The 143492-nt window shown below is 45.9% G+C and overlaps 3 protein-coding genes and 1 long non-coding RNA gene across 6 annotated transcripts; 1 reads left to right on the top strand and 3 right to left on the bottom strand.

Annotated features, from left to right (window-relative positions):
• Positions 1–6934: 6934 nt before the first annotated feature.
• On the bottom strand, positions 6935–8399 carry SST (somatostatin). Its single transcript, XM_007083568.3, has 2 exons — positions 8175–8399; positions 6935–7277 (listed from the first exon to the last, which is right to left on the bottom strand). Exons 1-2 carry the CDS (start codon positions 8310–8312, stop codon positions 7065–7067), a joined length of 351 nt encoding a protein of 116 aa, XP_007083630.1. The 5' UTR covers positions 8313–8399; the 3' UTR covers positions 6935–7064.
• A 20744-nt stretch (positions 8400–29143) lies between these two features.
• RTP2 (receptor transporter protein 2) lies at positions 29144–32491 on the bottom strand. Its single transcript, XM_007083567.2, has 2 exons — positions 32310–32491; positions 29144–29660 (listed from the first exon to the last, which is right to left on the bottom strand). The coding sequence occupies exons 1-2, from the start codon at positions 32474–32476 to the stop codon at positions 29144–29146; spliced, it is 684 nt and encodes a 227-aa protein (XP_007083629.1). The 5' UTR covers positions 32477–32491.
• A 22547-nt stretch (positions 32492–55038) lies between these two features.
• On the bottom strand, positions 55039–80069 carry BCL6 (BCL6 transcription repressor). 2 transcript variants are annotated; one of them, XM_007083565.2, is made up of 10 exons: positions 79869–80069; positions 69167–69205; positions 68150–68321; positions 65941–66162; positions 63291–64262; positions 62572–62756; positions 60977–61144; positions 59733–59863; positions 59478–59615; positions 55039–57505 (listed from the first exon to the last, which is right to left on the bottom strand). In XM_007083565.2, the coding sequence occupies exons 3-10, from the start codon at positions 68308–68310 to the stop codon at positions 57362–57364; spliced, it is 2121 nt and encodes a 706-aa protein (XP_007083627.1). In that variant the 5' UTR covers positions 68311–68321; positions 69167–69205; positions 79869–80069; the 3' UTR covers positions 55039–57361. The 2 variants fall into 2 exon arrangements, with proteins under 2 accessions (XP_007083627.1, XP_007083626.1); XM_007083564.2 differs by lacking the exon at positions 79869–80069 and adding an exon at positions 70368–79823.
• Positions 80070–80248: 179 nt separating this feature from the next.
• Positions 80249–98823, top strand: LOC122230774. 2 transcript variants are annotated; one of them, XR_006207859.1, is made up of 4 exons: positions 80615–85215; positions 86391–87523; positions 98045–98235; positions 98769–98823. It is a non-coding gene; the product is annotated as an uncharacterized LOC122230774 (long non-coding RNA). The 2 variants fall into 2 exon arrangements; XR_006207860.1 differs by lacking the exons at positions 98045–98235; positions 98769–98823 and adding an exon at positions 80249–80534 and having other exon boundaries at positions 85120–85215; positions 86391–87699.
• The last annotated feature ends 44669 nt before the right edge of the window (positions 98824–143492 follow it).

Raw genomic sequence — 143492 nt, 5'->3', positions numbered from 1 at the left:
CATTTTCATCCTAATGCCAAGTTTATGAATTATAAAATGAATGAATATTTAATAAGATAACATTTGTAGAGTATTTTTAATAAATTAGAAAGTAAACAAACGTAAGCAACTGTCATCTTTATTATCAGCAGTATTTATAAAGAAGCTGGTATAAGTCTGTGACATAATGATGTGTCAAGAAGACACAGTCCAGTAAAGTCTAACTTTTTTCTTCTCAGAACTTTTATCTCAATTGGAAAGTTAAGATAAACATAGATACGTACGAGGTAGCCCTAATGTATGTGTAAGAAAGCTTTTAGCTAAAGTACAGGAGACCCAAATTAGTGTTTTAACATTTTTTTTAATGTTTTATTTATTTTTGAGACAGAGAGAGAGACAGAGTACGAACGAGGGAGGGGCAGTGAGAGAAGGAGACACAGAAGCAGGCTCTAGACTCCCAGCTGTCAGCACAGAGCCCAGCGCAGGGCTCGAACTCACCAACCGCGAGATCATGACCTGAGCCAAAGTGAGACCCTTAACCAACTAAGCCACCCAGGTGCCCGAAACTACTTTTTAAAAATTAAGAGAATGTGTTAGGTCATACATATGAAAAGCAAAGTAAAAATGTTGTTGTTTTTTATTGCTGTTGGGGATAAGTTTAAATACCACAGTTCAACAAAGCCACCAATAACCCAGTGTCCTCACGTGTCTCCACTGTGCCTTCTGCAGCACAGGACTTCAGACTGCATTGCCAGTCTCAATATGATTGACAAAAGCTTTCATGCTTTTCATGCTTCTTTATCCATAATCAGCAAGAAAGAGATGTCCCAGCAGTGCCCCAAAAAAGTCTTAAGGTTTACTGTGATTGGTTGTGCCCAGCCACGGACCAATGCCTAGGACCAAGGGATGGTACATTCCAAATGACTTAATCCATTCTAGCATCAATACCAGACTGGAAGTGAGTTGATCTTGTCCAACAACACGGCTAAAAATGAACGGGGGTGGGGGTGGAGGGCTATTTACCAAAACAGTTCAGAATGCCACAGTTAGGGAGGTAACAGGTATCAGAGAAGGACTGGGAGCAGAAGGAAGGAGAAAGGAGGAGAAGGACACAGAAAAATATTAAAAATCTGTCCACTGCAATGACAAATAGGCAAATCACCTGAGAAGAAAAGCATGAAAGCCAGGAGGTTCCAGATAACACTGTGGTGGTGTTGACTTGAGTGGTCTTATGAGTACATCATGTTAATCTGTGTATAACAACAAACAAATGGTGATGAAGAAGATGTTGGGGAGAAGTCTGGTAAAATCATTGCCTTCTGTCCTTATGTTTGGGGAGTAAGTGGGAGAACTTTGATGGACAATAAGGAATAAAGAGCTATGTTCTAGTTAAATTAGTAAATCTTGACTTTCATAATGTGTATTTTATAGTCAAATAAATTGTTACCAGGGATAGCAATTCTAGAGTCGCTTAATGTATTCCTTCCTAAAGTGTGCCATTTGACCTTAATGTAGCATTAGAGCTGAAAATGTACTTTTATATTTTTTATACAAGAAAGATATAATTAACCAGCAATTAACTGAGAATGCATTATCTTTCTTAACTATTTGAACTCTACTTTGAAAGCTTGAATTTCTTTGAAATATTTCTTATTTTAATAGAACTGTTTCATATCTGGAGAACAATTTTACCATCTTAATGGGTCCTATTCCAGAGACATCTGAAACATGGGAAGAAGAGAACTACTTATGTGACCTAGAATATTTACCTGAGACCTTGAGAGCTCTATCAGCTTCAGTGGCATAAAAGCCTACTTAGCAAAAATTGACCTCATTTATACTTTTCAATGAAATTTCTCAGTTCTGAAAATCCCAGCCTCAAGACCACTTTTCATAGGATATACATATAAGAGCAGAGAGGGGGAAGATATGGCCACTATCCAGTCATAAGTGAGGCAGATTCCATGGCCTGTAGAATAAAGACTGAGACCTAATAGCTTGTATTTGCTTCGGGCTAAAAATGTCCAAGCCTGAGTCTTACTGAAACCTGGGTGTGAGAGATTAAGCAGGGAAAGGGGTGCTTAAAGCGGAGGTTATGAATTTTATTTGTTTGTTTATTCATTTACGTAGCAAAACTGAAACGATTATATTAAGTATGTGAAAGGAAAGATTACAAACAGTTCTTTGGAAATCGTACCCCTAATCAGGTCACAGAACCAAATCTCAACCCCAGAGCCTAAATCCAATTCTCCTCTGACAATAACAGAGAAGTAATACCCATGTGTGTTATATACAGAAGAGCTAAATTAAGATGGTCTGGAGCTGATCTGCTCTTAATTCTCCAGCAAGTCACAATTTCCCTCTAATTCACTTCTTTCCCCTAAGATACAGTGGGGAGAGCACTAGATTGGAAATCAGACGACCTGTTTCCAACACCACACCGGCTGATGACATCTTTGGGCGAGTTATTTAATCTCTCTGATTCTCAGCCTCTTCGTATGTAAAAGGATATTAACACTTTCAAAGCTAACTGAGATTATGTTGTAAAAATGTATCCTATGTCATTATACCTATAATTTATCTGTTCTACCCAGAATAAAACAATTTAGGCTTACAAGCCAAATTTAAATACTAATGAAAAGAAGAAAAGAAAAAAAGAGGGAATAACTGACACCTCTCTTCTTTCCTAGTAGTCTATAAAAACCTCCGTTAGAGCATTTGATGATTTTTAATGAATATGTCTTATCTGCTAGACTCAGTTCCCTGAAAGCAGGAGCCTCGTCATACAAATTCTCTCCCAGTCTCCAGCAAGTCCTTGACACTGAAGCACATTCTAGGTAATGAAAAACTGAACTCCTCAAATGAAAGCACTCATTTTCACTTCTAAAGAATTCCAGGTGGTCATTGATGTATTTGCTGCCTCGTCCTGTGGGTATGTATCCTGACTTCTCTGAAGACGATCTCTCCAGGTACTACCGTTCCATCTCCTTGGCGTGAAAGTCCCTCTGTTTGCTGGGACAGCCCCAGCACCTCCATTCCAAGACTGAATCATTCTTTTTTCTTGGGTCTAATTAAGTGAAAGACTATCTCCACTGAGTTTTTTTTTTCTTCCTCATAATCAATACCGTTAACTGCTTCTTCCTGTCTTTCTATAATTATGGGAAGCTATTTTGTATCAATTGTCTTGTTCTCGCTCAGATGCAGACCTGTTGTGTAGTGGAACATGAAGAAATTTCAGGGACAAAACTAACATTCACATCAGGTTAATGAAACACACCAGTTATCTAGAAGAGCAGATTCCTTGGGGCAGTGTGGTAGAATAAGAGGTAAGAGAGGGGAGTTAGGCTTTGCCCCATCTCTGCCCCATCTCTGCATCTTTGCTACTCACTGGGTATCTTGGGCAGATGGCTTCACCTCTCCATATGTCAGCCTTCAGTAAAATGAATAATGAGGACCAGATGATCTTTGAGCCCTCTTCCATGTCTGATATTTGGAATTAAAGGTATATTTTACGTCACCATAAAACAGAATTGTCTGTGTATTGAGAATAGCGTGAGCCAAGGCCAAGAACAATGGTCCTGCGCTAGGATCAAGAGTGAATTTGCATGATCTTGGAATAAACAAATGTGAAAGAAGTCTTAGTGAATCTTTTTCTCTGTAAGTGTGAGCCCCGTGGTTGGTGGATAGCAAAGCAAGCCCTACTGGGACTTACTTCATAAGATGGATAAAGAAAACTGAAATGATTGAAGCTTCCAGTATAAGTGAGTCTGATCATCACATGCTGCCATGGCAATTAAAATCCAAACCATGTGCTGTATCTTTCTGGTGTCACCTACGCCTAACATAGAATGGCCACTGATGTCATTTTCCCCTGTCAACTGCGGCATTAAGAAAGAATGTTGTCACCAAGTAAATAGAGATTTGTGCCATTTGAGACTACTCACAGACCATTCGTTTATTCTTCAGTGAGCACTGAGAACCTACTCTGCCGCATGACATGCTGAGTGAAATATACCTATGAATCGGACATACATCTACTCATTGGAAGTTTACACACAAATACTCTCTTACGTACATTTATATAGCTATAATAAATGTTAGGGAGTGGTAAATAAGCACCGTGGAGAAAATGCAGAGTAGGTACTCAGAGAAGACAGCTCTTCCAATTGAGGGTGTAAAGAAAGAATTTTATGAAGCAAGAAGAATGTAAAATAAGTCTTGAAGGCTGGTTTAGATTTGGGCCTGTGGAAATGACAAGACATAGCAAAGGCGAAGAAGGAGAGGCTAGAGGGGCACCTGAGTGGCTCAGTCTGTTAAACATCCAACTCTTGATTTCAGCTTAGGTCATGATACCATGGTTTGTGAGATCGAGCCCCATGTCGGGCTCTGTGTTGGCAGGGCAGAGCCTGCTTGGGATTATTTCTCTCCCTCTCTCTCTCTGCCCCTCCCCTGCTCATGCTATCTCTCCCTTTCTCTCTCTCTCTCTCTCCCTTTGAAAAATAAATAAATATACATTTTTAAAAAAGAAAGAGAGGCTAGAAAGCACAGCATATGTGACAAGAAAATTAGTACCACTAACATTCAAAGCTTACCAACTACTTACCACATACTAAAAACTTGCAAAACATGGTCTATTGAAGCCTCGTAATATTAAGGGCTTGGTTCCATTAGTGTGCCTATTTTTATTTTTTATTTTATTTTATTTTATTTTATTTTATTTTATTTTATTTTATTTTATTTTTTAATGTTTATTTATGTTTGAGAGAGAGAGAGAGAGAGACTGAGCATGAGTAGGGAAGGGGCAGAGACACAGAGAGAGAGACAGACAGAATCCAAAGAAGGCTTCAAGCTCTGAGCTGTCAGCTCAGAGCCCGACTCGGGGCTCAAACCCAAGAACCGTGAAATCACGATCTGAACGGAAGTCTGACACTTAACCGGCTGAGCCACCCAGGCGCCCTAGTATGCCTATTTTTAGATGGGGAAACTAAGGCCTAGAAAAGAGGAGTTCCTTGTTCAAGCCCTCCCATTAAATGAAGTAGCATGTTGTTCAGGATTGCTGAGGTCTGTGGTTGTGGCAAGGAGGAAGGAAAACACTATCTACACGGTTAATGTTGGCTAGATGATAAACAGGCTAGAATGCTACACTCAGTGAATCAAACTTAGGAAGAACGCAGATGAACTAACTAGGAAGTAAAAAATAATACCTTCCATACATTAGAAAAGAGCTATGCTCCATACGTTTATTAAAATGTGAAAAATCAACATTCCTCTGTCACCTTTGTCAGTGTTGAAGTGCAAATTGTCAGTCAGATCTGAAAGGGATATCACTCTCCCTCCCAGTACAACCCCCTACTGATGAAGGTGGGAAAACTGAGGCTGAAGGATAATTAACTTTGACCAAATGCTCCATTCAATTTAGGCTTTAAGTAAAGAATAAATATATATGTGGAGTCATGACTACATAATTCTTGCCAATTATTTTCATACTGCTATTGGGGACTGACAACTAAAGATAGTACTAAAAAGGTAAGATCCCCAGGCACTCATATAATCTATGCACCACACAGAAAACAATTAAGTTATGTTCTCTTCTGTACTTTAATCATAATAATGTGATTCTATTATTTCACTGAGTTGATTGGTTACCAGATGTCCACAAGGCATTTAACACTGACAGATCCCCTAAGTGGACACACATTAATTCCCTCATAAATGTCTTGTAAATAAAAGGTGCACCAGAACCTCGAAGGATCTTCTGTTTTCACAGAGATTGGTAAAGTGGCTTGGATTTTCTCTTGTTTGATCAGCTGTTCAGGAATTAAATTCTACTCAGCCACGTTCAGATTAAAAGGTATATTATCTAACGCAAATATTTTCTATAAAAGATGAAGTTCCTGTTAGATGTTTTATATACTGCTATCAGTAAGCTCACACTGTGGGGATTTGCACTGAGTTTTTGTACTTATATTGGGTTTATTGTTCTAGCAGCTCTTCAAAAATACCGGTGATAGTTAGAACATACATCCCCAACGGGGCATATATTTAGAGTCTCTGAGTTACATCAGCAACGTTCTTATCTCTATCTTGAATGGTACTATTTAGTATGTATTATAATACTACTAATAATAGTAACATGTATTGAGTGTTTTTATTATAGTTTGCATTTTTATCTGGTGCCTGCTTTAATCAAATCCAAAGAAGGCTTGAGATCTCTCCTTCATTTATTCTGCAATTACGAAATCGTGCTCTGATACCTTCATTTGGATAGTATTCGCTGAGGCGAACCAACATATGTTATTTGCAACCCATACTATCCTCACCTGGAAACTTATGGTACAAGAAATATTTTTCCCCTGAGAAAAAAAAATTAGGAGCTTGCTTTTAAAACATAGGCACTCTTTTGGCCACATTCAGTTACAGAGAGGGTTGTCAAAGAATATATAAAAGCAATAGTATTTCTGTAGATAAATGTCCACAAACAAGAAACACATTTTAAAGGCTCAGAATTTCATTTTAGCTTTTAAGCCAGCTTCTTTCCTTCAACTCCCAAATGATTTTTCCTTTCCACTTTTCATATATTTTACAGATTAGCCTGGTGGAATAGTTGGACACTCCAGTCTGCTTACCCATAAATACTCATATCAATATATAATTTTAAGTGTATGTAATGTGTAATTGATATTTGTGGCAGCCTTTCCCAGTAACGTCCACTGGATTAAAGTTAAGAATTCATAGAGTTATCTGAAATTATTTCTGTTTGAAATGACCCAAACTATAAGAGTTTCCATTTAGGACAAAATCTTTATTACCACAGGAAATTTTGAATCATATGTCTGTGAGATTTGGCATGCATACCTCAAGTAACTTGACCGAAATCACAACTGCTAATCACATATTTTTGAGCAGAAAGATACACAATGAGAAACAAATTCTTGTGTTTCATAATGTCGTCATAATTTTATTTTGTATTTACAGTCTCCAATTTCTAATGCAAGGGTCTTGCTGAGGATTGGGGAGTTAGGGAAGAGGGATGAGGTTTGGAGGAAAGGAACCAGGTCTTATATGGACAACAATAATTAATAAAGCTAACAGGAAGTGAAAGTCTTCCAGAAGAAATTCTTGCAGCCGGCTTTGCGTTCTCGGGGTGCCATGGCAGGGTTTGAGTTAGTGGATCTCTGCAGTTCCAGCCTCATTTCATCCTGCTCAGCCGCCTGGGACAAGTCTTCGGGTTCCAGGGCATCGTTCTCTGTCTGGTTGGGTTCAGACAGGAGCTCCGCCAAGAAGTACTTGGCCAGTTCCTGTATAGGGTAAGAGACAGAGAGAGAGAGAGAGAGAGAGAGAGAGAGAGAGAGATAAGGGATTAAGGTGATGGTGATGGAGAAAAAGAAATGGAAAAAACCTGATTTGGAAAGCAGATTCAGCTACACCCAAAACCCAATGTTCACAGCTGTGCACTTTTGTCACACTTAAAATCAGCTAAGGATATAAAAATAAGGGTAGATGTTATAATCATCAAGTTACATAGACAGGCTTGAAAAGCTCAAATGTTTCTGCAAGTTTTCTGCCTTTATAGGCTTAACACACACACACACACACACACACACACACACACACGCAGAAATGGTAGATTGTTAATACAGTTTTGCAAAGATAAAACATGTGCCAACAGTTTGTTTAATTCAATTTCAATTTCCAGCTCAGGAGCTACAAACTGGAATTGTTCTTACCGTTTTTGTTAAGTTAACTGTGGGGAAGGAGACCCTTCAGAATCTTAAACATACTGTGTTCTGTCTGTAGACTGCCCTTTAGGAGCATGGGAAGGAGGTACTGCTGAGGAAGGTAGTAGCTTCAGAGGTCCGCGCTTTCAGCACCTGGGCCAGCACCTCCGTGTTTAACACTGGGGGATGCCTCTTCCTTTAGTGCTCAGCTACCCAGGTCTTGAAATTTTCTTTAATGCCAAAGAACTTACCTGAACTGTGGCCAACTGCGCTGATCAGAGGGGAAAAAAGAGGTAAGAGGAGATTCTGGACTTTGAAAGTTTTCCTGAGAGATTTGGGAGCGGAGGGACCCAGAAAAGCACCGACACTCTGCAGGGCCACCTCTTAAATCCACCCCAGGGGGGAAAGGCAAAGCCTGAGAAGAGACTGGGGGATTCAAAAGAGGGGGAAAAAAAGACGTCGAGGAAGTCTCCTTACCTGCTTCCCCGCGGCAGCAGCCAGGGACTTCTGCAGAAACTGACGGAGTCGAGGATCGGAGGGCGCGCCGGTGACACCGCCCAGAGCCAGGACGATGGACAGCGCGGCCAGCGCGCACTGGAGGCGGCAGGACAGCATCTCAGCGGCGCTGGGGAAGCCGAGCCAGACGGTTGGTCAAACTCTAGGAGCGGATCCGCAGGCAGCAGCGATGGCTCTGAAACCTGCGACTCCTAAAGCGGCTTGTGTTCTCTCCACCGGCTCCCCCCCTTTTAAACTCTCTCTCTGACGTCAGACTAGGAGGCGCCCCCAGATCTCACCAGCGCTTTTACGCACCATTACCCTCGTGAAATCAATCACAGAAGTAAGAGGAGGCTACACAATCCAAAGTGGCTTTCTTAAAAAAAAAAATAATAATAATAATCCTGCACACCCACAGGCCCACATGATTTTACACTTTCCACACTATCTATACCACCTTTTATATTCAGTCACTGCTGCTCACATACACATTCCATGATTTCACTCATACACATGCCCATGTATACACTAAATCACACACACACTCAAACACTCAGCCTTGGAGGAGACAAATGCTCCATCATGCACAGCTGCAGAATGTACCCAGACAGCTCTCTCACCATACTCAAACATTTTAAGAGGGCCAGACAAATGCAAAAGTATGTGTGTGTGAGAAGTGGGGATTCAGAATCATTCTTCCAAAAGCAGATTTGCGAATGGAATGTGGATATTAGGAGTGAATCATTTCTTTCTCCATTATCTCTGTAAAAAGTCTTGTCAGTCAAGGTGAGATGGGTTCTAACAGCACTTCACTTATCCCTGTACTAGAGGAGGATAAATACCTTAGCCTCACCCTCCACGTCCCTCTTTCTCAGTAGCTGAGAGATTTCCAGTCTACTTGCCTTTCTACTGTGACAAAAAGTACCAAAAATTAAAAAAAACCTGAAACTGATTTCATTTTGGTGCCTAGAAACTTGGAGCTGGAAAGTGATTTCAGAAACCATCTACTAAAGCTCAGAGCTTGAGCCACTGAGTCTAATAATGGGTAGAAAAGTGCTCTGGCCCATATATTGCACAGCTGGATCAGGGCAAGACCTCCACATTTCAAGACTGAGGTTCTTTGCACTCAACTCTAAATTATCTGTCGGATTCCTGGCCAGTAGGAGCAGTTTTAGGTCAGGAACCCCCCAGTCTGGACATGCAAAAGTCCAAGAACCACCTGAACAAATGTTACCATTATTGTTTGTCTATGTGAGCAAAGAATCAACAGACTCTTGGTTAGATCCAGTACTCCCCTGCTCCCCACACACAAAAAGGAAGGTTAAGAAATGCTGTCCTAGAATTCTGTTGTCTGGTTAGATGTTTGGTGTCCAAATCAGAGTCTCAACAGCTTTTTTTTGTTTGCTTTTTTTTCTAAAATAATGTGTTATCAGGGTGCCTATGTGGTTCTGTCGGTCAAGCGTCCTACTTCTGCTCAGGTCATGATCTTTTAGTTCATGAGTTAGCCCCGCGTCGGGCTCTGTGCCGACAGCTCAGAGCGTGGAGCCCGCTTCAGATTCTGTGTCTCCCTCTCTCTCTGCTCCTCCTACACTCAAACTCTGTCTCTCTCTCTCTCTCTTTCAAAAATACATAAATATTTTAAAAAATAAAATAAAATAAAATAAAAATAAAATAAAATAACGTGTTATCAAGGAAGGATAAGCTAAAGCCTTGGCATGGACCAGATGATCTCTGCAGGCTCTTTAAGGACTGGCATTTTATGGCCTTCAAGCTCACAAAAAGGTTAAAAGATATTGCATGCCTCCAGAAACTAAGTGAAGCAGAGAACTTGGCCAATCCTGTCACCAGCCATGCATCTTGAATATATTCTCAATGCTTAGGCCATAACCACAATGTTGAGAGGCAGGAGGGGTCGAGAGGTGTCCTGAATGGCTTGGAGAAATGTCACCATTTCCTTTTGTGTCTGTTAACCAAGGCTATGAGAGAATGCACAGCAAGGAGTGTTAGAGCTTCCGGGTTTGGCATGTCCAGGCAAGGCTAACCATAAGTGGGGCATTACAAAGTCACTCACATTTGTTGGAATAGTCTGGGAGAGCAATGAATCTGGGCCAGAGGAACCCAACCTAAGTACTACGTGTTATTTTCTCTATATATCCTGGAACCTCCTTGGCCCCTGACAGAAGACTCACAATCTAATTATACCCGCCCAACTATCCACAGGCATTCCCAGGAAAGAACCTCGCATCTCCTCCAGCCAAGACTTGGCCCTTGGCGGCCCCACTGAGTAGAGAAGGAGAGTTGTCCTGTAAGAACAGCCAGCCCAAGAACAAATAGCAGTCCCACTCCCTGGCTATGTGCTCTGGGGCCTCTTGGACCTCCCCTCCCCAGACCCCTGTTCCTCCCCTCCCCTCCCCTATCCTTATTCTCTTCCTTTACCCACACTCCTCATTCTTCCTTCTCCTTTTGCCTAACGTTTCTCTGAATTTCCCTCCAGGATCTTTCTCATTCTATCTTTTTTGCCTTCTCTCTGCACCCCCTCTCTTCATTCCTCTTTGTTGTTCCTCCCTCTCCTCAGTTGTTTTCTGACTTCAGCCTGGTTTGATCTGGCTCCTTCTCTCTTTCGTGGCACTTCCTCCCTTCCTACCCCACCTGGCCTGGCGGAACTTCTATCCCAGCCTCTGCTCTAGTCTTTCCTTCCCTGTGCGGCTCCCTCCTTCTTAGCTGCTTCTCAGGACAAATAATCAAGATCTCTAGCTATTTAAGTACTTTACTTGGGAATAGTGAGGTCTGGGTTGCTTCCTTCACACCTCTCCTGAAGTACTGGGGCTGTGAATGAGGTGACTTCTGGGGTTTGTTTTTGTTTTGTTTTGTTTTTATAATCCTTGCATTGTTAGGCATCTAAGAACCACTGGAGAAGCCCAGGCAGGACCAAAGGGCAGAGGAATTCTTCCTTAAACCCCCCATGGCTAAGTTTAGCATAAAGGTTGATTTAGCACAAAGGTGCCTCATGCCTCCCCAACCTAAGCTCTCTGCAGCTAACCCCCCAGGGCTTCTCTCCCAAGTTCCAAAGGCTGGGAGCGGGAGAGGTTTGTGGTTACAGTGGGGAGCTATTTCAGACCTTGGTCGTCAAGAATCACCTCTCCTTCATCTGTATGCAGCCTTCTGTGGTTTACAAAGTACTTCCTCATCTGCACTTGAGGGCCCGCTAGCCTCATCTCCCAAGGAAGAATACTGAAGTCCTGAGAGCATAAGTGCCTTGCACAAAGGCACACAGCCAGGAAGTGGCAAGGTCAGAGGTACGGTGCTACTCCACGTTAGAAATTTTCACTCTCCCGCCCCCTATCTTTATGATGCCAGAGATATCTGGTTGAGCAGCCTGCAGCCAGGATACAGGTGTCTGTAGAAGGCATCCGGGCCTCGTTCAGCGCTAGGTACACGGATTCCCACCACCCTGTGAAATGTACATTTGAGGGTGATTACCTGCCAAAATGAGGCGTAGAGACTCATCTTAATGAGAACAAGTAAAATTGTGAGCAGATACAGATGTTCAACACCGAGCACTGGAGGGAATTAGAAAGCGTCTGTACTGGCAGTTGAGAGACCTAGGTTCTAATTCCCCTTCGACCACAATCCAGCTTCCTCTCTGGTCTTGGCTTTTCTCTTCTGCAAGATAAAAGGCTTGATAGGTAACTTTTGTGGTTCCCACCCAGCCCTGATAATCAAAGAGTTTAAGTTTGAGGAAGTAAAGGGGCAAACTAGACTATACTTGTAATATGAAAATGCTATTTCCTTCTGAAAATGAGGACTTTATACGGGAAAAGAATCGGGCTTTTTTGTAATATGAAGAAGGAGGCCAGTGCAATGGATATTTCACAGGCCTGTTAGAGAAAAATTGCTCTTGAGTCATGCTTCTGCTACTGACCAGCCCTTCCCACGCCGGACCTCAGTTTCTCCACCTGTACAATTAATTCACTCAGATTCTTTTTACGAGTAAGTACTGAGAATCTGCACCGCTTGAGAGGCCAGTGATTCAGTAGCGAACTAGATAGACTAAGTCCTACTGCAGGAGACAAAACATAACCACATTAATTAATTAATGTGTGTTCAAATTGATAAGGATTCAAGCAAAGTATGATGGCTAGGGACCACCCTTCTGAGGAGGAACTGTTTAAGCAGCTATGGGAAGGAAGTGAGGGAACTAACCATGCAAATATTTGCATAAAGACATTTCCTTGTCAAGGACAGTCAGTGGAAAGGCCCTGGGGTGGAAGCATGCTTAGTACATTCAAACGTGAGCAACAAGGCAAGGGAACGAGAACAGAGCAGGTGAACCAGAGAGGACTAGATGAGGCCAGCAAGGCATGCAGGACCCAGGTCACTTACAGCCTTAAAGGCTCTATTAAAGAAACCACTGGGATTAGGAAGGGGGCGGTTGACTAAGGCCTGATTTGATATTTTAAAAGTAATGCCTTCTGCTAAGTGGCAAATTCACAGTAGGAGGGCAAGAGTGAAAGCAGAGAGGCAAGTGAGGAGTCTAAGAACCAGTTAAGAGAAAAAGAGGAGCCAGAAGGAAAGAGACACATTGTCCCTTAAACACCAGCGGCCCAACTGGCTGGCTTAGCATAAAGGCATTTCATTCCTCCCAGGACTCCTACAGCCAACACCCAGCCACTACTCCATGGAAGAGAAGGTGGTTTGTGTTTGTTATTGGGGACCTTATTCCCTAGACTAAGTCAGGCCAGAGAAGACGGGGTTTGGGGCTGGGCTGGGAGTAGCCATGAAGTGGGAACTGATTAGGTATGAAGTCCATCCTGAAGTAGAGCTGATGGTTTGTTTGGATATTGAGTTAAGGAAATGGGAAGAACAATTGGTAACTCCAAAAGACTGATGCAGACATTCCCTAAAATGCCTTAAAATCCCAAAATTCCTGAGACTACAGGAAGTGGATTTCTGACAAAGACTTCTGGGACATTTTGCAAATGGGAACCATTCGATTTACCAGTCGGAAGACAGTGAGAATTTCAGGCAGTGGAGGAAGCAACATGGAATAGCAGAAAGAGCACTGGCTTAGATGTCTGAGGCCCTAGACTTAAGTGCCCAGTTTTCTCCTGCTTCAAATGGGCCTGATAATCCATGCTTTCGCTAAAATATGATCTAAGAATTGGCTCACACAATGTAAGTGAAGGTGCTTGGTAACCCATAAAACATGATAAAAAATAAAGACCTGTTTTTGCTGTTGCCGCTCAGATGAACACAGCCAGTCCTACGCCAAGAGGTGATATTAAGGAGTCAGGCTTTGGGACCCGAGTATCCCTGCTGATCCTCTGATCTGACAAAGGAGAGAGGCCTTCCTCACACTGGGGATGTGTGATTTGAAGGTCCCGGAAGATCTCTTCCACAAAAATGCGGTAGGTGGGTGCTGAAATCCATCTGTTAGAAAGTAGTCTCGTTTTTGGGGCGCCTGGGTGGCTCAGTCGGTTGGGCGGCCGACTTGGGCTCAGATCACGATCTTGCGGTTTGTGAGTTTGAGCCCTGCATGGGGCTCCATGCTGACAGCTCGGTGCCTGGAGCCTGCTTCGAATTCTGTGTCTCCCTCTCTCTCTCTACCCCTTCTCCATTTGCACTCTGTCTCTCTCTGTCTTTCAAAAATGAACCAATGTTAAAAATATATATATATATATATATATATATATATATATATATATATAAAGAAAGAAAGTAGTCTCTTTTCTTTTGTATACTTTTCCTTGGAGACACAGACATTAAAACTCAGTAGCTATTAACACTTTAGTGTGAATTCGTTTATCCAATTGTCTTTTAGGCTAAAGGTTTGACTTAAGTTGGGAGGAGATCAATTTGGAGTAAGTGATGCATCCAATAGAGGGCAGACTTGGTGTGTGATTTTGGGGATGGTTTTGAGGCTATGGTGAGTATGTAGACTTCTTGCCAAATGACTGCAGAAAGCCTGATGCGGGCTTCAAACTCATGAATCGGAGATCATGACCTGAGCCGAAGTCAGACACTTAACGGACCGAGCCACCCAGGTGCTCCTTCCTGCACCCATTTTTATGTGCATGGCCTATCAGCCTGACAGTCATGTTTCCTCAGCCCCTTGAGGGGCTTTCCTGAGACTTTCCTGGTCAGTCTCACTCTGGGTCATTTTACACACCCTGCAGTCTCCTGTACCCATTTTTAAAAAATGTTTATTTATTTTTGAGAGAGAGAGAGAGAGAGCGAGCACACATGAGTGAGCTGGGGATGGGCAGAGAGAGAGGGAGACAGGGGATCCGAAGTAGGCTTTGTGCTGACCGCAGAAAGCCTGATGTGGGCTTCAAACTCATGAATCGGAGATCATGACCTGAGCCGAAGTCAGACACTTAACGGACCGAGCCACCCAGGTGCTCCTTCCTGCACCCATTTTTATGTGCATGACCCTCCCTCCTCCTGGAACGCCTTTGATTCATCTCTGACGGTTAAGATCAGACAGCTTATTCTAAGATGGTTAAAAGAGTCTTTTAGGGGTGCCTGGGTGGCTCAGTCGGTTAAGCGTTCAACTTCAGCTCAGGTCATGATCTCGCGGCTCGTGAGTTGGAGCCCCACGTTGGGCTCTGTGCTGACAGCTCAGAGCCTGGAGCCTGCTTTGGATTCTGTGTGTGTGTGTGTGTCTCTCTCTGCCCCTCCCCCTGCTCATGCTCTGTCTCTTGCTCAAAAACGAATAAACTTAAACAACAAAAATTTTTTTTTAAAGAGAGTCGTTTAGAATCAATATCACCTTCTCCTGTGCCCCAAACTGTGTCTTTTGTGCTCCTAGAAGAGACCTTCACAGGTCACTTTATGTTTCTGTTCCTTGGAAGTCCACAAGAAGAGCAGAAACTTTGTCTCAGCTGCGTTTGTGTCCTCCTCGGAGACCATAAAAATGCGAAGCACAGAGAAATCCATAAAAAATAATGGCTGGGTTGAAGACAAACTTCTCTCTTCTTCCGTGTGAGGTCTGTGTGGATTCTGCAGGTAGGACAAACATCATGAACCTCCCGTAACTGATGACAGTATCATATGACCCCCCCCAACCCTAGACTGCGGGTACTCTCAAGAACACACATCCATTGATCCCTTAGTCATCTCAGAGCTTCAGAAAGGAAAACCTTTAAACACCACTCAGTGTAATTGTTCCTACATGCTAAGAACTAACTCAAGTCATAACGTGAAAGTGCTAATATGGTCACTGAGAATTTAAGAGCTTTTACCTCTTCTGGAAGGCCTAGGGAGGACACATCCATAACCACCGAAGTGGGCATATGTCCGTGGTACAACAATAGAAGCGAATAACAATGCCGGCTCCTGTCTGTGTGGTGTTCCACGTTTGATTGAGTGTGTTAGTATCAACTGGACAAGGGAACGGAGGGCCCAGGTTATGGAGTGTGGAGCTGGGCTGATGTCAGAACTCTTTCTGCCACCCCAGCATTGCCTCTCCCACTAGAGATAAATAAGGAAACGTGGCCCCTAATTCTCCTCTCAATTTCCCTTTCTCTTTGTGGGTCCATCGGTCTCTCCAGAAGCATCCCACTTGTTGATCTATGACTTCTGCTCTGAGCTCCCCACTGAAATGAAATGGAACTGAGCTCTGCCCCACTGTGCCGCCCAGGGGACATCTCTCAGTTCTCTTTACCTACTTGCCTCCTAAAAGCAAGGTGTTAAGTCTGGGATCTTCCGTGAGCCTTCCCAGTGCCATCAGCAGCAGAGGACCTGGTCTGAGGAGTGAGGCGAGAAGTCAAGAGCCCTGTCCCCTGGAATAGAGCGGAACAGACAGAAGCTCCTCTGCAGGCTGATCCTAAGACCTTTGAAACGGAGTGGTAGGGGCTGTAGAAACACAGAGATGCCCTGCGGACAGCTGCTCCCGCTTCCTCACATTCAAAATTACAAGTATTCGTAGAGACTGATGATTCTTAACCCTGGATTCACATCACGACTGCCTAGGACATATTTTAAAAGCACAGGTGCGGGGTCCCAACTGCAAAGGTTCTGATGCATAGGCTTATGTCTTTTAAGAGCTTCATTCCATTCAATGATGGAATCGTAAACCACTGCCCACCACTTGTCCCTCCTTTATCTCACTCCACTCTGTCCCTTCTCTGTTTTCTTCCCTTTCTCTTCTCCTCTCCTTGCTCTCGCCCCTGTGTACCTTCTCTCGCATCTTCTCATTTATTCTCTGGCTTGCACCCTCTCTACTCAGTCAATTCCACCTCTCCTTTTCAACTGCCCCCCATCCCACTTTGACTGGGCAGCTCCTGAGCACATTGGGCGTGGGGGTGTGGCTTTGCCTTGCCCAGGGCTAAAGCACCTGCTTCATTGGCTTCCCCCGACATCACCCCCGAGAGTTGAGGGCAGGAGCAGAACTGGACCCATCCACAGACCAGGGCCCTCAAAATCATCCACTCCTACCCCTCCTCTGACATATGGAAAAACTGAAGTCAGGAGAAGGGTCTCTCTCAAGGTCACATAAGTGATATCAGAGTCACAACCCCTGATTCTTAGTTGTGTCTCCGTGCCATGATACAAGTGCACTGTGAAGTTCTTTGAATCTCTTCCACCTACGTGGTTGAAGTCATATTGTAAGCATTGGCAACTCCTGCCCTGTTCTCCACGTACCTGCAGTTAGCCTGAAGCAAAACCCCATTTCCTGATAAGACTGTTACCCTATAGAGAAAGCTTTGGAGATTAATGTATCAGGCCTTCACACTTTGTGTCTCCATCCTTTTCTGGTTGTGCATTTCCTAATCCCCATAAAACAAACCGATCTGCTTCTCCCTGTCCTGGCTGCGCCCGGCTGCTTCAGCTCTCCGGGGGAGGAAGCTGTCGTTAAACTGAGCTCTTCTGCTCTCTGCTGGCTCCACTGGTACACGACAGCTTTCTCTACAGTTTCAGGGCAGGATTTTATTCATTCCTTTATTTATTTAGTCCTCCAACGTTTTAAGAGCACCCACTTTGCGGAGAGCACTGTGTGGGTCCCAGAATTGCCAAGAAGGAGGCAAAAAAGAACCACTTTCTTCAAACACTCTATAATTGAACACTTTGTGCCAGGCACTGTGGGGGGGATTCAGAGATGACCAACATTCAATCCTTGGCTTCAAAAAGAAGTCACGATCTGGTAAATGATACAGAATTTTGTCCGAGCCATAGAATCAAAGAATTCGCACTAGAAGGGACCAGAAGCGCCTTCCAAGCCAGTGTTAGTCATTACAAGCTTTCCAAATTAGGCCAAGGGCTGGCTGTACATGGGCCTTGGGGACTGCTGGGACAGGGGAACGGCGTGTCGCGGGGATTCTGTGCCATTGCACACGATTCGGCCACAAAGTTTTATAGCAACACAAGGCTTGTTTGGAAACTGCAGATCTAATACCAACCGTCCTCCCATATGTCATCTGAATGCCCTCCAGCCGCATGAACTGTCCTCGCAGTTAATGTCCCAGTTATAGCCCGTCTCATAATCACTTTTTCACCCGCTTGTGAGTTCCTTTGCAAGGTCCCTCCAGAAGGGGGAGGCCCCCAAGGATATCTCACACGTGTTGAATGCTCCCTCTTGCAGATATCCACACCATCACTCACTGCGGTGCCTGGCAAGACCCGTCATTCCCAATGTTACGCCCAGAGCCAAGGACACTTCCCTGGACCACTGCTCCCTCCATGATGCCCCAAACTGCCGTGCCCAGGGCTCTTACACCAGTGGCGTTCAAACTTTTGACTGCAACCAACATAAGGAAAACATTTTACATCATAATCCGGTGCATACATATACCCCTGCACACATTTCTCCAAACAATACTTCCCTTTAATACTTGTAATAAACTCGGGCATTTTCCCTTCTTTTCTATCTCTTTTGTCTTTGATGCTCGTCACGACCCATTAAAACTGTGTGACTCACTCTGAGTCATAAACCTCGGTCTGAGACGTGCTACCTTGGACCATGGCCCACGTGCGTTGCACTCCGCCTGGACCCCTGGGAATTCCGGGTTGCTGCTCTCCCCACTGCCACGCAGCCTCATGGAGCACCAAGCAGCAGGCCTTGCTGCCCCAGGGAGCCAATGCTCCCCTCCCATCTCCTTTCTCTCCTCTGTATTCCGTCCTCTCAGAGGGTCTCGCTGCTGTTTTAGCAGCCAGGAGTCTATGCTATTAAACAACTTGGCCCCCGGCTGTAGAAACAGCAGCGTTCACTAACTATAAGGGGTTGAATGGTAGCCCTTACAAGAATATGTCCACATTCTAAGCCCCCAAACCTGTGAATGTGACCTTATTTGAAAAAAAAAAAAAAAAGCGGGGGGGATCTCTGCAGGTATAATTAAGGATGTAAGATCATCCTGGATTATCTGGCTGGCCCTAGATCCAAAGCCAGTGAGAGACAAAGGAGGAAACACAGGGAAGAAGGCCATGTGAAAGAGAGGCATAGACTGGAGGGATGAGGCCACGAGGTCAGGAGCGCCTTCAGCTACCAGAAGCTGGAAGAGGCAAGAAAGAACGGGACCCTCAAGCTTATGGAGGAATCGTGGCCTGACCCTTTGCTCCCAGACCTCTGCCCTCCAGAACTGTGTTTCTGCTGTTTGAGGCCACCAGCTTGTGGCAATTTGATCCAGCAGCCACAGGGAACTAAGAGACTAACCAAGGCTCTCCTTTCCCACAGCTCTGAGGGAACCAGACAGAACAGGATTCAACTCACAGCCACTGGACCTGGACCGCCCCTCCCCCTCCAAACCGCAGGCTGCATTACAGAGTCAGTCTTGTCCTTCCAGACGTTTTCGTCCAAAGGGTGGATTCTACCAAGGGGCTGTAGCATCCCCTCTTACAATTTGGTTGCTACTGCAAGACCCCTTCAGACAGACATATCTTGATCAACTAAATCCCACTTAACGTAAACAGTGGAATTTTTTCCCTGGTAAGTTCCTCAATGCCCACACATGTATCAGTTGGTGAGACTGGAAACCAGGCCTAGGATGGCGGTAGGCACGGTAGGTGAGTGTGTTGATGGGAGTCCAGAGGAGTGCAACGATCTGGCCAGACCACACAGTGAACTGGTGGCAGGTGGGTATTTATCGGAATGCTGAAGCATAAATGTGAAGAGTCTTAGGGTTTCCTTCTTCCAACAGCATTATGGGAAACCCACTTAGCTTGCAACCTGTTTATACCACCATCTGTTTCATTCGCTGTCTCCCTCTTACCCTGGCTCGGCACTTCCTAGTCATAAAAACTCCCTGGTACACTGATGAGCCAAGGCCATGCCTTGGCAAAGAATAAATCCTTTGGCTGAGCAACATGTGACAGCAGGGGTCACAGAGGAACACAGTCAGCTTTGGGTTCCTAACAAGAGGACTAGTGTAGCAGGAAAGCTGTGTTCTTAGATCCAAGGAGAGATGGGATGAGTTCTGGTAGGGATAGCTTCCTGCAGCCAGCAACGAGTGCACACCATAACCTTCTCGTCCCCTTTAGTCTTCAGATTCCATGCCCATCTAAAACTGTGTCTTCCAGATCCTTCCAAAGTCCCATTTTCTTCTTTAAAAGAGATTGGGCATTTCTGCACAGATTTACTCTTGGCAGTTCCAGGGGACTGATGCAAACCACATATGCCCTGGTCCTTCTAGAACCCATAACCCAAAGGGGCAGACCCCTACATCTAAATAATTCTGAGGCAAGACACCTATCTGTGTGTTGTTTTGTTTTGTTTCACTGTAGCAATTACCTCATTGTCTAGCAATGCTTTGTTTGCATGTCTGGCTCCTTGCAAAAGGGTTTTCCTCAACAGCAGAGTCAATGCCCTCCCATCTTGGTCTGCCTAGAAGATTGTCTGGAACACATGAAATGCTCACAGAAAGCTGATATTGAATGAATGCTGACCCGACTGTCAATCAATGTCTTCAATGATCATATTTACACTAATGATGTCTAAATTTACTTCTTCTCTTTCCATATTTCTCTCCTTTTCCTTTATTGATTGATTGATTGATTGATTGATTTTTTTAGAGTTTATTTATTTATTGAGAGAGAAAGAGAAAGAGAGAGAGAGAGGATGAGTTGAGGGGGCGTCCAGAGAGAGAGGGAGAGAAAATCCCAAGCAGGCCCCGTGCTGTCATCGCAAAGCCCGACACAGGGCTTGAACCCACAAACTGTGAGATCACCACCTGAGCCAAGACCAAGAGTCAGACTCTCAACTGACTGAGCCACACAGGGGCCCCATCTCCCTTTCTTTTTTGGTGGCATATATTTAACTAATCACATCTTGTGAAATCTTTAATATGTTTTTCTTTGCTGTTTCTCACCACTGCTGTCATAATGGGTCATCACTCTAATTCAAGACCATATTACGCCTCTTGTGAACTATTTTAACAACTTCCTAACTGGTCTTCCATTGTTGACTCTCTCTCCCAAACCCCAACCCAGTTCCTTCACATATATTCTACACACTTCACCTGATTCAACTTCTAAAGACACTTCTGATGATATAACTTTCTCCCTTCAAAACTCCAAATGCAAATCACTGCCTTCTGGAAAAAAGTCCACACTCTTTATGCATGTTTTTGAGGTTCTCGGGAATGTGGTTTCAATTTCTTCAGGTCTGGTTCCCATGAATGCTTCACCCTCCAGAAAATGCATGTGCCTACCAGTCCCTAAGATGGCCACACTCTTTAGTCTCTCTCAGACTGCTGATCCTGTCCCATGTGTCTGTAGTACATGTGGGCACATCTCCTTCTATCAGTCTACTCACTCCTCAGAGAACATTTCCAACTTCTTATTTCACAGAAAGAAGTGAATCCAGAGGGAGAGGCCTCTTTAAAAAATAAACACAAAATTATGAATGCAAAATTCTTTCCTATCATCATGGAGATAGTAAATAGGGATTCATAGAACAAAACTATCGAAACGTAATGAGACTCTGAGGTTGATGCCCTGGAAAATGGCCAAACAGGAGGACCAAGAAAGATAAATGTAAAACGCTTCTCAAGAAAGCGTGTAAATGTAAAACGCTCAAGAAATTCACAGTGCAGCAGACGATTCAGAGATATGCTAATAGCCGTCATCCCAGATAGTACAGATTTGTTATGCATAGGTTCAAGAAACAGGTTGTGGGGGGTGCCTGGGCGGCTCAGCCAGTTCAGTATCCTGCTCTTGATTTTGGCTCAGGTCATGATCCCAGGGTTGTCGGATCGAGCCCTGCGTTGCCGGACTCCAGGCTCACATCCAGTCTGCTTGGGATTCATTCTCTTTCTCTCTCTGCCCCTTGCCCCTGTTTTCTCTCTCTCTCTCTCTCTCTCTCTCTCTCTCTAAAAGAAAAAAAAAAAAGAAACACGTTGTGGGAATGTGCTGGATGGTGTCCTTAATTTTGTCTCTAGGCATCTGAGACAGCATCTTCAGAGATGGCACTTGTTGTTGGACTTGAAGGGAATAAGCCAGCCATTGGGGATGAATAAGCACCAGAGAATTGAAGTCTTGGAGATCAGTGTGCTGGAGACCAGGGACAGCAGAAATACACGGTGTGTTTGGGGAACAGCCCCTAGTGCTACGTGACTGAGGTTCCAACCGACCAATGAATCGGGAGGCAAGCCTGATGTGTTCATGGTGGACAGGCTCAGCTCCGGTGGCCAAACACTCAAAATAGCAGCCGGTGGCTTTAAGAACTAAGACATCTATTTTTTCTCTTGCATAAAATTCCAGGTTGATGATCCATGGCTGATAAGGCACTTGGTGATATTAGCTAGTGGGTAACTTCTATCTGTCCCTCTGCCGTGTGTGGTTTGGGCCTCACGACCAAAGATGGCAGCACCTGAGTCGAGGCGGCAGGATTGAAACGAGGATAAAATGAGGAGAGCAAAGGAGACACACGGTTATTGCCTGTGAAAGACTGCCGTTCTCAAAGATGGCTCCAACAGTAGCTCCCTCTCTGTATGTTTTAAGATGTGCCTTTGACAAACTCCTGTTGAAAGGTGAGGTCCCTGCCCCATCTCTTTGTAACTGGGCAGATTTTGTGAATGTTCTCATTTGAATATGGTGCACTGATACTGTGCGATTGCCGAGCGAAGTCATAAAAGAAGTTCTAACTTTTGCTTTCTTCACTGGGATACCCATTCTTTTTGTTTTTAAGTTTATTTATTTATCTCGAGAGAAGGAGTGAGTGCAAGTGGGGGGGGGAGGGGCAGAGAGAGACAGAGAGAGAGAGAGAGAGAAAGAGAATACCAAGCAGGCTCTGAGCCAGACGTGGGGCTCGATCTCGCAAACCGTGAGACCATGACCTGAGCTGAAATCAAGAGTCACATGCTTAACAGACTGAACCACCCAGGCGCCCCTGGGATACTCATTCTCGATGCCTTCAGCTATCAGGGCAGTCTGCTCTGGCCCTTTCTGAGGTGACCCTGCTGCGAGAAAGCCCAATAGCCTGCACGGAGGAGACCCACGACTACATAAAAAAAAGTTACCCAGCCAGACCTACATGCTTCAGCTCCAGCAACTGACTGCAACTGCAGGAGACACAAAGCACAGGGAATCCGAAGTCCTCAGTTGAGTCCTTTCTGACCCTCAGCAGCCGGTGAAAGATAACAAAATGGTTACTGTGGTTTTATGCCACAAAGTTTCTGTTAAGTAGCCAGAAGGAACCTAAACACTGTCTTTTAAGGAAGTTTCCACAAAGCTTTTCGCCTGTAACTTCCGTGTAACTTATAGCCAATTGACCAGGACTTAGTGACATAGTCATACTTACCTGCAAAGGGGTCTCGGGTGAGCACTCTGTACTCTGTGAGACGTGTGCCCCGCTAAGATCCTATTATTGCGGAAAAGGGGACAGAGGATTTTAGGACAGAACTACGGCCACAGCTAAGAAAGGAACTCTTTGAAGGACTGGAGACACACGAATACAATGTACTGGGTAAAAAAATAATAATTCCTGAAATATCACCTAATATGTATCCAAATCTTTATAGGTTCTTTATTTACAACTATCGTGATCTAGTGAAGATTCAAGTTAATTTACAGGAGTAGATTTTAACATGCAAGGTAGAAGTAGTAGCTTCAGGTTCAAGGTGGTGTGCTTTGGCCAACACACCTATTTTCCAAACCTTCCTAACTTTCCAAATTCCTTGTTGGAATGATGTAATGCAAAGGAGGGAGAGAGCTGCGTTTATTGGGAACCACAAATGTTGTATTCCCAGCATGCTGAGAGATATATGTATGATATGGTGGCAAGCCCAATGAGACCGAAGGTGGACCAGTCTGGATCTCCATATGCAAACAAAAGTTCACCTCAGGAATGAGAGGAAAAGACCACCTCCCTTAGGAGAAGAGCATGAACTCATCCTGCCAGGCTTGGAGAAGGCAAGGCTAGAGATGAAGGTGAGTGATGACAGTCGATGGGGGCAAATCTCCACCCAACCTCTGGAACCACACCAGCTCCCTTTGCAGGAACATCTGGTCACTGCACTCATTTTGTACTGAATTTGCAGAAATGTAAGCAAGGGGACGCTGCCTAATAAAGTCAACTGCTAATAAGGTATTCATGCCAGCCAGAGAGAGAATGATCCTGTGACTTGATCTACGACAAAATGCAGAGAATTGTTTTGCTCTGCTCCTATGGCCATGCGGGGAGGCTGCTTCTGAGGGAGGCCCCCTCCCACCACCCGATTGGCAACAAGACCTCTCTTCTAGTAAACAAAACTTGCGTGAAATAAGGCATTTTTCTTCTCCCTTTGAGAGCAAATAATTCAAAGAGACATGGCACGATCTCTAACAGAACACTCCCCATCCCCCTGCTGTAAACGTCAGCAGAGAAGACATTGCAGGTATGAAAAATTGTAGTTCAAACACATGAAGACGATCTAAAGAATTAGAATAAATGCCTCCCTCTCCTCTGTGGACGACGTTACTGCAAGAAATGAAACAAAAGAGGGGCGCCTGGGTGGCTCAGTCAGTTACGCGTCTGACTTTGGTTCAGGTAATATCTTGCAGTTCATGGGTTCAAGCCCCGAGTCAGGCTCTGTGCTGACAGCTCAGAGCCTGGAGTATGCCTCAGATTCTGTGTCTCCCTCTCTCTGCCCTTCGCCTGCTTGCACCCTGCGTCTCTCAAAAACAAATAAGCATTAAAAACATTTTTGTAAAAAAAAAGTAGACAAAATGGGGGTACCTGGGCAGCTCAGTCGGTTGAGCGTCTGACTTCAGCTCAGGTCATGATCTCACAGTTTCTGGGTTCGAGCCCCACGTCGGGCTCTGTGCTGACAGCTCGGAGCCTGGAGCCTGCTTTGGATTCTGTGTCTCCCTCTCTCTCTGCCCCTCCCCCACTTGTGCTCTGTCTCTGTCTTTCAAAAATAAATAAAAATGTTTAAATTTTTTTTTTTTAAAAGTAGACAAAATGAAACAAGCAAAACCTTAGAAACTCTCTAGATTGTATTTTTACCAGAATTGTGAAACTATTGTGCATATATACACACATACACATTTACATTATATCAGGCAATTTAAAAGAAAAGAAATATTAGGCTGATAACAATTTTTTTTGTCTCAATAAATTCCAGAAGACATTGCAGTAATGCCTACCAAGTTTTGAGAGGGGAAAATAAAATAAAATAAAATAAAATAAAATAAAATAAAAGGATTGTGATCACAGAATACAGTACTTAGCCAAGCTATTTTGGGGAAATAAGAACAACAGAAATCTCAGACAGCCAAACCAAGCACAGACCTTCTCTGAAAATATTACTCATAAAAGTACTTCAAATGAAAGGAAGAAAATAAACCAAAATAAAGACCTCTAAAGTGGAGTGGGCTGGTATAGAGATGGTGGGAGAAATAAATTTGTAAAATGTAAAAGTCAATTCCTAAATTAATATTATGAAACATAATGCATGTGTCTAATATAATTCTCTAAAGAAACCATGTAAGCCATAAAGCATTTTCTGAATTTAGTTATAAAATACTAGCTCATTCTAACAAAACTGAAAATCCAAGCTGGCAGGGAAGAGGGTATGTGAAATTTCTCCCCATTCTACCAAAGGAATTAATGGCTTATGTAACTTCCCTGAAATAGATGTAAGAATATGGGTAAAAATACATTTTCTAAAACCGCAAAGATAATGAGTACTAGAATAGACATTTGTTGTTTAACTTTTCATGGGAAAGTGATTTTTAAAAACCTAGCAATACTATCAAATAAATCATTAAAGGATTAAAAAGCATTAAAACAGAAATAATTTTTACGTGGGGTTGCATTCCTTAATTTGCAAATAAATGCAAATATGTTTATTTCATTTCTATCCTCAGATTTAGAAACACCCTTTTTTTTTTAAATTTTTTTTTTTTAACGTTAATTTATTTTTGAGACAGAGAGAGACAGAGCATGAACGGGGAGGGGCAGAGAGAGAGGGAGACACAGAATCTGAAACAGGCTCCAGGCTCTGAGCTGTCAGCACAGAGCCCGACGCGGGGCTCGAACTCACGGACTGTGAGATCATGACCTGAGCCGAAGTCGGACGCTTAACCGACTGAGCCACCCAGGCGCCCCTAGAAACACCCTTTTAAAATTTCTTAATTCTTGACTTTTATTTTACTTGGTCAACTGTTTGGTTTTCTCAGTTAAATATCTCACAGTCAGAGAAAATCTTTCTGCATTTATTTATTTATTTATTTATTTATCTATTTATTTATTTATAGTTCACTGAGACATCTGGTAGCCTCATGGACAGTGGAAGAAGGGCTATATAACCTCCTTGTCAGTTTCCTTCAGCCAAAGACCACGAGGAACACTAGTGTTACTGAACAAAGTTAGGTGTTTAGACTCATTGCAAAGAAGGAGGATGCACTTAGAAACCCTGAGGAATCTCAGGAAGAGGGTATTAGAAAAGACACACTATAGCATTGGGACATGTGCGGGGAGGGGGGTGGGCGGGGGAGGGTGGGGAGGGGAAGGTTCATGTAAATGGGCTGTGCTCTGGAGTGGATATTATCAGAAAGTGGGGATAATTCTATGATGGAGTGCTTTTAGTCTTATCTGGAAGGACAGAAGGTATGACTGGCAAAGAAATAGCAACCACTCATACTGGTCACAATAGGGGCCAGTTTGGTGATGTTGTGTGGTTTGGACAATGTTCATGCTTCCATTTGTAGTCGGAGACGATTATGGAGTGGTCCTGTGCTTGCCTGGATCCAGCATCGTCCCAGAGGGGTCTGGTCTGAGGTTGGTATGTGAATTGACCACCACAACGTAACCGTGGCAGCCAGACCAGCCCTCAGATGTCCGTGACTGCTCTTCTCTTTCTCATCCTTTATATAAGCACTTTGCTATATGAACACACACGCACCATGAAAAGTTTTACGTATTTTATTCTATTTGATGCATTTATTCTTACTTCATGCATCTACGATATGTAATGGATATGGACAGATGTATATTTAAATCTTTAAGGAAGTGATGTATTTGATTGCAGAAACAAAAAGGAACAAAAAAGCAAAAAAGGAAAATCATTTGCACTGTAACTGCCCTCAGTTGAATTCAACATACATGAACAATTGGGACCAGAAACAGACTGCCTACTTTCAGGGATTATTAAAATAGTTAGTTGACCTTATTTCGGTATTGAATAAACAAAGCTTTCTGTGTTCCTTGACTGAAGTTAATAGTTTTGTGATTTGCAGCCCAGATTCTCATTGCCCGCAGAACACTTGAAGAGATCATCCATTCTGATCCCTGAAGTGAAAGCTGAGACTATTCTCAGCTGCTGAGGCAAGAGAGAAGGCTGGATGAACACTATAGTGAGGTAAGACTGAACGCTTCCTCTCATACACAGGTGTTGCAAGCCTCAACATCTGCAGGCATTCAAAGGTTTCTAGAAGGCACTAGGAGTAGGATTGCTGTTCACCATTACCTTTTTGCTCTCTTTCAAAGACAAGTTTTGAAACTGACAATAAAATATTTACCATAAATTAAAATGCTCCTGCCTCACTCCTTACCTGAGCTGAGAAAACCACCTTCACCCAAGTCCAACCTACTTTGCTTTTCCACCTATTCCTGGCCCCTGCTCCCAGGTTCCTCTCGTGCTCCATCTTCCTGGCTTCTTCTGGTACTTGGTCGCTTCCTGCTTCCTGAACATGAAATGAGCTTTGCATCTGGGGACTTCCATTTTCACTCCAACTGGGATGAACTGAGCTGCCTGCCAGCCCTAACCTTGACCTCCCGACCACTTCCATATATCCTTCAAGACATCATGGGTGAACGACTCCTCTTCCAAGAAACCACTCCTCAGGTATGATTAGGTTGCCCCCTTTCTATCACAGCATGGACTGGCACACAACACGGGCCCTGCAGGTCAGGCATTGTGCCTGATTACCTTTGTGATCCTGGAACTTAGGACAGGCTAATCAAATAGGCTTGAGTAAATGAATGCTGACTTATGGATGCAAATGGACAGAATACAGCTTTTAACCATAGAATATACTTCATGCCATTTTTCCCCCCAGGGGTGGTAATGGGTTTTTACCGACTCATTCCACTGTATCTTCGAACTGGTACCCAGATCTCAAGTCTTGGCATAGCATTCCTTCGCACATCTTACTGTATTCTTCATCAGGGAGTCCGCAGGCTGCCAATCAATAACCGTGCAGGTACTGTCTGCCTCCTCTGCTCATGTTTCCCCTTGCTTGTCACCTCCCCTGAATGGAGACACATAGCCCCACCAACACCTGAATGATCTACATCCACAGATCTGCCTAATACACCCCTTCTCTCCCCATCCACAGTAACTGGGAGAACCACAGAATTGCCTACAAAGGTATTTTCATTCAGGATGACAGAGGAACATCTCCCTCCATTATGGGTAATTACTGGTGCCATAGCTCATACGTTCCTTCAAAACACAAAAATGTATTCTGGAAGCCCCAAACTGACACACACACACACACACACAAACACACACACACACACACACACACACACAGCAAGAGCAAGAGAGACCAAAAGAGCGTCCCATCACCTTGCAGTGAATTTCAACAGGTCCTCCCCCCTCCCAGGAAATAAGCTTAGACAACACTGGGACCCACAAATTCCAATCAGCTGACGGTCAGCAACACAGAGGTTACAGATTTATTTGTGTATCTCTAACACACCACACGCCTACCTGTCCCTGCCCCCCGAAGGCTTCCTGCTGCACCTTTAAACCTGTGTCCCTCTCTTATTTTTATGAGCCCACATACGTTTAACTAGTAACTTCAAGCTCTAGTCTAGAAATTTTTATGATGATTTCCTACATCTGCACGGCACAGTATGGTAGCCACTAGCCACATATGGCTACTGGGCATTTGCTACATGGCTGGTGCAACTGAGGAACTGAATTCTGAATTTCATTTCATTTTAATTAATTTAAATTCAAATAGCCACATATTGGCCACCATATTGGACAGTGCAGCTCTAAATGATTCCAGCCAGGCAGGCTCGAGCACCAAAGTAACAATCTGAAACTTTCAGAAGAGTGGGAGCAGACTCTCCAGGAGAGGGACTGAATGAAAATGCACTGAATATTCACGCATAGGGTGGGATCACTGCCCTCTCCGAGGAGAACCGTGGCAGGATGGTCAGAGGCAGCTGAAGACGACCTTGAGATGAAGCCAGGGCAAGACAGGACCTAATGGGGGTCCTAATGGGATGCGGGATATGGAAATGAAGCAAAAGGAGGGGTCGGGATGGATGTGGAGGAAGTGGAGGGAGAAGATACCTCCCTGTGGGTTTATTTACTACCACCAGGCCTAAATCCTCCCTAGACCCTCTCCCCCTCCCCCATCACTATACATTTTAATGGCAGGACCATTAAGTATCTCCCAGAGCAAACCTCCCATTCCATGGAGGAATAAACTGAGGCCCGGAGCGAGCTGTCCAGAGTCCTGTTGACTCTGCAGAAGAACTGCAGCCAGAACCTTCCCACCCCATGGGCGCAGCTCCACTAAAGGAAGGCAGAGCTGCGGAAGGAGAACTGCAGGTAGACAATGAGCAGGCAGAGGGCGGCCCCGAAGAGGCACCAGCGAAGCGAGAAGAAGCTGTAGCCGGAACCCTCCTGGGCGCTTGGCTTGGAGGCCCCTGAGAAGGTGCAGGTGATGGCCTCCTCCTCCAGCAGCTTCTCGCTGGGCTTCCAGTGCACGACGCCCTCCTGGCAGGCCTCGCAGAACTCGCTGCGGTGCGGACCCGCGTCCGGGCGGCTGGCCACGTGGATGCGGTACTGGCCGCCGTCTTCCTCGTAGCACTGCTCGCGCAGGCTGGTGATGAGGTTGTCCACCAGGCTCTCGATGTTCTCCTCCAGCATGCTCGACTCGTCCAGCCGCGCGGTGCCGCACTCGTGGCACAGCTGCTTGAAGACGCGCATGCGCACCGAGCCCGCCCGCTGCTCGCGGTCCAGGTACATGTGGAAGAGGATGACCACGTGGGTCGACTGCCAGGTGTGCCAGCACCAGGAGCAGTGGAACCTGCGGGGAGGGGAGGGAAGGATGCAGAAGGTGGGCCTCCCTCCCAGTGACAGCCTGCCCTGGAGGAGCCCGGAAAGGAAGGGCCCTGTGTGCCTGTGCCTAGAGATAGAGGCGGGTTGTTCACTGCCCCCTGGGCTCCTTAGCGCTCGGCAGGCTCTGCCTCCTCCCACTGAACCCCGCTGGGCCTGGAGCAGTGTCTTCAGAAATCTGGCACTGGAGCTATCTGGCTTCCAGCGGGCTCTCCTGCCTGCCTCCTGCACGCCCTTCTGTGGCCTCAGCTCCGGGTAACCCAATGCACTCTGGACATGCACCTGTGCGCTGCACAGGGCTCACCCCCCACCCCCCAATCTGGGCCTTATTTTTCATGCGTGCATTGCAGAGTAATGGTGTCCAATAAGGCTCTTTTCATTCAGACGTCCCCTGACTCGGAGATGGCTCGCTCATGCCTCTCGCCTGCTGTGGAGAGAAAAGGAGATGCTTCTAACTACCGACCATAGACCACCAAGAATACTTGGGAGAAAAACCACCAAGAATCCAGCAGATGCACTGCTGGATGGGTGATGGGGCAGCAGGGGAGGACTAAGAGACTTTGGTCCCTGTACCATCACAAAGAACATTCTCTTACGCCTTGACAAGTAACCCCTAGACCCTGCTCCAGCCCTGCAACAGACACTGGAAAAGTGGGCTGTAGTCGGCATCCCCCTCTACACACATGCACACTTACATTCAGGCCACTCTGTCAAACTTGGACCCCCTAGAGTCCCAGCCTCAGAGATTGTGGAAGGAAGTGGTCTGGGACTCATCTAGCTGAGCCCCACTCCCTCAGCCCCCACCCAGTGCTTGCACACCTTCAGTAATGGAACACTCATTACCTCCAGGACAGTTTCTTTCAACCTTGAGATGAACCTCTTCCAGGAGGACCCTGTTACAACAGCTTTGTAGTCAGGGGTCCCCTGGACCCCTGACTGTCCTTACTGCTGACCCTCTCTGGGTCCCCTGTACAATGGCTCTGAAGGACCTCTGACAAGGAACTCAAATTCAGTCCAACAGATACCACCTAGCCCCTACTTTATGCCAAGCATCACATAGTCCAGGCTGGGGGGTAGAGATGAGGCCAAGCCTGCCCCCGAGGCCTGGAGCCCACCGACAACACAAGCCCAGAACAGTACCCGGCATAGCTCAAGGCAGGATTGGCCCAAAGAGCAGCCTGACCCCCAGCACGGGGTCCCCACCCTGCTGTGCCAGAGCTGTGGGGCACCAGGATTAATGCATCTCAAGGCTTACAGGGAGAGTGAGCCTGTGCACATAATAAGCACAAGAGTGGCAGTTCTGAAGGCCTGCCTGAGGCCACCTGGAAGCCACAGGTCACCAGCCAGGATAGGACCAGTTGAGACCTGAGGCAAGGAGGAGACACAGGCCCATACAGCTCAGCCCCTAATCCCCTGGGCCCGTGACCCAAGTTTCCAGGCCTTTGCACTCCTCCCAACGGCCACCTCCGGAGCTTCATGTTTTCCGTCTCCTCCTTCTCTGCCTTTTTAATCAAACCAATCCAGAGCTGTTTCCTCTCCCTCAAGCTTCACCTCAGACCTTAAATTTCAAAATATCAGACCTAGCGCAAGGGGACCATAAGGATCATCTGGTCAACCTTTCATTTTATTGAGATGAAAACAGAAGCGGAGAGAAAGAGAGCCATCCATGTGCACACAGCTAGTCAGAGACAGAGTCAGGACCTGGTCTCATACTTATAGGTCTTAGCTCCCCACGGGCAGCTCCCTACCCACAGCCTGCCTCCTGATTCCACCTTCACCGGCATGCTGCACCTGAGGCGTTTCACGTACAAACATGCATGAACAATCCAGTCTGTGTGTCCACACCCCCAAAATACAGCCACTTGTCGGCCTCCCTGGGGGTCTAGGGGCATTATCTGTCCTTGAATCAGTGGACCCAGGGAAGAGGCCTGCACAGACCCTGAAGATGAGCTTGAGGCAGCTTGGGCAGGGCCTTCTGTGGTCCTGATCCCAAATCACACCCTAGAAAGAGAGGCATGTGCGTTTCAGATGGACATGTCCCCTGAGCCTATGGATCTCCTTGCACTGTGGAAGTCATGAGGGTCCTATAAAGCATAGGACACTGGGCTCTAAGGTCTTAAGGGAAATCATGCCCAAAGCTAAGTCCTTTGGCCGCTGGCCCATAGACAATAGAGCTGGAAGGGTTTTGATTGGCCAACTTCCTGTATTCAGATCAAATTGGACTGAGTTGACTAACTAGACTTAGGACCGGAGCACAGGCCCCAATCCTAAACTAAAGTTTTCTCAGCAGACCTCATGGCCTCCTCTCTCAGTCCCCACCATTCTTTAAGAGACTACGGAATGTGCAAACATCTAAAGTGTCAAAGATTGCAGGGCCGTTGTAGCTCTTCGTTTATTATAGAAAACCAAGAGCCAAAGACAGAACACAACTTGTTAAGGTCACCCAGGGAGGGAGTGGTACAGCTGGGATTAGAACCCAGGCCTCTCTGACCCACCTGGAAGTCCTTCTCTGCCCCCTCACCTGAGCTGACCCAGGACCAGGCTCCATTTGATCTCTGCATCTCCACTTGGAAGGTGCCCCCAGGGCTGCCTACGGTCCCCTTCTCCCTGGGCCGCTCACCTGCCCGAGGCATGCTGTTCCAGGTACTGCTTCCAGCCAGGGGCCAGCTCGTCGAGCTTGAGGTTGGGATCCATGATGAGTTCCCAGCTGTCGGCCGGCTTGGCCACCTCCATCTTCTCATAGAAGACTTTCTTCCACTCGCAAGTGGTCAGGCTGGTGGTACACATGGTCCTGTCGGCAGGGATGGAAGTTTCCGTTCAGCCTGCGCGAGAACACAGAAGGAGCCCAGGTAGGTGCAGAGCAGTTCCGTCTCTGCCGTCTGAAAATCCTCATCAACCGGACCAGAGGGAACAGGACCCAGCAACCTCCTTTGTCACCCTGGAAGCGTTTACCATGGCAGCTGGGCAGGGAGCCAAGAGCCAGGGCTGGGGAGGAGGGAAGTCCCACAAGAGAGTTCCAGGGCCCTGAACTGGGCTTGGGAGGCAGGGCTGGGTAGTGACACCGAGTGGAAGGAGCAGGCTGGGAGGCTCAGGCCCGGGTCAGACCTATCCAGGCCTTCCAGGATCTCCACCCTCCTACTTCACCTACTGCTCTCCCAGGCATTCTGCACAGCGTGTGCTATGGTAACTGTGACACCCTAGGGAGCCAAAGAGAAACAAGGGATGGGGGGGGGGGGTGCAAAGACTGCAGGTCGTACACCCCTGATGTGTGGGAACCATCATTCACCGTGCGACAAGCACCAACTGCTTGACCTGTGTGCTGGCCAAGGTGGGAATTCGTTCCCCCTTCATCCAGATCAGGAAACCAAGGTTTACACAGCTCCCAGCGGCCTCATTCTACATTCACATCCAGGCTTTCCAACGCCAAGCTCATTTGCTCAAATGCATACTGCTCAATGCAGTACTCTTGAGCTCCTGACACATAGGGGTGGGGACAGAAGTAGGATGCCCTTTGCTCAGAAAGATCTCAAGCCAGTTGTGAGATAGAATGCAGTTTAGCACGCTGTAAAAAAGCACAAGAATAACAGTTCAGATGCATAGAGTCATAGAATTGTTAAAGCACATATTTGGCTCCCGGTCCCAAGCTACACTAAGAAGCTTCTGGAGGAAAAAGGTTGTTCTGTGCTGCAAGCTGCTGCTGCATCAGCTGCTACCGAAAGAGGCCAGGCAATAGGGTACCCACAGGTCCCTCAGGCCCAATTTAAGTACTTCAGAGACGAGGAGGGAACTTGACTCCAAATTTGCATAATCCACATGAAGACACAGACACCTGGGGGAAGCAGCCCTGGCAGGGAAAAGACCAGGTGGTTGGGCAGCTTGTCCTGGCTCTGCCGTGTGTCCGCTCGGCCTCAGAATCCAAGAGTTTCCCTCAGTGGACTTCGGTCTACCCACCTGCACAGGAGAGGCCGGCTAGATAGCATCTAGGGCCTCTTCCAGAAGTAATCAGCTCATTCTTTTTATTTTTAATTTTTTTAAGTTTATTTATTTATTTGGAGGGGAGAGAGAGAGAGGAAGCGAGAGCGAGCAGGGTAGAGGCAGAGAGAAAGGGAGACGGAGAATCCCAAGCAGGCTCTGTGCCATCAGCACAGACAGAGCCCGATGTGGGGCTCGAACTCACCAACTGTGAGATCATGACCTGAGCTGAAATTAAGGGTCGGATGCTCAACGAACTGAGCCACCCAGGTGCCCCAGCTCATGATTTTTTTTTTTTAATGTTTATTTATTTTTGACAGAGAGAGAGAGAGAGAGAGACAGAGCATGAGTGGGGGAGGGGCAGAGAGAGAGGGAGACACAGATTCCGAAGCAGGGTCTGGGCTCTGAGCTGTCAGCACAGAGCCGATGCAGGGCTCAAACTCACAGACTGTGAGATCATGACCTGAGCTGAAATCGGACGCTCAACCGACTACTGAGCCACCCAGGCGCCCCATCATGATTCTTTAACCTGGAAATCGGATCCCTGGGAATGTGGAGGTGATGAGAGAGCAGAAGGCAGGCTGAGGACAAAGTGCAAGTTAGCACACACCCTCCGCCGCAGGTAGGATGTATGTGATATTCCTCAGGCACTCCTGGCTGCCCAAGAGCAAAGAAAGGAAAGAAAACAAATGTTTAACTCATAGAGATCATAGAGTCTCCATCAATTTACAAATGTCTTAGTAAATTACAAGAAAAAGACAAACTTATCAATAGCCTAATCTCCAGAAACCCATAGACTCAGTTTCCTGGAACCCCAACATCACGCCTCTATCGTGATACGGGAAACAAAGGCAAGAAGGCAATGGCAAGTAAAATTAAATTTCCTTATAACCTGCATGCAGCCTGCTGACAAACACTTGAGGCAAATACAGAGTAGAGCATTTCTCTAGGAACCCCCTACCTTCCTACTGTCAATGCCTTATTAGAGGGAAAACAACCTTAGCTTGACAATAGCAAGGCCTCAAGTATCTTTTGCATATCAAAGTCCTTCTGGAAGCCTCCCTTTTGACTTTACCTCCCCAACTCCAAAGTATATAACCTGTCAGTCTTCACAACCTCAGTGCAGCTCTTTCTGCCTCAGGGTCCTGTTCCCGCGCTTTTATTAAAGCACCTATTTTGCACCAAAGAGGTCTTCAAGAACTCTTTCTTGGCCATCGGCTCCAGACCCCGCCATCACCCCAAAACCTCATTAGAGGCACAGACAGGGAATACAGCATTGGAAACATTTCTGGGAACTGGAAGAGACTTTTCAGTGCTGAGTTCCAGTCTTGACACTTGTCTCCAAGCGGTTTTTGTGTTGGATGAGGTCTGGGACAATCCCCTTGGGTCATATCTTGGAATGGGAAAGTGTCCCTCTACCAGCTTTGTGCCAGAGATCTCAGAAAGGGCAAAATTACTTGACCAGGAGCTCTAGAAGAGACTATTCTTTTTTTTAATGTTTATTTATTTTTGAGAGAGAGAGAGAGAGAGAGAGAGAGCGAGCATGAGTGGGGGAGGGGCAGAGAGAGACACACACACAGAATCCAAAGCAGACTCCAAGCTCTGAGCTGTCAGCACAGAACCCGAGGTGGGGCTCGAACCCATGAACTGGGATATCATGACCTGAGCTGAAGTCAGATGCTTAACCAACTGAGCCACCCACACACCCCTCGAAGGGACTATTCTTAAAAATCTGATTTCTTCATTGAGCTCTTTATATCTTGACATTGAAGTAAGACATCTGAAGCTCAGAAATGGGAAATGACCTGGCCGAAGCTTTAGTAGGGCCGCTCACACCTCCTCAGGGCCAGCTGCCAGCGGAGCTGAGACAGGTCAGAGGACCGGTGAGTTCCCAGGAATTGAATGAACTGAGGAGCTTATGGCCCAGCCTGGAGCCACCTGCCAGGAATGAATCTGAAAAATATTGTGCCATTGTTGCCAGAACAAATGACAAAGAAGGAAAACCAAAAAGATAGAGGGTGAGACTTGTCCGGGTTCATCTGTTTGTTTTTACCCAAATGATGCAATCCCCTTAGGCCTAGCATCAGGTTTAATTTAGAATGGGAGCCCTCTAGGCAGAGACCAATATAATTCATCTTTCTATACAACAGCACTGTTTTCTCTCAAGAAAAAAAACCGTGCTTACGATACAACCAATGAACACAGATATTACCTCAATTTTCTGCAAATGGCTCTGGTTTGCTCCAGAAGCCACAAGTTAAGAGCTCACTAATGTAAAAATGTGTACAGCTGTGGCCACATCACGCACTGGCAGTTTCATTATACATTACTGCTGTATTTTTAATTTAGATAATAACTTTTATAAAGGAATTTTTATTCCTTTATAAAATAAATTACTATGCACCTGTATTTTGCAAACAAAATTGGCCAAGGGGAGAGGGATAAAAGAACCAGTCTCCTCTTCAACTTGGAATGTGAGTCAATACATATTAACAAATACTTTTTGCAAGGTGCCTGGGTGGCTCAGTTGGTTGAGCATCTGACTTCGGCTCAGGTCATGATCACACAGTTCGTGAGTTCGAGCCCCGCATTGGGCTCTGTGCTGACAGCTTGGAGCCTGAAGCCTGCTTCAGATTCTGTGTCTTGCTCTCTCTCTGCTCCTCCCGCACTTTCACTCTGTCTCTCACTCTCAAGAGTAAATAAACATTTAAAAAATTCTTTAAAAAAATACTTTTTGCAAAATGTTCATTACTGAAATGTTACCTATGTGAATAACACAGGGGATGACAGTGCAGAGTCTAAAATATAAAAGTAATAAAGAGTTGGGGAGGTGAGTATGGCGGGGTTTTAGAGTGGTGGGAGTCCGGAGTCAAGGGCCAAGAAAGAATTCTTGAAGACCTCTTTGGTGCAAAAGGTGATTTTATTAAGCACGGGAATAGGACCCTTAGGCAGAAAGAGCTGCACTGGGGTTGTGAAGACTGACAGGTTATATATTTTGGAGTTGGGGAGGTAAAGTCAAAAGGGAGGCATCCAGAAGGACTTTGATATGCTAAAGAGGACTCCTAAGATACTTGAGGGCTTGCTGTTGTCAAGCTAAGGTTGTCTTCCCTCTAGTAAGGCATTAACAGTAGGACGGTAGGGGGTTCCTGGAGAAATGTTCTACTCTGTATTTGCCTTAAATATTTGTCAACGGGCTGCAGATTGTAAAGAAATTGAATTTTACCTGCCATTTTCATCTTGCCTTTGTTCCTCACATCACGATGGAGGAGAGGGTGATATGAGGCGCTCCAGGAAACTGAGCTTCTGGAGATTAGGCTATTGATAAGATTGCCTTTTACTTGTAATTTACTAAAGCGTTGGAAACTGATGGAAACTCCTGTCCTGCACGACTGTGATCTCTGTCAGTTAGCCATTTGTTTTCTTTCCTTTCCTTTGTTCTTGGGCAGCCAGGAGTGCCTGAGGAATGTCACACATACCCCACCTTGGGGAAGGGGGCTGTGCTAGCTTGGGCCTGCCCTCAGCTTGCCCTCAGCTTGCCCTCAAGTAGACATCACTCGCGGGTTTTTGGAAACTAACTATAAGTAACCCTTATCCCAGAGATTTCAATAGAGTCTTGAGTGGGGGATATACCCCCTCTACCCACTCCAGGCCCAGGAAAAGCCCTTGTCATTGCCAGACATTATTACTGATGGGAAAATGTTCCAGAGGCGTTTGAGGGCCAAAGGAAAAAAAGAAGGTTAAATAAAACCGAGTTCGTGGTTCAGGATATGTCTTAACTAAGCAATAAATCCAGGGGAAATGCAAGCTATGTCCTGTCTTCCCCTATCCCTCCACAATTCAAAGATCCATGGAAGGTGCTAGAGAACAAATCCAAGGTTCCCAGGGAATCTTCTTCAAGAGTGGTTAGCAAGGCCTCCCCATCCCCAGGATGCAGCACTTGGAGGCAGCACGGCCCAAACTCCACATTCTGAGTGGGGGCTGACTCTGAGTCTGGGGGTGTTCCCATGGTCAGAATGGTACACAGCTCTCAGGGGATATAGTGAAGCTACTTCCAGGGACTATTTTGTGCTGCTTTTATATGCAGAACAACTGCAGGCAGTTCAGCTCCTTTTCCTGCTGGAATTCAAGGGTCCAGCTTCTAAGCTTCAGGCACCCCGAAGTCTGTATTAGGGGCGGCCATATCTACAGTCACTGTTTTCAGGGCCTTATTATCCGAGGCAAGAATTTCATGCACAATCGTCACACTATGTATGTCAAGTACATTCATAAAAAGAGTAGGGTGGGAGCAGAGAGTGCTCCCTGCTAGGAAAAGAAAAGATAATAGGGGTTGAGTAAGCAAGTTAGTGGCTCAGGAAGAAAGACTATAGAATTCTCTGCTGAAAGGAGACAGTCAAATTCAGAGGGTCTGGAGATAACTTTCAGCAGATGAAGCCTATGCTGACTTCTGTCTAAGATGAGGGCCTCCGTCAATGTTCCTTAGCTATACTCAGAGAACCTGGCAGTTTCTGATGAGCTGAGGCTCAATACACACACACACACACACTCACAGCCATAGCTGTGACAATCCCATGAATCATGACAGAGTGATAAGGAAGCATGAGGAGCTCATGCCAGCTCTTAAAGCTTCCATTCTAAAATGACATTCACCACTTTCTTTCACGTTCCATTGGCCAAAGCAAATCATACAGCCAATTCTGCAATGGCGCAGGGAAATATATCTTGGCAAAGGTGGAGTGTAGAGGGCATTTTAGGGAGCAGCACTGACTGTTGTAGACTCTAAGTCTAAAGTTCTCTTTTGTCTAACAAAAGAGCGGATGCAGGATTAAAAAGAGAGATGGCTAATGTCCAGGAAAAAGACAAGAGCCCCGAATAAGGGTCCTTGCCCTGTATTTATTCAGATCAGAAGTCTTGTAAACGTGATGGGCGTGTACAAAGAGACAAAGAAACTAGGGACATTAAATTGTGGATGTGAGAGGGGAAAAGGGGGTTTTGAAGATATACAGTGTTTGGGGTCTGGCTCAATATAAAACAAAATCCAGACACTGGGCAGATGGGTAGATGGTCGTTAACGGCAGACAGGAGGCGCTGTGCCTGTTTATCTTTGCCAGCCTAGGGGATGAGACAGATGCGGGAATAACCACAGTGTTGACAGGACACCTTTTCTTTTGTTAACCATCTCCTCTCCGGGCTGCTTTGCCTGCAGCTCAGCGGTCCAAAGTCCAATTCACCAATTTACCTGACCTGGCCCTATTCTCCTATGAGAGCAGCTTTCTGCTGTAGTACTAAACTTGGGGTGCTTTCACCCTGAATATCTAATCCTGTTATTCCTATGTGTATGGCACCTTTGTGCCAATTCGATTTCAGGCCCTTGCCTCTCTCTATTTTGGGGGTTTCAGCACCCCCTCCCTATTTTGGGGTGCCTTTGCACCTCCCTATTCTTGGCACCTTTGTGCCTTCTTATTCTTGGAGTGCCAATCTGGTTACCCAAACTCGGGTGTGAGCATTTTATGACTTTGTGTTTCTTTATGCCTTATTAACCCATTGGTGTAAGCCTGGGGAATTCCTAAGCTTATCCCCCACAACTGACTCTTATAAACAACAATAAAATCCATCACAGCACCCACCTGGACAATGAATGGGCACTGCCTGGAACAATGGAGTTGAACAGCTTCTATGGTACAGGGTAGTTATATATATGACATATATTTTGTTTGTTTATAGAGAGAAAGAGCGAGTGGGGGAGAAGGAGAGGCAGAGACAGAGGGAGAGAAAATCCCAAGCAGGCTCTCTGCTGTCAGTGCAGAGCCCCCTGTAGGGCTCAATCTCACGACCTTGAGATCACGACCTGAGCCGAAATCAAGAGTCTCGGCTGCCCAACTGACTGAACCACCCAGGGGCTCCATGACATATATTTTTTAAAAACCAAGAAAATGATTGTCCTAATGTCAAGATAGTAGTTATCTCTGTGGGGAGGGGGGAGAGGTGATAGGAGATTATTACATATTATGGATAGGAGGGCTGGCAAAGATTTTTCTGACTAGGTATGTGTTATGCAGTTTTCCATTGCATTGCATAATTCTTTAAATTGTATATGTATGTTTTCTGTACTCTTCTGTATGTATGATCTATTACACAATGTAAAACAAAATGGGTATAATCCCTGCCTTTCCCCATTGCTTAGATTGTCCCAAAGTACCAAATCTAGCAATAGGCCTTCTGAACATTTTCATTAAGATGGTCATAGATCGTAAACTGAAAGAGGCCTAGAGAAACCATCATGCCCCTACCCTGAGAAAGGTATTAGGCAGATGAGCAAAGAAGGTGAAAGAAGAAAAGTATGAGAGACAGCATCTGGCAATAGTAAGCTGTCGGTAAATGTTCTAGGACCTTGGACACACATCTTCTATAGCACCTGCCATGCTGTCATTACATTGCCTCCGCAAGACTGTCTTCTTCATCTTTTATGTTTTCTCCAGTGAGTAACAAAACCTCAAACTCATAGTAGGCGCTGAGTATTATCTTGTTTAATGAATGAATAGCGGCAAGGCTTTACTGTGTGTATCCTTTACAATTTAGACTTACTGTGAATTCCAGTAAGACAAGAACCATATAATAAATCTCCACAGACCCCATTGTGTATAGATTTGCCCATTATAGAAGTACAATAGGTGTGAATTTCATTCAGTTCATAGCAACAAAGATTCATGTAATATCCAAGACGTGCTTGGATGAACAGTAGTGCAGAGAGGGACACATACATACATGACCTGCCCATGAAGGTACCCCTCAAACGCTGGGATTGAAGGGGAATTTGAATACTCATAGCTTCTTGGAATGACTTTTATAGTTATAGTTCTAGAATATCATTTTTCCTAGCACTATAATCTTAACAATGCCATTTATCCAAAAGTAGAGGGGGACCCTAAATCTACCTACCCTCAAGGAGGATACCTAATTTTTAAATAGACTTCTTACTTCACTCGGACATATCAGACACGTTGGTCACCGTTTTAAGAAATATCAGAGACCATAATCTGTATGCTAGGGCTGCAGACCAGTCGTGTGCTGGGGGTGATGCTATTCGTAAACCGCTTAAACAGAAGAGCCTGAAGAGACATATTTCATTAAATCATAAGTCCATGCTGATATTTTCTAATGGAGCTTTAACATTATTGCAACTGTATTTTTACTCCAGTAATTTCAGCCTTTCTTCATATAAAATGATGTTATAAATGAATTAAACTAATATCAATAATTGTTTTGTCTGTCATCCCAAAGCTCAAAATGACAATACTGCTGTTAGCCCTGTCAAAGCACTAGACAATTAATAATTAGATTAAATCATTAATTTTTTGTACATCCCATTGGATATGCACACTCAAATTAGTTTATTTCAAGTGAAGAGTAACACATTACTGATGCCTTGATGACTTAATCACCTATATGACATATTGTATGCTTTAGTTGTATTTATTCATTCAACATTCAATAAATATGTCTCGAGTTCTTGTTATGTCTGGTTCTTTTCGAGGTGCTGGGAATAGCATAGTGCAAATAAGTTAAAAATCCCTTCCTTCATGGTGCTACATTCTACTGAGAGAGATAAACAACAAAATAATGCTGTGGTGGATGCTAATAGGACATAGGTTTTTGTTTAGTTTTGTTTTGTATTGTTTTGTTTTAAATCAACAGAAGAGGGAGATAGAGAATGGATGGATGGAAAGGGTTAGGGAGGGTCACAGTTTAGACAGTGTGGGGAGAAGAGTTCTCAAATGAAAGTGATATTTGAGAAAAGCATGAAAGAGACGAGGAGGGGCGTCCTGCCAATGGGAGCACCAGCATTCCAGGTGGGGCAAACAGCAAGTGCAAAGTCCCTGTGCTCATTTCCTGAGGTCACCGGAACAAATTACTGCAGACTTGGTGGCTGAAAATAACAGAAATGTATTCTCACACAGTTCTGGAGGCCAAAAGTCTAAAATCAGTATCACTGGGCCAAAACCAAGGTGCAGGGCCACACTCTGTCCGGAAGCCCTAGACAAGAATCGATCCCTGGCCTGTGACCTCATCATTCCGATCTTCAAGGCCAGCATCCTGGGGTCTCCCTCTGGTCTGTCTTCCCATTCATTGTCTTCTCTGCGTGTGGTAGAATTTCTTTCTGCCTCCCTCTTATATATGTGATTGCATTTAGGGCCCACCCAGATAATCCAGGAAAACCTCCCCATTTCAAGGCTCTTAACAACATCTGCAAAGACCTTTTTGCTATGCGTGGTAACATTCCCAGGTTCCAAGGGTAGGATGTGGCTATCTTTGGAGGCCATGATTCAGCCCAGCCCAGCCCCTCCAGTGGGAGTGCACCTGCGTGTCCAGGGAATAGTGAGCCGGCCAGCATGGCAGAGTGGCTTCTCCCAAGCCAGCGTAGGACTAGAGGAGATAGAACACTGCACGAGAGCCAGACTGCACACGGCCTGCTCGGCCATTCACGTGAGCTGGTAAGAAGATTTCGATCAGCAGAGCATCGTGCTGTAACTTAAATTCGAATAGAATCACCCGCGTGCCAATTTAGGAGTACACTATGGGAGACAAGCAAGGATGCAGGGGGAGAAGTTAGGATGCTTTGGCAACATAAGAGAAGATTGTGTCATTGCAGGGTGACAGAGAGAGGGGGTCAGACTCTGGTGATGTGGCCAGAGATTCTATACATACGTTTTTTTAAAAAGTTTATTTTGAGAGAGAGAGAGAAAGAGAGAGAATGCAAGTTGGGGAGGGGCAGACAGGGAGAGAGAGAGAGAATCCCAAGCAGGCTCCATGCTGTCAGAGCCCGACGTGGGGCTCGAACCCACGAACCACGAGATCCTGACCTGAGAGAAAGTCTAACACTTAACACACTGAGCCACCCGGGCGCCCCCATGCTAGACATATTTTGACAGGATGTACCAAAAGGTTGAATGTGGAGTATGTGTGAGACAGAAAAGTAGAAAGCGCCCCCTGGGTGTTTGACCTGAGCACCTGGGTGGCCATCAGAGAGGTAGGAAAAAGGAGGAGGAGGCTGGTGGGGAGATCAGCAGCACAGTGTGGAAGATGTTAAAATCTGAGAAATCCAAGCTGAAATGTCAAGTTGATATCCACATGTAGTTTCATTGTCTAAGTTATTGTACTATAAAAGCTGCACAATTTTAACTTGTAATTCTTACACAGCAACAGCTTCCAGTTATTGCTTCTCACTCAGTAAGAATTCAGCATTCAGTTACTGGAGGGTAAGGAAAGATGTTTAGAAAATACAGGCAGTCCATCCGCATAGTGATGTACGAGCCTTTTACACTCCTTGTCTGCAGTGACTCGATGTACGTTGACATGTTCAAGCTTTATCTATGGGAGTCCTTACTAGATAAACCCCACCTGGTTCATTGTACACAGTGGACCTAGAATTTCGGGTATTGCCATTGAAAATCTTGCAGATGGGGGCACCTGGGTGGCTCAGTCGGTTGGGTGTCGGACTTCGGCTCAGGTCATGATCTCGCGGTCCGGGAGTTCGAGCCCCGCGTCGGGCTCTGTGCTGACAGCTCAGAGCCTGGAGCCTGTTTCAGATTCTGTGTCTCCCTCTCTCTCTGACCCTCCCTCATTCATGCTTTGTCTCTCTCTGTCTCAAAATAAATAAACGTTAAAAAAAAAATTAAAAAAAAAAAAAAAAGAAAGAAAATCTTGCAGAGGTAGCACCCAGAGCTCTTGGTTTTAAATTTGGGGCAAACTACCCACTGACCTCAATGTTAAAATGCAAGACATATATGTTCTCGAAACACCCCCTTTTGGATGTATCCAACTCAACCTCAGATTTATGAAATCCTTTTTCATCTTGCCTTAATATGAAAGCTTTTACATTTATCTCTTCTCCTTTGTGGCACTACCAAGTTTTCCCTCTGAGCACAGAGTGTATTCGGATGAATATGTGTACCACACATATTTAAAAGAGGCTTCCAGAAGGGGTGACGCATGCATGACCCTTGATGAATCAGCAATTGACTGGCTAAACAAATCAGGAGGATAAGTGTATTGTAAGCAGGGGGAACGAGCAACAAATATTTCAAGGACAAAATAATCTAGCATCATTTTGGAAACTCTGTATCATTTAGTATATCAGCATCACAGGGAGCAGTGATAAAAAGGCCTGAGAGATATGTGGGAGCTGGATTACGAAGGAATTTTTTTTATTATTTTATTATTTTTATTTCTTTCTCAGTTTTTTTTCAGGTATAAGTCCAGGTGGGCAGTGTGACCATCTGGCTCACATATATTGTGAAATGATTACTGGTGTCATTGCACTCGGCAGCCATCGTCTCATGGAGACACCATAAAAAAAGAGAGCAAAAAAAGAAAAGACCATTTTTTTCCTTGTGATGAGAACCCTTAAGATTCACCCCTAACAACTTTTCTATATATCATACGGCAGCGTTAGCTATAGTCATCAAGTTTTACATTCTCTCCTTAGTCCTTGTTTATCTTCTCACTGCAAATTTGTACCTGTTGACCCTTTTCCTCCTAGTTCCCCCTCCCCCGACCCCCTGCCTCTGGTAGCCACAAATCTGAAAGCTTTTTCTATGACTTTGCTTTTCTGTATTAGTTGCATTTGTTGGGGGATTTTTTGTTTTATTTTTTGGGGGATCCACATATAAGCGAGATCGTACAATATTTGTCTTTCTCTGTCTGACTTACCTCACTTAGCATAATCCTCTCAAGATCCATCCAAGTTGTTCCAAATGGGACAATTTCCGTATATATATATATATATATATATATATATATATATATGTATATGTATATATGTGTATGTATATACACATATGTATATATATACATGTATATATACATATGTATACATGTATATATACATATGTATACATATATACACATATACATATGTACATATGTACATGTACATATACATATGTACATATGCACATATACATATATACATGTATATACATATACATACACATATGTATACACACACACACACACACATATATATATATATCACAACTTCTTTATCCATTCATCCATTGATAAACACAGGTTATTTCCATGTCTTAGCTATTGTAAGTAATGTTGCTATAGACATAGGGATGTACGTATCTTTTCCAGTTAGTGGAAAGATCTTTAAACACCATTCAAGACTTAAGATTTTGTCTTAGATGTGGAATCACTGAATTGTTTTAAGACTGAGGTATGTGATCAGATTTGCATATTGGTAATGGGCCATTTAAAGCCAATGTTCTCTCTCCCTTTTCCCCATAAACTGGCTAGTGTTTCCAATGCTGTTCTCTTAACATTCTAGCCCTGGGTGGTTCTGATCTACTTAGCTTCTTGCAAACCCAGACCTCTCTGCAGGAGGGTGGGAAGAACCTTCATTCTATCACACAAAACAACTCCATAGAGCGTTCTGTTGTGTACAACTAATTGAGACCTACTGGATTAAGTGTTGAGCAAATGGAGAAATAAATAGTTTATAGTGCTTATATTAGAAAGCAACTAATACTCAGAATTTGAATATTAAATGTTTTTTTAATGAGTTTATATTATCAGTAAAGCTTCTATGGACCATTTTCCCCCAATGAAGTTGATATGAACAAGCAATGAATAGTCTGTATTTGTCAAATGGACACGGGACACCCTCAGGATATAACCATCAAATTGTCTTAAATCTCCTACCTAGTTTTAAAAAGATGATGCAGAGGGACAGGAAACTCTTCCTGTGAATTTATGCCAGTAGATGGGAGAAAGAGGAAGTTTAAAAAGAACTTAATACATGATATACTAGAGAGTACATTCTATGATACAGTAGAAAATGCAGTTGCAAGAGACATAACAGTTACTTAATCTGTGTTGCTCTTTGCAAAGGCAATTAAGCAAAATCCAAGAGGGCAATGGAACTCTGAGATTCAGTCCAGAGTGGTTTCAATGTCCAAGAGGACTTACTGATGGAAACTGGTCAGAGTCCAACACCAAGCTGCAGTTTCCACATGGGAGTGCAGGCCATTCTTCCCAGAGGCGATATGATGCAAGAAATAGCAGAAGCTACAACCCACTTCTTGAGGCCGCAGAAACGGGGCAAAGAAACAGCAGATTACTTCCTCATCCTAAAAATTAACTGGGAAGAAAATCATAGTAAAGAATAGTGATAGAATGCTGCCTTTGCATCGTAAATATTTCTAAGTACTTTACCTATATTAATGCACACAAGAACTCTATGAGGTCCATACTGTAATTCCTATCCCTTCACAGGAAACTGAGACACAGAAAGGCTAAGTCATTTACTGGTGGTCACATAGTTACTAAGTGACAGTGCCCGGATTTGGACCCAAGCAATGTGGCTCACTGACTACATGCATTTACCCATTAAGCTTTTCCCTATATCCAGTTTTAAAAGTAATAAAATCCCCAATTTATGGATGAGGAAACTAAGGCACAGAAGGTATATTGTTCAGAGTTATCCAGTAGAGGGACTCCTGGGTGACTCAGTCGGTTAAGCATCCGACTTCAGCTCAGGTCATGATCTCAAGGTTTGTGGGTTCGAGCCCCACATCGGGCTCTGTTCTGACAGCTCAGAGCCTGGAGCCTGCTTCAGATTCTGTGTCTCCCTCTCTTTCTGCCCCTCCCCCACTCACACTCTGTCTCTCTCTCTCTCTCAAAAATAAACAAACATTTAAAAAAATTTAAAGTAATAAACTCATTGTAAAATTTCAAGTGATAAAAAAATACATTAACAAACAAAAGTTCCACATTCTCTTTTCCCCACTTCTCCCTGCCTTTCATTTTTGTGTCAAGTTATTATGGATAAAAAGTTAGAATCGGTTTGATTACAGAACATATTTCATTAAAAATGGATCATAATGTTTTGGTTTGATTTTTTTTAAAAAAATTAACGTTTATTTGTTATTAAGAGACAGACAGAACATGAGGAGCAGGCGAGGGGCAGAGAGATAGGGAGACGCAGAATCCGAAGCAGCTCCAGGCTTTGAGCTGTTGGGCACAGAGCCCACCCGATGCAGGGCTCAAACTCACAAACCGCGAGATCCTGACCCAAGCCGAAGTTGGTCGCTTAACCGACTGATCCACTCAGGCACCCCTGGTGTGCATCATTTTAAGTGCTACCTCGCATCACTATCTTTTCCAGTTCAGTACATGGTGACGAATGGGCCCCAGAGCCTTACTGCGAGCCTGTGTGAGTACTGGGCACCGAGCTGAGGCCAGCCCCACACGTCACCAGCTGCCTCACATCCGGGCTCACCTGCGCTCCTGCAAGATAGTGCCTGATGACACCGCCACGATACGGCCTCTGCAGGAAAGCCATCCTTCATCAGGAGAAGGCGGAAACTGTTAAAAATGGGAAAAGCAGTTAATTTGTGATGTGAGACCATAGCTTGGCCACCTGTCATGATCTCTCAGTGTGACTCCAGTAAAAACCAGAAAGCCTTTGTAAACATTGCCGAGTTTTTGACATGGGATCTGGGAAAAGGGACGCAGTATCCACTCTGGGGTCTATCTCTTAGTCCATTACTAAACAGTTATTGACTCTGTTAGCGCAGAGTGTCAGGTGAGGCTCTGACGCGAGTGGGATGACAGAAACACGGTGCCTGCCCTTCTGGGCTCAGTCTGGGGCAGCAAAGTATCTCCTTTGTTCACAGCCCTGAGACATTTGCCCCTGCATCTCCCGACATCCTGACCGTGAACCCTTGCTCCCTTGCTAGAGTCAACTCCTGTCCTCTTCTTCCCTGACCCGCAAGTTGTTTAGAGGTAAAATTGTGTTTGTAATTTACAGACAAATCACATTTTCCAGCTCCTTTTTATTATTAATTTTTCCCTTAATTGCATTGTCTTGAGAAAATGGGGTGTATATGGTAGGAATCATGGGACATTTTCTGAAGCTACCGTTGAATGATGGTTTTCTGCGTTTAGTTTTGAAAAAAAATATATTGAACTTATTTAGAAAGATAGCATAATATTATAAATAAAGGTTCGTACTCGTGAGAAAGATACGGATTTTAATCTCAGCTCTGCCAGTTACTATCTGAATAAAATTAGGCGATTATCTCAGTCTCCACATCTGTGAAGGGGGGTGATAGTAGAGATCATTGTAATGGGTTTTTGAAGGGAACCAATGAGCTCCCAGTTGTACAGAGCTAGAAATAATTCCCAACATATACTGGACACTCAATACATGTTGTTTGTTATTATTATGCCACCGTTTTATATTGCTATTATTATATGCCATGTATACAACTTTCTTTGAAAAAACTTTTTTAATCTTTATTTTTGAGAGAGAGACAGTGTGAGCAGGGGAGGAAGAGAGAGTGAGAAAGAGAGAAAGAGAGAGAGAGTCACAGAATCTGAAACAGGCTCCAGGCTCCAAGCTGTCGGCACAGAGCCTGACGCGGGGCTCAAACTCACAAACCACGAGATCATGACCTGAGCTGAAGTCGGACGCTTAACTGACTGAGCCACTCAGAGGCCCCAGAACATTCTTAAATGACAAAATTATACAGATGAAGCACAGTGGTTGCCAAGGGTTAGGGGGTGCATGGAGGGGAAGGGAACGGAGGTGAAAGGGTAGCACGGATCCATGAATGTACACACGAGATAAAATCACATAGAACTACACATATACACATGAGTCCATGTACAACTGGTGAAATCTGATTAAGATCTGTAGATTGTACCCACTACGTCAACTTGTCGGCTTTGATACTGTGTTGTGGTTATGTAAGGTGTTACCACTGGGGGATACTGGGAGAAGGGTCCATAAGACTTCTCTGTACTACTTTTGTAACTTCTTGTGAATTTATAATGTAAAAATAAAAAAATATATTTTTTAAACATCCTGGAACATCGCGATGTTCAAGAAATGCTATTTCGTGTTATTAATTTTGTCATAGCAGTTTTTCAAGTTTTTATGCATTTAACGTACATTAATTTTGAAATTAAATGTGATTTTTACAAAGAAAACATTTTTGCCTTGGCAAAGGGATAAATTGTTAAGTACAGAGGAACTTTGAGCCCCTTGTGAAGTGTTAAGTAGGTTGGCCTTTATGACAACCCCAGCCTTCAAAAGCCCCTTTTGAATTGTGAAAATGCCAGAAGGCACATATAGGGAAGCCCCAAATCCAGGATCTGTGAATTTGGGTCTAGTGAATGCAGAAACACTGGGAACAATGGATGAGAAAGGGCTGGCCTCCGGCAACTAGAACTCTATGATCTCCATGAGTGATTTCTATTCCCAGGCCACCCCCAGCAAGAGCAATGTCTATCTCCCAGTGTACCTTAGGCTGGACAAGTCAGGGTCAGGGTTTCCAGAAGGATCCTTGGAGATTATCCTGTGCAGTGTTTTCATTTACCGTCAGGAACAAAGGGCCAGGGAGAAGGGGCTGACTGACCAAGCAAGTGACCTTGAATCAAGGCCAGAGCTGCTTGCCTCAGATCTCACTGCTGGGGGCCCAGGCCAGCAGGGATTGGACGATGCCCTTCCCCTCTTATGTACGGAAGGTCACTGAGTATGATGGAGAGAGGAAAGCTGAAGAGGCAAGCCCCAGCCCTTCGGCACTAAAGGGCAGTGACCAGGTGCTCAGGGTATGGCCAATCCGTATCAGTACCAGGCATCCAGAGCCCAGGACACTGTCACAACACTGTGACACAGATATTGAGCTACATGACATGCCCTGGTGGCCTCCTCTCTAACGTTCAGAGTTTCCAGTTCTAAGCATCTACACCCTCTCCTTAGACTATGTTGTGCAGATAGAAAAGCCACACACTAGGGTGCATGAAGAAAGGGGCACCTTTTTGTTAATTCAACAGCCGACACACTAGTTCCATTGGCGCTAGTCAGAAGGCGAATGTTCCATCCCCTGCCTTGCCCTTACTCGCCATCCTCCCTGAACCTCAGTTTCTTCATCCGCCAGATGGGGATTTTTTTCTTCCTTAAGTGACAAGATGGTGGTAAGGGTTCAGTGAGCTCTTGGAAATGAAAGCCCCCGGGCACCTGCCAATTCAATTATATGTGTTGTTAGTGTCATCTCATGAGCCCCTGCCTCCCTCCAGGGTTCTGTAAGGGATGGCCTGCTTTTGCCTGAGGACTGGGACATGACCTCTTTCCGTCCAAGGAGAGCTGCAAACCCGAAACAAAGGAATGGCTCTCAGAGTGGAAATTCACACGCCCAAATAGGTCTCTGAAAGAGAGATCTGGGGGCCAGAAGACCTCAAATCACATCCCCCGGGCCACGAGCCAATTCCATTGGATGGCTTTGCAGAGATGAAGAAGAGGGTTATAGGAAGGGAGCAGGTACAAAGCACAGGAAGCCAAGTAGAAAAAATAGCACTAACCCCATTTACACGCTCCCACCTCCCTGGAAGCCAGAGAAAGTGGCACCTGTGTCCGTCACTGCTTGGCGTACTCTGCCACCTGGTGGCTGTCCGCTAGACTGCTTCAGAAATGCAGGCCCTGGAAGAGCTATAAAGCCAACTGGAACCCTTAATCACACCTCACTCTCCCACTCCATCATTTAACAAACCCGGACAGGTGCACGTGACTTTTTTTTAGGCTGAGGAAATTCATGGGTGGCTGGTCCTGAAGGAATTCCCTGGGTGGGGCGTGGGGGTGGCGAGAATAGAAGTTAGGAAAAAGACATGCTCAATGAAGGGCATGGTGCATACAAAAACCGAAGCCTGGTATGTCTGGGAAATCACACGTTTCTCCATGTGACTGAAAGAGAGGGCGGAATAGTGACAGATGAGGCACAGTTCCACTATCAGGAAATGATGTGTGTGACACCCCAAGCCAGGGTGTGCCCAAACCCCCGCCTCCCCCCGGAATGTGGCTCAGTTCAGGGATACACGAGCTGTCCCACCTACATGCACAAAGTGGTCCCAGACTTGTGTAATTATGCCCTTCTTTCTCGAGAGTCATAGCTGACCCGTACTTCCAATATCTTCCCATGGTCAAAATCAGTTTAGTTTTTTAATTTAATCTAATTTTCGTAATGCTTTATTTATTTTTGAGGGAGAGAGAGTGCAAGCTGGGGAGGGACAGAGAGAGAGAGGGGGACAGAAGATCTGCAGCGGGCTATGCACTGAGAGCAGCAAGCCTGATGTGGGTCTCGAACTCATGATCTGCAAGAACATGACCTGAGCCAAAGTCGGATGCTCCACCGACTGAGCCACCCAGGCACCCCCAAACCAGTTGCTAAACGGGATAGGACCTGAGAGAATCTCAAGCTTGAAAGGGGAACACTTTCCCCACATTGACATCACTGTTAACTTGCCCTGCATTTTTTTTATTTCTGTGACACTCAATATTTTAGTTTTTTATTTTTATTTATTTTACTTTATTTTTTTTAACTTACAGCCAAGTTAGTTAGCATACAGTGCAACAATGATTTCAAGAGTAGATTCCTTAGTGCCCCTTACCCATTTAGTCCATCCCCCTTCCCACAATCCCTCCAGTGACCCTCTGTTTGTTCTCCATATTTAAGAGTGTCTTATGTTTTTGTCCCTCCCTGTTTTTATATTATTTTTGCTTCCCTTCCCTTGTGCTCATCGGTTTTGTGTCTTAAAATCCTCATATGAATGAAGTCACCTTCCAGTTCCATCCACGTAGTTGCAAATAGCAAGATTTCATTCTTTTTGATTGCCGAGTAATGCTCCATTGTATATATATATATACCACATCTTCTTTACCCATTCATCCATCGATGGACATTTGGACTCTTTCCATACTTTGGCTATTGTTGATAGTGCTGCTATAAACATGGGGGTGCATGTGTCCCTTCGAAACAGCACACCTGTATCCCATGGATAAATGCCTAATAGTGGGATTGCTGGGTCCTAGGGTAGTTCTATTTTTAGTTTTTTGAGGAACCTCCATACTGGAGGATTGGATTGGATAGGATTCGAGGTTCCTACCCCTGGCTGCATGCGAGTGTCACCTGGGGAGCAGTCAGCAGCCATTTAAATGTCCTCCATGGCGAGAGCTGCTGGGTTAGACTACCTCCGGGGTAAGCTCCAAAACTCCACGAGTTTTGAAAATACCGTTAACTAGAATAGTCTCCAGTTCTCGTTAAGAGGCTTCTATCAAACCTGTAATGGCCTGGTATCCACATTCTTGGTGATCTCTATTCCATAGGGACCTGCGTGGACCTAGATTCTTCTCCCTTCTGTTTAGCCAAAATGTGGTTGCTTTGTCCCCTCATGCTCTCCTAAGGTGAGACACATCAATGATATGAAGGACACAGTTGGGTGGCAGAGAAAGAGGAGAAGCATGGCCTGACCTCGGCCAAGAGACCTTTCCCTGCCATGGGTTCAGTTGTGTGCCCTCAAGAGAAGGGAAGGGGGGAAAAAGTTACAAACAGAGAAGGAGGGAGGCCAACCATGAGAAACCCTTAAATACAGAGAGCAAACTGGGGGGTGGCTGTGGGGAGGGGGGAGAGAAGGAAAATGGGCGATGGGCATTGAGGAGGACCCTGGTTGGGATGAGCCCTGGGTGTTGTATATAAGCCAATTTGACAAGAAATTATATTAAAAGAAAAAGAATCGTGCCCCCTCAGAATTCCTATGTTGAAATTCTAACCCCCAGAACCTCAGAAGGCGACCTCAGTTGGAAATGGGGTCATTGCACATATAATTAGTGAAGATGAGGTCATTGGGGTGGGTCTTACAGCAATTTTATTGACGTCCATATAAAAACGGGAAAGTGGGACACAGGGACATGGACGCAGGGAGAAGGCCATGTGAAGGTGGTGCTTCCCCCAGCAAAGGAGTGCCAAAGAGTGCCAGCAAATGCCAGGAGCTAGGAGGAAACACTGGAGTAAGATTCCCCCAACCAGCCCTCAGAAGAAACCCATCCTCACAACATCTTGATCTCAGACTTCCATCCTCCAGATCTGTGAGACAACACCCTTCTGGTGTCTGGGCCACTTGGTTTGTGGCGCTCCTTAAGAAACCAAGCCACCTCCAGAGATGTCTTCTATTGGTGACATCAGGGAGGATAGCTCTTTTCCAGACAGAAGGAGGCACTGCAGTCCTACAGAAAGGAGAGAGGAAGCCCAGAAAAAGCTCCTGCTTGGCCTCCAGCTCAGCAGGCTGCCTGCCTCCTATGGCCCTGAAGGAGCAACGTGCCATTCTGAACGTAACTCCGCTCAAGCCCCTGAGTGACAGGACTGTCACTCATTAGCCATCGTGTTCTATCTCTTTGTGTTTCTTTGTGATCTTACCTGCATATTTGTCCATGTTTTGTTTTCCCAACTCAACCACCCACTCCTTGAAGGCTGGGATGATGTTATAAACCCAAGTGGGAGTCAGGAGCCATCTTTGATAAAAATTCTTGGTGTGACCTTAGGGGTTGTCCCTTTCCCCCTCTGCGCCTAGCTCCTTCACCTGTCAAATAGGAACGCCATCTCTAAGGCTCCATCTAGCCCCACTATTCTGCGATTCTCACTCTAAGGAAGCATCCTAGTTCTTTAACCAACCTGCTTGCTTGGGATGCAGAAGGAAGGGAGACTCAGGAAACTCATCTTGAGATGTGCTGAGAAGCCAAGCATTTGGGGGTTAAATGTGTCAGATTCATTTAATGAGAGGGCTAGACCCCAAGGGCTTAGGGGGGCAATATTGTAGTGCAGGGACTCCCGGCCCCACCAGGTTCCCTTCCTAGACCCCAGGGCCTCTTGCTTCGGCACCTGCCTGTCTATAAGGCCTCTTTCTTAGCGATTGCTGATGCTTCCTCCTCTTTGGGGGCTTGGAGGAACAACACTGTCTTTCCAAGCGGTTCCAGTATTTTGACTTCCTTCTGAGGGATCACAGCCTGCCTCAGCCTCCACTTGTGAGAAGCTTGCACCCAATCTAAGAGTATTTAAGGATCTTCCTAGTGGCAGATACTCCAGATGCCTGGGAACCAGGGTATATTGTCCTCTTTTGGTTCTGGGAAACAGGGACGCACACAGACCAGCCCAAGTAATGATGGGTAGTGTAGCAGTAGAAGCAGGGACCTTATTAAAAAGTGGTTATAAGAGGGATGGAGTCTTTTAGAAATCTAAGACCAGAAACGACTACTCAATGACAAGCTTCGTAGAACCAGCTACTAGAAGGTTATTTTGCTTCCAAGCTTCTTCTGGGGACCTCACTCCAAGGCTCTGCCATTAATGCGACCCCACTACTCTCCCCGATCCACTTGTAGGCATCCCTCTGCTCAGAAGGCATCGTCTCTCTCAAAAATAAATAAACAGTAAAGAAAAAGAGCACATAAATAATCAGGGCATGATGCTATGGCAAAAGTCATGGAGGTGGACCACAAATGACTGAAGTCTGAGAAACACTGGATTGGCTGCCTGTGTCCACATTTCACTATAAATTCCCAGGACACAGCACTTGAGTGTCTCAACTCATTAGCAGCCCCAATTTACATAACTAACACTTTGTAATGGGCCACAGGCCCTTTGCAAGTGGGCTGCCCTTGGATCCAGTGTCCACCCTTAGACAAATCAGTGGTCAGGGAGGTAGGGTTGCACAATGTGGGATTTGGGTGCCCAAGTTCTGGCTCTTCAGCAGGGGCTGAGGATAAAGCAGTTTCTTTGGGAAAATTCTGTGGGCAGGTGCAGCCTGATGTGTTATTATGGACCTCTGGTTCAGCTGTAGCTCTGGGGGGCACGGCCACTGTCGGGGAGTTTCCAAGGTGGGCGTGTGGTTTCCGTCTCCCTGTAAACTCTCCTCGGGGTGGTGGTTGTGGGAACTGAATGGGATCTTTGGTACGAAGGTGCCTTGAAAACCACTGTCGGCACAAAAAGAAGTGATGGTAGGCAACTTTGCTCATGTCTCCTGCCTCTGTCCCTTCAGGAGTCGGTGACAGATTTGAGCTGGGTGATCCTTACCATCTCATCCCTTCCAGATCCTTAGTGGTTCTTGATTCTAAGTTCCCTGCCTCTCCGGATTTATCCCCCAACCACCAACCTGGTCCCCAGAAACATTTCCTCTAAAGTTCCAACAGTAGAGAAAAGGACATCGTGAGCCCCCTGTCTTGCAAGTTACGTGTTTATAAAACTTGGCATTCACGGCATACTTGTTTTTGTAATAAAAATTCTGCATTCCCTTTGTCCTGGCTTATCCGTTTAGAGATGTTTGCTTTTTACTCATTATTGATTGTCAATTGGCTCCGGTTACTCTTTGATCTTCCATGTTGTTTGAACTTGAACGCCACCCACACTGTCTGCCCTCGGCCCGTGGTCTCTCTATTAAACAGTAATGACACATAAACAAACTCGGAGGCCCTCGGGGAGCAGAGGGGCCCTGGGCCAGCCTCCCTCGGGCCTGTGAATTCTCATTTCTGAAGCTGTCTGTTTTGTAAGTTCTTTTGCCAAGTTTCTATGGGAGCAGAGGGATCATTTTCTCCCTTTTCAAAGAGCAGGGTGAGCTGAGGCCTCGAGCTGGCAAGTCCTCTAAAGTCATTTTCAAAGGAAACCTGAACCAAAAGGCCATGTGGCTGGCAGAGGGTGGTGTCACTTTGTGAGGCTCTCTCTGGGGCTTTGGGTGGTCAGCCCCCACACGCTTCTCAACACGTGCCCAGGGCCTGCCGTAAGACCCTGCCAGAGGCCACTTCTGTCCAACCCCTGGCCTGAGGGCCCGGGGAGGGGCTCCACTCCACAGCCCCGCCCCACGGCCACCCAGGACCTGGAAGGGGGCAAGGGCGGCCTTTCTCCTCTGGGCCAGGGGCCAGGACCGCACTTGTCCTCACTGTTCTTAGACCTCATCCATCGAACTTGATCCTTGGGGTTTTTTGAGGTGAAATAAAACTAGGTGCCAAAGCAAGCCAGGGTGAACTTATGTCTGAATCATGGAATCATAAATGATCTAGTTAATCTAATCCTCTCACGGACAGGTTGGGAAAGGGAGCCAGAGGGGAAATGGTTGTCCCAGGTCACGCAGGAGGAAATGGGGGCCTTCCACCAGAGTTCTCTGGACAAAGAGCCCTTCTCCAGGGTAGGAGGTTTACATGGCCGGAAGCCGTTCACAAACCTTCTGAGTCTGTAGATACCTGTCAATCACCCAGCAGGTACCAGAAAGACTCTAAAGGCACCAAGGCTGAGAAATGTATGATGGGGTCAGACCTGCCTTCATACTTCCCCTGGATCCCAGTGAAGAGAAATTGCTTATGAAGCCAGGAGGCAAGATGAGCCTTCACAGGATGGGCAAATTCTCTAAGACACAGGGAAAGCAGGGACGCCCGTACCTTTGTGTCAGCAGGGCTAGAACTGAAGTCATTAGAACTCGGCCTAGAGGGCTGAGTGAAGAAACACAAGAGAACCAGCCAGAAAGAGAGGTGAGAGACCCATCTCACCTCCCCTGCCTGAGCTCCTCACGGCCCGGGTCTGGAGCCTGCGGTCCTCAGTCCATCCTGGTCTGGGGGCCAACAGCGGCTCCGGACCCAGCTTCCAGGAACCAGCCCCAGCCTCGGCCCCTCTGAGGCCCCCCACGGCCAGCAGCCACTCCTGTCCTTGAGCATCTCCCACTAGGTTACGAGCTGAGGACACCAGACCCATTTGAGTCCTGAGTCCTGATTCCAACACAAGGAAAGACCTCCGGAACGGAGCCAACTTGACTTTTCAACGTTTTATTCTTGTATTTGTACAGCTATATTTTACAACGCGGTAATGCAGTTTAGACACAGCCAAACCCTGTCTCCGGAGTAGTTCTAACACAAGCATGACGCAGAATGTGATGAGACAAACATTCCCAAAGAGAGCTTAGTTAGCGACGACTTCAAGTCCCTGTGTCTGCCTACACTTCAGAAGGGATGGCGTGCTCGTCCATCACTGAAAACTTCCATGAAAAAAGGCACCGTAGGACACGTTGTACAGGTATATACAAACCGAGAACTAGAACAAAACTACACATTTTTCCTTCGGTAGCTTTTTTTGTTCTTTTTGTTGTTTTTTTTTTTTTTAATACACACTTTGTAAATTGTAAACCTTCACTTGCAAAAAAATACAAATACACTGAGGCATTTTAGACAAAATATTTTCTTACTTATACAGATGCAATACTTAAAATATTCTCTTAAGTGCTCTTTCTCAATAAAGATTCTCAGATCCGTGTCTGCCTGCAGATACAAAATCGAGCCTTTAACACAGTTTTATATTTTTAATATATCTTTTTTAGGTTTATATATATTTATTTTATATATATATATATTTATATATTTACAACTCTGCCATATATTCCTTCACCTTTGGTTAAAAAAATTAAAGCCCTCTCTTTGATAACATACCGAAGTCTCTTCTTTTAAAAGAATGCACATTTACATACAAAAGAAACATCTGTTCCCACAAAACATATACATTCCTCATTTTGCAGACCAAGTCAAGTCAGAACTTTTGCATACTCCCCCCGCTCTGATATATAAAATGATTTCGCCTTTTGCTGACGTGGTTTGCCTTACACATAGGAGAAGAAGCAATATTATTTTCTTAATGTTTTATGGCAGTAGGGGAAGGGGAGCTGCCTTGGCTCCCGGTCCCCCCGCCCCTCCCCCCCCACCCCAGCCCAGCTATGATTTGCACTAGTGGATGAAAGAGGCACTACATCATGGGATGAACATCGTAAAGTGTTACAGTATCCTTTGGGTAGATTTCTGAGAAGGGACTCGAATGGAAAGCATCAACACTCCATGCTTCAGCAGGCCTTGGGGAGCTCCGGGGGCAGGTCAGTGGCGGACACACGGTACTGCACCTTGGTGTTGGTGATGGCGCCGTGCTTCTGGCGCAAGTGAAGACGCAGCTGGCTTTTGTGACGGAAATGCAGGTTACACTTCTCGCACTGAAGGAAAACCGGAGGCAGACTGTTAGCAGTCATCAACCCAGGGAACGTGTCATTGCTCAGAGACCCAGAGAAGGAGGGTCTCCCTCTGAGAGATCTGGGTAGCTCATCCCCCTCCAAGGCCAGGTGGAGAATTCTGGCTCCAGCTAAGGGACACATAAGCTTTGTGCAAATGGCCCTTCCCTGTCTTCTAACGTGTTCCGATGCCGCGCGCGCTTTTCCCCACCCAAGCACGTCGTTTCTTCCATGTGCCTTGGTTTTCCTTTCTGTAAAGGACTGAGGCAGTGCACTCTGAAGGTCACTGTTACCTCGACATCTGTGCATCTAAACTGCTAGCACATATTTATTGTATTCTTCCTGTGTACCAGCACCATCCCGACCCTTGAGTGGATCTGGTAACTGAGCACAACAGCCCCAGGAACACAGCTACATCCAGGCTCATTTTGCAGATGAGGAACCAGAGGCACCGAGAGGATGAACTAACTTGCCCAAGAACAAAATGCAAGTAAGAAGATTCTCACTCTGGGACTGATAAACAGTGGGTGAAAATAACCACATGTTGCCGGCTCACATTTGTGACACGGGTTAAGCACTCATTGGTTCGTTCTTGTGCCCAGCCCTACCTACAGTGACGCCACAAAGCCACCAAAGTCAGCATCACCTATCGGAGTAGTTTCTACACTTGTAAGCCGTGGGACTCTCTTTTCAAATTAAATAGAAACTCAAAAGGCAAAAGGGACGGCAGGATTCAAGAACCTCAGTGTTGTAAGGGGATGGTTTGGAAACTGCTCATCCACAGCATCCTTCTCAGGAAAAAAATTGTGGTCCACAGCGAGGGTCTGGGCTTGCCTATGGCCCCAAAAAGGTTGGTGTCAAAGTCAGAATAAGAACCAGACACCCCAGCTGCCCAGCCAGTATCTCCCCCGTCAGTGGCAGAGATTGGCAAAATGATTTCTAACTGGTGAAGAGCCAGATGGTAAATACATCGTGATGACAAGACTGCCCCTGTAGTAGGAAAGTACCCAAGGACAGTACGTAAACAAAGGAGCATGGCCGTGTCCCAGTAACACTTTCTTTATGGACGTTGAAAATTAAATTTTATATAATTTGCACGGGCCACAAAATATTATTTCTTAATTTTTTAGCCATTTGAAAATATTAAAACCATTTTTAGCTCACGAAATGTTCAGTAATAAGCCCGCAAGCCATGGTTGGCTGAAACCTTGCTCCAGAACACTATGATTCCAGTGGCCCATTCACGGCATCGTGTTGTGTAGCTGGCCACCTGCTCTTTCTTAAAGTGGCCTTTTCTCTTTTTTTTTCCTTCTGTCACCACATTTTTTTTTGTTTGTTTGTTTATTTGTTTCTTTTGAGAGAGGGACAGCGCAAACAGAGGAGGGGCAGAGAGAGAGAGAGAGAGAGAGAGGGAATCCCCAGCAGGCTCTGCACTGTCAGCACAGAGCCTGAAGCGGGGCTCAAACCCACAAACCGTGAGTGAGATCATGACCTGAGCCGAAATCAAGAGTCGGATGCTTAACCGACTGAGCCACCCAGGGGCCCCATCACCACACTTTTCTGATTCTCTTCTCACTCCTATAGCTGTTCTTTCTCAAACACCTTAGGTCCTCTTAGGTAGACAGGTAGCCAGCCCAACATAGACGCAAATTGTAAGAAGCCAGTTAGCATGGAATGAATGAATGACTCCAAAATCAATGGATCTCTAGTCTGGACCTCTGTCCTAAGGCCCAGATCACCTAGCCCATTACCCTCACTTTAAAGACGAGCAAACTGAGACATAGCCAATGTCAAGCAGGGTGTCTTTGACAGTTAGGCCCAAACCATGTCTCGTGACCTTTAGTTCAGTGGTCATCCCACCGTGTGCCTGAGATTGACACTAACAGCTCTGCTGGCTGCACCTCTACCCTCAACCCCTCCCAGGCCAGCCCACGGGGGTGACAAGAGGCTCACATACATGGTAAGGTTTCTCTCCCGTGTGGATTCGCAAGTGGCTCTTCAGAGTCTGAAGGTGCCGGAAACGGGTGCCACAGATTTCACAGGGATAGGGCTTCTCTCCAGTGTGGATGAGCACGTGGGCACGGAGGTGGGCCACCTGAACGGAAGGGCAAAGCATGAAAGGCTCCGCTGGGGCGGGCCGCGGCCCCCGCCCCCGGGAGCCCCTCGTCAGCACGCAGAGGCGGAGGGGTCCTTTCCCCATGGCCCTGCTCACTTGTACGAATCTGGCTCCACAGGTTTCGCATTTGTAGGGCTTCTCTCCAGAGTGGATTCGAGTATGGGTTTTCAGGTTGGCTGGCCGGTTGAACTGGGCTCCACAGATGTTACAGCGATAGGGTTTCTCACCTATTACCGAAAGGAAGGGGATAAAGAAAGCCATATTGGACAGAGGTCCCCGCAGTTCCGGGTCCCTGGATCTCAAAGCAAACTGCCCTTCCGGGGGCCACCCTCAGCGTTATCTCACTTGGAAGATGTCTGAGAGAGGATCCAGGGGCCTGCTTCCTGGCCACCACCCCCAACACGCGCACACACACCGGCACAGGCTGCGGGCAGCCAGGGTCAAGAAGCAGGCGGGGACAGAGCAGAAACAACACAGGCGGTGGGAGAGGGAGGGAGGGAGGGGGTTCCTCCCGGGAGGCCTTGAAACCGGCCATGTCATGAGGATTATCTAACTGCCGACTCAGAGGAGTCACTCTCCTCCTCTGGACCTCAGTTTCCCTCTCTGGAACCTGAGGGGTGAATTTAGACGACGTAGGAAGGCTCTTCTAGCTCTCGCCTTGGCTAAGACCGATACAGGAACCAAACCATTCGCCAGGAAGATACAATCAGACTGCTGTAGTTTGTCTTTTGGAGAAGACATGCTTTTCTGCTTATGGCAACTACAGCTGGACTCCATGTGCGAGAGGGCCGGGGCCTGAGTCAGAGTAGATGCTCAGGTGGAGGAAGCCGACAGAAGGGCTGAGCCTTCCTTCATGGGAAGTTGCTGGGATGACGGACACATTTAAAGTACCAAGGGAGAATCAACTCTGGACGACAATCAGGTCACTGGAAGCTACGTGGTAAAGGAATGGAAGTCGATCAGGAACAAGCCCTTGGAGGAAATCACAAGGCTTTTTAAGTTTTTTCCCGGCTTTACAAAAGCCAAACCTCCTTTGCCTCTCTCAGCCTTAGTTTCTTCGCTTGTACATTGGGATTAACTTTTCTGACTCCAGCGAAGGGAGAGACACAGGACAGAGCTTCTCAGAGAAAAGACAAACAATACAGGGAGTGGAATGAGTCACCAAGCAAAGACGTGACAGGTCTAGGCCCACATTCGGGTCAGGACGGGGCCTGCTCCCTGCCTCAGCCCGCTGGGGACCAGGGCCCCACTCTGCTTTCTCTACGGTTCTCTCCCCATCCTGGTCCCAGTAACCCTGACCAGCCGAGGTGGGGTTGGGGGGGCGCGGGGCAGGGCCATACCCGTATGCACAGTCTTGTGGCTGGCGAGGTTGCCCTTGTAGCGGAAAGAGGCCTGGCAGCGGTCACACTTGTAGGGTTTGTCGCTGTGGGTCTGCAGCGTGTGTCTCTTGAGCGAGGCCTCCTCAGAGAAGCGGCAGTCACACTCGTTACAGAAGAAGGCCCCATTCTCTGTTGGGAGGCGGGGACGGGGACACCAAAGTCACAATGAGGAAGGGAGGCAGGGCTCCGAGGTCACTTCTTCCCTCTGCGGCTGCACTCAAATTGATCCCCAACCTCCATCCACCCGACGCTCCCGAGAACCCACAGCCAGGGGCCTGTGGCGTTTTCTTTTTCTTAGCATTTAGAGTCCCAGTCGTGGAGGACAAAGGAGACAGATTTGAGTATTAAGGTACAGAAGGGAAACAAACCAACGGGTATCTACACGGCCTGTGCCAGCTTCAGGAAAGCTCAGCGGGCTCTTCCTGTCTAGAGAGCTCTGACAACTGACTTTTCTTATCACTGCATAGTTTTCTTGACATTCATACACAGGAGCCCTCGAGCAAAACCCTTCACCTCTCTGAGCCTGTCTGTGTCTCCATCTCCAAAGTCAGGAGAGCAACCCCCGTTGGCCTATCTCACAGGAGCATACTGTATCACGCAAAGCATTCTAGGAATGTAAGATATAAAATCCAATGACACTTGGAGGTCATTAAATGAGGAAGTAATGGTGAATAGGGTCACCCTGTATCTCTCTCTGGATTTCATGTCCCCCAAACACTTCTGTGAGATTGGGAGAGCCAACAAGGACGGGAAGTAGAAACAGCGGCCTAGAGAGAAGGGACAGGATGCAGAGAAAAGGCAAGTGGCCAGGGGGACAGATGGGGACAGTCCCTGCTCTCCCAGCTATACATCCATGACCCTGTGCCAAATCCCTCAGTGTGAGGGACTGATTTCTTTTCCTTTTGTGCTAACGTTTTGAAAATGACGTGTCATGGCAGGCGGTTCACCCCCGAGTAGGTATTACTGGGCTATCCTACTCCAGCCAGAGCTTGAGGGAAGAGATGGGCTTTTATCTGATAAAAACTGGGGATGCCAATCACAAAGTATCCAACACTTCGATTTAATAATTCAGTTCCACTAATCTAATTCCGCTAACATTAGCCGAGTTGCCTACTTCATGCTAGAAATTCTCTGGGATCTGTGGGAGACGCAGGAATGATTACGGTCGGCTGCTTGTCCTTACAGAATGCACGGCCCAGCAGGGGGGAACTAACACAGGTCAGGCCGTTGGGTCCCCAGCAGCCGAGAAAGCTCTGGGAGCTATAGCCAGCCCCACAGGTTACCTTAGCTGGAATGCAGCTGAAAAGGCTATTTGGTCATTCTCTCCTAGCCCAGATGAACTCAAACACCCTATCCATCGCTCCGGTCTGCCTGGTTCAAGAGGCCAAGAGTGGGGTGATGGACTGGTGATTGTCAAGTGCCAGTGACCTTCCAATCGGGGACTTCTCCCAGTCGGTAACAACAGCATACGTGAAATGGAAACGCGAACCCCACGGGCAGAGGCAGGGGCCTTCCTTCTTCCCGGCAAGGGAAGGGAAGGAGGGAAGGGGACTCACCACAGCTGGAATCCGAGTACTCAGACTGGGTCTCTCCCATCTCCTCGGGGAATGTGGGGCCGGCGGTGTGGAGGCACATCTCTGCATGCTGCGGGGACTGAGAGCCGCAGGATGTGCACTTGGGGGGATGCAAGTAGAGAGGCGAGTGGCTCTCGCTGCTGCTGCGGGGGGAGCCGGTCAGGGACCTGTGAGCAGGAGGAAAGAGAGCCTCAGCAGCTGGGCAGCGTAAAGCACCCCACTTGGCCTGGACGCTGCCCCCTCCCTTCCTGTGCTCAGGTGAGCCCAGAGCTGGGCTGCCTCGCTCTGGATGCAGGGCCACGAGAGTTATCCTCAAGCCTACCTCTAAACAACGTACGCCCTGAGATCCCTGACAGGGTCACAGTGGGCCAACACCCCGACCCAGGCCAGTCCCAGTCTGCAGGCTAGCTCAGTCCAAAGCGGGGGCGAGATCGCCCTGCCCTGCCAAGACCATAGAAGCTGCCCTGGGGATTCATGAAATGCTCTTCTGCTGCCGAGGGGATTTTCCCACTCTTGCTATGACAAAATAGATCAAAGCTTAATATGCTTCCTTACTTAGGCGAATTCAATCAGCGGGTGCTTACTGCACACCTCTAACATACTCAGTATTCAGGCAAGAAAAGAACACAGCCCCGCCTCCATCAGAAGAAGTGACCGCGTGGGAAGCCCTGACCCCAGGCCCGGACTGCCTGGGAAAGCACCTGTTGACGATGTTATTGAGCCGGCTGGCCTGTGGGATGGTGGAGTCCTCCCCGCTGGCGCTAAGCTTGGTTGGGGACTGGAGGTCAAGGCTCTCGGGCTCCATGGGCGGCTGGCAGGCCGGCGGGGCGGTGTAGGCTCGAGGGGAAAGGCGGCCCAGCTCCGCCTGCTCGGGCCCCTCTGGTTTGGCATTCTGGTTGAGGCTGTTGAGCACAATGAACTTGTACTTCTTCCAGTTGCAGGCTTTGGGGTCGGTGGGGCTCTTGGCCGGCGGCGAACCGGAGGTCTGGAGAATGCAGGCGTTCTTGCTGCTGCAGGACTCCGTGGGCGAGTTGGGCTGGCAGTCAGACTTCTGCGGGCTCTGCGGACTCACCAGACCCTTCCGGTTCAGGGGTGCACTGGGGGGCTCGAAATGCAGGGCGATCTCATCCTCGGAGGAGGGCCTCTCTTCCTCCTTGCCGGCCTTGTCACAGGGGAAGTATGGGGCATTCCGGGCCGAGGGGGCGGCCGGCTTGGGGCCCTCGGCCACGCCGTAGTGCATGTCACTGCGTGCCTCCTCTGGGGCGGCCTCCTTGGGCGAGTAGATGCTGCTGTGGCACACGCTGGGGGGCATCTCCATGGCCGGCCGGCTGTACTCGCCAGGTACGGGCCTGGCACTATCACAGGGGAGGGCCCGCTCCTTGGGGAAGGGGTTGGCCACGGGCATCCGGGCATCGCGCAGCTCCTCATCGGAGAAGAGGAAGCTGCTGACTGGGAGGTGGCTGTACACGGGGTAAGAGGCTGGCGGGGTGGACAGGCCGCTGTACAGGCTGGGGGCAAACGCCCTGCTCTCACACCCAGGGGCGTTCCTCAGCGGCAGGTTATTCTCCATCACCTCACGACCCCGATAGGCCATGATGTCTTGGGGCATCAGCATCCGGCTATTCAGAAACTCGTCACGGGGAGGCTTGATGGCAGGAACCATCTCGGCTTCACTGCAGGAGAAAACAGAGAGGGGACATGGGCCTCCAAATCAGAGCCGTTGAACAGAGGGCTTTCCCAGTGACCCCGGCATCTGTAACCACATTTGTGCTTGGGCAGCTTAGACGTAAGGGATGTGGCTCTGGAGGGGGGAAGGACTTCAGTTACAAGGCCTTTATGCTAGGAACCCAGCAATCTAGCCCGCAGCGGGGGCGACGAGACCCACAGAAGGGCAGCGAGTTAGCCACACAGTCTGTGCCTGCTTAGACGTGACATCTCATGTCTAGTCACACCAGTATACATGCGTGTGCATCTGTAAGTCCTCAGATATCCTAGAAGGGAAAGCAGCTTTGCCAGCCCTTATCTCGTCTCACCCAGGCAAAATCCTGCAAAGGGAGAAAGGTATTATCGTGCCCATTTTACACACACAGAAACCGAGGCTCAGGGAGGGAAGGATTCACGCAATCCTGGTGCCACGTGTTCTGAGGGTCCGGGAAAAACTGGTGCCCTGTTGAAGACAGGCCTCAGCCTCTGTGCTGGCTAGAGTCCTGGGCAAGTTGACTTTGGAGGACGGGTGGCGGATGCCCGTCCTGGAGGCCGTGGCTCTGAAGTGGCCAGACCTGCTTTCCAATTCTGCTGTGCCACTCAGCAGCTCCGTGAGCTGGAGCGAGTTATTTAACCACTCGGAGCACGAGGCCAGACCCAGTGAAAGCACTGGCAAAGGACAGCAATGATGCTCCTGCGACCATGATTACCCACAGGAGACAATGAGCTCTCACTGCCCGTACTTGAAGGGACATTATGTGGGCGAAAAATAGGCCAGCTCAACATGCTCATAGTTAACAGAGCTAGAACCAATGAGCAAAGGTTAAGGGAGCCACATTCCGGCTCGCCATAAAGCGGAGCTTTCTAACCGGCCAGGGGAGACCGTGTGGCTCTGAGAACACTGGGTTCCTGGCTCCTGGAGGTGTTCAAACAGAGGCTAGCAACCCTTCTGTGCGATAAGGGGTGCAATCACCCTAGAACAGCTGAATCAAATGCTTCTAAAAAAGTCAAGCCCTGAGTCTCTGCTCCACTTAGCCAAGCCCTTCACTTGATTGGCTCTCAGGTTCCTCACCTTTAAAGGACGGTCATGTCTGACCGGCCCTCAGGTAGGGGATTAGACCCAGTGAACTCAGGGTGATTCAGTAAATGGTCCTCTCCAGTAGGAGCCCGGCAACGGCAAGGTAAAAGGTGAGTAAAGCAGCCCACGTCTGCTTTACCAGCAGTCTGGTAGGGGAACTAAGGCGCCTATGTAAATCATTGTGACGGAAGTCTAAAGGAGAACTCAACTACATATGCAAATAGTTAAAACAGAAGGAAGGTCTGAAGGACAGGCCAAAGGCTTAGGAACACAGAGGAAGAGCTGGGGGAGGAAGAGTAGCCATTATAAAAACATCCGTGGGTGAGGGCTGGCATCCAAGCTAAGCCTGACAGGACGGGCAGGAGGAGAGGACACGTCAAACGAATAGAAGAAAGCAGGAGGGAAAGCACAGGGCTTCTCTGGAGAGCACCACCTGCCTGGAGCCCAAGAATTAAGAAGGCGGAAGTGTGCCAAAAATTGTGGAAATGTAGGTTGTGCATATCACAGAGGATCCTGTATGCAAGCGTTACCAAGGCTCTCTGAAGGCCTCCAGCCCCGCGCCAGCTCACCTGGCCTTGATAAACTTCCGGCAAGTGTCCACAACGTGCTCCATCTGCAGGTACATAGCCGTAGCCATCACGGCCATGATATTGCCCTCCCGCAGATTGAGCCGAGACGTGTACATGAAGTCCAGGAGGATGCAGAACCCCTCGGGGTTGATCTCAGGATCCAGGTTGATCACGCTAAGGTTACATTTCAACTGGTCTGTGAAGATGCTATAGAACAGGCCGCTATAAAACAAACAAACGTCTCACTATCACAGACAGAATTTGCCATCAGTTACAGTCAGTGTCAGGGCTCCGCTCTCTCCCCTGGGCCTTGCTCCAGAATTTCTGTGGCAATTAATAATAACTGCCATTTATGGAGAGCTAACTAAATGCCAGACAGTCATTAAGCACTTTACATACATTATCCTGTGTTCCTCACAACCTTGCAAGGTAGATATTATCATTCTCCCCTTTACGAATGGGGGGACAAAGATCAGAAGTTAAATGATTTTCTCAAAGTCACAGAAGCTATTTTCCTTATGGTCTTAAATGCATGGATCATCAGAGTGAAATTCGGCGTTCATTTGCCGTTACCATTTTTAGTCTCTAGCTTTGAGATAAACATTTCTCTTCCTATGATCCTTATTTTTAAAATGCCATTGTATGTTTTTAGAAACAAGTTGCGTGTCGATGAGAAATAAATAAAATGATGCCTACGTGTACAGTCTACTGATCTTCTAAAAGTCTATAGACTTCCGTAAGGTCAATAGTCCTCGAAGACACAAGTGAAACTTCAGGCCATGACTCCAGCTACCATGCTGTCTGATGGAGGAAAGAGTACTCAATCACAAGTCAGGATTCTGGGCTGTCGTCTGGATTCTGCTCTTTCTTAATGGGTTGCTGGAAGCGAGCCAGAATTTTACCAGGAAGTAGCTGTGCAACCTTGGGTGAGATACTTAACCTCTCTGCACCCTGCTTTCCTTATCTGCAAACCAGGAGCCACAGTGTCTACCCGACAGGGTTGCGGCAAGGACGAAAACATAATGGGTACATAGAATGATGCCTGGCACACAGTAAGCACTTGGTGAGTATTTTCTATTACTTTTATTTCTCTATAAATCTCTGGTTTTGCCACTGTTAAAAAATAGGTGCTTGGGACGCCTGCATGGCTCAGTCGGTTAAGCGTCTGCCTTCGGCTCAGGGCATGACCTCACGGTTCGTGGGTTCGAGCCCCGCGTCGGGCTCTCTGCTGTCAGCGCAGAGCCCGCTTCAGATCCTCTGTCTCCTTCTCTCTGCCCCCCCTCTCAAAAATTAAACATTAAAAATAAAAACAACAACAAAAACCAAAAACAGGTGTTTGCTGTAGATGTTGAGTGAGCTCTCAGCTAGCAATAGAGATCCCTGACTTTATATCGGCTCACCTATCTGCATCTTTGTTTCACTGTCTATAAAATGGAGGTAATGCCTCCATACCACAGAAGGCCACTGCAAAGATCCAGGGAGAAGATGTAATATAGAATCGCTCTGGGGGGCCACTGGGTGGCTTCGTCAGTTAAGCGTCTGACTCTTGATTTTGGCTCAGGTCATGATTTCACAGTTTGTGAGTTCAAGCCCTATGTCGGGTTCTGTGCTGACAGTGTGGATGGAAACTGCCTGGGATTCTCTATCTCCCTCTCTCTCGGGCCCTCCTCTCTCTCTCTCTCTCTCTCTCTCTCTCTCTCTCTCAAAATAAATAAATAAACTTAAAAAACATAGTTCTGTGTATGTGAAATACTTGGCAAATATGAAGAATCGGCCGGCTCACTCTTCCTAACTTACACATATACACCCTGAAACACCCATGGAAATACAGCCACAGGATTAACCGCATGTAGTTACAGAATAAAAGGGCAAAAGATATCAAATTCACTTGCTTACAATATTGTCAACCCCCCTCTGACTTCTTCTAACTGGAGTTATTCTCCATGTTATTGTCCAAACACATCCTTTCTTGGGATAGTATACGATTTCTTCTCCCTCTATTCCCACAGAACAGAAACTCTTTCTTCCCCAGAAGCGCGTGCATTCATTCGCTCCCTGGGAACCTACTCTGCCAGGCCACGGGCTGAGGTCTGGAGACAAGTGCCATGTAATTCCGAACACAGCCAAAGGCCCGCCTGTTCTGCCTCGCTGCCCGCCCACCCTGTCGGCTCCCCTTTATACATCCGTCTTTCCCCTCCAGACCCCTCACCTGCAGGCCATGAGGACTGTCTTATGGGCTCTGAACTGCTCGCGGCTCACCACGATGACAACATCGGTCAAGATGTCACGGCTCCGCAGGCGGTTAAGGTTGAGAAGAACGTCGCTGGCATGGCGAGTGAACTGGATACAGCTGTCAGCCGGCGAGGCCATTTTGTCTTCACCTGGAAAGCAAAGGGTCAGACTCTTGTTGGTTCCCCAGCACCCGACTCCTGTTTGCCAGGAGTGTGAGAACAGGAGCCTCGGCCTGCTAACATGTGGGATGTAAACCGAGGTCCCTCGGGTTTGGTCTTTGACCAATTTGTGGCCCATCTCTGGGCATCTGTAAGATGAGAAAAATCATGTTTATCTAACAAGTGGGACTAGAAAAAAGCCTTTCGGGGAAAGCGGACGTGAATGAATATCTGTGGAGCGCTTTTCCCACATACCAAATACTCGGCCGGGCACTGAGAGGCAGTAAGTGTGTGACAGGGGAGAGAAACCACACTTGGAAGGTTAGCAAGCCAGCTTTACCTTTTGCTAGCTGTGTGACATGGGGCAGACTGTTTATGGTTTCTGGGCTCTGGTTTCCCCAAATGGGGGGAAGTAATACCTATGTGTTTGTAAAATTTAGAGATATGTGCCTGGGCTATAGTAGGTTCTCAAAAATCACAGCTATTCTTGTCCGAATCTCATTTCCTTATCCCAGCCACCATCTGTTCTCTCCTCTTTTAGGCTTTAGAATTGTCTGAATGTACTTCAAGCACCCAGCGTGCTGCTGGAGCATAGTAGGTGGCTACATTGGATCCGAACCAAGAAATGAGAGAGGGTGTGAATGATCACACGACGGTGAAGACAGTCTAACACGGGGGTGAGTGGGTGAGGCCTGGGAACGATGCAGAAGGGAACTGGCTATTCTTTATCTCATCTAATGAAAAGTGGCCAAGTTCACAGCAACACATGCATTGGCAAATTTCAAAAGAAACAGTTTGTCCACAAAGTTTTAAAGCATATAATTAGATTTACTTACCCAATGCCTTGATTCACAGTCCAAAATGTTGCTTAAAATCTGCAGGGAAGAGAAAAAAGCAAAGAGAAATTGATTTCATGAATGTTAGATTGTCCACTACAGTCTTATTTTAGGACACACGTATTTGGTTCTACTTTGATAGCTGCAGCCTGCCAGCTGGAGCGGTTTTACCACAAGCCAGCAAACATTTTTCCAGGTCTGCGCTTGCGGAAACAAAGGCACCCAAAGCTATGCAATAATAATGTTTTTATCCTGACTACCGGGAACGCAATTGCACACATTAAATACATGTACATATACACACACCGTTCCTGTCTCAAAGTAAAAAATGTATACCAACCAAAGCCCGCCCCCCCCCCCCCGCCCGAGTTTATGGGAAAGAAAAATACAAGAAAAGTGGTTCTTTCAATATCAATGAGAATGATCCTTCAGGGGGGCCTTAAAGATGTGGACAGTTTTCAAAACCTGCTAAAATATTATCTTTGAAGTCTTAAAATGATTTCTCAACATCTACTGGGTCAATATCGTTTATCCCCATTTCGCTGCTGACAAAACTGAGGCCCAGGAGTTCAAGTGGTTTGCTTAGGACAAAAAAGGTATTAAGAAACACTTAATAACCACAGGATCTGCAGAATACACCCCGAGATGGCTTAGCTATGCTTTCCTTGAGAATCTTTGTCTTTTTCAAAGTTTCTTCTTCTTTCCCTCCTGGGTCTGAGACCATAGTACTACAAACTTCCAAGCTTGTGCTCCCTCTGCTGGTGAAAGATTTAATTGTGTGCTTTGACTGAGAACTGGCCAGGGAGGACTCATGGAATATGTACCCGCTCCAAACTGGTTTCTCTGAAACAAAATAATTTTAAAGCACAGGTGTAGGACTCTTATTTATGATCACATGTGGGCTGCAAAATAAAACAGTATCTGAATCCTTTTCAGCTCCCCCCCCCCCCCCTTTCAAAATCATAGCCCTTTAGAGCTATTTTCCTGGTAAAGGGGCCTGAGGCCAGGGAGGTCATGTTGGGCCACGTAGATGGTTAGTGGCCCAGCCCTAGGTCTTCTGGCTCAAGTTCCTGTCCCTTTTCCAAATCAGCCTACGTGCTGTAGAACATGCAAGACAGCACCCTAATGTGGGTGAATCTCATTCTTAAGTTCCTTCCCCCATACAAACACTTTGCCCCCATTCCAGGCTGCTGAATCTTACCAAATGAGCACTCTAAAATGAGAGGTTTCCTTGAGTCTGTAACCAAACACTCTGACATTTCTCTGTGGTCCCAAGTGCCAGTCACTCAGTCCCATCGGCTTCAAGGTTAGTGTGTGCATGTGAGTGAGTGAGGATAAGGGAAGGGAGTGGGGGAAGGGAGAGGAAAAGAAGGAGAGGAAAGAACCTATTTCCTCCTCTCCCCATCCTAACTCAAGACGGGCAAAGAGAAATACACTGAACTGTCCTAACCAAAGTTCAAGGATTGTGTCTGTTGAAAAAGAACAGTGGAGACACGTGAGAGGTTCATTTACAAACCGTCTTCTCTTCCCCCGGTGCAAAACATCCCTGAACACTTCTGGAATATCTAAGGTTCTCCTTTAGCCAGCTTCAACCACCAGCTCGCTTGTGGATTTCCACTCACAGATTTTTGGAACCACAGGAAGCCCAGATCTGCCATTTCACCTTGACAAGTGGCAATGACTCACTCCATATGCAGATCGAAGCAAACAAACAACACGTTCCCACCTCCTGCCCCCTGCGGGTGGGGTGGGGGTGGGGGTGGGTCTGTCAGCCAGGCCCTGGGGCTGGGCACTTTTCATCCTAAACCTCTGCCTGGCTTGGTCAAAAACAAACGCACATACACTGAGGCTCACATCCTTATTAAGCCCACCTCTTCTTCAGCTGGGTCTATCTTAGGGGGCCTCACAGCTAGTGAGTGTGTGTTACGGTGGATGTGGGAAGCAATGCCTCCCTCTATTTGCCACAAGTGTGGAAGGACCCCTAGCAGCTGCTTTGTTTCCTACAGACCACTCAGGCCTTCCCCATCCATCATCGTATGTGATCTTTATAACAGCCCTGATTTACTGGGGAGGCCACCAACGCTTCATGGGATAAGCCTTGCCCAAGACTGAAAGCTAATCTCCAGCAAAGTCCTGGACAAACTCTGTCTTACTAAGCTTCAGCCGGAATCCCATGGACGCCACACACAATACTCATTACACAGAAACAACCGCCAAAAGAACAGGGCTGTCAAAGGGAAACTGACAACTGCAAGGGCCCAGACGTGGGCTCCCCCCACCCCTACCCCGCCCCAGCCGCAGTAACCACGAAGTGAGACCTAAATATTGTCTTTCCACCCACACACTTTCTCTCCTCTGCCTTTTCCCTCGGGATTTTCAATTCGGCACCTTGAGGAGAAGGCAGATCTTTTAGAGGAGCTGGAGAAGAAAAACGAGGGACCCTCTCCCTGTACAAAAGGCAGAGAGGGAAGAGAAGGCAGCCGAAGGAGAAGGCAGAGAGACAAGAGAGGAGGGCAGAAAAGAACGAGAGCCAGGTTAAGAGAGAGAGAGTGAGCCAACACGAAAGCCCCCATCCACCCTTTCCCTGTCTCTCCCGCTCGGCGGGCACTGCGCTTCCTCTCACAGGCTCACACGGGCACAAACCGGAGCCCTGCGCGCCACAGCAAGCCCGGGCAGATGCGCCCACCCCGACCTTACCGTACCTGCCCGCCAGGGACCGCCCACCCCCGGGCGTTCTGTGGGCGCCGCGGCCCATCTGCCTCGAAGCCCCCGCAGGCGCGTCGGAGGCCCCGTGGTGAGATCGTGGCAACCTTTAATTTGGTTACATTCAAATAAAACGTTTCGTACACTTCGGTAGCTAACATTGTGTGTGCCTTTTTTTTTTTTTTTTTTTTTTTTCCTGTTACGCTGTCAAGGCAGTGGGCAGTGAGGGGAATGGCACAGCCCTCTCATTCCCGGAACGTAGTCGATCTCAGCTCAGCGGATTTCACAGAACACTCTCTGCCTATCGCCGGCTCCAACGAGAAGTAACTTTCCAGGAAGCTGCCGGCCCCCGACGGCCGCCAGGATCGCTGCCTGCGGCGCGAGGGCCGCCGGGGATTCACCCGGGGAGGGGGGGGCGCCCAGGGAGGCTCGCGGGGAATAGGCACACTTTCCCCTAAATCCCTCGCCGGCGCCCGATCCAGGATTCTGAGTTCACGCGGTCCAACCCTTCCCCCACAAAAATTTTATACATGGGGAAAGTCGCACAAGTGAGTAGCAGAGCCGGTCCAGAACCCAGGAATTCGGGTCCAATCCGAAACTCATTTCAGGACTTAGAATTGCCTAATTCTGGTGTTTGTTTGCCTGGTGCGTCATTTATTTATTTATTTTTCTCTCTTTTTTTTTTTTTTCCCTTTCTCTCTTTTTGCTTGCTCCACCCCCCCACTCCCCTTAAGGGGCTGGTTATAGGCCAGGCGTCAAAGTAGAAAGATGGGAGTCCCTAGGACTGAGGGTCTCCAGCCAGTGCGCACCAGCCTACCTGGAGCAAAACCAAACCGAAAGCCCCTTCCGCCTACGTTGGCAAGTAGGGGAACCCTACTCAGCTCGGTTTCCGCCCAAAGTCTTTAGAATAGGAGCTGCCAGGCCAAACCTGGCTAGGTTTCGGGATTTCGGAATCCGATTTCTCCGAAACACGTAGAGACGCGGTTAGGATTGCGCAGGGACCGGGGCGCTGACCCCAGCGCGCGCATGGGCGCGCTCCTGGATTGCCTAGCTTTCTCATGGCCTTCCTCGGAATTATAACCCCTGGGCGCCCTCTCCTAAGTGGTCCTAGTAGTGGGCTCCGAGAGTAATTTTCCGGGGCGAGGGGCACGAAAGACGTAGCCCCTGAGGCCATAGTCCTCTCCTAAAACCCGCGGGTGGTCTCTCACTGCGTCGCGCATCCCATCAGCGGCGGAGGCGGGGTCTGGGCGGTAGGTAAAGACTGGGCCTCGTCCGCCTCATAAAATCTTACTTGGAGGCTTTCTCATCCCTTCGCCCGGTGGAATAAAGGTGAAAGCGAAGGTTGAAATTTAATATGGAGTGGGGTGAGTATCTAGGAAGGGAAGTTAAAATTAAGTACATGCACTTATTGGAAATTAGGAGTCCCGTGGTTCCGGGAGCTAAAACCTAATCATGTTTTACCGCTGCTTGACACTAGAGAGAGCCCTCCATCAAGGCTAGAAACCGACAATATCCATGTAGCCCCGCCTCTCCTTCCCATTGACCTACTTTAGACACAGGCTCCAGATTTGGAGAATGCCTTTCACATCCCCCCCCCCACCTTTCTCTATCCCGGCCGGCCTTTGGATTATTGGTAATCTAATAACACCAATAACTCTCTGAGAAATCCAAAGGAGAATCTGGAAGTGCAATGCACTGTTTGGGGCGGGGGGGGGGGGGGGGGACGAGGAATTTTAATTAAAGCTGGAGCTGCCGTAGTGAAACCAGCATCAGGGCTCTTGCCCAAGCGCTCCCTTTCCGCGCAGCTTCTCAGCTAACTGGCTGCTCCAGTTTAGCCACAGTGGTCCAGCGATAGGGGGTGGGGTTAAACCGCGCGCTTGTTTTCGTTTTAAGGGAGAAACACTGTTCGCTCTCTTGACTGGGGGGCGGGAGAGTGGAGTAGACAATAAATGAAAGCGAATTTGATAACGCGGTAGCCTCGGCAGGCGCTTTGGATGACCGAGGTGTTCGGGGACATTGTGTCCTGACTTTATTTCTATCACGTTTCCTGCCAACAGCGCTCTTTGAAGCCTGCAAGCTTCTAGGAAATGCAATAAAATAGAGGGATGTGTTTTATCATCAAGATCTGAAGAGGAGCTGCAGAAGGGACGCTCCCCATGCGCCCAGCTCGCGACAGCCTTCCAGAAAGAGCCGGCAGACAATGCCAACAAACTACGTCCCTAAGCAGAGATATCTCGGTCATCCAGGCTGGACTGGGCTCTGCCTTTGCAAAAAGGCTGCCGGGGGAGGGGAGCGGCATGATGTCCCCAAGCAAACAATGCCTTTAAAAATCCGATCTGGACAGAAGTCAGCCAAGGTCTTTATTCACCTTAATGAAGATGGAAGGCACTAACTGTCCTTGGAAAGCGATGAGTCAAACTTGACCGCTCTTCAAACACATCCCCAGATTCGTTTCCAACCCGAACAGAGGCGCGTTTCTCCGACGCGGCCTCCGACAGTTCCCGCAGTGGGAGAGGCTGAACTCGATTTCCTAGGACCAGGGAGGTGGAGACGGCAGCACCTCCCGCGGGTGTGCGTCGCCGGCGGCCGTCGCTAGGGGTCGCCGGCACCCGTACGCGCGCTTTGCCATCTTAAGTTTTCAGCTCCAAGAAAATAAAACTTTGCTTAAGAAGAAACTATTGTGGCCAAAATTCTACAGGGATTACCCCCTGCTTGTCCATATGACCCCCCTGCCATCTTCCTCACCCCCCTCCATAACTGATTTCTGGTCAAGTCACTAAGCAGCGTGGAAGGAAGGGGAAGACAGTTATTTCAGTATCCAAATGCGAGCCTGGGGCGAAGCGAGGTACATCTCTGCAAGTCTAGGGACTGGGACCTAATCACCCGCTAACACAAGCACCCTCCTCAAGATCTGAGACCGCCACCCTCATCAGTACATTAGGCTGTCCGTACCTGTCACTGAAAATCTTATGCCATACTTTCTGAAACTCTTCCAAGGCACCTGGGTAACTGTTTCCAGCTACGCTGACCTGAGACATTAAAACCATGGATCTCACTGCTGCTGCTTTCTCTTAGGTACTCCAAAGGAGCAGAGATAAACTCGTCTTTGACTTTATTTAAGTCACTGACCTGGAATTCAGAAAGTAAAAAATCTGTCCCAGTTAGGGTACTAACTCACCGGTAACAGACCACCCTCATGAGGCCTGTTTCCTCAGTTGTCAAGAGCTTTATGTCCTAGAGTCCCCAAGGCTTCCCGCCACCCCCCACACTTCACCCAGGGAGAAGCCACGGAGACAGAGAGATAGTGTATTCAATACGGGTTATCTTAAGGTTCTCTTAGTGGAGGCTGATGCCCCTCGCTGGGGGACCGTGGACAGGACAAGCATCTGGAGGATTCCTAATCTCCATCCATCTTACCAAAACTTTGGAGGCCGGATGTCATCCTCACTGGATGGTCTCCTCCTCTGTCAGTCCTAGTACCTGATGGGGATACTTGGGAGACCCGAAGGTGACAGGGGCTGCCCGCCGCCCCAGACGGGGAACTCGGCTACGATCTACCACTAGGTGGCAGACTCAGTACGTTCGAAAATTACCGCGCCTCCGCAGCCTTCCACAACCGACTGTCCCCGGCTTTTCTTTTCTTTTTTTTTTTTCTTTCTTTCTTTCCTTTCCTTTCTTTCTTTTATGATCTGTTAGGGGGAGGAAGTTGCCTCTGTAAGCAACTCTGCAAAACGTTTAATTTACTGGATGTAATTCCGTTCTTCCCGATGCGCACTCCTCTAGCAGCCACAACACGGTATCTGGAGCTGCGTTCACAAATTATACGGTGATTTTTTTCCAGCCGGAAGGGCTGAATATATTAGAAGGGAGGAAAGGGAGCGCTTGTCTTCAAAAAGCAGAGTGGAACTCGAAGGTATTAGCAGAGTTTCTTGCCAAATACTGGTCGACCCGGGAATCAACTCCTGATCCCCACGGAGAAAAGGGGCCCTGGAGGCCAAGGACCGGGCTCCACCCAGGCTTACAGCTCTCGGCCAAAGACCCCACCGAATTATGGTCTTTTGGTGGGGCTGCTGGTCACAGGCTGGGAGGCTGGGAGGCTGGGAGGACTGGGAAGAGCCATTCCTGGCTTCCAGTGAGTGGGAAGAAGAGAAAAGGGCCAGCTTCACCACAACACGGCACCCTCGGCCGGATCACTGCGGCGGCATTCCCACTTGTTGCGCAGTGCAGGAAACCGGCACGCGCCACACTATTTCAACTCCCAGAGAGCTCCAAACCCTGCTAGACTGGCTTACCATTGCCCCCACGCCGTCCACAAACCTGCGTCCCCAGCCCAGCCCCCATATACACCACCACCATCACCGCCAGCAAAACTGCAGGACTTCCAATCACTGGTTTGTTTTTACACCAACACATTCCTCCTTCTGTCAGTGTCAGACTGGCAACAGAATTCAGGTGCTCTGAGAAGTCAAGTCCAAGGGGGAAGGAGGCTACCTCCGTCTGGAGAACTCACCTAAAAGCCAACTAGGCGACCCTCCGCGGGCGCGCGTACACACACACACACACACACACACACACAACACACTCGGAACTTCTTTGCCTGTTATGACACTATCCTAGCTGGAAAGCAACTCTTTTCCTCCCCATTTGAGAGATCTACTATAAAGTCCTTTTTGTTTTTAAAGGTAGTTTTATCTCCTTTTTCTAAAGAAAAAAATCCTCATAAGGTCATTTCACAATGTTTTTCAAATATTTGACTTTCGCAAATAGAGTTTCACCCACCGAGGGGTGGCGCTGCCGCACCACCACCTCCGAATCTCTAAGTTTTTCACAATAAAGTGGGTTGTGAGTGTGGCTACCGGGCAGGGGAGAGAGGGAAGGAAGGATTTTGACATCTAGTCCTGGCTACCCTTTTACTCAACCAATAACTGGAACTCTTCAGGGCTCAGCAAACGACAGCTTAAGAGTTTTGAGTCCCATTCCTGTCCACCAAACCCAGAATAAATTGGAGAGTCTTTTCAAGAAAGCATGGGGTAAAACCCTTCAGAACAGCACAGACGAAAAGGCCAATTGGAGAATTCCCTCTTCTGGCTTCCTTCTCCTTCAAGCTGCCCCGTTTACCAACAGCTTCTGGCCTTATTGTCACTATCAACAGACCCTTAAAACCAGCCAGTGCTTGGGCCTGCAGTATTGGAGAGTCTTCCAAATAGGATATTGGAAACTTCTATTTATAAGTGGGGGGAGGGGGAAATATTTCCCATCTACAGGTTTCTATTTCAGCCTGAGGACTCAACTGCAGCCATGTAGCAAGGGAATGCCCATCTTCTGGCACACTCTTTCCATTTCCTCCTCCCCTCTGAGACAATATCCTTTCTCCTTAAAAAGAAAAAAAAGGTATATATTTTAAAGCAAGAATGTGATTTCACCTCATTCCTTTGAGCTCATGTTTGCTACCTCCAGGAATAGCGTGTGGACTAGGGCCAGATGAACTTCAACTTGGGCTGCAGATTTACGAGGTTCTGTTCCAGTGCCAAAGGCTCTTGGTAGTAAATAGTGAGCAAAATAGATACCTGTCTCCTGACAGATCTTGCCGGCCCCCCTCTTATTTTTTAAAGTTATTTATTAAAACCACACACACCTTGCAAAGAAAAAGGGAAACTGACAGTCTCTGTAGAGGAAGCCAGTGGCATCGCTCAGAGCCACAAACTGTATTTCTAAACAGCCCTTTCCCTGGTTCCCTCTGTCCTGCCCCACTTTTTTTTTTTTTTTTTTTTGACAGAAAAAAAAATGCATGTATTGACACTTAGAAAAAGTAAAGAGTGACAAGATTTTCCTCCTGGAAACTATAACCTGAATGGAAAAAAAAATCCATTAAAAAATTAAATTAGTTTCCTGTAGCTGGTGGTGGTGGTGATGGGGATGTCCAGCTTTCTGTGATCATCTGTGAGGGACCCAGTAACAGCTCTGGACTTTCGGTATCCTGTTTGGGGTTTTTCTCCCTGTTCAGCAGTCTGGACCCTCACCACCAAGTCTTAACCATTGCAAAAAGGGGCACCCTATAGAAAGGTCTTTTCTTCTCTTTTTCTTTCTTTCTTTCTTTCTTTCCTTCTTTCTTTCTTTCTTTCTTTTTTTCTTTCTTCCTTTCTTTTTAAAATCTATTGGGTTGTGTTTTTGTTTTCCATGGGAGAGTTTTAAAACTCATTATTGTAACACTAGTTCCATTTTTCGCCAGAGTTCCAATAACACAGCATCATAAAGGCAACGCAATCCACAGTTCTCAAGACACTGACCACGGTCACTACATCCCGCAGCGGGGTGGCCCCTAGCTCCCGCTGCCCAAGAGCCCAGCCGATTTCCGAGGCTCCAACTCCCCACCCGCTCCCGCCCCGGGCCGCCGCCGCCGCCGCCGCCTTCCCCCATTCCTACTCCCTCCAGGAGAGCCACAGGTTGCAAATCCAACCAACCTCGCAATCCGTTTTTGCAAAATCACTCACAAAGATCTCCCTTTCGCGCCCGCGCCCCCTTCTCCCGCGCCAGGCCCCCCACCCAGAGCCACAGAGTGCCCTTCTCTCCTCCCGGGTCTTGCACGTAGGAACGCGGGCTGGGGCTGTTTGTTTTTCCCCTCGCCCAGTGCAAGGACCTCGAGAATCTGAAGCCTGATGTCGGCTACTCTCCGGCTGGCAGTTGTCTTTTTACAAAGCTCGCACGATGGGAAAAAATAAGACAAAATTTAGGAGAGGCGGGGAACAGCCATTGGGAGCTAACACCGAGTCACGCAGCGCCCAAAACACAAACACCGCGACCGCCAGAAATCCCGCCACCTTCCCGCTCGTCTGGGCCGTCCGGTGAAGGTTCCCGCAGTCCCCGCACGCTAAACGGCACCGCAGGTGCAAACGCGCACCCCTTTGCCACCCACCCCCCAAATCCTTGTCCCGCCACCAGCCGCTCTCCTCGGGATGGGGAGAGGGAGTGAGCGGGGTTCCTGACTCCCTCGACTGCAACATGAAAGAATAATTTTCAAAGTATTCAACATCCCCGCCCCCAGGCAAGCTAAACCTCCCCCAAAACACAGGGTAAGGGGACACCAAAACACTCGGATCTCGTTAGGAAGATCGCGGCTCTAAAAGGAAATAGTAGAAACGATACTTCAACTGGGTTTATGGGGAGGTGGGGGGAGAGAAAAACAAAACCCGAGGAGTTCGCTTGCATTTTTCCTCCCAAATCTCGGCTCGGAGGCAGGGAATCTAGAGGAGCGAGGCCGATGGAAGGGAGCCAGCGGGGCGAGCGAGCGGGCAGCCTCCCTCCCCGTCTCCCGGAGTCACCCAGAAGGACGGGAGCGGAGAAGGAAGGAGAGGCGAGGGAGAGGAGGAGGGAGGGAGGGAAGGGGAGGCAGGAGCGAGGGAGCGAGGAAGGCAGTTTGCAAGCTAGAGAAGAGGGAAAAAACACAGCCGCCCGAATCCAGCGAGATCACAAGCCGTACGCAAGCAGCAGCAGAAAGAGCGAGAGCGCGAGCGCGCGTCCTCTCCGTCGTCTGGGGCCAGACAGCCCCCAGACTTGCCCGGAGCACCCCCCCAAAACACTGTCTCGTCCTCTCGGCTCCGGCCGCCCCCTAATTCCCCTCCTTCCTCTCCTCCACCTCCTTTTCCAAAACCAAAACAACACCAGGGAGGGTGGCAAAAGCCTCCCCAAACCGGCCGATTCACTCAAAGACAACAAGAATAAAATAATAAATATATAAAAATCTATATCCTAGAGTGGGAGAGACGTGGGACTAATCTTCGGCATTTATTTTAACACCTGACAGCTAGAATAAATAAATATATACATTTATATCAATAGATACACATAGGAAACTTGGAGCCAAAGCATTTGGCAAGAGCGGAAAAAAAAAGAATTAAAAGGTAAAATAATGATCATGAGCAGCGGCGGCGGCAGCGGCACCAGCGGCACCAGCGGCGGCGGCGGCAGCAGCAGCAGCGGCAGCAGCAACAGCAATAATCACCTGGTGTCCGGCCTTTCCTAGAAACTTCTTGCATCACCACTTCTAAGAACCCCAGTTCTAAGAATCAACAGAGCTCAATTCTCGGAATTTGAGCTGCGGACTTTACCACTGCTACGTGGCAGGGGAGGACTCGGTGTCAGCTCTCCGGGACTTTTGCCTCTCCTGGCCCATGGAAAGCCCTCAAAGCCACAGTATTTTTCCAGTTCCAGGAAGATTTCGAATTCTTCAGCGTCTGGACGTCTCAGATTTGGGGGTTCCTGTTGGAGGCTGGAGGGGCCAGACGGCGTCCCTCCCTCCCCGGACCCTGCGCGTTGGTACAGCCTGCTCCGCCAGCGTCACGTGGGCGCCCCCTCTGTGACGTCGGCGTCTTCGCTGTAGCAAAGCTCGGCCTCTGGAATTCTGAGAACTAATTTGCTATTCGGTGACATAAGAGGGGGAGTGCGCTTTGCTTTCCCGGGGTCTGGGGCTAATTCCTCGTCTCTTACCCTTAAACTCGGCTCCTCGAGCTAAATACACAAAAGGGAGCGAGAGGTTCGACCCGTTGGAAAAAGTCTGTTCTGTATAGTAGCTTTAGAGGCGAGTAAGAGAAAAAAACAATAAACACCACAGCTCTTTCCAGCTAGAATATTAGGCACCACGAGAAAAATATTTGCCAAGCAGTTTTCGGTGGGTTCATTTGCTTTATTTTATTTGGGTCGGATTTTTTTGGTTTTGTTTTGTTTTGTTTCCTTGTTGATGTGGTGGCTTGGGATTTTTTGGTTGTTGTATTTTGACGATTTTCGGATTTTTTTGCTTCTGATTTTTGCCTTTTTCAAGTTTGTGGTGTTACGTAAATAGTAGGATCCCGCATCGGTTTGATTTTGGTGTGTGTGTGTGTGTGTGTGTGTGTGTGTGTGTGATTTTTTTCCCCATCTAATCTCTCATGCGTTTTAAAGAAGATGTGTTATTTTAATATTGATACTATTGAAAGCAGCTTAAATCTTTGATCGCATGTAACAAACCCAACCCCCACTTTTTGGGGGGCGGGCGCGGGGCGGGGGGGGAGGCTGCAATTTTCTTCTTTCCCTTGGACTTTTACTGAGAGGAGGCACTCCAGCGCTTGAGGGACATGTTCAAAGGATTTGTTTTGGTTTGGTTTGTTTCTTTCCAGGACAGCAAGTGGTGGGTTTACTCTTTCTGTTATTGTTGACTGTTAGGAAATTTCTTGTTGAAAGGAACGTGTGTGTATTTGGGTATGTGTATGCATGTGTCCTACAAAATTATGTGAACCAAATACAGGTTTGTGTTTTCCTTTTTCTTAAGGTCTTGATCCCCCGCAACCCCCCCCCCCCCCCCCGCCCCGGCTTGTTTCAAGGTCGTTGTAAAAAATCTCTTCTGTCTGTGTTTAAGAGATCAGCCGGAGGGAATTCTAAAGGCCTGCGGTGCCAGTATCACAGATACTGCGTGTATTTAGAACAGACTGTGCTACAACTACAGCGCTCTGCACGCAGCACAGTCTTAGCTTTCTAGCCTAGTTGGGAGGAGGAGGAGAAGGGGGAAATCTTTCTTTCTTTCTTTCTTTTTTCCTTTCTTTTTAAAGGCAAATGCAGTGCAGAATCATTTCACTGTGGGCCTTGGTTTGTTTATTCAGAACTGCCAGTTTCCCTATTTAAATGTTGGTTGGGGTTTTTTCCCCTCCTACTCATCCCCGAATGAGGGAGACTCTTGTTTCTTTTATGTCTCTCTCTTAAAAGAAGGGTGTGAGGGGAAAATAATATTTCAGATTCCTCAAGAATTAACCCAAAATGTTTGGACCAGAAGCAGCTTTCAAAGGTCAGGCTGTTCTGAGCCTTGGCTAGGAGAGTCCTTCAGGCGACTCATTAAATTACAGATGAGTTCTTAAAGGTTCCACAAAATTTCTGCACATGTTAATTTCCAAAAAAGATATGTCCCAAAATAATCTACCTCTCCCAACCTCAAATTTGAGTTTATAATGGAGCAGTGAGCAGAGCTCTGAAAGATTGCGGGCTGTTTCCTGGGATATTTGGGTTCCTTTTCCCAGGAAAAGTCCACGGGAAGTTCAGATCTATTGCTGAAAATGCTGTTGTCAATGCACCCCCGCCCCACCACCACCTTTAAAAGGCTGTGTTGGGAATTTTAGAACCAGGAGAGGTCCAAAGGGGTTGGTATCTGTTTCTATGTAAGTATCTGTTTCTATGAAATCTGAATATTTTAATACTTATTGACAGATGGATTACTGCAGCCTCTGCAGAAGAGCCTGTCTTGTAAAGGATTTTTGAAAAATATACATAGGCCTAATCCTGTCACTGTTGTTGAAATGAACATTTTACCCCCAAAGACTGTCAAGTGCAGATTCATTCTGCCAGAAGGCGGACTATCTGCTTTTTTATTGTCTCCTTCCCCTTCCTTTTCAGAGTTTTAAATGAATTCCACTGGATTCAAAATAATACCCCGATTTTGCTGAAGTGATTTTCTCTGTGCATTTATATGTGTTATATTTTTTCTATCTTTACGAGCAGCAAGAGTTTCTGGGTTTCCCAGGTGTATCTGTATGGTTTGGAATGTGAGATGTACGCCTCTGCCCTATTACTGATCCTATGATGGACATTACTTGTATGATTTTTCATGGCTTTTCTAATCAAAGTTGCCATCCTGTGTCACTGGTCCCCTGCCAGCGCCCCTGACCAACCCAAACCTTAAACACCGTTTGTCCCTGCTGCGTTCTCTTTGCCACTCCAATCTTAGCCCCATGGGGGCGCTGCAGAGCAGAGGGAAATCTGCTCCCACTGGCTATAGAACCAGCCAAAATGGGGGCTGGGAAGGAATTCACCCTTCTTGTACCTCAGCCCTTTTTAATTCTTTGCAGGGAGCCCTTACAGGGAAAACTTACCAGGCCTGGTTTATAGATAGTTAACCCCACCACAAGGGACCTCGAACCTTTTCAGCACATTATTTCTGGGACCAAGTGCCAGAGTCCCACATTTCTACGACTGTTTTGTTTTTCTGTTTGTTTTGGTTTGTTTTTGGCTTTGTTTTTTTGCCAAATCAGTGTTTACACTGAAAGAAATTGATCGGAAGGACACCATTAAAAGAAAAAAAAATATTGAAAATATTCTAAAGATAGAGACTATGTTCGGATAGATCCCTTTCTCTCTACTGAGTGAACAATGAGGAAAATTGTGCACCCACTCCTCAATCTCTTTTCAATTCCTGGGAGCGTAACTGTCAGATTTTATACCAGTTGAATTTCTTCCAGAATGTCCTTCTTTCCCGCATTCTTGATCTCTCCCCATCAGTAGCCAGTTGGCATCACTGTGTGGGCTCCCTCACTCCAGCAGTGCTATGTTATATAGGATTAAAGAAAGAATGTATTCAAATTATTTTAAATCATCCTTAAGAAGCTCTAAGGAGAGATTCCATGTCTGGGGTCTTATGAGTGATTCCTGTCGACTTGGAGGGACTAAGTATCCACCAGTCTTATCATTTAATTGTCCCTGGCTATTAATACTCAGAAGACCAGGTCAGGCCCTTTGCCCAGGGGATGGGCATAGTAATAGGTTCCTAAACACAACTGCTGTGTAAATATAAGGTTTGTTACAAATCAAATAGCCTGGTCCTAATATTACATTTAATTAACGAACAGATTTTGCATCCAGTTCCCCACAATTCAGTCATAGCTGAAAAGAAAGCTATCCTTGGAATAAACACTTCTTGTCCTCTTTTTAAGGAGGCTCCAAACAGGAAGTTGATTTCACCTGTCAGGAACTTCTGACACCTTGGTAGGTCTCTAAGGTTTCACATCTCAGAATTAGAGATTTTAGAACTGGAGGGAACATTGCAGATCAATCACGCACCTCCCCCCAGGTTCACTCTTTGAAGAGGGGAGGTGGCCCTCACCAGAGGCATGCATGACGCCAGGACAAAACTGAAAATGGGTATTCCTTTGAGGGTCCTGCATCATTTCAGGAGAATGAGGGTGATCTGACTACCTGGCTTTGGAGGAGAGTATCCTGGTTTCTGGCAGAATTGAGGAAAGCAAGACTGCTTTGGGCTCCTTATAATCTGTAAATTGTTTCTCAGAACGAAATCCAAGTCCTGACGATACTGCATTTTGATGGGCATTGGGTTTGGTTACGTTTGTCTCTGGCGCTGTGCTATTCTAGGTGACTTCTGGTGGGTGTGGGAGATACTCTCCACCTGATGCATAACATTTTACCTATTCCTTTTCTTTCAAATTCTTCATTTAGACCTATTGTAAACGAGCTCCGTGTATTCTTGGAGAAAGAAAGGAGTTTTCTTGGCATATTTTAGAGAAATTGAGTAGAAAGTTTTGAGACATTAAAAAAAAAAAACCAGAAGATGATTTCCAGCTACTACCTTCTGAAAAAGAAGTGTCAACGTTTAATTTTGATCCATATGCTGCCTGCTTTCAGCCTGTTTTATTCTGAGATTTTTTTTTCTTTAGAAACCTTTTCAGCCTAGCTCAGAGTCCCCCCCCCCCCCACAACACTGATTTTCCACACTTTTCTCACTTATTTAAAATGGAAATAAATATCGGGAGCTTAAAATAGAGAAGTGATGGTGGGGCGGGGCACCTAATCATTTGTTTATTGCACTGGATTGCACTGGATCACTGTTTTGAATAGCAGGGTTTTCACTTCCTATGAAACTTTAGCATGAAGGAAAGCAGCAGCTGGACCAGGAAGGGATGAAGAGAGGAAAGCACTTGAGTGTTTGTAAACTCTGGGTAGCTGGCCCACCCTGCCTGCGGCTGAGCTGTCTTTACTACCTAAGGCCAGAAGTGGAAAAACTTGATTTGCGTGTTGTGCCTGCATTTTTTTTTTTTTCCTTCTTCTCCACACCACCCTCTGTACACCTGGCTATGCAGAAGCCTATCTGAAGCCCGGCTTGATGGCAGGCAGAGCTGGAGAGCGGAAGAATGTGCGGAGGGAGGGAGTGCTTTCGGTACTTTTCCATTCACATCTCCACAGTGGCTTTTCTTGTTTATTTCAACCTCCACCCGCAGAAACCTTTCAGCTGCCTGAAATTCGAGTCATTAAACTGTTCCCTGAGGTCAGACTACAGATGCTTGGTGCATGTTTTCTACATGTCTGTGACTGTGTAACATATGTACATACAGACGCACACACAAAAACACGTTACCTCCTCAGGGGCATGGTGCGAGGTAGGAAGAAAAAAAACAACAACAACCTGGATTCGTTGCCAAAAAACCCTGGGTTTCTAATTACAGTGCTGCCCGGAACTCTGTTCTAGAACCTGGAGCAAAGCCACTTGTCAGGACTCAGTTTCCTCAACCGTGTGAAGAAATAACCAGGTGATTTGCATGGTAGCTATCTCTTCTAAATTCTATACCTTTATATCCAGATACATATTTACATGACTTTAAGATGGGGGAACGGAAGAGGAGCTATATCTATGTGTGTACCTGGCGTGGGGGAAGGGGTTAAAATTTAAACTTCTAAGTAAAGAAGGCAGTCCTAGAATCCTCCCCTCTATCAATTTTTAACCAATTGTAGACCAAAGTCTGGGGTTATGCTGAGTGGGTTCAAAAACCAATTGAAGATTTTTAAAGTTGAGTTGGAGGAGACAGGTTCTGAGACCTTGTACCTTTGATCTCCAGCATTCATAATCAGCTGTGACAATTCTCAAGTGTATTTTCAGTACTGTAGTTCTTTTTTTTTTTTTTCCTTCTGTTTGTTTTTGGAAACTGTCCCAGTCAATGATAGGAAGGAGATGACACTTGTAAACTGGGCAGTCTTTAAGCCACTGGGCTCCATGTGGATGTGAAAAATATGTCATAACATTCACACACACACACACACACACACACACACACACACCCCACACACAAGAAGGAAGGAAAAAAAAAAACCTAGAGAGAGATTCCTGGTAAGAAACTTAGAGGTAGCTCAGCTATCACTGCCTTAAAGGTAATTATTTGAAGTGAGAGGAAATAACAGATGAGGAGTTTGCCCTTACAAAAAAAAAAAAAAGCCTTGATCTTCCAGAACAAACTTGAAGGCAATAAAAGACATACTTTCACTCAGTATTTCCTATACTTTTTTGATCTCCATTCTTTAAAAAGAAAGGTCTAAAGTTTCTCAGGCCTGATTGTCTAGACGAAATAGGGTCTTTAACAGTCTTCAGCATCCTCAGGAAGTGATAAAGCAGCTCCTACTTATTAGCAGTGAGCTCCCCATTACCACCATTTCTCCTTTGGCTTAGACTTTCTGCAATATTATTGCCCATGGATGAGCAGACATGGAGCCCATTAGAGTCTCTCAATGTCAAACTACTGGGTTACAATATGCTAGAACTGAAAGGGTCCTTAGCAACAAATTAATCCAATGCTACCGGTGTTACATAAATGGAAACTGAGGCCCAGACAGAAGGCATTTTCCACATACACTGAATGGCTGACAGAGCCAGATCTTGAACCTTGATGCCCTGGTTCTAAATCCACTGTTGTTGTTGTTGTTGTTGTTGTTGTTTTTCCCATAGCTTATCGTGGAAAGCGAATATAGGGTGGGCAGCCCTGCAAAAGAGCCATTTGCTGTGGCCTTACTTTGAGAGAACGCTGAAGATTTGGACATTTGATGTGCTCTCCACGGAGGTTCTGTTCAGTCTTAGGGGCACACTGACAGGATGGAAAGAAGACTGTCCTGCACAAGCTTTGCGTGCAGGTCTCACTGCAGGATGCAGGGTAGGAGCCTCATAATCTCCCACAGTGCCGTGACTTCATATTGTTACTAAGTCTAGAATTGTCTTAAGGATAGTGCAGTTGCATCGTGATTGCATGCATGTTGGTATTTACAATATCAAGTGTTAAACATATTTGGCCTAGAAGCAATGATGCCACAGTAGCAATGATCACACCTAGTGCTCAGATTGTACCATAAGATAAAGATTTGCTAAAAGAAGGAGAAGAAGGGGAAGGAGAAGGAGGGAAATCAAGACAAACAAAAAGTCTCTACATTGATGGGGGATATTTCAGAGCCACTGGAGCTACTGAAGTGCTCCCAATGGCCAAAGCTGGAAAATTTGAGCAACAAGGTAGAGTCATATTAGATTATAACCCGAAGTATAAAATAAGTACCCAAAGTTCACACGGATATAAATAAATGTGGGGAAAATTAATAAATGGAAGAGAAGAGCCCAGTTTCCCTGGCAGAATTCCGAATAATTTATGTAGATACTCTATCCTCAAGGAGGGAGAATATAATTCCTTTCTCCTTAAGTATAAGCTGGGCATAGTGACTTCCTTCCAAAGAATGTGGTATGGGAAGGGGGTGGGGGAGGTGATTTTACATGGAGAGACCAGACGAACACTACATCAGCCAGGACATCAAGGTCAGCATCAACAATGATAAACCATGTTGACTGTATGAACCTTTGACAGAAGGTGGGAAAATGGTTCTTTACCTCTGTGGTCTCGCTCCCATTTCCCAGTCTATTTATGAGGAAAACATCAGACACATTCCAGTAGAAGGGCATCCTACAAAATGCTTGCCCAGTACTCCTCAAAACCGTCAAGGTTATCAAAAACAAAGTCTGACAAGTTGCCACAGCCAGGAGAAGCCTAAGGAGACACGATAACTTCATGTCAACAAGTATTGAACAGAAAAAGAGAGAAGGTAAATCTAAACAAATCTGAGCACGTGATGGATGTTAGTTAATAATATTGTGTGAATATTGTTTCCTCCATTGTTACAAGTGTACCATACTAAGATGAAATGTTAATAATGGGTGAAATTGGGTACAGGGTTGTTCTCCATATTATATTCTCAATTTTTCTGTTAAAAAACACAAATTAGGGGCGCCTGGGTGGCTCAGTCGGTTGAGCGCCGACTTCTGCTCAGGTCACGATCTCGCGGTCCGTGAGTTCGAGCCCCGCATCGGGCCCCTGTGCTGACAGCTCAGAGCCCGGAGCCTGTTTCAGATTCTGTCTCCCTCTCTCTGACCCTCCCCCATTCATGCTCTGTCTCTCTCTGTCTCAAAAATGAATAAAAACGTTAAAAAAAAATTTAAAAAAAACAACACAAATTATATATATATATATATATATATATATATATATATATATATATAACCATCTCTCTATCTCATTTTCCCATACTAGGATCCTCCAAAAGGTGACCCAGGCTTCTCTTGAAATCTGAAGAGATCCTGCCTTTCACTCAACAATGCCCCCAAAATAGAGTCCAGAACATGAGAAAACCTGCATTTATTCTTTTAGTTTCCTAAATTGAAAGCAATTTAGCTAATTTCTATATGCCATCATTTAGATAGAGAATGGTCAGGAGAACACTAAGGAGGCACCAAAGGGCCAAATGTCATTATAGCAGTAGATGATTCAAGCCACCTCATCAAGCTGCTGATTCAACATTTCTCTGAGGAGATTCTCTGTGGAGACAAGGCCCAGAAAACTCTTTGCCATCAGTCCATATGGGGCATACAGATCTTGAGGCTTCATAATTGAGGTTGGGGGAGTCCCGAGAGCTTCCTAGAATGTCTGCTATTTCATTGTACAACTCTGATAGAACTGTGGGTCTCATCAGAGTTGTAACTCTGGGTGTTTAGAGACAAATAGCTTACCGGACCCCATGACTCTGTGAATTTGTCTTCATCGTCTGGATTTGACACTATAATCTAAACTCTCCTCAGCCTTCAATCTATTAGTTCTACAGTTGAGAAAGATCCAGAGAGGGAAATGGTTTGCAAAGACCACCCCCCAAAATTAGCGGTAGAGTTGCTTCCCATCAACCGAGGCCACCCTGAATCACTTACTTTGCTGCAGTATCCACTTTGGTAAACCAAAAGCCGCTATTACTTTGATGTGTATTCGGGAAGGCCTCATTAATTTCTAACCAATTGTCAGTTACCAACGATGTCTAGTTCCCATGCTGTACTTGAATCTTAAGTGTCTCTTCCTTTTTTCTGTCTTTTCCCACATCTATCAACGTCTCTGCCAAGTGCTTGTAAAATCTTTGAACCAATCCTTCTGTTCACTATGGAGGCTGACATTTAAATAATTGAATCCTGTCATACTACATTTTGGTTAGCATGACTCTTTCAGTGATCTGTTTGGTCACATGGCTCAAGAATCACAAACACAGTCATGCCCTTTGAGTCAGTACTTCTAGGAACCTATCTTTGAGGCGCATACAATGTACAGGGAAAAAACTCAAACATATAGGGCAAAAAAATCTTTGAATGAATATATGTGTCTAAGTGTTATGTCTAACAACAAAAAAAGTGAGGTTCCATCATCACTGGGTTGAGGGAAAAGGTGTTGGATGGAGAATGATCAAGTATAATATGACTAATTTAAAAAAAAATAGAATTGAAAAACACCTATGGTAACAGGTAAAGTGAAAAGAAGTTTTATATATATATATATGGTAGATTAACAACTATGTTTAAAAATACTCTTCATAAAAAATAGACTAGATATAAACAAGAGTATACAATACACAGAAAACATTTTGGCTGCTTTGGGTAATAGGATTACAGATGCTTTTTTCCTCCCTTGATTTTTTTCTTTATCTTCCAAATTATATAAATGTGTATATATTAGTTTGATATCTGTTTATCTATCTATGTATCTCTCTATCTGTCTATATCTGTCTCACAAGCACAGCTGAAGACACTGAAAAGCCCTAGGTGAAGTCTTTTAAGTGCAGTCAGTCCCCTAATTCACAATTCTGAATGTTTGGCCTAAAATTTATGCTGCCCTCATCTTTAGGACCTTCTAGCAAAAGTGAGAGTGGCCCACTCGCTCTTGGAGAAGACTTTTCATTCTGGGAGACACTTGTTTTCACAATAACAAAACATCACCCTTTCTGAGCACATTGACCCAAATTAGGTAGATCTGTAAATCTTTAATCTACCTCTGCCCCCTTGGTCTTAGTGTGCTTATCTTGTTTGTTGGTGTTTTATAGCATTTGCAAATGTCAAGGGTTTCCTTGTTACTTTGCTGTCTCTGTGAGGCCACCCAGGAGTTTTCCTGGTAGATGGACTGCCTTTGGGATTCTTCTGGAACTAGAGGACATTAATTTTTTGTTTTTTTGGTTTTTTTTTTTAACATTTATTTATTTTTGAGACCGAGAGAGAGAGAGCACGAACAGGGGAGGGTCAGAGAAAGAGGGAGACACAGAATCTGAAACAGGCTCCAGGCTCTGAGCTGTCAGCACAGAGCCCGAGGCGGGGCTCGAACCCACGGACCACGAGATCATGACCTGAGCTGAAGTCGGACGCTTAACTGACTGAGTCACCCAGGCGCCCCAGTTTTTTGTTTCTTATAACATGTTTGGCTAGTGAATGCTAAGGAAAAAAAAATAAACCTCAAAATTTTTTTTTTCTTCTGAGAATCACAGGCTGTTAGGAACTTTGGGGAGTATACTATTATTTGAACAACTGGATTTTGAAAAATGGCCTGGGGGTAGACATCAGAATCTAGGCATCCAGGGTGAGGACCATGGTTCTGATAGGCCCCTCTTCCCTGAAACCACTAATGTAATTCTTCACACTCAGCTCACTCTATTCACTCATTCACACAGCACACAGCTCAATGAAAGTCTTCTATGAAAGAGATGCCATCATGCTAGATGACGGGAAACAAATATGAATACAATAGGGGATCCTGATCCCAGGTAGCACACAAACTGCTGAGGAAACAAAGGCCCAGAAAGGTGCTAAAACTAGCTTTAGGTCAGGCAGAAGAGAGTCCCTGAGTCAAGACTGGGCCCCAAATGTTCTGATTCTGAGCCAAGCAAAACTACATGGTTTCTTCTCAGATGCTGTGTCCTACCTCCCACTCTGACGTCACTCTGAGGCATTGGCACCCTCCTTGGGTGGGTGCGGTCTCCGAATTTTTCATCCAGTCTCAATTAGAACAAGATATAACCCAGCCGTCTCGAGGTACCATCCAGTAATACCCAACATCCAGTGCAGGAAGATCCCCACGAGTCTCAGCTCTCTTCCCAGCCACGATCACCAGGCTAGCTCAGTCTGCAGGCTGGGGCTTTGCCTGGACCTGGGTTTTGTACCTTCTTGTACCTGACAGGTTCTACCGGGAACAGTCAGGTCACCCAACCTCATGCTCTCCGAGAGCACACAGCCTCCAGTAACATCCGCAGTCTGGATGTCAGAACCTAAGACCATCCCTGGCAGGAACTGCACACCTAATAGAGCTTGATGCCTACTTAACTAAGCCCAAGTTCACCTCAACCCTCTGGGCACTGTGGGTAATAAACTGGCAGATGATATCTCCAGGTGCCAGCCCTGTATCCGGACCAGTTTCCATAGTACCGTAGTCAGCAAGGCCCAGCCTACCTAGCGTTGGGTTTATCTGCCAGCAGTTATAACCATTTCCTCTCTGCGGCCAAGAGGGTGGACTGGAGATAATGATGCGTGCTCAATACCACCAGACAAGATTTCCGAAATCTTAACAATTACTTAGTCCGGCAACTTTCAATGTGTAAACATTAAGTTGCCGAGAACACCCTCATCCTTTGGAGGCCCTGGCGCTAAAATGCCAGCAAAATGCTCAGAAGAAAATGAGACGGAGAAAGATGAATTCTGACATTAATAAAAGCCACCCTTTGGGAAAGCATGTTAAGACTTGGTGGCAGTGAGAACGGAGAAACAAGGCCCTCCCGCTCTTTTCAGTCTTGACTCTCTACAACAGTTTTCTACACCAGACTCCGAGGACCCATGCACTTACCTCCGCCCCACAGCCCTGCCTCAATTTCTGTCTTTCTTCCATAGGCTAGATGTTTCTCAAGGAGAAGAGTGCTTCATTTTTGTCTTCTTAGACTTGTGCCCAACACAATGCTCACTTAGGAAATGTTGGTGAAATTAAAGTTAGGTAGAACTGAAAGAGACTTTGATGTGAAATCTGATGATCTGGGTTCCAGTTAAAGTTCCACAACTGACTAACTTCTGTGGGTCTCAGTTTCTTGTTCTCTAAAATGGTAATTTCTGTTAAAAGACTACCTCTCAGTGTTCTCAGGAGAATCAAGGACAGTGCAAGAGAAAGCACTTTGGGTATTATAATATGCAGTTCAAAGTAGTTGTTGAACGCCAAATGAACACACAAACTAATGAGTGAACTATCATAGTTAAGGAAAGCTTCCAGGTTATTCCCTAACAGATTCTGTGACTCAGGTTGTATCTGGGGAACGGTGATGTAGAGTGCCCTGTCTTGACTTTGTAACCATCCTTAAATATATTAATTTCACTTCCTGAAATATTTTAACCTTTTAAATACAGGAAGACATAAATTAACTGCTAAGGATTCATACTGATCCAAAGAGAATAAAAAAGATCATCAGAAAGTCTTTTTGTTCTTGAAATGCAGAATTGGAAATGAACCTTTTCCCAGTAGTGGGAACTGAAATCCAGTGTTAGATCCTCCTTTTTGGTACCTTCTTCCTCTTTCTTCCTCCTCTTTCTACCTTAGCCCCTCCCTAGCCCTCCCCTGCACCCAAAAGGAAAAAAAAAAATCATTTGTTTTGAATTAACTTCAGTCTTAGCAAATGGTATAAACAAAGTCCAAATTTATCAGGGCTGTTTTCTAGGATCAGCGAGGTGGATTTCTACAAATTTTTCCAGGAACTGAGTTGCTGGGTGAGTTACTAAAATGAGGTTGGATAACTTTCTACCAAAGGCCTGACCTGAGTGACAGGAAAAGCCATGGGCCAGTGCTGTCCTCCTAAGAGAATTCCTGCATTTATCCCTTCTGTCTCTGCAACCAGAGCCGAGTGGACCCCATGAATATTGAGGTAAATATAAAAGGGATTTAGGGCAAGTTGTTCTCGACAGGGAGGAAGAGAGAAAATAGGAGTATGGGTGCTAGAGAGAAGACCTTTAATAACAGGACAAAGCGATAATTCAGCGGATGAAGCAACAGAGCTTTGTTGACATTAAAAACAACCCAAGAGTCCGTATCCTACTTCCTGCAATCTATCACAGTAGGGACCTAAATGGGACAAAGTACCCAGCAAACTTAGTAGATGGGTGCATAACAGTCTCAACAGGGGCCAGGGACAGCAGGCGGTAGTGGCAAGAGGAAACTTCTAGAATTGGGAGCCTGTCTGCCCATACTTGCCAGGTTTGCCATCACCAAGCCCTTGATCAACAGCTCACTTATTTTTAGATTCCTAGAGGTGGGAAGGAGAGAATACTGGATGTATACGGCAGTAAAAAAAAACTCCGACGTGGGTGAGCTGGGACGATGTCCAAGCTGTGCAAGGGCAGCCACCTCCCCCATATGGTTCCTTTATTTTTTTTTTTCCCTCTCCACCCCTCCTGTTCCCAACACCTCTCACCCAACCACACCTGTGGAAGCCACATTCCTGCACAAAGCTAAATGTGTCCAAGGGGAGCAGAGCGAGGGAACATAACACCAAGATACGTCCCTTCTCAACTCTGAAAACTGGGAAGTGTCAGTAAGAAAATGGAGGAGTGCTGGAAGATTCTAGAGGTCAGGAACGAAAAAGTTTGGAGAAACGGCACAGTCGACTGTATTTCATTATTTTGTCACCCACTGGGTTAGACTTTTTTAGTATGGGATACACATATGTTGATATCTTCAGATCTGACTGCTTTGCAGCCACAAAAATTATCTATTAAGCACCTACTATATGCTAAGCACTGGGCTAGACTTTGCATATACAAAGAACAATTACAGACTTGTCCCTGGAGGAGCCCATTGTTTAGTTGAGGACACAAACATTACACAAGTACATCCACAGAGGAGTATTATTTATTATAAATTATGTTAACGGAGCTGCAGAAAATAAGTAAGGTACTGTGAAATGGGGGAAGGATGTAATTTACTTAGGATACAGGCCCCTCCATGAAAGTAAGCTTTAAGCTGAGATGTGAAAATGGAGGATGGATTAGCCAGGCCAAGGGTGAGGGGTGAAGTGTGGCGGGGCAGAGGGACCAGAGGCCAGACAACCCTGTAAACCCATGGCATGGTCAGAGACTTGAAAGAGGTCGGTATGGCACAAGCAGAGACTGGTGGTAGATGAATTTGGGGGGAGAATCAGGAGCCAGACGATGGAGGCCTTTGTAGCCTATGGACAGGAATTTAGAGTTTGTTCTAAGTTTACTGAGAAATCATTTAGGATATTTTAGGCTGGGTGATGACATGATCTGATTTTTGTTTGAAGAAAAGCACCCCAGCTATCACGTGGAAGATAATTAGAAATGGGCAAGAGTAAATTCTTTAAGAGGCTCTGGTAGGAGTCCTGGTGAGAGAAGAAGGGAGCTAGGAGTGCAGGTGGGGAGGTGTGCAAAGATTTGAGGCATACTTTGATGGTAGAATTGACAAGATTGAAAGCAAGATTGGATTGATCGGGAGTGGGTGGTGAAAGAGAGAAGGATATTAAGAATGAATCCCAAGTTTCTGATTTGGGCAATTGGGTAGATGTGTTTCCACTTACTGAGTTAGAAACACTTCAAAGTAGAAGTTTGTAGGAGGGGCAGATGCCGGCAGTCAAGAACTTGGCTTTGCGCACGATGTGTCTGAGATGTCTCCGATGTCAAAGTAGACAGTTGACTCTGCAAGATCTGAACCCAAAAGATAGGTCTGGTTTGGAGATATAAATTGGGCTTCAGCAAAATAGACATAGTATTTGAAGCTAGGAGAAAGGATTGGTTTTCCCATCAAGCCAGGCATTAAAAAATAGAATTAAAAAAAAAATAGTAAAGGCAGAATGATCCTTGGAACTAGTCCAGTCCAAACTCATTTCTCAACTGATAGCAAAACTGGGACCTCATGAAGTGAAGCTATTGGTGGAAGGAGAGTTGGTGAGAGATCAGGTCTTCAGGTTGGTTGGTTGTTTTATATACTGTTTTGTCAACATTTGACATAAAAATGGTTGAGGCTAAGAAATCTAGGTCACTCTATAGACGGCTCATGGTGCCACCTCCCTTAGCTTAGGGTCTCACCTGCTGCATGTAATCGGCCACACCCCGGTTAGTGATTTGCTCCCCTCTTCCTTTATTCGATGTAGGACCTTCTCTCCTCATGCCCTACTTCTTGAGATAAGGTGTAGCCATCCCAAATGAACATATCTGTGCATTTTAATATCGAGGCAGTGCAAGCCTCAGAGCAGTGACGGAGGGGCTGAAGGCACGTTTCTGTAACACTCCATCCTTCTCAGCTTACCACCTATGGCCCCTGTAATTATTTAGCAACTGGACTGCCTGTATCTCCTCTGGAATATGAGTACCTAAAGTCAGGAGCTACTTTTCTTCTCGCTATCTTGAGCCGGCCCTGGCACCTAGGACAAGCGGCTTACCCATCTGATACACGTTTTCAGTAAGAGGGACTCAATAAATTGAAGCCTTTCATTGGACTCAACATACCTTTAGTTACCTTTCCATCCTTCCAAGTAAAGATATTTACTGAGCACATACTCTGTATCAGGTATGGTGCTAAAGGTTGCCGTTGTGTTCAGTCTTTAAAATGCAGTTACGCAGCGGTTGATATTAGCTATTGTCCAATATATTTAGGTTCATTCATGTGTGTGTATTTGCATTCCTTCCACCCGATTCAGTGAATATTTAATGGGCATCGACCATGCGTACAGAGGTACAAGAGGAAACCCCTGTCACTCAGGGCTCTAGGGCTAGTGCAGGCGAGAGATATCAACAAACACATAAGCAAAGACAATGGCTATCACCGAGCTACAACTGGTATATTTTGGGTGAATATGGGAATATTTCGGGTGATTGCTTCAAACCAAGAGATCCAGGAAAGTTTCTTGGAGGGGTTGACTTTGAACACAATAACAGAAGAATGTAAAAGAATGAACGTATTCTTGAAATAAACATCAAAATAATAAGCATAGCTTTGAAATAATTAACAGCTAACATACATATGGTACTTAGCACGTGCTATTTTAAGTACTTTACACTTGTGAACGTATTTAATCCTTACAACAACCATATGAAATGAGTGGTATTTTCATCCCCACTTTACGGACAGGACGCTGAAGCACAGAAAGGTTAGGCAACTTACTGCAGCTCGAACAGCTCACAAACAACAGAGTTGGGATTTCAACCCCAGCGATTTAAGTCTTTGACCTTAGCCGTATGCTCTGTCTAGAAAGCTGTCTAGTTTGCAAAGAACTTTTTCCGCCATTCCTTAATGTGCTTTTAGTCATGACCCTGTGAAGCCACGATTATTATTCTAATTAGAAAGACGAGTCAATTGGAACCCAGAGTGGGAAGACACCAGCTGGGCTAGTTAGCTGGAGCTTAAGGTTCAAAACCTGGTCATTTAACCTCAGACAAGTGCCTTTTCCCGGGTTAAATTGTTAGCAAGTAAATATGTTCATTGCTCCTACTCTGAGCAAGGCCCTGTGCTAGCCTGTTCATATATGTTCTAATTTCATTCCCACAACAGCCCTGAGAGGTAGGTGTTGTTACATTTCAAAAGAGGAAACAGTTCAATGCAGCCTCTACTTGACTTTTTTTTTCTTTTTCTTTTTGAGAACACTAGTGATTTCTTATGAGGCATGTTGGTTTTCAGTTTCATGCTTTGCCTACTCTTTGGTCCCTGGGAACCCCTGAGGAGAGTATTACCTGTGCATTAACACACGCAGCTTCGCTGAGAATGGAAAATCCCAATTAATCTCTTTGCCAAAATCTTCCAGTCACTCCTGCATTTGGCCAACCTTTCCTGTGTGCTGAAAGTCAACATTTAAATATGAAACTCAGCTTTGGTTTCCAAAAATTTAATTGCATTATTAAGAATTGGTTGAAACTGGGCTTTGTGCGTCTAGGAGGGAAAGGCTGGGAACAAGGCTGACCAGACACTCCACGCTGGTCAGCAATTCAGTGCAATTCCTGACAGGCTCGATGCAATCTGGGACTGGACTGGCCGTCTCCAGCTCGCTGTGTGCCCACCGTATAGGGCATAATCTAGCCCCTCTGGGGGGAATATAAATCAGTGGCTAGAGAAAGAGACCAGCTTTACCAGGGATCCATTGACAAGTATGTCAAATGCCAAAGAAAGACAATTAGTCGAAAGCCAGTAAAAATTCATAGCCAGCGCCACAGCCTGAGGCAGCAGAGGCTGGATTCCCAGGCATCAGCTTTGTTTGTGCATGTGCTGTCCGAGCACCAGCTATGGAAGTCTCTGTGTTCAGCCCTGTTGCCTTCCGGGGTTTGATGAAGGCTCTTAGGAGGGTCATGATCTCAGCCTAGAATGGCAGCATTTAAAAGGGACAGCAAAGAAGAGAGGGAAGATGACTGATGCTTTCGGTGCAAGAAGAAGGAGAATGGATGGAGTGAAAATTGGGAAATTTCCACTTTCAAGGCCGGGGTTATAATAAAGGGCTTTGTTGTTTTGCTGTTGTCAAACCTTTCAAAAGAGTCTTCTCTGCAAGTGGCTACCGGAGTCCTAGTACGATTTCTCTCTATGCCTCTTGCCTTGGTTTGCTCACTTGTAAAAAGGGAGAGCAACCATCCCCTCCAGGTATTCTCTTGAGGATTCAATGTAATAAAGCTCAGTGACTGGCTCATTAATATAAAATGTGTAGAATGTAGGCTGTATATCATGCACTCTCCTGCTATCCCAGCTGTACGGTAAAAAATAGAACTAAACAGTTAATATCGTTTAACAGAACCTTAGAGATCATCTGACCCAACACCTAAGTGGGGTAGAGGACGGGAAGGGAGAAGGCAGTAAGTGTCTTTGCCCAAGGGTGTCAGGTTTGAGGCTGATGGAGAGTTTGCCGGTGCGGGAAGGAGGGAGTTACTGACAACCGCTGTGAGCTAGCTACTCTGCTGAGCCCCCTAAATGTAATTTTATTTCCTACTGACAGGAGACATGGGCAGGTGCCTTCATCTCCTAAATCAAGAGCCAGAGGTCCCGAATGGAAATAGCCTCCCTGAGATCATAGAGCTAATAAACAGATGAGGGGGATTCAAGTCCTGGTTGGGTTAAATCCAAAGCTCATGCTCTTGACCTGACACCATCTCACCAAGTTTTCTGCTTCTTTGCAAAGACCCTCTTTTCAGGGTTTCCATAGCACCTACCAAGAACAGTGGTGGCTAGAGAAGGGGTTGTTTTTGGTTTTGTTTTTGTTGTTTAAGTAGGTCTATGAATCACAGTGTAAGCCTCCTTTATGCAGCTCGATCTTGCAGTCGATGGCTAAGTGCACTGGATGACAGTCTGACGTAAAGCTCGAACTCAAGAACCGTGAGACCATGACCTGAGTCAAGACCAAGAGTGGACGCTTAACCAACTGAACCACCCAGGCGCCCCTCTGGTACACAAATTTTTAAAGAAAGTATTCTGTCAGCATCCTATACACCATTATAGGTGGGTTTTTTTTTTCCTTTTTCTTTTTTCTTTTTTTTTTTGCATTACTTCAACCTATCGGCCCAGTATCCATCCACCTGTATACCACCAATGATCCCAATAAATTTACATACATAATTACCAAAAACCATACCTGTTACCACACATGTTATACATACATATATAGAGAGATACCTGCATATCTTCAGTGAATGTTGATTAAACCCCACTATGTGACAGACAACAAGTGAGTTGCTGCAAAATGTCACCAGTTAGAATCTAGTCTGGGAGAAATCAACCCGTGCTTGTATGGTCAATTAATCTACAATAAAGGAGGCAAGAATACACAATGGAGAAGAGTCTCTTCAATAAATGGTGTTGGGAAAACTGAAGAGTTACATGCAAAAGAATGAAAATGGACCACTTTCTTACACGATAACCAAAATAAACTCAAAAGGAATTAAAGACCTATGTGAGAAGGAGACCATAAAACTCCTAGAAAAAAAACATAGGCCGTAATCACTTTGATATCCGTTTTTGGCAATATTTTTCAGATGTCTCCTCAAGCAGGGGAACAAAAGCAGAAATAAACTATTGGGATTACAGGAAAACTAAAAAAGCTTTTGAACAGTGAAGGAAACCATCAACAAAATGGAAATACAACCTACTGAATGAGAGAAGGTATTTGCAAATGATATATCCAATATGGGATTAATATCCAAAATATATGAAGAACCTATACAATTCAACAGCCCCAAACCCAAAGAATCCAATTAAAAAATGGGCAGAGGATTTGTATAGACATCTTTCCAAAGAAGACATACAGATGGCCACTGGCGCATGAAAAGATGCTCAACACCATTCATATTCAGGGAAATGTAATTCAAAACTACAATGAAATCGCATCTGTCAGGACGGCTAGAGTCAAAAAGACAAAACATAATAGGTGTTGGCAAGGATGTGGAGAAAAAAGAACACTCATGCACTATTGGTGGGAATGAAAAGTGGTGCAGCCTTGATGGAAGAAAACAGTATGGAGGTTCCTCAAAACTTAATTCTAAAGATGTATAGATAGATAGATAGATAGATAGATAGATAGATAATGGGATATTACTCAGCCATAAAAAGAATGAAATCTTGCCATTTGCAATAACATGGATGGATCTAGAAGACATAATGCTAAGTGAAATAAGTCAGAGAGAGAAAGACAAATACCATATGATCTCACTCATATTTGGAATTTAAGAAACAAAACAAATAAACAAAGAAAAAAAGAGACAAACAGAAAAAAACCAGACTCTTACCTCTAGAGAACAAACTGATGGTTACCAGAGAGGAGGGGGGTGGGGGGTGGGTAAAATAGGAGAAGGAGATTAAGAATACACTTATCATGATGAGCACTGTGTACTGTACAGAATTGTTGAATCATTCTTTTGTACACCTGAAACTAATATATGACACTGTTTGTTAATTACATTGCATGTTTAAAAATGAAACAAACAAACAAACATGCCATGCAGTAATTCTACCACTGGGTATTTACCCAAAGAAAATGAAAACACTAATTTGAAAAGATACGGGCACCCCTATGTTTATTGCAGCATTATTTACAATAATCAAGATACGGAAGCAGCCCAAGTATCCACTGATAGATGACTAGATAAAGGAGATGTGATATATATATGTGTGTGTGTGTGTGTGTGTGTGTGTGTGTGCATGTGTGTGTGCGTGTGTGTGTGTGTGTGTGTATATGTATATGTATATGTACACACACACACACAATGGAATAACTCTCAGCCATAAAAGGCTAAGATCTTGCCATTTGCAACATGGGTACAGACCTAGAGGGCATTATGCTAAGTCAGACAGAGAAAATCCAATACCCTATGACTTCACTTATATGTGAAACCTAAAATCAAAACACATGAAGAAGCAAACAAAACACAGGAACAGACCCATAAATACAGAGAAGAAACTGATGGTTGCCAGACGGGAGGGGGTAGGGGGATGGGCAAAATGGGTGAAGGGGAATGGAGATACAGACTTCCAGTTACGAAATAAGTCATGGGGATGAAAAATGCAGCATAGGGAATACAGCCAGTGGTACTATAAGAACCCTGTCTGGTGACAGATAGTAGCCACACGTGTAGTGAGCATAGCACACTTGTAGTGTAGACTTGTCCAATCGCTGTGTCCTACACCTGAAACGAATGTAACATTAGTTACACAATACTATACTCTACGTGTCCCCTATACTCTAACGAACAAACAAGCAAACAACTAAATAAACCTAGACTAGGATGCTAATCATCCCCAAAGTCATGCCATTGCTTATGCCACAGTTTTTTTTTTTATGTTTTTACATTTTTATTTATTTATTCATTCATTCATTCTTGAGAGAGAGAGACAGACAGACAGAACACAAGTGGGTGAGGAGCGGAGAGAGACGGAGACAGAAGCAGAAGCAGGTTCCAGGCTCTGAGCTGTCAGCACAGAACCCGATGTGGGGCTTGAATTCATGAGCCTAGAGCTCATGACCGAAGCCGAAATCGGATTCCTAAGGGGTGGAGCCACCCAGGCGCCCCACTCCATTAAAAAAAAAATCTGATGTTTAGGAAAACCAGTAGGCATTGTTCCCTAGCTATATTTTCTTATGCTCTTACTGGAAGTTTAGCTCAAAATCCAGGTTTCTTCTAAATTGTTACCATGTGCTGCTGTGACAAAACCACTCACAGCACGAGGCAGTGCCCTAAAAAAGGGTTTGGATTCACACTTGCTTGGCACATGGACCTTCCTTTTCACCTTTTTTATGTTTAATAGCTTAGAGCCTGTTAATCTGTGTGGGCTCCCGAATGTTTTATTTATTTACTTGCCCAAATTCAGGCCACTCAGGCAGCACTGTCAGCTGCTCAATTCATTGCAGCAAGGTCTCTGAAAAGGCAGTTTATGGACAGGACACAAAGACTCTTAAAACAAAGCTGGTTTCTTTGGACCCTAACACAAATACCTGTGTGACCCTGGGCAAGTTACTTAACCTCTCGGAACCTCGGCTTTCTTATGTCTAAAGAAGGCAGTAATAACACCCAACCCACAAATGTACATAAGGATGAAAGGAGAAGTAATCTCCAGAACCTGGTGCATGGGGAACAAATAACACTTCATATGGATACTAGCCATGTCCTCAGGAAGGCACATCTTCCAATCCCTCCTCCCATGCCCCTCCTGTATTCAAAAGCCCAGATGAAGCGTATCTTGAATTAGTCACCAGTTTGGAACTCCCTCCCCTCCTTTCCTTGCCACTGAGTTAGATAATCTATATGAGAGTCAGAGTGACTATTTCAGTGACACACACTTGCATTTCACTAATCCCCACTACATGGTCCAGCTTTCGAAGTGTGAAGCACTTTCTCACCCGTTACCTCATTTGATCTTTACAACAGCCCCATGAGAACCCAAGTCCGTGTTGTTTTCCTTCTTTGACAGATGAACAAGCAGAGGGTTAGAGAGGTCAAGCACCTAGTCCCGGGGCACACTTCTAGACTTAGGGCTATGGCTCTGAATTCCATCCATGAGCTTTCTATTATATCAAGCAGCCATGGGATTTTTGCTACATACTTAAAGAGAGACGCTGGGTGCTCTGGAAGAAATAAAACCAGGTAAGTAAAGGCTGAAGAAGAGTAAGTCAGTTAGTCTGACCCTATCCATCCCATGAAGACCCCACTTGGCCTCTGCCCAGTGTCCTTCTATCCTGAGCACTCCTTTCTCAGCCTCTGGTCGCTCAGATCCTCCTGTGATTCAGAGGGTCACTCAAACTTGGGCTTCTCCATAAAGCCTTTGGCCAACCACCCCACCCATTTCTTCAACCAATATTTACTGAACGCCCATCAGTGTGCTCCACTGTCCTTTGGAGTTTCCTTCTAGCAGGGAGAAACAGACAATACCCTGGATAGTAAGTACGAAATGGCTTTGACGATAATAAATACTACAAAGGGGGGAAAGCAGGGCAGAGAGGCAGCAGGGTGCAGTGTGAGATGGGGTGCTGGGGAAGGTGCCACCAGATAGCTTACACCAAAGACTGATGAGAGGTGAAGGAGGGAACTATTTGGCTATCTGGGGTAAGAGGTACCAGGCAGTGGGAACTGTAGGCACCAAGGCCACGAGCCAGTGCATGCCCGTTGGCTGCTCCTGAAGATGCCACCAGAGCAGAGTGAAGGAGGGCAGGGCACTGACAGAGGACAGAGAGGAAAGGGGAGTATGTTATATACACCCCATTGGGCACTGGAAGCTCTTTCTATTCCTCTGGAGGAGATGGAAAACCATTGACGGCTTGGGCAGGAGCCCAAGTTTATTGTCACAGAATCCCTCTAGCCTCTCTGTGCCGACGGGCAAGGTAGGAACATAGAGACCATTTAGGGAGCTATTATAATAATCTTGGAGGGAGGTGATGACGGCTTGGACTAGGAAATGGTGAGGAATATTCTGTATGTAATGTTCTGTATATAATTTTCTGGTAGTTTGTGGGTTGTGGAGAAAAAGGAAGCAAGCCCGGCTTCATTTTTTTTTTTTTTTTTTTTTTTTTTGGTCTGAACAACTATAACAGATGGAATCGTTATTTACCGAAAAGGGAAAGACCGCAGGTGGAGCAGATTTGAAGGAGTTCGGGGCACATGAGGAACTCGAATTTGGATGGCTCAGTTAGAGCAGCCAAATAGACAGTCAGAAAATGGGGTCTGGTCAGGAGCTGGATTCCTGAGTCTGGAGTCCCAGAGAGAAATCTAAGCCAGAGATAGAAATCCACGAGTTGTCAGCGGTAAGATTTTATTAAAACTGTGGAACTGAATAAGAACCCCAGGGAAGTGAGCGCAGAACAAGAAGTCCGATGGCTGAGCCTTGGGACCCTCCTCAGTTAGAGATCTGGGAGAGGAGGAGAGATGAATGAGGCATGGTCAGGGAAATGGGGAAAAAAACCCTCAGTTATCCTTTCTGTGGGATCCTAACAAGACTTGTCTACGCTCTTCAACTCTTGGTTTATGTTTCCTTGATGGAGGCCGACGAGAGGCATCTTTAGCGTGAGACTGTCAGTTCTCTACTCCCCACAGGGCTTAGCTTCTAGGAGCCCGCCAGTGAAAACCCAAGTGGTTGTCTTACACTGAATCGTTGTATGATTCAGTGTAAGAAACGCCAGGAATCGTCCGGCTTTGTGATTTCCCAACTGTATTCCTTGGAGCAAGTCAAGGAGTTATTTTCTCTCGTCATTCAGAACATTATAAAGCTGTGGCCCTCCTTCCCTAGAAGGGCTAATAAAAGCAACGACATCCCGGCAGTCGCTACCTCACCCCTTCTTTCTAAGAAATATTTGTGACTTTCGTCAGGTCTCAGACATGTCAGAAAGCTCCAAGTGCCTGGCTCTGGTCGAGAACAGGGCAGAGGGGCCCAGAAGCCCATTGTACTCAGAGAACCTCGGCCTCATTTCCGACTTATACGAGAAAGGAAGGCACTGTGTGCCACATTCCTTCCTCTAAAGACCAGTGAAGGCCCAGCTCCTAGACAGGGTCATAGAGATCATCTAGTCCAGCCACCTCTTAGATGAGGAACTTGGGCCTAGAAAGGCCCCAGGATCTTTGCTCAAAATCACACGGCAAGTGTGTTTGCTCCGAGACTAAGAACCAGGTCTCAACTTGAAACTTTCTGCTCAGATTCAGACTCTCTTAAATTCTACTAGCATTTGCTATTTGCCTGGAAACACACCGGGTGCTTTTACGTGTTGTCATTCTTAATCCTCGACACAACCTTTAAGACTAATACTATTATCTCTCTTTCATAGAGGAGAAAGAACAATGATGCTCAGACAGGACAGTGACGTGTCCAGGGTCACATAGCTGGCATGTTGGAAGAGTAGGATTGGAGCCCATGTCTGTTTGACTCTGAGTCCAGTGCTCACTCCAGCACATCTGCTGCCTTCCTCAGCGGAGCTCATCTCGCCAGGTTATGTTTACGCACAGTGTAAGTGGCTGCCCCAAGACCCTGCCCCCCTTCCAATAGGTGAGTCCTCTCCAGCTTGGTGTGTTAGTGAGTAATTTAACGTTGAGCCCAGAGTATGGACTCTGGAACCAACTGCCTGGGTTTGAAGCATGACTCTACCATTTATTAGCTCTGCAACTCTGAGCAATGTACCTTCCCTAAGCCCCACGTCCCTCATCTGTAATATGGAAACAATAATCTACTTATCCCCGGGGAGTTAGGATTAAGTAACATAATATCTGTAAATCACTTAGCACAATGTCTGACATGCATAGCTGATGTTCAATCCATGTTAAATGTGATAGTCAATGGGTGACTTTTAAAAAACCCTGGAGCTGTTTTGGAACATACTGTCAAATGCCTCAAAATTCCTTTTTGGAGTATGTCCAGGTGGGGAAGCCAGTTCCAAAATTCAGGCCTGACATGTGTTAGGAGTTTCAACAACATACTCTTATCAATCAGGGTTCAACTAGGAAGGATAACCGCCATAATGATACGGAATTATAGGAATGAGATTGTATACAATTGATAGAAGACCAAAGGTGTAAAGTGGTAAGTCCTAAAACCCCTTTGAAATACCAATGAAAAAATATTGATAGTGAATATACTCGCATATGTATACAAAAAAGGACTGGAGGGAAACTCACCAAAATGTTCACAGTGGATATTGCTGAACGATGGGATCACGAGAGGTTTTATTTTTACCTTCACTTATTTGCTTTCTGATTTTGTACACTACACTGATATTCAAATCAGAAATTATTTGTTAATGTCTATTTCTCATTTCTTTCTTACTTTACCTGACAGCTTTCCCTGCCCCCCTCGCCCCCCCGCCCCCCCCCCCCCCCGCCCACTAAAAAACAAGGTGGAAGGAGTTAGAATGGACATAGAATAAGAACACAAGGTAGATAATCACTGGATTTGAGTTAGTAAACTCAGTCCTCTGGACTCTGGACTCTGAGAGTCATGAACAAAAGGTATTACCAAGTGAGAGCTTGAATATCTATCTATCTATCTATATATCTATCTATCATCTATCTATCTATCTATCTCCATCTCCAGCATGGTAGTGCTATGGAACAGGCACTCAACTGGGCTGGAGTCCTGGCCCATCTCAGGGACTGACTGGGTTTTATACTCCTCGTCTCGCTTTTCTCCTCTCTAAAATAAGAGCCCTCCATATCAAGGGTTTCCTGTTGTATCTGCGTGTTTCATTTGCCACTGCTCAAGGTCATTGGCAGAGGGAAGGATTGGGTTGGATGCTAGGTGATCGCAGTGAGACCTCTAAATACCATGGGGAAGAGGGGCAACTCCCCTGCTTGCACCATCCTGCCAAGAGAGAGGCAAATTAAAGACGAGAAGCTTGGGCATCCTTTGACATTCTTGGTTAAGCAGGTTTAGACCAGAATCTGATAGTCTAGAGAGAATCCTAGGATGTCAGGCCTGGAAGTGTCACAGACCATGCAGTTCAACTCCCCTTTTGAGAGATGGAGGTGCTGACACTTACAAAGTCAACTCTCTCATCTGAGACCACACAGAGCCTGGAGAAAAGCAGAGACTTCACAATCCCAGACAAGTATGCCTTCTACCATATCTTGATCTCTCTGAGGTCTCATCCATGGTTGATTTTATGATGCTAATAATGAGTGAGAGAGGAGAAGAGAGGGGAAGAGGGGGTCCTCAAATCTCAGTCTTTTTGGTAGGAACTAGAAAACAACAAATTGGTTGGTTTTCTTTAAGATCCTGGACTTTCAACAGTAGTAGACCTAGCTTCTGATCAACGGTCACTATTTCTTCTCCCAGGATTCCAGAGGCGATCCAGGTGGTCATCAGTCTAGACTCTGCTGGACAAAGCTTATGGGCAGAGCCAACAGGCTTATTGTGTGTTCCATATCTCACCTTCTCATTGATAACAGGTATGCACTTGCCTAAAGTTACTACCTGGATCTCAACAGAAACCTCCTAGCCAGTCGTTGCTCCCAGAAAACCTTCCTACCAGTCAACTCACACATAGCTGGCCATTCAGCTAAGACAAGTAATGAGCCAAGAAAAAACAAAAAGAGAGTGTGGTTTTGATATACAGGATTTTACTACTGGCATTAGTCAAGTAATTGTGGGCCAGCGAATTTTCAAAGCAGCCTTAACAAATAATCCTTTTCCTTGATATTCAGACACTGTGCAGAGAAAGAAAGATGAGAGTATAATCTTCTCAAAGTTTCATTTTATTAGTCCTTTGAGTAACACCATAAACCCAACTCTCGAGTCTAAAGACTTAATCTTAAAAGATTCTTGTGTGGGAAGAGGCAGCAAGGTGTACCAAAAAAAAAAAAAAAAAAAAAAAAAAAAAGGAAGAAAACCATGATGAGCCTAAAGTCAGAAAAATGATTCTGTTTGGGTGCTTCTGTCTATCAGGTGTATGACCCTGGGCAAGGAAGGAATTTCCGTTTCTGACCTTGATTTTCTCCATGAAAAACCGGGATATTGTCCATACTTGCCCTCTTAAACCCTACCGTGTTGTTCATAGGATCAACACAGTGGATATGAAAATGTTTGGATATTGGGGCACCTGGGGGCTCAGTCAGTTAAGCATCCGACTCTTGATTTCAGCTCAGGTCATGATCTCATGGTTTCATGGGATTGAGCCCCAGGTTGGGCTCTGAGCTGATAGCAAGGAGTCTGCTTGAGAATTTTTCCTTCCGTCTCTGCTTGTCCCCACATCCCTTGTATACATGCTCGCTCCAAACAAACAAGCAGACAAACAAACATTAAAAAAATATTTGGATATTGCTATTTTCATTAAGTGTGGTTTTCGTGTTAGCTTTCCATAATAGCATTAGACCTCTTTACGTAATGAATTTGGTCTCTGGGTATCAAATACTTATATTTCTGAATGGATTTGGAAAAGAAGGGAGAAGAAGCAAAAAAAGAAACATCACTCTTTTCCTGGAAAGCTCTCTTGTTTAATCCTCTTCTTGGAGTGAAAAATCCCAGCCACACTGTAGGGAACAGCACAGGCTTCTCTTTGATGTCACCACCCACCCAATGGCCAGGATCACTTCCCCTTCTTTCACGAACAGACTCAAAACCCTTATGTGTGGGCTTCTCTGGTGACCACGTTAAACATTCAAATCCCCTGCTTGAACATGTACCATTACCTAAACAACCGCAAGGAAGACAGAGGCGAAGGAAGAGGAGAGAGCGCAGAAAGAGAAGGCTAGGACTGTACTCTTTGGAAGGAGCATGGTTAACGAGACTTATATTTTAGTGTAGAGCCAAATAGTTTTCTTCAAACAAAGAAGGTCACAGCAATCTCAGACAGGAGCAGACAGGAGGAGAAACATGAGCCTTGCTTTCCAACTAATGGCGTAACCACCCATTTGTGGTTCTTTAAAGAGAATGCTGGGATGAGCCAGGCCTTAACACCCTGCCCTGCAATAACAAAAGCATGGACCCGGCCTTTCAGGTACAATCCTTCTAGGGATGGGCCTCCCTCCCTCGGGGCCTTGGGTTCTTCTCCCTGAAGCCAGGGTGAGTCCTGAAAACATTCTTAACCCTTCGGATCCACACACACCAAGCTGCTATGTCTACCAGCTTTGGATAGCACTACTCCTTAACCCAGCCAGCAAATCAACACAAACCCCCAGTGAGTGGTGGGAATCAGAGAAGTGAGGGGGTGCGGGTGCCCAGCAAGAGAGTTAAGGTGGGAAACCTCACTAGCTCCTTTACTACGCCACTCTTTAAATCTTGAGTCACTATGCATACCCCGCAGTTCAAAATTCCTCCAACTTACCAGATCTGGCCAGACGCTGCCAAGGTTGCCCCTCGAACGACTATGACAGCTTGACACGGTGTTCTCCCAGTTGCATTTCAGATCTTCCCATGTGCCTCCTTTCAAGTGGTCAGTTCCCAGCTGGATCAAGAGAGACCATCCTGGTATAAGACAAAGCTAGCGATCATTAGCTGGTGTTTAGTCTTGAGCAGTACATGTATAATTGTACTAATCGGTTGATTGATGCAGGCTCAGTTGGGAAATGCTAAATTTTAAGGAAGTGCAACCTTTTAACTTCTGAGCTGGAGCAGGCGGTATGCCAAAATGAGAAGGACCGGATTAAATTATAGAACAATGCTTCGAGCGATGGGCACTGAGCTAGGTATAAACTGGGTCTCTGAATTCTCAGAGGATCCAGTGAGAAGTAAGCAGGCAGGTAATTGTCAGGTACCATAACAAATACTGGCAAGGTGATCTTGCTCCCTCCTGTTTGCCAGGTCCAGGTTTGGGCATGTCAGTCACCTCAGCTGAACTTTTTTTTCACAATGCCGTCATCCATATTTAGTTGACCTTTATTACCCAGAACCCCATGGCTCGGAATCCTGGAATACTGATGCCTTTAGCATTAAAAGACTCAACTAGCTCATGTGCAGAGTTGGTTTTTTCCTCTTCCTCAACAGGTTTGAACAACTCATTTCTCTCTCTTTTTTGATATAAAGGTAAAACCCAGAATCAGCTCAGAATCAGCCTGGTAAGAGGGAACAGAACCAGAAGAGTCATAAAGTCTGGAGTTCAGGTTCTTTAGAGGTCACTCCATACTTGAGTCTCCAAGATAACACGTCTAACAAAGTGTCCATTGAACTCCTTCTTTGCTGAACTCCTTCTTTGATAGCTCTAGGCTGGGATCTCTCTGACTCCCAAGGTGGACAATTTCATGGTTGGTTAGCTTGAAAAGAGGAATAGTTTAAACTTGGATTTATTTTCTGGTCCAGTTATAGGAAGGGATTCACCACAGCGAGAATGCACTTACCAAAGATATTTGGGGCTGTGTGTGATTGGTGACCTCCGTGGATCCATGACCACAGACTATACCCCAAATCCCAACCCGTATGTAAGGCCTTGGTTAGGACTGTGAACAGACAAAATTGTACACTGCATGTAGTATACCTCTATTGCTAAGACTAGAGAAACGTTTTCAACATTTCCCTGTCATTCTTGGTCACAAGGAAAGGAACTTGATCTGATCTACTTTAACTTTAGCTGTTAAGAGAGCATGTAAAAATCAGGTCACTATCACACTTTTTCAGACACAAGATGAAGGGTCAATCTCTCCCAGCACCTTAGTCACGTCTACAGGTTTTCTTCCCTTTGAACCTCTGCCTGAGTCAGAAAATCAGAGATCTGAATACCTAATACGGTTTTAGAACTAAAAGATTTCCAGATGACTTCCTCATCTTAAAACTAGGAAACTGAGGTCCAGAGAGAGGAGGCAACTGAGCCAAGGTCATAGAGCCCTTCCAAGATGGAGTCAGGACTAAATCACAGGTCTCCCTACAACTAGTCGAGTGCTCTACTCTTCATTAGCAATGATAATCTGTTGAGTATGCCCAGAGAGTGATGGTCTCTCCAGTGTGATTTGGAGTAGGTACCACAGAAAGTTTTATGGAACAGGAGAATGTGTCAGCCTTCCCTCAACCCATGTAGCAACCTTGTGGAGTAAGGACTGCTAACATGCCTTTTAGATATCCGTACACTACGAGCACTGTCTAATTATATCTGTATGCAAATATACCAAAATTATCCCCATCATAAGAATGCTAGTTACGGAGCATCTACTATATATTAGAATGCTCCCCGGGACTCTGTGACGTTGGGGTTAAGATGATGGTTTTTCAGGTGAGTAAACTGAGGCTCAGAAGGCAGATGGCCAGTGAGGTAGAGTCAAGATTTGGAGCCCAGTCTTCCTGGCTCCATATCCTGTGCCATTTTCACCACAGCCACCACCTTCTTTAGCTTATCTCAAACCCATTCCTGTGCCCCACGCACTGACAAGCCCCATTTTATGTGGCTGCCGCAGGTGTGGAACAAAGTTGAGATGAGTTTTTTTTTTTTGTTTTTTGTTTTTTGTTTTTTGGAGTTCCTTGGTTATTCAACTTAGTTATCTCATCAGGCAATTTGGGAAGTATCTCCTCCATTTACTGGTGTGTTCTTCCTATCTAATGCATCTTATAAAAAACATGGCAAAGGAAGACGCTAGCATTTGGCAGTAAGTTGTGATGTTTGATATGTAAACATAAGTAAATAAATAGAAATAAATAACATTCTGAACGTATTTATTCATTAGTCATAATTTTTAAAACTGTTGTCCTAAAACATGTTTATATTAAGAGAAAGTCTGGAAATCTTTTAAGTGATAACCTCTGAGTTGTCTAGTATATGATTCTTATTCTTTACAACAGAAGTATTGAATTAACAAAAAAGGAAACACCTTATTATCAATGAAGGAAAAAAAATGTATCGGATGAAAATCTTGTACTTTCTTTGGCAACACTTCGAAGAAGTCAAAAGAGTTGTCTTGCTACTTTCGAATTTATGTCTTTGTAATTAATCTTGGCTATTTAAGAGTTGCCAGTGGGAGAGCCATTGCTTCCCTGATCAAAGCCCATGTAAAATGAGAGATCCATTTTTGGGGTACGATAGAACCAATGGTTGGAAAAAAAAAAAAAAAACAAAACAAAAAGACCAGCTGCAAAATTTAACATCAGAACTTTTTTTGCAGTAGAGCTCGATCTGTTTGTAATTCTTTGCATAAATAAACAATTGTAACACATATATTTTTAAATGTATTTTTGGATTTTTTTAATAGGAAAGAAATACATGTATTAAGCTAACGTTTGTTTTAATAAAGAAATACCTACTTTGTAGGGTAGAGTAACATTTATATACCAAAAATAAAACATGAATTCTGATAGAAGCAAAAGTCTGGTAAAGTAAAAGAAAATGTAACTGTGTGGCTTTAGCAGAATCACTCAATGCTCCTCTTAACATCTTGTGATAAAGTACCCAAATCTGAAAAATCATGATCCATTTGGACTTCTGTTGCAGGAGACAACGATATGGCAGTTTAGAGAAGCCAGGCCCTGGGTTGATGAGGGAACTATTATCTTACAAACAAAGTTTTCACGAGATGCAAGATGTATGGTTTATACTCTTATTTCATACCCAAGTAAAATGTAAGCATCTTCTCTCCCTTCTAGAATTCACTGGGTATTTTTCGCTTCGAAAGTACCAGCAATTAGAGCCAATGATGGAAGCACAGTAAAAATAGCTAACCTTTTGTGAGGGCTTTCTATGAGCCTGGCATTGTTCTATGCACTTTACAACTCGGTGAAAGAGGAATTGTCAGTTTCCCCACTCTTACATGTGCCCAAATTTGCAGAGTTTCTTTCTACACGAGGAAGCGTTCGTTCGGAGTGAGCCAGTGACCCTGAGATCCTGGGCTCTCCTGCCACAAGCCTGCACTGCCTCCCTCCAGCCCTGGCCAGTGAACAGGTCCTCCACTCCACACACAGTAGCCCAAGTAGCAAGGGTGATGTCTACTGTGGTAAGTGTCGGAGCAGGATCTTCGTGGTTTCTGCCACCTCGATGCGACCATCTTCCTTACCAGACAGACACAGCTTCCTATTTTGATGGGTGAGTCATCCAGTTATCTTCATGATCTTCAGCTGAATTTCCTCTTTAAAGGAAGACTTCTTCATATTCAGCATCAGACTTATCCTTACCACTCACCTCTGAACATTATGTTGGTCATTCCCTTCAGTTGTCTTTACTCTGCCAATGCCTGTTTTTAGACTTGGAAAGCACCAGTCGATTCTCATCTTATCAAAATGTAAACACCCAAAGACCAGGACTCATGGCTGACTTATTGTTCATTCCTATACCATCGGCTCAGTACATAGCAGCCTTTTAATAAGTGTTGAAAGAATGAATGAATGATGAGTCAGTGCTGAAGGAATGGGTGAATGACTCCCCTTTGAGATCTTTCTGGACTCAGCAGTCCCCCAGACATCTGTTCTAGAACTGCTTCCTCCAGTCATTAATTCAGCGAATGTTCGCTGAGTGGCCACTACCTGAAAGAGAAGGTGAAGTTCTGTGCATGGAATGGGAATGTGTATGCTTGAAGATTCGTGCTTTCTTTGTTTGTTCATTTACTTCGTGAATAGGCATCTATTGAGTCTTTCCTATCCTAAGAACAGGCAGTCATTGAAGGCACGGACATGAAAAATAGATTTAGACTGGAAATCCCCATTTTCTAACTTGACTTTACCACTTAATGCTGTGTGCTTGGGCAGCTTTCTTAACCTCTCTGATCTCCCATTTTCTCATTTGCAGGCCGAGGGTAGATACAAGTATCAAGTTACAAGTACAAGTATCCTCAGTTAGCTGTGAGGGTTAAGGGAGGTCACACATGTTAAGTGCTTGACCAGTCTCAGCCACTAGCTGGTATTATTTTCTTGGTAAGTGAAACAAAGAAGAATTAGACATAATCCTTTTTCTCAAGGAAATCGACAAATCACAAGCATATAAATCATTAGAATATGAGGTGCAAATTAAAATGCCGGGGGTGTTTGGATTAAGTAGGCATGACTTACAACAGAGAATATCAGAGATAACTTCTTTTCTGGAAGAGGTTGCATTCAAGCAGGTTTGGATGTATAGCCATTTAGGAGAAAGGTGTTCCAGGAGGTGGAAGTAACACAACAAATAAATGAAGGTATTAAAGAACTGGGCTCTTGAATCACTGGGTGGTTACTATGAGAGGACTGTGAGAGACATACAGGGTACGTAGAGAGACAGTTATAGAGAAAAGGGTTGGGGATATCTTGGGGAGGACTTTGAAAACCAGTCAAGGAGTTCAGGTTCCATTCTAAGTAGACCAGGTGTCTATCTGTGAGTTCGTAGGCCTTATTCATTAGTTTCATTTTTGTTTTCAACTGTGGATGGGTATGGACATCTGTATTCAAATCCTTTATATTTTAAGCTATTTATTCCTTCACGTTTGGACATTCGGTCACTTCCCAATGTGTTTGGCATTTTGTCGTGTCACCTGAGTGACCAAGTAGCCCTGTGAAGCAGGCCACATGGCAAGATGAGGAAATTCACAGGTGAGTTAACCTGCCTGTGGCAAGAGCTGCTACTTGGATAGACAGGGATGTGAATGTCAAGGCTTCTAATTCCAAGACTTTCTGCTTCCTGAGGAGGGGGAGTGCAAAAACACTACAAGAGGGAAGCCAACGCCATGTTGCCTGAGTGGTGGAGAAGAGAAATTTTGACGACAGGGTCCACCAGCCAGGGGACACTTCTGCCACCATTGGCTGCTTTGTCTTGCTGTGATCTGTAGCAGTAAATGCTATGCAAAGTGAAATCAGCTCTAGATATTTCCCTGTTCTCCTGGATGGGCCTAGTGGGTACCTCTCTGCTGGCTTCATCCCAGGTTTCTTAAAAGGCTTCAAAAGAAATTGCTATTGACTGAACTCTGGGGTTATTTATAATGGAAACTCAGTCTCTCATTCCTCCTGTCCTCGACGGAAGAGTTGGGCTCTTAATCTGAACCTTGGGGAATCAGAGGCCCAGTTTGCCTTATTTAGCTTTTGGGACATTGGATTTTTTTTTTGCAAAGAGCTCCAAGTTCTACTGAAAATAAAAGTATCTATGTCCCAATGTCTTCACCAATTTAAGTAACTCACCTTCTTCCCCTAATCCTATTTTTTTATTTCCACATGTTGGACATTCTCCTTTATCCCTTTCCTTAAGCAATTGTATAAAAGAGCACTTCAGATAAGGACCAACTTTTGAGCACACCCCAGAGGCAATTTACTTAAGTGTTGCACACAATGATTTAAGTGCATTTATCTGGCAATTTATCTAGGAGTTCATGAGGTCCGAGGAGGAGGTTCTCTGAGTTCGTGTTCTTAACCTGTAGACTTGAACACTTGTCCTTGTACATAGTAAGTGCTCAATCATTTGGGGGTCAATGAATCAGTTAGTAGTGTGCGATATCTCTCTATGTGAAAGAGTGCAGACCTAGACTTCCATTTCACAGTGGTTTTCTTTTCTTTTTTTTTTAATGTTTGTTTGTTTATTTTTGAGATATAGAAGTCGGGGGGAGGGAACAGAGAAAGAGGGAGAGAGAGAGAGAGAGAGAGAAAAAGAGAGAGAGAGAGAGAGAGAGGGAGTCCTAAGCAGGCTCCACACTGTCAGCGAAGAGCCTGATGTGGGCTCGAACTCATGAACCGTGAGATTACAAACTGAGCCGAAATCAAGAGCTCGTTGCTTAACCAACTGAGCAACCCAGGCGCCCCCACAGCAGTCTTCTTTAGCTTAAGTTTTTGTATGCTTTTCCCCCGTTTCCCATGTCTCTGCCTCTCTCTCTCTCACACACACACACATGAATTACTAGTCAGTTTTTAACATTTTCCTTATGATCCATTTTGCTAGATACCGTAACGGCAAGCCACTGAAGTTTTTGACAAGTTTTGTTTTGACAGATGTGGTATAAGTAACTTCAAATATATTGCGTAGCCTCTAAAAACTTGTCATTTTCTCTTAACAGTCGTGTGACCTTAGTTAAGGCACTTAGATGCTTTGAGCTTCAGTTTCCTCATCTATAAAATACAGATCATAATGGTACCTCTCTCTCTATAATTAAATGAGGTAAAGAAGAATAGAGTATTTGGTCCAGTCTTGGGGCACAAAGCATGTGTTCAGTCAATGTTTGTTAAGGTGACCACAGTGATCGTTTTGTTTTTGTTTTTGTTTTCTTATTCTAAGAAAACGGAATGGCACCATGGTATGTATGCATTCACAAGCTATAAACCAACTTCTTCTTTGGCAAGAGGTGAGACGAAAAAAATCCGCTAAAATACTTTAATTATTCATACACTTATTATCTTAGACTACCCACTTAATCAAACTATTTGAGAAGGCTTATAATAAACTAGTGTAAACAATATCATCATTAACATTTGGATTAAGAAAATCATGAGTCATTTATTGAAACCAAATAGTTATATAGTCCTTTACAAACTACCTGGTGCTTTCTCAAACATTATCCATTCTAATCCTCAGTTTTCACAACTCTTGTTAAGGAAGCATTATTACTTACCCTATTTGAGGGGGAGTAAAGTGACTCACTCTACTTCTCTTTGCTTAGTGTATAGTTAAAAGATTCAGAAATGTTCAGGAGTCCAGGAGTCTTGTGCCATTTTCCCACACCAGAAGAGCTGGAAGCCAAGTACCCCTTGGTATTTCTTTCCCAAGGTCAGGGCTGTGCTAAAGGGGCAATAAGGCAATAACCGATTCTGGTACTAGATCTGATGTAAATCCTGGTCCTACTCCTTTCTAGCTGTGTGACCTGGGGCCAGTAAGACAGTTCTCTGAGCTTCAGTTGGCTAGTCTATAAGATCCGAATAATGACACTACACCAATTTTTGTGAAGATTAAATGAGACCGTGCTTACTGTGGGGATAGAAATGTGGAGCACAGGGTACATGAAACCCGGCATACACGAGCCCAACTTTGAGACTTGAGAGTCTTAGCTGTCAGAAGCATGACTCAAGAAGAAGGGGTGTGTGTGTGTGTGTGTGTGTGTGTGTGTGCTCAGCGGAGGTGGTTAGGGCAGGGGAAGTGGGAGCAATGTCCCAAACCTAGGGAAAGAGAAAGAGGGGGAACGTATAGAAAGAATAAGAACCTGCGTCTCCACATGTCATGGGACCTAGAGGCTGGCCGGAGGGGTAGGGGGACAAAATGGAATGAGAATCAGAAGATCTGAGTTCTAGACTTTTTGTTGCTAATTCAACTGTGTGACCTTGGTCAGGTAGATCTCCTTTCTGGGCCTCAGTTTACCATTTGAAAAACAAACAGACATTCCAGCAATCTGATCTCTAAGATTTATTTCTAAGTTGATATTCTGCCATAAATTCTAAGGAACTGAAGTTTTTGCTGGATAAAGGAAAGGGTTGAACCCAGAAGTTGTGGGTGTGCCTGTTTTGTTCCTAAATGCTAACTGATTTGAAATATTGAGCACTTTACATTTTGTATCTAAACACCTCCCCCACCCTCAGTTATAGTCATCCCCTTGGGAATAAAAGTCATATGCACCTGGATTCAATTCTATACCCTATGTATAGCAACAAACTGGGGGGGGAAATGTCATCTAAGTCAGGCGGGGGTCAGATCCATTAGCAACTCATAGCTACCATGTGATACAATAAGGAAACATGTTGGATCAAAGATATCCAACTGGGCTGTCATTTGAATGATCAGACTAGATCCAGCTAATTGTGAGACTGTCTCAGTGATGCACAGTGGGGCCCCTATCAAAGCAAAGAGAGAACAGAGATAAGGAGCAAGAGGGGGAGAAGCAGAGGGGGCGGAAGGAAGGAAAAGAAAGAGGAGGAGGAGGAGGGGAAGGAGAGACAGAAGAACTGATTCTTGGATGGCAATTCACAGTTTACAAAGCACCTACACAAAATAATATCCTATCTCGATCTTCGTAATCAGCTTGTGATTATTTTACTTTTGCTGAAGAGGAAACTGAAGCCCAGAGAACGAAGTGACTGGCAAAGGCCGTGAGAATTGATTTCACTCCAGCGAGTCTTTCTTTTGACAAACCTCTTTCTATGTTATAGTGCAGATTTGGGGGGTTTGTGTGTGGTCTTCCCCACTATTCTATGTGAGTGCCTTTAGGAGAAGACTGGATTATATTCAAGTCTGTTCTCCCTACAGGATCTTAGGTTCAACACCTTGCCCATGGTAGGCACTCAGTAGATGGGTCGTGGGTGAATGAACAACTCCCCAAGTACGGCACCGAAAATCTGACGCCATAAAGCTGGCCTTCTCCCTTCCTGAGTTCCATTCTCTTGGGGATGGGCAGGACAAGGTGGGACTGTTTACCTAGACATGCCCGTTGGTCTTTTCAGGAATCAGCCTGAGGACTCAAGTAATGCCATTTAGTCATTTATGGAGCGGTTAGCATGGAGTCCTATATACTTAGAGAAATTCTCACACTGGTTATTTCAGGCCATGAGGTGGCAAAGCAGGAATTGTTTGTGACTCATATCTTGCTGAAGAAAAGACTGCGGTCTGGGGAAGTGAAGTGGCTTGCCTGGGCTCACCCAGTGTGGAGTAGCAAAGCCCACATTTGAAATCTTCCACAGAGGCTCTGGGCCCTGTTCTCAGGGTTCTTTGTGTGTACTTCTTTTTTTTTTTTTTTCTTTAACGTTTATTTATTTTGAGATAGAGGGAGACAGAGCATGAATGGGGGAGGGTCAGAGAGAGAGGGAGACACAGAATCCTAAGCAGGCTCCAGGCTCTGAGCCATCAGCCCAGAGCCCGACGCGGGGCTTGAACTCACAGACCGCGTGATCGTGACCTGAGCCGAAGTCAGGTGCTCAACCGACTGAGCCACCCAGGCGCCCCTCTCTGTGTGTACTTCTGACACCACCCGATGTCTCAGCCAACTGAACAGGGACGCAGACTGCCCGAGCCCAAGACATCTGATAACGGGCACACTCATGGAATCAAGATAACGTGACCGCCTTGCTATAGAAAGGAAGATCTTCACATCAGTATGATCACTTTCATGGATCATACAGTTAGCACCTCTGTCTGGAAAATTGCCTAAGTTTCCCAGGAGGACAGGTAGATGTTGGTTATTTGTAGGTGCTCTACACCTTGGTGGAAATGGCCCCATAATTGGTGACGGCATAGGACTTCTGGCCCTTCGAGTCTCCTGGACTTCATCCATTCAACTGCTCGCTCAACCCTTCCACAGGGCCCCGAATTTGGCCATTTTCAGTAATGATCTCAGGAGGACTTCAGATATCTTTTGTGGTCATCATGTAGCCGAGAAAAAACAAATTTTTCCTTATACAAATTATTGAGTCAGAGAGACTGTACATTGTCCAGTAAAATAAAATGGCCTGTGATGAAAAAGAGGTATGCATATTTTTAAATGAATATTTATTGAATGCCTACTATATGCCACACACACTTCTAAGCACTAGAGATACGAAAAAGAATGAATCTAACAGACAAAACCTCGGAGCCCATAGATCTTATATTCTAGTGGGATAAAATGGACAGGAAAGACACAAATAGGAAATATAACAGGGGGTGCAAAGCCATGGAGGCAGAGGGTCACTATTTTTTTTTTTTTTTATGAAATTTATTGTCATATTGGTTTCCATACAACACCCAGTGCTCATACCAACAGGGAGGGTCACTATCTAGAATAGGTAAATAAAATAGGTAAAGGGAAGAGCACACCTTATTGCCACCTGGTGGGAAAGTGTTCCAGATGGAGGGAACATCACTTGAAAGGGTCTCTTGGTGGGGGTGTGCTTGAGGGTCCTGGGAACAGCAGGCAGGCCAGTATGACTGGAGCAGAGTCTGGGAGGGGAAAGGGTCGGAGATGAGGTCTGAGAGGCAGCAGGGGGCCTGCAGGGCCTGTCAGGGCCTGAAGGGAATTAGGGCTCTGACTCTGAGTGAGACAGGAGGTCACTGGAGCACTCTGGGCAGAGGAGTCACATGACCTGACTTAGGTTTCAAATGGATCCTCTAGCTGCTATGTGGGGAGTAGGCTTGGAGGGGTGAGCAGGGAAGGAAGGTGGGGGTGGGGGAAGAGAAGGGATTTGAATCAATAGACTATTCCCAAGAGTTTAAGCTTCAAATGATTATGGCTTGGACCATAAGAGTCTATGCTGTTGACCCAAAGTAAAGAGAAATCTCTGGCCTAAATTTAGGGATAATTTATCTTCAAAGGCTTGAACTATGGAAGAGAGTTCAGGAAAATTTAAACTCAATTTAAAAAAGTATGTGACTATTTCTACCTCTCTAGAGTCATGCAAGTAAATATTTTCTTTGTTAAATATATGGGCAATTTTCTCTTTCAACTGTGAAAAATAAAGTAACATTGTATATCATTTCTCGCGGTTCTTATATGACTTGCAGCATTAAATGGGTTGTGAACTGAGTAATTTAGCCAGTTGTTAAGTGATAAAGAAGCGAAAGGAAATAATTCTCAGGACTCCACAGAAGCTAATGATAAAGTGGAGTTAACTGTAGTCAGAAAAGCTGAATTTCTCTCAAGAATGTAAATATTGTTATCTTATACATCTGAAAGAGGCAAAGGTCACTAGCTGTGGAAGAGATCCCATTCTGTTGATAAAGAAACTGAGGCTCTGAAGCGAGATAAACTGTCCAGGTGACACAAAGTTACTAAATTTGGATCAGAATCTGAGCCAACATGCCCCACAGGTTGCCTTCTCCATAGAAAGTCATCCTCATGAATATACCTTGTTGCTAATATGTTAGAGGGGTTCAAGTAGATTGTTTATGGCTGCTCTGGTTAAACCTCCCCCCCCCCCCCATCTTCTCCATTTCTTCACCACCTACCAGGAACTGGCTCCCATCCGTGCTCTCCTGACTGCGCCATTTTGATTTCCTCTTTCTCTGACTCATACTCTTAGCCTCACGTAGCCCTGTGGGAATTCAAGTGTTTCTGCTCTTGTCTGCTTTTCCTTGGGGAATCTGCCTACCTGCTTTTTTCCCTGTCACTCTACGGAAAGGGAGAAGCTAAGGAGATAATACCTGATGTTCTGCTGAGTTGGGAGAACCCCCCCAAACTTTATTCGTTTTGTTCCATCATAAAAAGCATTTACATCTTCAAGTTTCGGAGTTTCAACGTGTGACTTTGCTCCCACTCCCATATAGTTATGTGCGCATTAATTTTCTGAGGAAAGAATACAATGTGAATTTGAAGGTCAAACACCGCATAGGATTCTTTTTATTATGTTTTTGGATACCACAACTTTGAAAAGCAAATTGTGGATAAGCATCAGCTAACTTGGAAAGGCAGGAGAAAGCTAGCCAGCTCTAGGACGCAGTAGCTTTGAAACTTTTATCAATGTCATTTGCCCCCAGGGCCTCTGTTTTCTGACCTGTGCCCTGAAGGGAAAAGGAGACTGGGGCTTTGCTGGCAGGATCTGGGGTGGGGGGTGGGGGGTGGGGGGGCGGATATCTCGGGAGCTCATTCCTAAGACTACCATGCACCTGCCAGACTTTTTCTTCCCACCCAGGCCCTTTATGCAGTCCTATCCTCATCCACAATCCCAGCATCCTCCCTCATAGTCTCAAATTCCGGGACTCCTGTTCACACTGATAAATATTTATAGCTTCTCCGGTGCTTACTGCCATATTGGCCCCCAGGAAGCAATGAGAAAGAAACATAAGACATCATTTCTTCCCTTAAGAAAAACTAACTAGAAAGGAGGCCTGTTTGCGTTAGTGAAAAGTTTACATTATAGATTTTTTTTTAAAGGAATGACACTTTTTTAAAGTGTCTTTATGCACCTTGAGTAATTCAAAATAAGCCCAGAAAGTGAGTGCTGCCTAAGAAAGCACTTAAAGGAATGCTTTAATTAATCCACCAAAATGCTTTAAAATGAACAAATCAAGGGTTTCTTTGTAAATGGGGAGATCAGAGACTCAGAAAACAATTGATTCTCTTCAATATTTTAAACATTTTTGTCATAGTTTTACAATATTAATTTTTTGTATTACAAGGGGAAAAATAACAGTCTAGAGATTTTTTAAGGGATCACATTTTCAGAATGATTGGAATCTCAAATCTGAATGAGAAGTACAATCCCTCTGCCTGGAATGCATTGTTGCTCATTTCTACTTGTCAAAAGTCTAACCATCTTTGAAAGTTGAGTTCAAATATGGCCTCATTCAGAGTAATAGTCATTCCCTTCTTTCGATCCATGCGGTTGACTTTCTGCACTGCCTTCAAGCACTCGTGACCTGTACCTTGCTTCACAGCGAGTCGGGTACATGACATCTCTGGTCCTGGGCTGGGCTCCCGGGAGCAGGGAGAATGTGTAATTCATCTGCTCATATTGTGTCTCATAAGTAGTGGGTTTGGGGATGATGTTAGAGCAGCAGTCTCGTTGCCATTCTATGATGAATGACTCTATTAGTTAAGATATAGGTTCAGCTTTTTTTTTTCTTTTATTTTTTTTAATGTTTATTTATTTGTGTGTGTGAGAGACAGATAGAGACAGAGCATGAATGGGGGAGGGGCAGAGAGAGAGGGAGACACAGAATCTGAAGCAGGCTCCTGGCTGCGAGCTGTCAGCACAGAGCCTGACGCGGGGCTCGAACCCACGAACTGTGAGATCATGACCTGAGCCAAAGTTGGACGCCTAACTGACTGAACCACCCAGGTGCCTCGGGTTCAGCTGTTTGTAGCAGAGACCCAAAATGATAATGGCTGAAATAAGTTAGAAATTTCTTAGTTGTTTACATTAAAAAAAAAAAAAATCGCCCACAAGGAAACTAGGTCTACCAGGTGGCACTAAAATATTTGGAATCCAGGCTCCTCCCATCTTGCTGCTCTGCTATCTCTAGAACGTTGCCCTTACCTGAGGAGTATAAACTAGATTATCTGCCATGTTTCTGTCCAGACCATCCGAAATAGAAAAAGGGGAAGCAGAGGTCCCCCACTTCCATTTGAGGCACAACTGGGATGTTATACACTTTACTTCCACTTATATCCCATTGAGAACCTCATCTTAGGGTCCCAGCTAGCCAATGGTGTCCCAGGACCCACTCGTAGGGCACGTGAAAACAGGTTGTGAACATTTCCTCCTAACTCCATGTTTGACGAGTCATGTTTAGTAGCTTAAAATTAGCTGTGGGAGAATTAACACTACAGATAGTAATTAGGACTTTCTTTTTCTTCCAGAAGAACTGATAAAAATTTACCAGTAATCCACTGCACCTAGCTGCAAGAGAAGCTGGAAAATGTGGTCTTTTTGTTTGTTTGTTAGTTTCTTTTTCTTTTTCCCCCGGACAGTCACACTTTCAACTAACAATTGTGTATCCGGTAACTAGGAGTTGTATTTCTATAGAAGCGACAAATGGATATTTGGAAACAATCAGAAGTCTCTATCAACATGACATCATCTGGAAACAGGAAAATGAAAATTGGGAAACCTGTTTTTAACTGTGAGAGAACAGATATACCTGTAAGAGTGTGTAGGTGGGGCTTATCACTACCATCTCTAGTCTTGGAGTGCCAGGTGAGACAGAAGTTCAGCTTATATGTGTGGACTCAAGTATAGACATCAGGGTGGAGGTTCCATGAGTCAAATTCTACTCCAGTTTGACTGCTGTCACTGTCCAAAAACGCAGCATTGGCTCCCACCACCGTAAGTGTCCCAGGCAAGAGCTGAACAATCATTTTACAAAGTCTCCAAAGAGAAGAGTTCATTTGGGGTGGAGGGTGCCCCACCCATCTCCAAGTGCATCCTTCCACCTCAAGGACGCTTCTCCTGACCCCTCAGATTCTTAGGGCTTCCAGGAGTTTCCTTTGCTCCGCTCACCACAGTTGTAACTATGAGCACCATTATTGGGTTCATGTCCGTCTCCTCAATGGGATTGTAGGAGCAGGAACTATGTTGTCCCCCCCCCCACACACACACACTGTATCTGCTGTGTGGGACAGAGGCCATGGCCACAGTGGGCACTGGTGAAAGGGGAGGGAATGGAGGATGGATGCTGTGAAAGCACCTTGCAAACCGCTCATGATGATTATTCTTTAAAAACGAGGTACTTAGGGGCTCCTGGGTGGCTCATTCAGTTGAGCGTCTGACTTTGGCTCAGGTCATGATCTCCTGGTTCGTGAGTTCGAGCCCCGTGTCAGGCTCTGTGCTGACAGCCTGGAGCCTGCTTCGAATTCTGTGTATCCCTCTTTCTCTGCCCCTCCCTCACTCACGCTCTGTCTCTCTCTCTCTCAATAATATAATAAATAAATGTTAAAAAAAATTAAAAACAAGGTACTTAGGTATAAAACAGAACAGAAAGCAAGTGAAGGAAGTGGTATAAAATACTACCAGACATCGAGGGGAACTGAATTTGATTCCAAGCTTCCTGGAAACAAAGTATAAAAAGAGAACACGCTGGGTTACTGAATTTTCTTTTTCTAATGGGGCAAAACACATGAAATCCTCTGCAGAAGGCAAGTTTTCCCAGTGACTGATTAAAATGAGACTACTCTTTGCTCCCAGTTAATGTATAAGCGTGATCAAACCTCTCCTGGCTCCAAAAAGACAGAGAAAGGAAACAAAAGCTCCCTTCACCCCCCTCAGCGGCTGTCCTACCCCCCCCCTTTCCTTCCTACCCAGTCTACGCTGGCTTGTCTTCTTCACCACCCATTGGTGGATTGCTGACCGCACCTTGTTTCTGCCCCCCTCCCCCTCCCCCCCCCTTGTACCTGAGCTGCCATCATGTCATGAAAGGCAACAGCAAAGCTGTCCCGGTCTGTCTAAAGCTCCCATCTTTATTGCAGTAGGCATTTCTTAATTATTTGAAACTCTTGTCCTCACTAGATCATGTCCCTTGGTTGTGTGACAGCAAACTATACTGGTTTTCTTCCTGTCGTCCTAAGTGCTCGTTCTCAGTCCCTTTGTAGGTCTGTTCCTCTATTAAGGTTGGCATTCCTCAGGTTTTCAAAGTTCTTCTCATTGACCCCATGCATTCCTCCCTCCACATACTCTCCAAGGCAAACGTTATCTGCTCTCATGGCTTTAGTTACCGTCTAGATTCTGATGACTCCCAATTTTATTTATTTTTTTCTTTAAAAAAAATTTTTTTTAACGTTTATGTATTTTTGAGACAGGGAGAGACAGAGCATGAACGGGGGAGTGTCAGAGAGAGAGGGAGACACAGAATCCGAAGCAGGCTCCAGGCTCTGAGCTGTCAGCACAGAGCCCGACGTGGGGCTCGAACTCACTGACCGCGAGATCATGACCTGAGCCGAAGTCGGCCGCTTAACCGACTGAGCCACCCAGGTGCCCCAAGATGACTCCCAATTTTAGATGGGATCAGATGGGATTACTGACCTGAGCTTCAAACTCACGTCTTTAACTTCCTTCTGGATATCTTGTAGGCCCCTCAAACCCAGCAGGCCCCGAATGGAGCCAAGATTTTCCCTCCTCTCTAACTTTATTCCTCGTGTGTTCCCCATCTCAGTGAGGGGCCCTGACTTCCCACCCAGCTTCTCAAGACAGAAATCTTGTCATCATCCTTAACTCCTCCCTCTCTCTGACCCCTCATCCCCCCCATTGTCAACCACCAAGTGCTATCAGCCTAACTCCACTGATTGCTATCATGAGAGTGGCTCCCTTAGTGTAGGCCCCTGGGTTTCTGCCACAACTCTTACTTAACCAGCTATGCCCGGGGCCTGCCCTCCAAAGTGGTCTTTCTGAAGCAACAATTGGAACTTGTACCTGCCTTGCCTCAGACTTATCAGTGGCTCTCCAGGACCTCCGGGATACAGTCCCAACTCCATAATGAGGCTTAAATATGCCTGGTCTGACCCCTTCTTACCTTCCAGACTTTTCTTTTTCTTATTCCCAAGCCCCAGCCCCCTGACCCCCGCGAGCGGAACCGCAACTGCTCTCCACGGCACCTGGCTCTCTCTTGCCTCAAGGCCATTGCACATGCTGCTGCCTTCCCTACCCATTCCTCCACACGTGTCCCGGATTACTGCAATCACCCATTTACTCACAGCTTAGACCAAGTGACTTTTATTCTTTCAGGCCTTCAGTAAATACTTGCTGAGCAAAGAACTGTGTGCCAGGCACCATATAGGCATTTGTAATATAGCAGCAAACAAGGCACATGTGGCTTCTGCCCCTATAATCCTAGTCCAAGAGGCTTTCCTTGATTTTCCAAGACTGTGTAGGTCTCCTGTAGAACCCTGTCCTCACCCCACATGCCACTCTCTCCAGGGTATTTTAATGCCTTTTAAACCAAGGTATAAACTAGATCAACAAACTTTTCTGTAGAGGGAGAGATGCCAGATAATAACTATATTAGGCTTTGCAGGGAATCCAGTATCTGTCAGGACTACTCACCCCTGCAGTTGTAGAGGGAAAGCAGCCATAGATAATACGTAAATGAATGGGCACGACTGTGCTCCATGATTTTATTTACAAAAGCGGATAGTGAACCAGCTCTGACCATTGGGTATAGTTAATTGAGCGCTCATCTAAAGAGCTAAACTAGGATGCTCTCTTAAAAAAAAAAATTTTTTTTTTTGATGTTTATTTTATTTTTGAGAGGGAGAGACCAGAGCGTGAGCAGGGGAGGGGCAGAGAGAGAGAGGGAGACATGGAATCTGAAGCAGAGTCTGGACTCTGGGCTGTCAGCATGGAACCCCATGCGGGGCTCAAACCCATGAACTGTGTGATTGTGACCTGAGCTGAAGTCAGAGGCTTAACTGACTGAGCCACCCAGGCTACCCTCAGCTAGGATGTTCTTATTCCGCTTTGGATTCACAGTGCCAGCATGGGGCTTGACATAGAGGCTTCCCTACAAAAGCGTGTTGGGTGAATAAGCGAATGGCGGTAAATGATCAAATTAGGACAGACCTGTTTACTCTTTCTCATGTGGCCGTATCTCCTTGGTCACATTGTGCTACACATTCACTCTGTGTAGTCAGTGAACCCTCAGTGAGATGGCTTTCGTCTATTGTGCTCAGCTCAACCCTTGTGTTGTGCAAATATCATGTCAGAAGTTTCAGTTCCTTTGATGGTAGTGGTCAAGTTTTGAGTCCTTTGTCACTACCCCCCTACTATTGGCCACAGCACCCTGGTTTGTTTGTTTGTTTGTTTTTTCTAGATATGATGGCTAAATATTGGAATATCCGGATATGCTTCATATAATTCCTTATAGACTTTAGTCATTTTGTTTGTGTGTGTGCAGATGTATTCATCCCTCTGTTTTACACATATTGATCTAAACCTACTTTAAAACTTTGCTGGAGGGGCACCTGGGTGACTAAGTCAGTTGAGCGTCTGACACTTGATTTTGGTTGAGGTCATGATCTCACGGTTCGTGGGATCAGGCCCCATGTCAGGCTCTGTGCTGACAGCATGGGGCCTGCTTGGGATTTTCTCTTTCCCTCTCTCTCTGCCCCTCTCCTCCCCCTCCTCCCCGCCTCTCTCTCTCAATAAATAAATAAACTTAAAACAAAACTTTTCTGAAGAAGGTAAAATATTAGGAAAAATTTAATTACATCTATGCACAGAGCATCTATTGTGCCTAGCAGAAGCTTCTGCATGCAGTGGGGACAAAGATAACTCAGATAACACTAAGAGGCTTATATTGCAGAGAGGATATAAGAAGGTGACTAAATAATGTTGGTTCAATGTCAAAGTGTTAAGTTTTTTGAGAAAGGGATCAACAAAGCTCTGGAACTTGCATAGGAGGTGACATTTATTTTCAGCCAGAGATCAAAGAAGGCTCTGAGGGAGAAATATGCAACCTGGACATGGAAAGGCAGGTATCTGGATACTCATATGGCACTAAAGGGCCTTCAAGACAGAGGAAAGTATAGGCATACCCACAAGTTACTAGAAAGCAAGTTTCAATGAAGCTATGTCCAGGCACTGGCTGATAAAAGTGCAGCCAACCCCTTGGAGAAGATGCCAAGTCCATTCTGGTCTGGAATGCATTGATAATTGGGACATTATGCTCAGAGACTGCAAATTGACATTCTGTCGTCATCCCTCTTGGAATAGAAACCCTGATCCTTTAAAGTAATTAGCACCAATTTGGAGCATGGGTGCAAAAATAAATCACAAGTGTCCAAAAACAGATACATTAAGATCAATGGTTAAGAAGCCAATGTTCTTATTAGCTCCACCCACGTAAACAAAATCAGAAGCAATTAGCATTTAAAAATAGAAAAGGAGAGTTCACAGTGCCTACTGGAAAATTAGTGTTTATATAGATCTCCGCAAGCATGATTTCCACTCACCTTTCCTGATCTCTGTCAGGTTACTTCCACGGCTAGAGGATCAGTGCTCTTTCCTGGGGGGTTAGGAGCGAGAACCGCGACTTTGTGCGTGTTTTCCTGGTGGGCGCTGAGAGCTGTGTGTCTGCTTACAAACAAACAGGTGGGGCTTCACCTCCCCAGCCCTACCTCTTCATCGTACCTCCGCCTCCTCTGCATGGACGAGAAGGGGATTTGCTGTGCCTCAAGACTGTCAGCAGATCTGCCCCCAGAAGCCCACTTGCACAAAGCAGAGTTAACCTTTGCTAGTGGGACAGCCGCCTGTTGGAGAAAGCCTCAATGTCCCATCCTGAAGAAGGTAGCAGTTCCCAGGGACTGACCAGGGCATATTCAGGAGTGGCCCTTGACATGCACTCTAGAACACGGTAAGCCTCAGTCAAGGATGGTGCCTCACTGCCAATACCCGTTGTGAGTATGGGGAAGCAAGCTGGCCGTGGAGCCCTCGAGTCACTGAGGCAGAGATGGAGGGATGTTTGGTGAAGTAAAACACACTGGCAGCTGGCTCCCAGTTCTCCCTTTTAAAGACATAACCCGCGTCTTCCGTCTTCCTCTTTCTATCCGCTTACTTGGAAAGATGTGGTGAATGGAAGAGTGGGGGATGGGGGATGGGACGCAGGTATTTTTCTGCCACTCATTTACAAAATGGGTGGAAACTTCCCCCATTCTTTCTTCCCCCCAAAGACTGTGGCTTTAGGAACACCGGACTACCATGGAGAAAACAGACACTCTGCTTGGCAGGCACAGCAGAACCTACCCAACTGCTATCCATCTAAGAAATGACCATCACACTTGAAGTTGGTGGGACCTTGGAATAATTAAGGGCTAAAGGAGAAAGCATTTGTGCAGAGTGGCGTGGTAAAGACAACCGCCATTCAACCTCTTGGGTCTGAATCCTCTTTCTGCCTTGCCTTTCTTCCTCTAGCTTTGGGACGCCTGACCTGGAATCGGGGTTGAGGGCTTGACGAATTTACATCCACTTCAGATACAAATATCAGTAGAGTTTTGTAGGGGAGGGGAGGCAGGGAGTGGACTAAATCTTTGACCATTCGTTTTTGTTAGGGGTTCACTCATTTTTTCATACTTTCTTTTCCCAAGTTATTTTTTTCCCCTTGTGATTAATACTAGTCCCCACTGACCAGCTTGCACCTACTTTTTTTTTTTTCAAAATGTAAGAGCTTAAATATGTCCTTCTTGTGTATCTTCCCATCTGCCAGTCAGTCTATATTCCAACACCTCATCCATACTTTCCTTAGCAATTACCTCAAGCTTGTCTAAGTTCCCTGTGTACAGGCCCATCTCCTCTGTTAAGCTATAGCTATTTGAGAACTGGGAACATCTTTAGTATCCTGATATCCAAGCCCAGAAATTCTGCTCAGTTGTTTATTGAATAAAGAGGCACTTCATCTGTATCCAGATTGTGTCCTAGAAGCCCCCTCGAGTGATGATAGGCTTAGTGGTGGCCTCCATTTTCTCCTTAACGGGGAACCAGGAAAGGTCAGAGAATGGGAAGATCTGTCTTGGATGCATTGGATCCCCCCTTATGTCTCTATGGTTGTAAACTCAGTGCTCAGCCATGACCACTCATGTGTGATCAGATTATACAAGAGGGATCCTGCCCAGGCTTATGGGATGGGGTGAAAAAGCAAGAAGTCAACTCCTAAACTTGGGTTTGCCAGTCTCAGCATGAGGGAATACCAGAACCAACCCTCCACTGGCTTTGGCCAGGAGCCTGAGTGTTTTGTGTGTATCAGCATTGGTCAACCTGGCCTTTGGGACGGGATGCTGGCAAGGGTTCAGTGCAGGCGTGGTACCTGAAACAATTTTGGATAGAGTGGGAGACTGTATGGCCTCTTTGCTCAGAGCTTGGACGAGGAGAAGGAGAGGGAGATAATACAAAGAGTTATTTGACTTCTGTCCAACAGTGCAGGCAGGAGAGCAAAGGGGAGGCTTCTCAAAAGTTGTTGAAAGAAGAGTTGGCATGGGGATAGGGAGCGAGAGGAAGTCCTTTTGGACAGGGGAGAGAGAAAGAGCCTGGCCTGAAGGTGGGGGAATGAGAGACAGAGATATAAAAAAGAGAACAAATCAAGGAGGGAATGGAAGGAGGGAAGGAAGGAGGAAGGAAGGGAGGAAGGAAGGAGGGAGAGAGGAGGGAAGGAAGGAAGGAAAGGAGGAAGGAAGGGAGGAAGGAAGGGAGGAGGGAAGGAAAGAAGGAAGGAAAGAAGGAGGGAGAGAGGCAGGAAAGGAGAAAAAGAGGAAAAGAGAAAGGCACAGACGTCCAGAGAGAAAACCAGAACTAAATTGGAAATGAGAGACAAATTGGGGGAAGGAAAGAGAAGCGGGGAAGCAGTGAGGGAGTGTGGGTATACACACACAAGGTATGGGCAGCTGAATGCAGGCCCGACCTGCTCAGCTCAGGAGACTTTCTTTTGTGAGCCTGGCACAGGGACGATCTGTACACAGAGGAAAATGTGCTGACTCTTGCCCAAGGCCTGTGGGAGGACAGGACAGATCAATTAACCTGGGTGGGGCTCTCCTGTGCCAAGCCTGGCACTCTCAGTTCTCAGTGCCCAGCCAGGCCAGACCAAGGGCTCTCACGTGACCACTAGCCATTAAAGGGCCGTCAGCTGCAGGGAAGAATCAGCCTTGTACTCAGAAAACCCTCTCCCCGTGCTGATGTAACCTCCACCGGCCCAGCTATGCCCAATCTGCCAGGCCCAGCCCCGCACCCAGGTCGACCATGCCCCTTGGCCTGGGGAAACCGGCCACTGGGAATCTGAACTGACTTTGAGGCCCCTCTGGGGGCCAGCAGGGCCCAGTACATCCAACGGATGGAATGATCCTGGAGCATATTTGTGAGTGGAACAAGAGGCTTCTGGAGCAGAATGTTCCCACAGATTTTAGCTGTGGGGGGGAGGGGGGTGTGACTGATTCCGTTTAAAGGACAAGCAAGTTTTCCAGGAAGGGCACATTTGAGCACAGCGTCAAAGGTTGGGTAGGATTGCCGGGCAGGCAGAGAAAGTGGAGGGATCCTAGGTCGTGAGAAGCACAGGTAAGAGTGGAAAGGTGGTATATCTGTGCTTCAGGCTCATCGGGAAGATGAATGGGAGCTGACACGCAGGCCTGGAGGAAATAAGGCTGGGATGCAAGTGGGCCCAGATAAGGACAGACAAACATAAAGGCACAGAGACAGTTAGTCAGGAGGGAGCTTGGAGGTGATACAAATCTTTTTCTCATTGTATTTCTTTTTAATGTTTATTTATTTTTGAGACAGACAGAGACAGGATGCCAGTGGGTTAGGGGCAGAGAGAGAGAGGGAGACCCAGAATCCAAAGCAGGCTCCAGGCCCCGAGCTGTCAGTACAGAGCCCCGCGCAGGGCTCGAACTCACGAGCTGTGAGATCGTGACCTGAGCCGAAGTCGGACACTCAACCGGCTGAGCAGCTGGGAGCCCCTCATTGTATTTTTATTTTTAGCTTTGTATGTGTATGTGTATGAAGTAGAGGGAGAGGATGTGACAGCAACTCAAATCTTTTTGACCTACGTACGCTGTTCCTCTCCTCTTAAGATACTGACTGCTTTACCTCGTGTGGTGGCCGGTCTTCTGTCTTCTTCGGAGCCTTCCCTCCTATCTCAAGTCCTCATCCACCCCTCCAGATGGCCCCTGGCATAGTCCACCGGCCCTGCTGGGCCTCCTCCAGGCACTGGTATGTATCAGAGAACATTAGAGCCTTCTATCCTGCTTCCTCGGTAGGCAGGTGTTCGTTTAAACTTGAAAAGTTCTAAAGGCACCAAAAAGTTAAAATTTCTCTCATGGAGTTTTTTTTTTTTTTTTTTTAAATTACATAACGAAGTGAAAGTTTCCTCATTTCGTCTGTTAACATTTATCAGTCAAGATATTTTCCTCAGTTAAATCAAATATATCTCCTTCTACATATATATGTACGTGTGTATATATATACATATACTCACACACGTATTTATAGAAGAGAAATTATGCTTTACATATTGATCTGTTTTGTATTTAAAAATATATTGTGAAAAAGTTTCCAACTTCATACCTCATACGCGGTCTCGTCCGCAGACTAGATATACCACAAGTTTTCAACTATTTTTCGTGTTCATAGACATTTAGGATGATGCAACCTTTTTGCCTTTACAAGTGATGCCTCTGCAAACATCCTTGCACGTGAACCCTTCTGTACTCTTGCCATTATGTCCATAGGATGGACTCCTAGAGGTCAGGTTGCTAAGTCAGAGCCCGCACATTTTACATCTTACTAGGAATTACCTCATTCCTCTTAAAAAGAAGGTTGTACTAAGTTGACACTCCAACAAACCGTGGAATGGAGTGCCTCTTCTGCACTCGCTCTCCTGCCCTGGAACTGCCTCGTCGCTTGGTGGGTGAAGAGATGCCACAGGGAGAACTGGCAGCTGTCTAATAATACACGCATAGGTATCGGCAATGCTGGCGCCGAGATTTCGGCTCTGACGTCACCATGCAAGGAAATTCGTGTGAAATATTAAGGAACAGTGCCCGGCACAGTGTAGGTGCTCACTAAATGCCGGTTGTTGCTATCATTGAAGCATACTGCCACGATGGCGATTTATCAGAAGCTTTAACAGCAGGTTCGGCGTGGAAGAGAACTGGAGAAGAGAGAGAACAGAGGCAAGGAGGCTCCAGGTGGCTCTGCCCAGACTGGGCGAAATGCCCCTTCTTTCTGTGTTCCCAGCACTGTGCCTACCTCTTCACACGAAATGTGATTAGCTGATTCATTGTCCACCGTAACACTGTCCCTGGAGGACAAGAGGTACGTTCTCTGACGTCAGATGGTGACCACCTATGGGCCGGGATGCGGTGGTCACACTTAAATACCTAAAGGGAATTTGAAGGGATAAACTTCTGAGTTTGAGACTCTCTCTATTAGTTGCTTAATGCCTGCAAGTTACCAAGAAAGAGGCACTTATTGTTACACCATAAATTACCATGTGATTTTTTTTTTCCCATGTGAGTCTCCTCTCCTCAATTAGGATGCGGCCCCTTTAAGGAGGAATCATATCTTAAACTTCTTCGATCATCTCTTCCACCATGACAGCTAGTGGGCTAAGGAGGCACGCATGAGGCACTCAATACATACAAAGTGGGGAAAAGTAACGGAACTGATTTTGGGCGTGGTTTGAGGAAGCCAGTCCCTTTGCTTTAGAGCCAATGCTTCATGTTGGTTGATTAAATCACCATGTGGCTATTTATCTAAAAGTCCATTTCACCTTTGCAAAGAGATAACGGTATTCTCAAGCCTTCCCTCCAAATGGCCCCTCTGCTGCAGACATTCACCAAGGCATGTTCCCCATTCTTAAGCTACAAGTTGTGCATCTGGGATGGGCCAGAGACCAATGTCTGGGGAAATGGGATTATAGAAGGTAACAGCCACTGGGAGGATTTGGCCCCAAAGCTGAGGACTCTTCAATCAATATGTATGACTTTCAGAATTCCTATTTTAATCAGCGAAACGGAAATGAAATTCCAATGTAGCTTTTAGTTTAAAAAAAAAAATTACAAGTGGTATATGATATTCATGCATACCATTTCCTCTGAAATTCTTTTTAAGAATTGAAGAAAATAACCATATAACATACTGGAAAGAACACTAGCCTAGGCATCCAGAGATTTAATTCCATGCCCTAAATTTATCACCTGGTAGCTATGTGATCAAAAGCAGTCACTTCCCCCATCTTACCTCATTTCACTCATTTATAGAATGATATGTAAGCTCCCCTTTAGCTCCAGTAATAAAGGAGTCCATAATTCCCTAATTAGTGTTGAAGGCCCATCCATCCATCCATCCATCCATCCATCCTTTCCATAAATACCTACTTGATTCCTACTTGTGCTATGGCCATGCAATTCAAGTCTTCTGCTTTGGGTTGTAGACTGATGGCATCATCCCCCTTCCAAGCACCCAGAGTCAATATCTTGTATAAATTCTGACCCTCTTACTCTCTCATCCACTTCACCTCCAACCAGTCCCCAGTGTTTATTCTTTCTCTGTATCTCTCTGGACCATCCCGTTCTTTCCATGCCCGCTCCGCTGATTCTCTTCCAGCCTTCCCAGCTCTCACTTGAGCTTCTCCAAGACTTCCTAAGTGATTTCCCAGCCTCCAGACTCTTCCTTCCCAATCCACTCTACATTCTGTGCTTATAGTTATCTCCAATCTTTCATTTTAATCAACATCTTTTGAAAGTTTGTTGAATGTAGACACTGTATCTGAACCCTTAAGGAGCTCACAACCGGGAGAGGAAGGCAGACAAAATCGAAGGTTGAGGACAACATGATGCCCGACTGCCATGGTGGAGGAGTGCTCAGAGGGTTAGATTTCTTTGCTTCTTCTGGTAAGGGCTTCCTTCCCAGTTGTTCCCTCTTCCATGCATCACACAGCACTTTTTTTTGCTTCTAGCATCCCAGTCATCAAATCCTTTTATCATTCATTCTCTACTCTCTCTTCTTAACCAGACTGAGCTCCTGATGGCAGGGATCTAATCAACTCAAGCTGTCCTTCTAAGTCACAAACCTTGGGTGGCTCTCTTTTGCCTTCAGGGGGAAGTCTAAACCTTGATGTTGGGTATTTAAAGCCCTTTAGAGTCTGGATCTATCTTTCCAATTGACTCTGCTAATCAGCCCATATTGGGTCCCATCCCAATTCCAAACCCCCTTCCTCCTACCCGACCTCTAGAATATTCTCCCTTAGTGACACACGGTAGCTTGACCACACCCAGTACTTTCACATTCACTGCCTTTGGGTAAGCCAGTCCCTCTTCTGAGAAGACCCAATACCCTTTCTCTCCCTTGTTTCCCTGCCTCCAGGGATTTGCCTATCCTCTGCTTAAGGCCTACTTGAAATTCTGCTTTTTCCAAGAACCTGCAGAGAATCAGGCCTACTCATTCAGAATTAATTTTTACCTTTCAAATATTCCTTACAGCAAATGCTCTAACGCATGGGTGGCCCATCTTCTGCAGAGATTTTTGTGAACCTTCCTGGGTACTTCCTACGTTATGAGCTCCTGGGAAGAGGTGCCCACGTCCCATGGGTGCTGGGATCCTTTGTAGCACAGATCACACAGCCTGTACCGTACTGTACTGAGGCTCACTCTGTACTGAGCAGTCGTCACATGCCGGGTACCGCACAGGCTCTATGACATTTCATCCTCACAACAGACCAGGAGACTGGGCTCAGAAAGATGCTGAGTAACCTGCCCAAGGCATCAGCAGGTACGTAATACAATTTAGATTTGGACACAGGCACCTCACAACAACCAGCCTACACTGCCTCTCTACAAGGGGGCACAATAAGTGTCGATGGGTTTTACAGCCATTTAAAGGAGAAGTGGAAGGTATACTTAACGAGCATATCCTGATTCCCTAGGGAGATTTCTAAGAGTTCTCTCTCTCTTTTTTTTAATGAGTTGGCATCTGATACTGCCCTTGAAGACTGAATAGAAGGTTGACAAAGAAAAAAAAAAGTAAGAGCATTCTAGTAAGGCAATAAGATTTGCGTTAACTCCCTGATAAAAGTGAATAAAGGGTGTTTGAGGGGAAAAGATGTGAGCTATATACAGACTCACTTCCCCCACCAGACTATAGGCAATTGAGGGAAGGAAATGTCCTGGTCGTCGTGCTTGGGGCTATACTTCTACTGCCCTTGGCGGAGTCTCATACAGAACACGCGTTGAATACATATTTTGTATCAGTTAAATATTTTGTATCATTAACCAAATATTTTGTATCAATAAATACTATCCAAGCATTTTCTGTGTTCATATCATTTTACACTCACTCTTGGCTAGAATGCTGTAAACCTTAACGGCCTTTGTGAAGGCTTGAGAAGTCTAAACCCAAGCTTTCAGACCCTGAAAGTGAAACCTCCAGGCGCTAGAAATTTCACTGACCAACCCAGTTTCACTGACTGACTGAGTAAAAAACAAACATTAAAGCAACAGAACGAGCTATGAAAAATCAAATATGAAAAAAATGTTTCAGTTCCAAGAAACTTAGGTATTTTCAGTAATGTGCCTCCTGCAGGGAAACCTGACGCCTGGGGTGGCATGTCAGTTTCATTTCCAGCTTTGACCTTCTGTCTCCTAAGGAGACAGGAAAAGCCCCTCCACCCAACAGCTGTGCAAGGGGCCTGGGTCTGAAGACACAAAGGGAACTGAGGCAGAGTCTATGAGGTTCTTCCCACATTGTACTGTTTTCTATTAGAATAAGCTGTGGGCAGGTCTGTGTCAGTGAGCACATTCAGATCACAACATTTGTTGAATCAGTGAGTCAGAAAATGGCTTAAAGTGGAGCGACTGAGTGGGGAATTTAGCATGATCAAGTAGAAAATGCATTCGACTTGGGGCCGGACGAGCCTGTTTCTTCTCCGCCACATAGTAGCTGGGTGATCCTGGGCCGTCTGGGCCTCAGTTTCCTCTTTCAATTCTGACATATTTGGCAGATCTTCATTATTGTAGGAGGAAAAAACATGCAAACACCTGGAGTTGTTTTTTAAAAGGAGACATTTCTCGGGGTGCCTGGGTGGCTCAGTCGGTTAAGCATCCGACTTCGGCTCAGGTCATGATCTCAGGGCTCGTGAGTTTGAGCCCCGCGTCAGGCTCTGTGCTGACAGCTTGGAGCCTGGAGCCCGCTTCAGATTCTGTGTCTCCCTCTCTCTCTGCCCCTCCCCCATCCATGCTGTCTCTCTCTGTCTCAAAAATAAATAAACATTAAAAAAAATTTTAAAAAGGAGACATTTCTGGAAAGTTCTCCATGTACTTGGGAATCTGGGAATTGAGGGTTTTTGCCTTTACTCTAACCCAAGGCTTACCGACCTTGGCACAGTTAACATTTGGGGCTTAATACTTCTTTGCTTTAGAGGCTGTCCTGTGCATTGTAGGATGGTTTGCATTGTCTCTGGTCTCTACTCACTGATGCCAGTAGCATGCACTTCCCTCTCCCCAGCAGTGGCAACCCCAAAACGTCTACAGACACTGCCAACCGTTCCTTGCAGGCAAAATGATCCTCTGTTGGGAACCATAGCCCCTGAGTTGCATTCCCAACTCAAACTGATGGAGTCCTTAGAATAATGTAGCTGGGGATGGAGTGGGAGGGTGTGGAGAGCAGACACAGAGCCTCCCTCCACTTCTTAAAAAAAACTTTTAGTGTTTATTTCTTATTTTGAGAGAGAGAAAGAGAGAGAAACAGAGTGCAGGCTCCAGGCTCTGAGCTGTCAGCACAGAGCCCGACGCGGGGCTCAAACTCACGAGCCCTGAGATCATGACCTGAGCCCAAGGTGGATGCTCAACTGATTGAGCCACCCAGGAGCCCCTTTGCTCCTAAGAACCTAGGGATGGGGTATCCCTGGGACCTAAGGAAAGTCAAAAGCACGTGTAGTCTGGAAGCAGGAACTTGGCATCTGTGTTTCTGCATTATCACTGACTGCCTGTGTGACTTCCAACAAACTGCTTAACTTCTCTGAGCCTCAGTGTCCTAATGCGTTCCAAGGAAATGATACCTCTCCTCTATGAATCTTCCACTAACCTCCCCACCTCTCCACACCATGGAAAAGGGGGTTCAGAGGACTAAACATAATGCACGTGAAAGCTCTGTGGGCTAAAAGCACAAGACAAATATGTATGTCGTTCTAAAGATGTTTTTTTAACTGAGGAAGCACCGAAAAATCACTTTCTTCCTCGATAACTTTTCTGTCCAAAGCAGTAATGGTAACCTTGCAGGCACCACCACAGCAGTAGTGAAAACAAATAATGGAGAGCAATTCTCAAGGAATACTGCCATAGCTTCCAGGCTTGATTTCTACCAGGCCATGAGTTAGCATTTGTCTGGTAAAAATGAAAGACCTTCTCAAAAAAGATAGCATGCTATCAGGCCCCGGTGAGAATGTGCCATCTGGCCATTCACATACCCAGAAGTAACTGGGCCCACGCTTGTTCTTTCTTCAACCAGGCTACCAACGTGGAAGATGCCCAGGTGACTTGTGTCTTCAGCAACTAAGGACTTCAGGACCAAGAGGGCCCTCTGAGCGGTAGCTGGTTCCTCAGAGCGGGAGCTCCAGTCACAGTTAGGCCAAGAGTGGACAGCCCTCCCAATGCGTCTCGCCAAAGCCAAATCACGCCTGGCCCAGGGTTTGACAGTCCTCTCCAGCTGTGGGAAAGCTCACGCCTAGAGCAGCATCCTCCCAAAGCAGCCAAAGTACCAGGTCAACTGGCCGATGGCTGTCCAGGATGCCTAATTGGCTCAGAAACAATCTCGAATTTCGGATCAGAGACCTCTAGGGTCCAAGTTGGAAGGGATGATACAACTCCGCTTGTAAACGCTTTGGTTTACGGACCACTTCTTCATCCTTTGAGGGTGGTGCAGAATAGCGGCTAAGGGCATTCCCTGTTGAGCCCTGAGTGTGTGTTCCTCCTCTGCTCTCTGCTAGCCACAAGGCTGGGGGCACCCAGTGGGTGCTGGGCAAATGCTAGCGGTATATTCGACGTGCTACATGACTGACCTCTGACCTCGGCTGTGAGATCCCCTTCCCGTTGCAGATGTGGAATCTAAGGTTCGGACAAGTGCACCCCCACACAGCATCCCCACACCCCTTTGCCCCACTCTTTCTATTAAGTCGCTCCTCCTTGTGTCTCTGCTACCTAAATGACATCGGTCCCTCGAGTCTGCTCCAATGCTACCTGTTCTATAAATTCTGCCTCCAGAACGGAGTTCATCTCAGCTTCCTCCGAGCTGCATAGCACTTTGTTCATAACTCTATCGCGCTGTGGAGCTCACTGGGCCACACTAGGCAAGAAAAAAGACCGAGGCGAGGACGTGACACACTGCAGACTGCGGTAAAGACCAGAGAGAGACGGACACAACGAAGGCACATTTCGCCCCTGCAGCAACGCGTTCCCTCCTTCTCCTGCCCCACAGTCGGACACACCGCGGGGCCTCTCAAAGCCCTCACCACGTTCTGGTTCCTATCAAAGCTAACTCCACACACACTCTCTCTTCCCTAAGGCGGACTACCTTAGGGGGAGGAAACGGCTCAGTGTCACCTCCGCACCCGTCATGGCACATGGCCGAGGGTTGCAAGTGCTGAAGCATGCCTGTTCCACTGATCTGAGAAGAGCTGGCTGATAGTGGTGATGGTGCTGAATGGCGGCAGAGATGACAGTGATAATAGGGAGGTTACCTGAACCGAAACCCAGCCGTCACGAAGGGTGATGTGCACACGATGTTTCGCTATGACCGAGTGAACAACAAGGGATCCACAAATCAGACCTAGAAACGTAGCCCACTTGCTGGCCAACTGGAAAGCAATGGAAAATGGAAAAGGCATATGGGGGGCGCCTACCTTATCAGCTTGAGCCTGATCCATAGATTAATGTGGTGTAGCAGTGGCATGTGGAAATCATTGAAAAACCCTGTTGTTACTGTTCATTGAGGAAGATGTAGAAAAGATCCAAAGGTACAGGGAAGAGAAACAGTCACAGTACTACAAAATTTCATGACAGTTCTCTCGCACCTGTCGGATTTGACACAGCTGAGATCAGGCTGATCCTGTGTGTCTCACAATATGTTTTATTTATTCTTTTTGAATAAATAACACACGCAGAAAGTACAAAGCTCAAAAGTCACAAAGAGCCGGGAGTGAAAAGGCTCTCTCCTACTCCTGCCTTCTGCCCACCGTTTTCTCCCAGGTCCCTCATAGATCCTTCCCGAGGAGTCCTCTGCCTACCTCTGAACAGTTGTTTTGAGTGGGTTAATAGTCAGTCCTCAATCCTTCGAGGTCCTCAGAAACCAAAAATTGTCTGTAAGTACGAAGTATGTCCCTATTGTAGCGTGTCTGTGCTGATAAATGATAAAATGTTACCGCCTCTATGTCAGTTACACAACCGGAAGCAGATAGTGCCACTCTTCCCAAAGACTATTCTTAGCTGACAAATGTGGTTGGAGGTACTCAACCGAGATACAATCCTTCAACAGGCCCCTGTCCCAAAGATTTCCTGAGATGTTGCCAGGAGCCCATAGTGGTCTAAAGAACGGAGAACTTGAAATCAGAGTCTGTGTGTGTTGGGTTGTCGCAGCTAAGACGTGAACGGCAGGCCCGCGTTCCGAAAGGTAGGCCTCTCCTCCTCCCCAGACCAGACCTGGCAAGGACTTCCCTCACGCTTTGTTCTGCCCGAGGGTGCTGGGCTTCGAGGTGTGGGAAGAGTGGGTGGGGGAATTCTAGTTCCAGTGAAGCAGTTGAAAGAAAGTCATTTCCACAAAATCTAGCTCAAAATAGAGGAAGCCGTTCTATACCTACCCAAACTTTGTCCCCTGCAAGCTCACCTCCCCACCCCACACGCAGGGGAGTGGGGCAGCGGCTCCCCGGATTTTCCTTGAGATCTGGTGCTGTGTGCTGCCCCATGGGCTTATGTTGTCACAAATCCTCCCACTCTGAGCAAGCACGCCCACCACCTCATTGTGGATCTTCTTCCCCGTAGGCAGTTTCCAGAGTTTTTCAGGAATCGGGCTACAGTTTGGAAGTTTATTTACCAGTGAAGTGAATTTCTCTCTGCTCTCCTTCCTCTCCTCCCAGAACCCATCTGAGAAAGTTACAGAAGGCATCTCCGATTCACAACACGCCCCCCGCCAACCCCCCACTGAATAACACGTCGTCTGGCAACAGGAGGCGTTTGATTACATTTGGATGGAACGCCTGCATCAACTCCAGTTGTCCCCGAATTGGAACTGCTGGGCCTCACGTGCTGCAGCCAACAGTTTGCCTTCACCCACTCCCCTCTCTGAAATGAACCTTTCTCTGGGAAAACAAGAAACCTACGTGCCATCCTGGGTGAGAGACGAACAATGGCTGCGTCCCAGCATCGCATCCCAAGCGTGACAGGCAAGAGCACACTGAGGGGTTTCCAACAACGAGCCATGCTTCAAGCATCTCTGGAGATGCCCTCTGAACCAGAGGACCCAAATGTTCTCCCCGGAGCCCTGCGGTCTCTGTGTTTAATTCAGTGCGTGGGCCTTAAGTTCTCACTGCGTGAGGTCTAAGGCACCAAGCTACTGTCCCCTTTAGCAAGCCTCCATAACCTCCCTCCCCATGCTCTGACTTTGCTTAATCACTGCAGCAGGAGGAATAATGGCTCCCCAAAGACACCATCACCCTAATACCCAGACCCTGTGACTATGCTATATTACATGGCAAGGGGCGGGGGGTGGAGGTGGGGAGGGTTGGCTAAAGTCGCAGATGGAATACATCTTGCTGATCAGCAGACCTTAAAAAATAGACTCTCCACAGTAGTCTCAAAAATAGAGAGATTATCCACAATATGGTGGCCACAATATTATCGCAAAGGTCTCCAAATGGGGAGGAGGGAGGCAGAAGTGTCAGACCCAGAAGAGTGACATCAGGAGAAAGACTCGATTTTCCAACTGCCGCCTATGAAGATGCAGTAAGGGGCCGTGAACCAAGGAATACAGGCAGAAAAATCTGGAAGCGACAAGAAACTGGATTCTTCCCTAGAACTTCCTTGGTGTTAACCCAGGGAGGTCTATTCGGACTTCCGACCTCTAGAACTGTAATATTTGTGTTGTTACGTAGCAATAGGAAACCAGACAGTCACTGTGGACTTGCCATGTGCCAGGCCTGGTACCAGATACCAAGGGAACATTCCCACAGCATGTGGTTTGTACCGTGTATCCGTCATCAGAGTCCTGCAGGGAAACTGAAGCCACTGTAAGAGTCTAAACACAGAGAATCCAACGCAGATCACTGACTATGTAGGTGATAGCAGAAGTGAAAAAGTCAGTCCGGCTGTTAGCAATAGCAGAGGTTGCTACTAGGCTGGGCTAGAGGGATATAGAGAAGAGGCCATATTACCAGAGTGCAGAGGTCAAGGTCGCCAGGTGGAAGCTGGATCATGGTGCACCTATCCAGCAGGAGCTGGATGGGACAGAGCCCTGCTTTAGATGCTCCTGAGGCAGAAAGGGAGAGAGAGAGACACCTTGCTTTCTCCCTTTCTCCTGCCCTCTGATTTCCTGTCCAGGCCTCCCGTTGGCTGCTTCCAGACAGAAGCTAGCTGGTGAGGGGCCTTCGGGTAAGCAGAGGTCAGCCCTCCTGTAGTACAGAGGAGAACTGGGGAAGAGCAGTCGGTGAATTAATGGATTTGAAGATGAATAAGCCCAAGACACCTCCTTTCTGCATTGATCATCACGAATCTCGAAGCATAATTATCGTTTAAAATGCAAATTCTTTACCTGGCTCCTGGGACCCTCCATAAGCTGGCCCTTCCTTAACTTCTCTGCTCTCACTCTCTACAGTTCCCCCCTTCACTCACAGCATCCCCACCGCACTGGCCTTTGCTCTGTGCTCCACATGCCAGAAAGTCTCACCTTGGGACCTTGCGCTTGTGGGTTGTAGCCGCTATTAGAGAACAAGAAATAAATGTGTTTGGGGCTGAGTCATTACATTAGCCTGCCTGAACTGAAACAATTTCCAGTGATAAGAATTCTCAATGCCTGGTCCATAATTGGCCTTCGATAGTTCTCAAGAGTTATTATTAAGTGACTGGATTTTAGACACTCGGTAATTTTGGGTTCAGGGGTGCAGTGTCTTTTTCTTATCCTCACTCCTTCCCCACCCAGTTCCCTGAGGAAAAGGAAGTCTTATGTTATCTCCATACCTTTGAAGACTTCCATTGGACCTAAACCTTAGCAGATGCTCAAGATGGGTATGTGTTGCTTTGAATTTCTAGGCAACTTGAGGCAGACATGACTGGCACAGCCCAGTCTAGAAGTTTGACTCATAGGAGGAGTTCAACATTGCTGTAGCTACCAACGTTCATGTAGCTCTTCAGCATTTACAAAGGGCTCTCCACTTGGTCCTTATACCAGCTCCAAAAAAAAAAAAAAAAAAAAAAATTACACTTATGATTCCCGTTTTCCAGAAGATGAATCACTCTGAGCTCACAGGGCTTCGTTATCTTACTCAAGATCTTGCTTTTTCAAGAGAGGAGGCTGGAATTAATTCACTGTTCCAAAATAGTTATGGAGTCCTGACTCGAGGTGCTAGACCCTGGCTGCATCTTCTGCACTTAGTAGGGGCTCAGGAGATATATATAGGAGCCCACAGCTCCAAAGAAAGTGGAGTTAGCTCCCGGAAGATAAAAGGGAGGCCCTCAGTTCCAGCCAAGGACCGAGGACCAAGAGAATTGCCTGTGCCCTACAGCTTGTGTTTAGTGGGGGCTGCTGCCACTGCTCTGTGCCTTCCTGCAAATTTCTGGGTGGTCGGCCAGATGTGCCTGGAGGCATCGGCACCCCAGCAAGCCCTCAGCAGCTCTCCCACTTGCCCAGGCTAATGGCCTTGGCGTTCTAAGTCTGCCCTTTTCCATACATTCTTTCCTCCTTCCCGTGCCAAGATTTCAGTAGACGATTTACAGCGGGTTCCAGGCCATTTAGCTCCGTCGAAAATTTGGGTGAAAGTTTCCTCCCAGCCATCCCAGGCCACAGATAACCCATCGGGGTGTGACAGCCAGGGCGAAGGAGGGGGAAGAAGTTTCCGCAGCTGCTGTGTTCATCCACTCTGATCTGGCTGGGCTCTACAAAATGTGTCAGGAAAGGTTTGGTCGGAAAAATCTAGGACAAGATGCCGAAGAGACAAAACTTGTCCAACCAGAGATGGCAGAGGCCCCTGGAGGGTCACCTGCGGGTTGGGTTATGTGCCAGCGCGGGTGCAGGAAGGGGCAGGTGGGTGACCAGAAGGAGGAAGGCTAGGTGGCCGGGGCTTGGCTGGGACGTGGCCTTGCCCAGTCTGACGTCGCTCCTCCCGTGCTTGGGCGCCTCTCTCCGTAAATAAATCCAGGCTGCTCTTACGGCGCAGGATGCCCCACATACCGCACATCTGAGGTGGGGCGAAATACAAATATGCCTTTTCATAATAGCTTTACACCTGGGGCAGCAGAGGACTGGTTTATTACCTTGGTAAACAAAAGTTAGAATTCAAGCAGAGTACAAACTTTGCCCCAGGCCCTTCTGACGGTGCACCTTGTGTTTGTGAACTCGATATATATACAATGTGAAGCAATGGGAGGCTGGGCTTTCTCTCCCTCTCTCTTTTTTCCCTCTCTCTCTTGTCTGATTTCCAAGGTTTAAAAGTTCATGTGTGTGTGTGTGTGGGGAGAGCGGGGGGGAGGTGCGGAGAGAGAATTTACTTTGGCTCTGGGTGTTTTGTTTTGTTTTGTTTTGTTTTTGAGCGTTTTGAAATCATGCTGTTTGGTGTGAAAAAAATACGTGAGCCAGTTTATATTGTTTCCCAGAGAGCGTGTGCTTCTTGCTGCCCTGATGGTGACAATTAGGGTTTGTGGGTGGCAGACAGGGAGAACCAGTTTTGGGAACACACAAAGGAACTAGGATTTGCATTGCCCTTAAACAATAAAAAAAATAGTAAATATTTATTTGCGCCTATTTTGTGCCAAGCACAGAAAGAACCATAAACGTTTGTAAACACAACCACCGGGAATAGGAATTCTGGG

This window comes from Panthera tigris, chromosome C2, assembly GCF_018350195.1.
Source record: "Panthera tigris isolate Pti1 chromosome C2, P.tigris_Pti1_mat1.1, whole genome shotgun sequence".
Taxonomy (NCBI): Eukaryota; Metazoa; Chordata; class Mammalia; order Carnivora; family Felidae; genus Panthera; species Panthera tigris.
The sequence above is the reverse complement of the archived record's forward strand: the minus strand, read 5'-3'. Positions and strand labels throughout refer to the sequence as shown.

What these genes read in the sequence shown, in the direction of transcription:
- SST (XM_007083568.3), bottom strand. Translation starts at nt 8,312, where the DNA reads ATGCTGTCCTGCCGCCTCCAGTGCGCGCTGGCCGCGCTGTCCATCGTC. An exon ending in CTGCTGCCGCGGGGAAGCAG is followed by an intron (nt 7,278 to 8,174) that starts GTAAGGAGACTT and finishes TACCCTATACAG; the next exon opens with GAACTGGCCAAGTACTTCTT.
- RTP2 (XM_007083567.2), bottom strand. Translation starts at nt 32,476, where the DNA reads ATGTGTACCACCAGCCTGACCACTTGCGAGTGGAAGAAAGTCTTCTAT. An exon ending in GAACAGCATGCCTCGGGCAG is followed by an intron (nt 29,661 to 32,309) that starts GTGAGCGGCCCA and finishes CCCTCCCCGCAG; the next exon opens with GTTCCACTGCTCCTGGTGCT.
- BCL6 (XM_007083565.2), bottom strand. Translation starts at nt 68,310, where the DNA reads ATGGCCTCGCCGGCTGACAGCTGTATCCAGTTCACTCGCCATGCCAGC. An exon ending in ACAGTCCTCATGGCCTGCAG is followed by an intron (nt 66,163 to 68,149) that starts GTGAGGGGTCTG and finishes TTTGTTTTATAG; the next exon opens with CGGCCTGTTCTATAGCATCT. An exon ending in GTACTCGGATTCCAGCTGTG is followed by an intron (nt 61,145 to 62,571) that starts GTGAGTCCCCTT and finishes GCCTCCCAACAG; the next exon opens with AGAATGGGGCCTTCTTCTGT.